This window comes from Mesoplodon mirus (assembly GCF_964341445.2).
Source record: "Mesoplodon mirus genome assembly, chromosome: 4".
Taxonomy (NCBI): Eukaryota; Metazoa; Chordata; class Mammalia; order Artiodactyla; family Ziphiidae; genus Mesoplodon; species Mesoplodon mirus.
Genome location: NC_138979.1, coordinates 143,041,875 through 143,146,635, shown reverse-complemented (window position 1 = coordinate 143,146,635; position 104,761 = coordinate 143,041,875). Strand labels below are relative to the sequence as shown.

The following is a 104,761-nucleotide window of genomic DNA, read 5'->3' as shown; positions in this document are numbered from 1 at the left end:
TCACTGACTCCTGACGATTCTTAACATATCTGGGAGATAAACCAATGATGTATTATCCAGCCTATTTTAAATCACATTCAAAAGCTGCAACAGTGAATCAATCACTTCCAGAGTCTACTGTGAGCAAAGAATGAATTAAGAATCCATTTACCTCACCTCCCCTAAATGAACACGTTCAAACTTCAGTGGTGGAGTGTGACATGCTACAGTTCTGGCATCTGATGGAGCCCTAAAATAGTTTTCTACTTCTGTATAACAGATAGCTCCCAACCTTAGTGGCCTAAAACAACAATAATCACATATTTGTTTACAATTCTGCAATTTGGACAGGGCTCAGCAGGGACAGCTTGTCTCTGAGCTGTTTGGTGTTGCCTGGGATGGCCTGACTAAGGGCTGAGCTGCAGGTTTCCCCGCTATCAGAAAGCAAAGCCTTCCTATGAAACCTTTCGTAAGCCAGGATGGCATAAAGAAAAGAAGCAATTACCTTAGGACACATCTTGCTAAAGAACGCACAGACACAGCTCAAGGATATGGAGGCTGGATGCTGAGATGCTGAGTGTAGTTCCCAGGGGGAGAGCTTGGTGGTGCCCCACTTGCTGCTCAGGGTGCATGCTACCTGTATAGGGCTGCTGCAAAATAAAGGCTGAACGCTAGTTTAACTTTTCACCTTTTTCCCTAAAAGCAAAATCCCCTTTGGATTTCTTTGGGTTAGAGGAAACGAGTACTAAGTGTACATCTTTCGTAAAAGCGAAGGGACGTAAAGCAAAATTTTGAGAGGCAGGCAGGGGATGACTCTATCTGAGAATGGTCTTATTCACAAAGCTGTCAGTCGGTTCTGGCTGTTGGCTGGGAGCATGACTGGGGCTGTCTCTGGGACACCTAGGTTCTCCTCAACATGGCCGGCTTGAACATTCTTAGAGCGAAAAGGCTGTTTCCAAAAAGGAGCATTTCGAAGGGGAAAACTATGTAGAGGATGGAGGAGATTTCACCTCTTAATGAGAGGAGTAGCAGAGGATTACTGCAAATGGCTGTGGGATGGGGGGTGTTGATGTTTGTAAATTGGGGTCCACATCTATCCAACTAATAGTGAGAATTATCTGAAAGAAAAACCAACACTTGCCGCTATTAGCCACCTATCACTGTGAGTTTGGGTTTTCTAAATGAGTTAGAAATAAATAGTAAGAAAAGAAACCAATGTGACCTATAACTCAAGTTATCCATTATGACCCTGGCTTGACAAAAATTGCATACAATCCTTAAAAATCTGAAATGATCATCATAAATTTTGAATATTACTTTTTACTAATGAGCAATCTTTTAAAATTTTCACCTAAAATTTTCAGTTCACAAATATGCCAAACACTGATAAGGGGTCAAATGAGGCTGAAAGTGTGAGAAAAACTGCCTTATGCACATCTGTGAAAAAATCACAGAGAAAATGGTCTCATCTGGCCTTCTAAGATTTAAATATCAACTCACTGTTGAGGATCCTGAAAGCAAGAGACATTGCCATACTAATAGCTAAGATATTTCACGAGGACTCGATACAGGATCCAGGAAGGCTATGAGTACATTAAAGGCAATTAGAGACACAAGCCATCATCACCATTATGTTCCCAGTTTATGCTCCCAGATAGCTCACTGGGTATTTAAATATTAAAATCTAAAAACTTGCCCTTGGGGGCTTCCCTGGTGGCACAGTGGTTAAGAATCCGCCCATCAATGCAGGGGACATGGGTTCGAGCCCTGTTCCGGGAAGATCCCACATATTGCGGAGCAGCTAATCCCATGCACCACAACTACTGAGCCTGTGCTCTAGAGCCTGCGAGCCACAACTACTGAGCCCACGCACCACAACTACTGAAGCCCGTGTGCCTAGAGCCTGTGCTCCACAACACGAGAAGCCACTGCAATGAGAAGCCCGTGCACTGCAACGAGGAGTGGCCCCACTCTCCACAACCAGAGAAAAGGCCGCGCGCAGCAACAAAGACCCAACGGAGCCAAAAATAAAAAAATTAATTAATTAAAAAACAAACAAACAAACAAAAAACTTGCCCTTGGGACTTCCCTGGTGGTCCAGTGGTAAAGAATCTGCCTTACCATGCAGGGGACAATGCGGGTTCCATCTCTGGCCAGGGAACTAAGATCCCACATGCGCGGGGCAACTAAGCCCGCGTGCCACAGCTGCTGAGCTCATGCACCTCAACTAGAGCCTGCATGCTGCAAACTACAGAGCCCACACACCCTGGAGCCTGCGTGCCACAACTAGAGAGAAGCCCGCACACCACAACGAAGAGCCTGCGTACCGCAACTAAGACCCAATGCAGCCCAAAATAAATAAATCTTAAAAAAAAAAAAAATCCACGCTTCCATTGCAGGGGCCATGGGTTCCATCCCTGGTTGGGGAACAAAGATCCCCCATGCCGCACAGTGCAGCCAAAAATAAAATAAAATTAAAAATAAAAATAACTAAAAATAAAAATGTGCCCTTCCCCCAAATGAATAAGATCAATAGATAATCAATAGAGATTAGAATAAAAAATTTGAAGATCGATTTGTCTTGGCTTTGGGAATGGGAATTATGATAATAATAATGATCAGCATGCACTGCATGTTTACTGAGTTCTAAGCATCTTGCTAAGCACTTACTTTCATTCTAACCTTACTATTACTACTGTCTTAGTCTGTTTGTGCTGCTTTAACAGAAATACCATAGAATGGGTAGGTTATAAACAACAAAAATTTAGTTCTCACAGTTCTGAAGCCTGGAAGTGTGAAATGAGGGTGCCAGTATGGTTGAGTTCTGGTGAAAGCCCTCTCTCTGGTGGCAGGCTTCGAGTTACGTCCTTAATGGAGGAGAGCAGAGAGAAGCAAGCTCTCTCGTGAGTCATGTAAGAACACTAATCCCATTCATGAGATTAGCTCCATCCTCATGACCTCATCTAATCCTAACTACCTCCTGATACCAGCACGTTGGGGCATAAGGGTAGGGTTTCAACATATGAATATTAGGGGGACACAAACATTCATCCCTGCAAGGTAGGATCACTGTTCCCAGTTAACAGATGAGAAAACTGAGCAGAAAAATGTTAAGTAAATTGCCATGTTGAATAAATTGCCCTGATACTTGATAGTTTTATAGGTCCAAATTGAGTGTGTCTTACTCCAATCCATACCTTTAGCAGAATGCCACACAGGAAAGGTTCTGTGGGCTGCTGGAAATAAAGAGCCACCAGAAGAGGCTGGGAGTGATGCTTCCACTGGAAATAAAAGATAAACTCAGAGAAGGGAGAAAATAGACAAATCAACAAGAATCCTGCAATTGTGATTCATACACATCTAGGACAGAGTTCATTTATTTGATCATGAAAGAAAAAGACAGCCTCTGGGAGCCCAGCAAGAGCATCAGAGGGCACAGAAAGGATTCATGAGAGGAGTTTTCAGGCATCATACATGGACAAATTTTCACAAGGTCCAAACTTTGGCAGCATGCAGAACAGAGAGAAAAAAGGGCTGAATTATACTTTATGTCAATTAAATATATTCCTCTTAAACTCAGTGGTAAAGGTTGTGTTCCAGATTTCAGATTCTTGGAATTTGGGGAGAGAAGGGATTACACCAACTCAGGCATATTATATAAGATTATTTAAGTGGAAAAACTGGGGCAAATTTGAACCGATATGGGTAATACAAGAAGTTCTTCCCTCTGTAATTCCCACGGAAGAGTTTGTAAACTCTCTGCTTGCAGATACTACAACACCATGCTCTCACAGATTGCTGGAAAGTGTACACCTCACAAAAGGGATGATTACTTCTATTAACATGGATGAATAAGAAGACTGAAAACAGGATTCTCTTGGGCTCTAAACACCTGAGTTAAGTTCAGTTATGTAAACCGAATCAGATAGAGCTTACAATAAACCCAAGAGTTACCCTGATCTGCTGGATTATTTAACAGAAGAGTTAACATAATGCTTTGCTGATTTTTCTAATAGTTACTACAATCTTCTGAAATTAATAATTTAGTAAATCCCATAGAATGAATAAATGTGCTTGTTTATTCAATTCTCTAGAAGAGTTTTCATTGAATGTTTGTTAGAACTTGTCATCAAAATTATCTGGAGCAGTTGTTTTCTTTATGAGAATCCCATTTGAAATTACCAATTCCATGTGTTCAAAGGAATACACAGGGTTGGGTTTGGATTTTTTGTTAATTTTGGTAAATTACTTTTTTACTAGGCATTTGTTCATTTATATTTATTTAAAAATGAGTTTTTCTCGTAACTTCTTTCTAATCTCTGCTACCCCTTGTGTTATGTCCCAGTTATTTCCAGTATAGTGCTTTTGCACCCTTTCCCTTTTAAAAACTAATCTTCCAAAGGTATGTTAATTTTATTAGTCGTTTCAAAGAACCAATTTTTTGCTTTTTGATTCTTTTTTTACCTTTGTTTTCTATTTCATTAATTTCTACTTTATTAGTTCCATACTTCTACTAGTCCTGGGTTTATTCTGTTGTTACACTAATAACTTTTAAGTTAGCCACTTACAGGGGCTTCCCTGGTGGTCCAATGGTAAAGAATCTGCCCTCCAACGCAGGGGACACAGGTTCGATCCCTGGTCGGGGAACTAAGATCCTACATGCCGCGGGGCAACTAAGCTCGCGTGCCACAACTACTGAGCTCGCACGCCTCAACTAGAGCCTGTGTGCTGCAAACTGCAGAGCCCACACGCTCTAGAACCCACGCATCACAACTAGAGAAGAGAAAACCCACACACCACAACTAGAGAGATGCCCGCACTCTACAACAAAAGATCCCACCTGCATCAACGAAGATCCCGCGTGCCACAACGAAGACCCGATGCAGCCAAAAAATAAATAAATAATAAATAAAATAAATTAACCACTTAGCTCATTAATTTTCTGTCTTTTGGCTCTTCTAAATTATCCATTTAAGATTATAAGTTTCCCTCTATGCATTGCTATAGCGGAATCTCCAAAATTTTTATATGTTGCATTTGTTTTTATTTTTCAGTTCTATATCTTTTAAATTTCCCATTATGATTTCTTTTTTTACCTGTGAATAATTTTGCAGTTTATTTTAAAGTTTGCTAGTGTATAAGATTTTCATGATCATCTTTTTACAAATTGATTTGCATTTTAAGTGCATTGTGGTCAGAAATTGCAGTTACAATTCCTCAAAATGTATTGACACAAATTGTGGACTATTAAGTAGTCAAATTTCATAAGGATCTGTATGGCATGAAGCGAATGTGCATTCTCCAATTGTTTTATGGGGTCCTATATATGTCCATTAGATTGAATTTGTTAATTGTATTATTCAAAATATATTTATCTTTCCTGATATTTTCATCCATTTGATCTATTCATTACTGGGTGAATGAACTAAAGTCACTATGATGGGAGATTTCTCTTTCTCTTTGTAGTTTTATCAATTTTTTATTCATATATTTTGAAGCTATATTATTAAGTACATTCAAACTTAGAATTGTTATAAACATTCTTCTGGTTAATTTGTGTGTGTATGTGTGTGGTATATATATATACACACACATATATATATACATATACCCGTACACACACACACACACACACACATACACATATGCTGTGGTAACCATCTTCCAAGATAGCTTCTATGGTCCCTACCTTCTGGTATTCACACCCAAGTGCAGTCCCCTCTCATTGTGCCTGCGTTGGTCTGTGTGAACAGTAGAATACAGCAGAAGTGATAGTGTGTCACTTGAAATTAAGTTATAAAAGAATATGATTGCCATTTGGGGTGCTCTCTTGTGCTCCCTCTCACTTTCTTTCTTTCTATCACTCTCATCACATTCCCTTGGGGGAGCAAGTTGCCATGCGTTAGCAGCCCTATGGGAGAGGCCCATGTGGTGGGAACTAAAGCCTCTGGTCAGGTATCAGCAAAGAACTGAAACCTGCCAGCAACCATGATGGTGAGCTTGGGAGGGGATTCTCCAGCCCCAGTCAAACCTTGAGATGACTGCAGTCTCATGAGGGACCCTGAGCTAGAACCACCTAGGTAAGCCACTCCTCGATTCCTTATTCCCATCTTCAGTGAAACAGGGAGATACTACCATTTCAAACAACAATCATGAAGAACGTTTGCCAAACACTTTCAAATTTGAACAGAAATGGTGGGAGAGCCTTGGACCTCAGGTGGGGTATATGTATTTCTGAGAATAGGTGACAATTCCAAAGAGTCTTTGATTAAAGCACCAAGATTAAGGGGTGAGGGGAGACCATGGGAGAAGCAGTGGTTGCCCCAAAAGAGATGCCAATTTTGCAATGTGAAGTGGCAGAGGAGGGATAGCTGAAGGAGAGACCATGATAGCAATAAGTTGTTTTGTCTACAACCCGGTCTAGAGCTGAGAAAAAGAACGAGAGTTTAAGGGATTTTCCAGAGGTTAAGGGATTTTACTGTATACCACACTAACCTCCTGAATGCTAAATATGAAGAGTATATGAACCCTTAGGAAAGAAAAAGTTGTAATTATAGGAACCTGAAAACTGCCGGATTTTTCTTGACCTCCTCCCCCAACAAATCTCCCCCTGCTGACATCAGAAAGAAACCATCCAGGGTCTATGCATATATACTGGAGGAAGAAAGAAAAGAGTAAAGGAATGTAATCAAACTGCAGATAAAGAATATGTATAAAAGAGGAATTTTCCAGGCTTCCCTGGTGGCTCAGCGGTTAAGAATCTGCCTGCCAATGCAGGGGACATGGGTTCGAGCCCTGGTCCTGGAAGATCCCACATGCTGTGGAGCAACTAAGCCCGTGCATCACAACTACTGAGCCTGAGCTCTAGAGCCCGTGAGCCGCAACAAGAGAAGCCACAGCAATGAGAATCCTGCTCACCGCAAGGAAGAGTAGCCCCCACTCGCCGCAACTAGAGAAAGCCCGCGTGTAGCAACAAAGACCCAACGCAGCCAAAAATAAATTAATTTAAAAAATTTAAAAAAGAGGAATTATCCAAGGAAACAGAGGAAGGGTTCAAAAAACAATAGGACAAGGCATCAGAGCTCAGGAGAAATGGTGGGATAGAAACAGAAAAATCATTACCAAAAAACACTACATGATAAATAAAAGTGGAAAAAACACAATCAAAAACATAACAAAGGACATAAATGATAGGCTTTTTTAAAGCCCCAGAAAGAGATGGAAAAGGGCAGTGATATAAAAACATTAGGGAAGATGAGAGATATAGCAGTCAAAGGGGCTCTAACAGGCACATAATTGATATTCCCAAAGAATAGAACCAAACAAATAAATTAAAATTTTTTTTCCAAAAACTGATAGAAGAAAACCATTCCAAATAAAGATTCGAGTCTTCAGGACAAAAAGCCATAAGATGGCCAAGAAAAACTGAGGTTTTACCCCAAATCAAGATATATTCTAATGAAGGGAAAAGGACCAATCCAGACAGAGAAAAGCAAAAAAGAAAAAGTTACACACAAGAGAGAAAAATCCAGTGGCAAAAATCATCTGTTCCAGAAGACAGCAGAACCAGGTCTGGAGAGTTCTTTAAGAAAGTGTGACCTAAAAGTTTATATTAAAAAAAGAATTTATATTCACAAATTTGCTCTTCATAAATAAAAGCAGAAGACAAATACTCTCCAGCACGAGAGAGCTCAAACAAAACAAAAACTATGAGCTCTTCTTGAAAAAGAAGACAAAACAAAACTCTATGATAATAAAATGCAGTCATGCAAAAGAGAGTAGAACCAAAAAATGGATTTTAGAAAAGAAAGAGCCCTGGTAAAATGACTGGTGGTGACTATAGACTATGGTGACAGACTACCTGGGCTTGAATCACATCTCTCTGTGACCTTGGACAAGTCATTTAAGCTCCTGTACCTAAGTCTCCTCATAGCAAAACGCAGACAGTAGTTGAACTGAAGTCTCAAGATTTTCTAAGATTTCTTTTGGCTCATGTGTAAAATGCACTTAGAACAGTGTCTGGTACAGAAAAAGCTGTGAGCTATATAGGTGAAGCTGTATTTCATTTTAGTAATAAGGCTAAACAACTAGTGAGGGTTTGTTGCTACAAATCAGAATATTGGGTACCTCAAAGAATTGCCAAGAAGGCTACATAGCAACCTCAAAGTCTTCATAGCCAAGAACTTCCAAAATAATGCTTCAAGACTGGTCTAGGGAATACCCTGGTGGTCCAGTGGTTAGGACTCCATGCTTCCGCTGCAGGGAGCACAGGTTCGACCTCTGGTCTGGAAATGAAGATCCTGCAAGCCACATGGCGTGGCCAAAAAAAAAAAAAAAAAAAGACTGGGCTAGTGAGGACAGGCCTGTTGCCACTAGCAAGCAAGCACTGGAAGCTGCAGCTTACGAGCCTAACACCCCTGGCCCTGGACACTGGAGTCTATCACTAGCAGCGCTGCCCCTGGTGCTCCTGAAACTTGCTCTCGCTGCAATGGCCACCAGAGAGTGAACCTGATGGGTGAGCCTTGATCACATGCCGCATCCAAGGTGCCAGGGAAACTGGGAAGTAAGTATTGGTACTTTCAGTTTTGTAGGGGCAGGTGGGCTCTGTCTCCTACCAAGATTCATGTGAAAGAGAATTTCCCAAGCACAATACAGGATTCAGATGCTGGGCAACCTAAAAGAATGACCTATCTCCTCTACAGTAAAATAAGTCAATATAGGGCATGAGCCCTATACACAGAATGCCTAGGGGCAAACACTCTGCAACTGTGGCCAAGTTAATTAAGCTGTAGGAGCCTCTGTTTCATCTGTAAATGGAGAAATTAATAGTACCATTCTCATAGTGCTGTCCTGACTCAATGACTTAACTCATTCAATAAGTTAATTCAAGTACTCAGTAAATGTTAGATATATTAAAGTAATTCTTTTTTGTCTTCTTCTCTTCCTCCTTCCCCTCTTCTCCCTCTGCCTCGTCCTCCTCCTTTTCCCTCTTCCTCTCCACTCCTGCATAGACCAATACCAACAAATACCTTTCTTCACATATTTATAATCCCCAAAGTGCTCTCACCTATCAAAATTAAACTATCCTTATGCAAACAAAAATATACTCATTCCTTCTATAAAGTCTCAAAGTCTAAACAGTTACTACATCCAGCTTTAAGTCCAGGATATCTGGGAGATGTCCATTTGTCTTTTATTCTACCACAGCCTTTACTGATAGTCTGTAATACGTAGATAAAATTTAAAGTGAACTACCACCGATATGCTCTCTATATAAGACTGTGGGGGGGAAAGGGAGAAGAAAGACGAGGGAAATTAAAGTGCATAAGCATATAGACAACACAGCAGAGAAGAAAACACGAGTTGCTGAAATGGTTCTTACTTCTGCAATGTTGTATAAATACTATAGTTAGCATTTATGACTTATTTTTCCACCATCTATTCCATGTTCCCTTGGTTTTCCACCTGCATCTCAGCTGGTTGGGATTTTTTACCTGATGAAGTAAACCAAACCTTAATTTCTGTGGGAGCTAAGCCTTTTGCGGTCCAGTTGTTATCGAGTTACTATCGTTTTCCACTTACTTCTACCATTGGCAGTGGAGGAAGTGGTCAGTGTTTCCCTTGAATCCCATCCATATTCCTTCTCCCCTCACTGTGCACCATCTTGCCAGTTGGGTTCTCTGAAAGCAGATACTGAGATGGAGTTTGGGGTGCAAGTTGTTTGTTTGGGATCAACACCGATGATGTTAAGGGAGCAGAAGCAGAATTGAGCAGAGGAATCAAACTGCAGGGCAAGCTTGGCAAGCCTCAGCCAGCCTGGTGGGGAGTTCTGGAGGAAGCATGGCCAGTCACTCAGTCACTGGCTACTCCAGAAAGGGTGTGGCGCATGCAAGGTGGCTCTTGGCAGCTAAGGATCTGGTATCTGGAAGCTGGCTGCTGCCTGTATTGCCTGTAGCTGGACCACAAGTCCTTCCTTCAAAGGGATCTAGCCAGCTCATCTCTGTGTTTTCCACAGGCAGCAATTTCATTTCCCCTTAGGAGCCAGACTCAATCACCCCATCAACACTGTAAACCTCTCTGTTTATGTCTGTTCAGCCAATGTCATGTGGAAACCTCACCTTCCGATCCATTAGAACCATAATTGCATCTGCTAGTGGAGGCATTTCTCCCATGGGCATGACAAAGCACAGAACTTTGAAGATGGGCAATGAAAATTTTGCAGCTGGGTTACTGAGTGGAATGATGAGAGGTGCCTCTTCCTTCCACTTTGTCATATGGAGTATATCACTGAAAATATTGTAGTTTTAGGAAAACAGAAATTGACATGTTTTTGTGCCCCTAGGAAAAAAAAATCTGTATGTAAGTCAAATTGTGGCAATTTGAATTGAATTTTAAATGCATTTGGGGAGCTCATAATGTAAAGGAAGTTGTTCAGCAAAAATAAAATTATTTTTATTAATCAAATAGTCATTTTTTCATCCTCTAACTTCCTTTTCCCACCTGCTCTCCTTCTCCAGCAAAATTAATATATTTTATCAATTAACATGTTTGATATCGAGGTTTAAAAGTAATACACACCTGCACTGTTAACTACAGTTTAATATCCCATCATGTTTCCTGGCAATACTGGTTTCTTATTCCTGATAAGATACCTAGGGATTATGAAATTACCCTAGCAGGAGGTAATAGAAAAGTGAATGTAAAACCTTTCTATTAGTGAATGAAAAAGTTAAATAAATGCCCCTATGAAAGGGCCTTAAGCACTTAGTCTCATTAAGAAAAATGCACAGGGACTTCCCAGGTGGCACAATGGTTAAGAATCCGCCTGCCAATGCAGGGGACATGGGTTTGAGCCCTGATCTGGGAAGATCCTACATGCCGCAGAGCAACTAAGCCCGTGCACCACAACTACTGAGCCTGCACTCTAGAGTCCGCAAGCCACAACTACTGAGCCTGCGTGCCACCACTACTGAAGCCCGCGCCTAGAGCCTGCACACTGCAATGAAGAGGAGACCCCACTTGCTGCAACTAGAGAAAGCCTGCAAACAGCAACGAAGATCCAACGCAGCCAAAAATACATAAATAAATAAATAAATTTTTAAAAAAAGAAAAGAAAGAAAAATGAACAATAGCCTAAAGAGCTAAGTGGAGATTTGTGCACGACTACAGCTCAATACCATGGAAGGTAGAATGCTTCAAGGCTTTTAAGAGTCAAATGAGTAAATGTTTTAAAATCATTATGATTTGATTTTAATTTCAGTATACTGTAATTCTTAACAGACCCTTTAAATTTCTCTTAGTTTTACCAAGACTTTGTAAGTTTTGCTTTTGCAGTATTCTGCAGTATTGTTCATTAATTCACACTTTCTGTGTATCAGACCAAGGGGTTATAAAATACTGTCGTCCCCCAAGGAGCTCACAATCTCATGGGTATACAGAAAAATAAATTAAAAATTATGGTGATGCCCTAATAGACGTATGCACAAGATTGCCTACAAGAGAGCCACCAAGGACAGTCAGGAAAAGTGGCACCTGGACGTGTCAGTCAAGCCAAGATGTAAGGCTATGTAGAAAGGAGCCGAGAACATGCTTCTTTTGCTCCTTCTTGATCTTTCAGTTGTAAGAATGCTCCTTCAGTTTGCCTGTGGGAAGATAAGGAGTTAGCCTTCTTTCACCCCTACCTCATGCACTATCTTGATTGTAGTATGGTTCATAGTATACATATGACAAAACTCATCAAATTGTGTGTAGTATATTGTATGTCAATTATATCTCAAGTAAGCTACAAGTAAGTAAGAAGAGGAAAAAAAGATACGCATATACATTTCAAAAGTTTATGGGACTTGCCTGGTGGCGCAGTGGTTAAGAATCTGCCTGCCAATGCAGGGGACACAGGTTCGATCCCTGGTCAGGGAAGATCCCACGTGCCACGGAGCAAGTAAGCCTGTGTGCCACAACTACTGAGCCTGCGCTCCAGAGCCCGCGAGCCACAAATGCTGAAGCCTGCGTGCCACGACTACTGAAGCCTGTGCACCTAGAGCCTGTGCTCCGCAACAAGAGAAGCCACCGCATTGAGAAGCCCATGCACTGCAACGAAGAGTAGCCCCCACTCACCACAACTAGAGAAAGCCTGCGCGCAGCAACAAGGACCCAACGCAGCCAAAAATTAAAAATAAATAAAATAAATTAATTTTAAAAAACAGTTTTATCAACTTATACTGTTAGTAGGTCTGTGGGGAAACACGTACACTAACACAGGGCTATTGGGAATGCAAATGGTACAACCTCTATAGAGAGGATTTGACAATATCTAGCCAAGTTACAAATGTTCTTAACCTTTGGCCCAGTAATTTCACTTCTAAGAATCAAACTAACATTGGCAGAAATATAAAATGATGTCTGGGCCTCCCTGGTGGCGCAGTGGTTGAGAGTCCGCCTGCCGATGCAGGGGATACGGGTTCGTGCCCCGGTCTGGGAGGATCCCATATGCCGCGGAGTGGCTGGGCCCGTGAGCCACGGCCGCTGGGCCTGCGCATCCGGAGCCTGTGCTCCGCAACGGGAGAGGCCACAACAGTGAGAGGCCCGCATACCGCAAAAGGAAAAAAAAAAAAAAAAAAAAATGATGTCTGTATGTTACTCTTCGTCGAAACACTGTGTGTAATAGCAAAAGACTGGAATCTGTCTAAACGTCCATCTGCAGAATGCTGATAAATGATAGCACAGCTACATAGTGAAGTTGAAAAAAAAATGAAGGTCTCAATACACTGCTATGGAGTAATCTTCAGGATGTATTGTTAAGTGAAGATATCAAGTTAGTAAACATTGAGGATATTGCTACTTTTTGTTCCTGGAGATGCTCTATATCTTGATCTGGGTGGTAGCTACATGGGGTGTATAAATATGTAAAACTTCACTGAGCTGTACATTTAAGGTTAGTGTACATTACCATATATATGTTAAATCTCAATTTAAAATTTAAAACATTAGATGGTAGCATATTGAGTTAAGAGTGGGAGAAGAGGAAATGGAAATGTGAGACTTTGGGCCACAAAGAGGAAGCACTAGCTAGAACAGAATGTAATGTCAAGGGAGAATTTTTCTCTCCCTCCATTTTTCATTCCTTTCTTCCTTTCTTCTTTCCTTCCTTTTTGTAATGGGAAAGACTAAACACATGTAAAAGCTGATGGCTAATAAGAAAGACCAGTTGGAAAGTAAGATTGACTCTAAATAACAACAACATAAAAAAGTACAATCAATAGTGTAAGATCCTTGGAAAGTTGGGAGGATATGGAAATAAAAGAACAAGTAGAGGGATTGTCCTTGGATGGAGGAGGAACATTTCTACTGTCCCAACAGGAGTAAAGGAAGCTGGAATGGGGGCAGCTATAGGAAGTTTGTAGGATTGGGGACACCAGGCACAACTGTACTGTGTAAAGGAGCTAGCTGGGTAGGGTACACAGCGGGGGAGAGGAGAGAGGTAGAATCCAGAAAGTAGAAAGGATCTGAAATAGTGCCACAGGGATTGGGAGAGTAGGATGTAAGCTGAACAGGAAACATAGTAGGACTGTCAGATATTAAGGGCCTGTTTGAAGTTAATGATCATACGGCTTTCTCCAGCAGGGCTCAGTGGAAGCAGAAAGTTGGCTCCATCCATTGGTACAAATAAGGGATAAGGGGGCTTAGATAATTGGCCAAGCATGTTACTGAAATGATGAATCATTCAGTCTAAAGTGGATAAACAAGGAAGTAAAGAAAGCAGAGAGCTGATTAATTAGAAGCAAACAGAAGGCTCGAAGGATTGGCTTTCCAATGAGGTTAAAAAGTGGTTGTAAGGGGACTGGTTGAAAGCTGTGAGTCAGCATTTCCCAAAGTGTGTTCTGAAGAATATGACCAGATAAATGGCTCATGAATGAATAATGCATCATTAAGGTTCTGAGACATCTTGCATAACAGAAACCTGTTTATAGCCATGCACTCCCTGAACCCTTGAATTACTAAACCTCTTTTATTTATTTATTTATTTATTTATTTATTTTTGGCTGTGTTGGGTCTTCGTTTCTGTGCGAGGGCTTTCTCTAGTTGCGGCAAGTGGGGGCCACTCTTCATCGTGGTGCGCGGGCCTCTCACTGTCGTGGCCTCTCTTGTTGTGGAACACAAGCTCCAGACGCACAGGCTCAGTAGTTGTGGCTCACGGGCCTAGTTGCTCCACGGCATGTTGGATCTTCCCAGACCAGGGCTCGAACCCGTGTCCCCTGCATTGGCAGGCAGATTCTCAACCACTGCGCCACCAGGGAAGCCCTAAACCTCTTTTAATGTAACATCTATTAACATTTTCTAAACCAGTGTTCTTCCAAACATCCGTTAGCAACTCTACTTTGTATGTCACATGCTGAAACTCTTACATTAATGGGATAAAGTGAATAATTATCACATATATCACATATATCAGTATAACCATTATATAAAATTCCAGCTTTGGGCTTCCCTGGTGGCGCAGTGGTTAAGAATCCGCCTGCCAATGCAGGGGACACGGGTTTGAGCCCTGGTCTAGGAAGATCCCACATGCCGCGGAGCAACTAAGTCCGTGCGCCACAACTACTGAGCCTGCGCTCTAGAGCCCGTGAGCCACAACCACTGAAGCCCACGGGCCTAGAGCCCGTGCTCCACAACAAGAGAAGCCACCGCAGTGAGAAGCCTGCACTCCCCAAAGAAGAGTAGCCCCCGCTCACCGCAACTAGAGAAAGCCTGCGCGCAGCGAAGACCCAATGCAGCCAAAAATAAAATAAATAAAATAAATTTATAAAAAATAGGTGACACAGATCAAACTTTCGGCTAATTCTGAAAGGACAAGTGGCATGAGCAAGAAATACCAAGATTTAGGGGTCATTTGTTACCACAGCATAACCCAGTTTATACTGACCAATGCAGAAATCCCATTCTCCACATCCTACTCATTTCCGGAAAATGGCAACTGTTAATGAACAGAAATAGAAGTAATCACCAGAAGCATACAACTCCCTCCATGGAATGTCTAGAACAGTGGTGGCAAATTGGTTTCATCTCTCCCATCCACTCTAATGGACTTAATAACGCCAGCCTGAATCAGCTCTGTAGAGAAGGATTCTGAAGCCATGTCCTTGCTCAGCAGAAAAGAGTACCATATTTATCAGTATGTCTTCCAGTAGAAGGAGGGGTAATGAGCTGCCCATCCCTGGCCTAAGATGCACAACCTATGCTCACTATCATTTTTGGTATTTTTCTCATTTTGTATAGGAGGCATTATTTTTTTTAATACACCCAGAAATAAACAAAAGCTAGTTCACTAAAATATTTAGAACAATAAATAATTTCATTTTATTTACTGATGGAAGGAGAAAAAAAGGTTTCTATCAGAGCTGATCACAGAATTTCTTCTCAGGCAGAGAACTGTGTTTGCTAGAAACATCTTAAATGGACTTTCTGGTTATTAGTATGGCACTGTAGGCCGCATCTATATGGTTTGAAGAGAGAGGAAAACAGTTCAACTGTTTTACATCAGAAACACACAGTAATTTTTGGAGTTGTTGTTGAATGAACCACAATGAAGAAAACAGAAGTCCAAGAAGAGGGTCAGAAGGGGTCCAGCAACATGGCAGGAGGCCAAGGGGAAGAGATGACCACAGGAAGTTCCCCAGAGGATGGAATGGCTGAGGGACTTTAAAAAAACTGAGATGGTTAAGTATTCAGTTGCAAGTGTTTTGCCTTTCTGTTCTGTAATGTAACACTCCTAACCCTAATACACACAACACACCCACACATACTCTGTTATGGGTTGAATTATATCCCCCCCAAATTCATATGTTGAAATCCTAACACCCGCCCCCAACCCTGTACCTCAGAATGTGACCTTGTTTGGAAATAGGATTGTTGCAGATATAATTAAGATGAGGTGGTTCTGGAGAAGGGTGGGCCCCTAATCCAGTGAGACTAGTGTACTTACAAAAGGAGAAAATTTGGACACAGACAGGGAGAACACCATGTGAAGACTGGAGTTATACAGCTACAACCCAAGAAACTACCAGAAACTAGCCTGGAATGCTCCTTCCCTAGCGCCTTCTGAGCTGACACACTGTCCCGCTGACACCTTGATCTCAGAATTCTAGCTTCTAGAACTGTGGGACAATAAATTTCTGTTGTTTAAACCAATCAGTTTGTGTTACTTTGTTACAACAGTCCTAGGAAACACACACACACACACACACACACACACGCACGCACACAAGCACTCCATTGCCCAGGTCTTCAGTAAAGTCTGCAGCACCCACAGCAATGCACAGTGGCACTCTGGGTACCGAGGGTTTGCAAGGAGTCCAGTAAGTAGACAGTATATGCAGAAGAAACAGGGCATAACAGGAGGCGGAATGCAGAGTGGAGACCAAGAAAGCAGTGGAAACAGAGAGAAGTGGCAGAGGGAACACAGGCTCCGTCTGTTTGTGTTGCCAGAAAGCATTCTCAGAGCTACTGGGAAAGTATCTGGGCTACTTGCTGAATAAGCGATGAAGATCTGAGACAATTTTTTACTAAATCATAAAGGACCAGATGAGCACGGCAAGCTGGGGAAGTTAGAAACAGCTAGTAGCTGACATCTGGCTCACCTGACTAATGATGTCAAGTGGATGTCTCTGGTTCACTGTCAGTGAGCAACTGAAGGAAACTGGCTCACTTTACCATCCCTGAAAAAACGCAGCCCTTGCAACAATCCAGGTTGCTCTGACCTTGGCCTAATGCTCATGATTCCCTGTGCAGCGATAATGAGTTTGCTGCTTTGTGGCTTTTAGAGGTAAGGGAAGAGATGAGCTTGGTCTAATGCCTGCTGACTCATAAGACATAGGGGCCCTGGCCTGCCTCTGATGTGATATGAACACTTGAACCAGGAATTATTTGCCATTTCCTCTCCAGCAAAGAGAGGTTGCTAAGGACGGCCAGCTAAGCATCCAGAAAGGAGACCTAAGACCCCTGTCTCTGCCACCAGGGAGGGCGACAGAAAGAAGGAAGGATCAGGTGCGTTTCCTCCTAACCCTCCCCTTTTAGCTCCTCTACAAGCAAGCTGCTGCAAGAGCGTTAAGAGCTGCTGTTGATTCCTATCAGGTAGGAACTATGCCAAGCATAGCCAGGCTTTATGAAAGGCTACTTATCCTATGTTAGGCATTAACTGGGTACAAAACTGAATCAACAGCCTTCTGCTCCTTAAGCAGTGTGCAGTCCAGAGGGAGTGGAAACAATAAAATATGGGACAAGGTTAGATGAAATACAGGCCAAATGGAGCTAAAGTGATATGGTATAGGGCGTTTAGAAGAAAAACTGTCTTAGCTGTGTCTCGGGAGATCAAGAAGGGCTCCACACAGAAGGCAGCATCTGAAGACTAGGAATAATTTCCAGGGACAGAGAATCTGGAAATGGTATTCCCGGCTGAGAGAACTGTAGAAGCAATGATAACTTACTGCTTTTTCAGAGGCTGAAGTATAGTTTGGAAACTGAAGATGGAGAGGTTTGATTTTTTGTTTTTGTTTTTGTTCCTTTTGTTTTTCCTTAAAACAAAAATTCCATGCTCAGGACTTCCCTGGTGGCGCGGTGGTTAAGAATCTGCCTGCCAATGCAGGGACACGGATTCAAGCCCTGGTCTGGGAAGATCCCACATGCCACAGAGCAACTAAGCCCATGCGCCACAACTACTGAGGCTGTGCTCTAGAGCCCGCGAGCCACAACTACTGAGCCCATGAGCCACAACTACTGAAGCCTGCGTGCCTACAGCCTGTTCTCTGCAACAAGAGAAGCCACCGCAATGAGAAGCCCATGCACCACAATGAAGAGTAGCCCCCGCTCGCCGCAACTAGAGAAAGCCTGTACACAGGCAAAGAAGACCCAACATAGCCAAAAATAAATAAATAAATTTATTAAAAAAAAAATTCCATGCTCAGGAATTTGCACTTTATTCTCTGCACAGTGGGGAAAGCAATGCAGATTTTGCAAGGTAGTCTGTGTTCTAGAAATGTATGTGCAACTTATGGACTCAATCAACAATTAATGCCCTGGTTGTACGCCCTGCATTCTGCCAGGCACCATGGCGCCAAACAGAAGACCACACTCCTTACTCTAAGAGGCTGCAATCAATTAAAGGGCTAATGCACGGACCCAGAGTCAGAAGGAGAGCTGGGGAGGAGGATCATAGAAGCAAACGGGCTGCAGGAATCCAGAAAGGGAAAGAAAATCATGAGGTACTTCATGGAGGAAGTGAACTGGGACTGAGCCAAGAACAAAGTGTAGGATTGGAATTGCAGAAAGAAGGGAGAAGCATGTTCTGGGATTGAACAGGAGGAAGGTGGGACGAAACAGCTCACATAAAGGCTGTTAGAGTAGTGGACTTGGGGGTATTGGCCTGGGTTTAGAAACCATAAACAGAGGCCCTAGTGTCACGGGTTTTGCAAGCAGCACCACCATGACACCATCAAGGCCATTTCCTTTCCCCAGACCAATGCGGAGATGCAGGTTACATAAGAGGAACCATTGCATTCACTCTTTCCAATACAACCAAACCCAGAGATGCAACCAGAAGACTGCAAACAGCAACCTGATGCTGAAACACACTATTGTTCTTTTGGGAAACAGCACAAGTTCATCAGCCTAGAAAGTCCTCAAACATTCTTGAAGCTGATGTCCAGGAAGTGCTACGTCAGTGCCTAGGCTCTAGAAGGAACCATGGGAGAAATGATCATACAAAATCATGACACACAGTGAAAACCCAGCATGTACCCAGAAAATCCTGCACATGTGCCCAACACTGAATTCTACCACTTTAGTGGCATTGACTAAAAATAATCTCTTATGTAGGAGGTAGTGTGGTCTCTGGGAAAGTCCCAAGGTTGAATCCTGGCAGCACCACTCGCTGTATGACCTAATTGCTTTCAGCTTCAATTTCCTCATCTGTAAAATGAAGATAATAGCACCTGCCTCATAGTTCTGACTCAAAGATGATATGCAAAGCACCTTACATGATAATTGGCATTGAGTCAGCCCTGGGTAAACTCTGGTTCTTTCCCTCCCATTGGTCTCATAGTATAAAGCCAGATCAAGAGGGTCAGTGTGATTTGTGGAAACTAACCAAAGGAATTTGATGCTAATGAGGCTTGAAGACTCAGACCACATTAAAGGTGTCCAGGGTATGGTCAAGGTCCACCTTCTGAAATGGCTCTGAGATTTGCATCTTTCCAGGTGTCACGGCTTCATCAACGCCGCCTCTCCATCACACTTAGCATCAAATGTCAAAACAGGATCTATTATAGAATGCCGGAGTGAGGCCAGCACAGCAGTCTGGAAACCCTGCCCCCTGCTCCCAGCTCAGGCAGGATGGGAGCCCCGAAGAGGTGACTTGACGGTATTGAAACAGCTTCTGAAGCTTCCAAAGGTTCGGCTCGTGTAGGAGAAGCAGGGGCAAAGCAAGCCAAGGAAACAGCCCTAAGATTCAGAAAAAGAAAAGTCCCCAACATAGAACGCAACTTGACTGCCAGGAAGCCAGAACAAGTTAATAATCCAACTTGACAGGCGGTCAAAAGACGGGGTAGCTCATGTAACACGTGGGTGTGATGCAGCCCAGAATACAAAAGCACATAAACAATATCAGGTAAAATATGAATCAAGCTACTTAGCAAGTCAGACTGAGATCCATCGATTGCCAAGTCTCTCAGGTTCCTCCAAGATACCTTCCTCCGTCCCTTCTCTTCCTTCCCGATGCCCTTGCCCTATTTCAGGCCCCTATTACCTCTTGCCAGCTCAAGGACACCTTAATATTCTAAATATACAACTCTCATCAAGTTCCTCATTGCTCAGCATATAAAATCTAGGTTTCCTAACCTGACATTCAGAGTCCCCCATCATATGATATGACCTCCATTTTCAACAGCCTGTTCCCTTTCAGGGTCCTGGTGCTTTAGCCAAACCGAAATAGACACATGCTCAAATCTCTTGTATTTTTTCTTTTTAGTGTCTTAGCTTGAGCTGTTGTTTCCCAGCGATTCTCACATACCCTTTGTATTCGTTTCCCAGGGCTGCCACAACAAATTATCACAAACTGGGTGGCTGAAAACAAGAGAAATTTATTCTCTCACAGTCCTGGAAGCCGTGAGTCCAAAATCAAGGTACTGGCAGGGTTGGTTCTTTCAGGAGGCTCTCAGGAATGATCTGTTCCATGCCTCTCTCCTAGCGTCTCATGGCTGCCAGCATCCCTGGATTAGGGCTGCCAATCTCTGCCTTCATCTTCCCACGGCCTTCTTCTCTCTGTGCATCTGTCTCTCCAATCTCCCTCTGCCTTTCTCTTATAAGGGCACTTATCATAGGATTTAGGGCCCACCCTCAATCCAGGATGATCTCATCTCGAGCACCTTAACTTGATTACACCTACAGTGACTCTTTTTCCAAATCAGGTCACATTCACAGGTTTTGGGAGGAGTTGTCTTTTGGAGGGGCCACAATTCAACCCCCTATGCCCTTCAATATTTGGCTCTGTCACTGCTTCCTCTGTGAAGAATGCCCTGATGCCAATCCACAGGAAGTAATCTTTCGCTCCTATAAACTGCCAGGACACAACTAAATTCCACTTGGTGTTACTGCATGTTTGTATGCAGGACTTATCTTTGTGTGAGTTGCCTAACTTCCACAGACCTCAGTTTCCTCATCTTTGAAACTGAGATGATAGTGACATCTACTTATAGCATTGTTTTGATAAAAAGACTTTTTTTTTTTTTTTCTGGCCAGGCGGCATGCCAGATCTTAGTTCCCCGACCAGGGATCGAACCCGTGCCCTCTGCGGTGGAAGCATGGAGTCTTAACCACTGGACTGCCCGGGAAGTCCAGAGAAACAGACATTTTAAGGGACTTAAAGCAGTTCCTGGACATAGTAAGTTATCAGTAAGTGTTATTATCTTTATTGTGGTGGTGGCTACCATATTCCCTACTATACTGTAAGTTCCTTAAAGACAGTCATCTCTGTATGCTCCATGGCAGCTAAAAAGTATCTTGCACAGAGTAATGGATGAGCAACCGTATTGGGGGCAGATGACAGATAAGTTGTCTTGAAATAAAATAGTCAACACAGAGACATATTTGGAACTGTTATGAAGGGGATGAGTGTTCCATCCAGCTCTCCATCAGCAGGGAAGTGCTCAGGTCTTTCCCAAAGGTGGGGAGTCTCTTCTTAGCCACTCCTAGGACATTTCTCCCAACAGTCGCTCCCTTTGACTTACAGGAAGCACGACCTGGAGATCTGGCACTCTGTGGCCCTTCTAAGTAAGCACGGCATATCCAAAGGAGAATTCATTTTCATAAAGAACATCATCTGCGGATTTGTCATCATGGTAATTGTATTTTATCATGCTCATTGTACCTCTTAGCACTGATGTGACTATGAAATAGAAGGGAAAAAAAGGGGTGAGTGAGGGGGCTGACTCCTGGTTTAAGGGAAAAGTGACTCAGTAGCCCTTGGCAGCCTTCTCTCCGGAACTGGGTAGGGAACAGGGAATTCCCTAATCCCAATTATTTTTGGAAGTACCCCCTGGTCTTCTGACACAGAGAAATATTCACTTTTTATTTTAACATCTAGGGGATGCATGGACCACTTTGTACTCACTCCAGAAGCTTGTTTGCTCCCCAAATGAGAAGAAATTCCCTTCATGGAGAGGAAAGAGCACCCCCTAGTGAAACAATGTTTCCTAATAGTCTTGCAACAGTGAAGTTCCATCTCCATTTTATAGCAGTGTGATCGCATTTTAGAGGCTAAGGCCCAGTGCCTAGGGCCTACAAGCTTTTCAAAGGCCAATAAAAAAAAATTGTTTGAGGGCTTCCCTGGTGGTGCAGTGGTTGAGAGTCTGCCTGCCGATGCAGGGGACACAGGTTCGAGCCCTGGTCTGGGAAGATCCAACATGCCACGGAGCAACTAGGCCCGTGAGACACAACTACTGAGCCTGCGCGTCTGGAGCTTGTGCTCCGCAACAAGAGAGGCCGCAACAGTGAGAGGCCCGCGCACCATGATGAAGAGTGGCCCCCGCTCTCCGCAACTAGAGAAAGCCCTCGCACAGAAACGAAGACCCAACATACCCAAAAATAAATAAATAAATTGTTTGAGAGCTGAGAAAAATCTGTTGGCTCCAAAGTTTTTAAAATTCAAAACTGAAACTAGTATATTTGATTAAATGTCTACAACATGTGACATATCAAGTAGTCACAGCAATTCAACTATTAAGTAGTTACATACAAATTACATTTAATGTGAGATGTGAGTTTTAAAAAATATTTTCTATGATGAGGGACAGGGCCTCTTAATATAAGAGTTGAAAGCCTTTTTTCATAGAGTTGACCTCTCTTAAAGAGTCTTCATGATCATTGACATGGTCCATCTAAGTCTTGGCATTACTCTCTTAAAGACATTAAAAACAATACTTTATTTGTGCAAAGTCCTTGATAAAAATTTACACATACTCCCATTCAACTCATTTAATCTTTACAATAGTAAATAAAGAAATAATGAATTAAAATGTCTGGATACAGTAGGGTTTTTGTGTGTGTGTGTGTGTTTTGTTTTGTTTTTTTTTTGCCAAACTACAAAATATTACATATTCTCAAGCACAAATAAACAAAAAACCTCAGAATCAAAACAGATTAACAAGTGCAGTTCAAATGAAAACAAACTACTAATTTGAAATGGCATATGTAGACTTTGAGGGGGGACAATACACAGCATGTGGCTCCAGAGTTAGATATTCTGAATAGGAGCTGAGTGGCCTGGGACAAGTTACTTAACCTCTCTGTACCTCAGTATCCTAAACTGTTAAATGGGGATAAAACAGTACTTAGCTCACAGGGTTATTGTGATGTTTAAGTGAGTTCATAGATTTGAAATACTTATAATAGCATTTGGCCCATAGTAAGAGTTCAATGAATGCCAGCAATTAATTATTATTCAACCAAACCATACCAATCTTTGATTCTCAGAAACAGAACAATTTAAGATTCTGAATAAATTAACTCTTACCAAAGCTGAAAACTTCCACAAAAGTCACTCATCTTTTATTTTGAAACTTTTTATTTGAAAATAACTTCAAAATTAGAATTCATCACATTTTATTTATTTGCCTTATCATTTGCCCTTCAGATCACTGCAAATCTGTGTCCCTAATTCTTATTCATAACTTATGATGTATGCATTTCCTATTTCTGAGTAACAAATTACCACAAGTTTGGTGTCTTAAAACCACACCTATTTATAAGATTACAGTTGTATAGGTTGTAAGTCTGAGCACCGCATGACTGGGTTCTCTGCTCAGAGCTTACAAGGCTGAAATGAAGGTAGTGGCCAGGCTGAGCTCCTTTTAAGGCCTCCTTTCTTTCTTCTTGGCCAAATTCAGATCCTTGTAGCTACAGGACTGAGGTCTCGCTTTCCTTGCTGGTGTCAACTATGGGCCACTCTCAGCTCCTCCAAGTCACCCACCTTCCTTGCAACATAACCCCATCCATCTCCAAAGCAGCAGTGGAGAATCTCCCTCATGGTAATTCTTTCTCTAGCTCTGAATCTTTCTCTCCCGGAAGAGCCCAGTTCCTTTTAAGGGCTCGCCTGATTAGGTGATTAGGTCAGGCTCACTCAGGTTAATGTCTCTCTTCTTAAAGTTGACTGATTAGGGTCCTTAATTAGACCTGCAAAATCCGTTCGCAGCAGCACCTAGATTAGTGTTTGCATAACTGGAGAAGGTGTAGATTTTGGGGACCATCTCAGAATTCCACCTACCACATACGATGAGATACTTTATAAGCATATATTTTAGCCTCCTAGTGCTTCCATAGCAACATACCATAGACTGAATGGCTTAAAAAACAGAAATTTATTTTCTCACAGTTCTGGAGGCTGGAAATCCCAGATCAAGGTGTCAGAAGGTCTGTTTTCTCCTGAGGCCCTTCTCCTTGGCTTAAAGATGGCCACCTTCTCCCTGTGTCCTCACATGGCCTTTTTCTCTGTGCCCTGGTGTTTCTCTCTTCTTATAAGGACACCAATTACATGGATTAGGGTTCCAGCATATGAATTTTGGGGGAGGGGCAGACACAATTTGGTCCATATTTGTCTAATAACAAAACTAAGAGCTAATATTTGAGCTACTAAGCAGGTATTATGCTAAACATTTTTGATAGGCTATCTCACTTAACATAAATCATTAGATTAGTTATATATCAGTATAACCATTATATAAAATTCCAGCTTTGGGCTTCCCTGGTGGCGCAGTGGTTAAGAACCCACCTGCCAATGAAGGGGACACGGGTTCAAGCTCTGGTCCGGGAAGATCCCACATGCCGCGGAGCAACTAAGCCCGTGCGCCACAACTACTGAGCCTTGCTCTAGGTCACAGGAGCCACAACTACTGAGCTCATGTGCCACAACTACTGAAGTCCACGTGCCTAGAGCCTGCGCTCTGCAACAAGAGAAGCCACCGTAATGAGAAGCCCGTGCGCAACAAAGGGTAGTCCCGGCTCACCGCAACTAGAGAAAAGCCTGCATGCAGCAACGAAGACCCAACGCAGCCAAAAATAAAATAAATAAATTTATTTAAAAAAATTCTAGCTTTATCAAAATATTTCCTATGTTCTTGATTAGAAATTCTACACAATTTTTATTGACCTGATTCTTAGAGTTCTCTGTCTCTACTATGCTCCATTCTGAGGGCAGTTTTTCATTCACTGATCAAATTTTATTGATCATCTATGAGCTTGGTACAGAGGCACAAAGGTTAGTAATCAAAATCCCTGCTCTCGGAGAGTATAGGCTAGAAGGGAAGACGTATTTTACGTGTACGTCTCCACGTACATTTTGAAATATCTTACATAAAAGGTACCAATTATATTTATAGAACCATTCTGCACATGTAAGTTCTTATGAAAGCTGAGGCACTAAAAATTAAAATAATTTCAAAAAAGGGGGAAATCCTGATTATTTGGTTTTACATTACCTTCTTCAGCTGCATCAACCCTAACTGCAGCAACACATTCTTTTATATGTGGCTTTAGACTGAATTCTCTGAGACTGGAAAAAAGCCAGCTGGGATTTGAAAGTGAGAAGTAATTATGACATAAAAGTGCAACACCTGACTGGGTGAAGCGCCTCAAATTCCACTCGCTCTGCTCAAGAAAATAAAAAAAAATTATCTTTAAAAAATTTATTTTCTCACCGTCCAACTCGTTCATCTTTCATGCTGCGAACACCGATAACTTTTCTCCTGCAGGAGGCAAAGGCAGCACTCGCAGGTGGAAGGAAATCTCCAGATTTGCAGGCCGAGTCGCTTCTCGCCTGTGGGCGGGTGTGGTGACAGCACCCCAGCGAGGAGAGTCTTCCCCTCCCAGCCCCAGCTCTTCTTCCCTTGCTCGCGACCCATGGGCCCCTTGCTGAGCTCTGCACCCAGCTCCCTGGCTCAGCATCTATTCCCTCGCGCCGTCTACAGGAGCGTGTACTGCGCGGCCCGGCACAAGGGCCCCCGCCCGGCCCCTGGTCCCCGGCTCCCCGCCCCCGGCCCGGGCCCCGCCTCGCCACGTGCGGCCTCGGGCTGATAAACGGCTTCCGCGCCCCGCGCGCGTCGTCGGATTTAGCGGCAGCTCGATTCGCGCTGGCTCTTCCCTTCGATTCCCAGCCCCCTACAGTGAGCCCTCCGTCCATGGAAGGGGAAGAAACGTACCTGGAGCTCTTCCTGGCCCGGTGCGCCACCCAGGTGAGCCTGGAAGCCGCCGCCACGGTCCCACAGTCAGGGTCCGCATCCCGCCCCATTGCTGGGCGCTGGGTCCTGCGCACTAAGGATTCTGCCTTCATTTTATCTCTCGTAAAACTCCTAGCGACCCTAGGAGGTGGGCTTGATTATCCCCGTCTTTCAGTTGAAAAAAATAGAAGGTTCGAGAGTTGAAATAACTTACCCAAGGTTGCCAACAGAACTCGAACCTTGTCTAGTATGAATACAAATTGGAGGCACCTGTGGCTTCTTTCAGTTTGTGATTCTTACGTTTTTTGGGTTTTGTTTTTTAATTTAAGAACTGTAGAAACGAGAGGAAGGAGTCTTCAGAAAGAAAAGCAAGGGAAAAACTTTCGGCTGGGGGGGGTGTCGGATTCTTTTTTTTTTTGCGCGGTACACGGGCCTCTCACTGTTGTGGCCTCTCCCGTTGCGGAGCACAGGCTCCGGACGCGCAGGCTCAGCGGCCATGGCTCACGGGCCCAGCCACTCCGCGGCATGTGGGATCTTCCCAGAGCGGGGCACGAACGTGTGTCCCCTGCATCGGCAGGCGGACTCTCAACCACTGCGCCACCAGGGAAGCCCCGGATTCTTTTTTTTTTTTTTTTTTTTTTTTAATTTATTTTTGGCTGCATTGGGTGTTCGTTGCCGTGCGCAGACTTTCTCTAGTTGTAGTGAGCGGGGGCTGCTCTTCGTTGTGGTGCGCGGGCTTCTCATTGTGGTTGATTCTTTTGTTGTGGAGCACCGGCTCTAGGTGCGGGCTTCAGTAGTTGCAGCACGCGGGCTCAGTAGTTGCAGCACACGGGCTTAGTTGCTCTGCGACACGTGGGGTCTTCCTGGACCAGGGCTCAAACCCGTGTCCCCTGCATTGGCAGGTGGATTCTTAACCACTGCGCCACCAGGGAAGTCCCCGGATTTTTAAATAGACAATGATAAGCAATGAGGTAGAAATAGTGAAGTCCCACAGCGTTTAACATTGCAAAAGGAGAGCCCACGCTGGAAAGGTTCTGAGAAAGATGAGTTAATGACTCTGCAAAGACAGTTTAACAAAAAGTTTCTTCAGGTATAAGGCCAAGGATGCAGGGAATACTCTGTAAGCATATTCTCTCGAAAGGAGGCTGTCAGGGTTCCACTGCCGTAAAACATTACCCTTTGATATCTTGTTGACATTGCCTTAAATTCCTTGTTGAAGTTTAGTTCTTTGGGTGGAGGCTTTGTCCCCTGCTAAAATGCCATAATGGGAAAAAGGAGGGGAGACACTGATGTTGCAGATATTAGTGCTTTAGTGTAAATTGGCTGATGGAATCTTTTCTGGCTAGAACAGAAGAGGCAAAGAAAACAATGGAGAGGAATCTGGGCCATTGTCCCCACCTCAGTGTCCCTCAGGGCCCATCTATGGGATGGGGGTGGAGGGAGTTAGAGACTAATAACATAATTCAAAATGAAATAAGGTCAAATCTTATTTCCAGAGAATAAGTGCATTCTTCTTAAGTGTTTTCTTCTAACATTTAGTCACCCCTGCCATCTGCTGGACTTGTGGTAACAGCACAATTTAACAGGATCTAGCCAGACATTAGCTAAATAGCTTTGTGATGGAGAAGATGCAGCACAAGGCACTGGTGAGTTCAATTGTCAGAAGTATGATCTTCTAAGGGATGAGGTTATCCTGCCAGCAGTGGTCAAAATCTAGAATCCAGGCCTGCAACTTGGGTGACGTGGATGGCAATATATGTACCAAGGATTTTTTTCCATAACAAAGGCCATGAATTTTACATTAGCTGCTTCCCTCAGTTGCACGCCTCTTTCCCTCGGTTGATGGTAATGGAAGTTGAGCAGCCTTCCCCGGACTGGAAGTATAATACATTGATTTAAACTAGTCTTGCCATTTAAATTTCAATAACTTTTTCCTTATTGTACATTCACGTAAATGGAATGATTTCTTTTCCTTCCTTTGACTAGAAGGAATAAAGATGGCTCCTTGTGGAGGCTTGATTAGCACTCAAAGCTATCTCCTCAGCTTCCTTCACTTACTGCTCTTCTCTTTAAAATACGAATTTAAAACTCCAAAAAAATCTTTAAATCAACTTAAGGAGTACAGAAAATCTGTACTCTTCAAAGTACACACAGTTTAGAGCATGGTTGCCAAATTGCCTCAGTTACAAAATTGGATTTAGAGTGGCGACTTACTACAGGTCTAACCAAAGTAGGGAAAACGTTTTATGAAAAATGCTTTTTCTGCATTTTAAGATATACTTTCCTGTTTTCATTAAGTGTGTTGTAACCCTACAGTAGAATTTTAATGATATTTTGTGGAAAGAGCGGGGCATGAATATAAGCTACCTGAACTGCCTCATCCTGAGCACACTGCCTGCCAGCCAAGGTGGCATCCCTTTGGTGTGACATGATGTTCTGTTTGTTGTGTTTTGTTTGTCTGTTTTGGGAATGGCCTAGGATGACCTTGCTCCACCCAGATCACCCCTGCTCAGCCCAATTGTGCCTTATGATGTGTACATACCTAATTCATCCAATCCAGAGACTACGTTTAATTCACAGCTTGAAGAAGTCACAGAAACATCTGGCAATTTCTCATCTATGGATCTCAGCTTCCTACCAGATGAGCTTACCCAAGAAAATAAAGACCAGACTGTCATTAGAAGCAAGCATGAAACTGAAGAAAATTGTAAAACTAAAAGTTGGCAAAGTAGGTTGCCATTACCCAGCCAACAGGACGTTGGCCTGGCCTTAAACAGCAGCGGTGGGTCAAATTCCCATTCACATCTCCACCCTGGTGATGCTGACTCAGCCCAGCCCTCTCCTGAGAAACCACACTCCTTGCCTCTGGCATCCATAACTCCGATGACACCAGTGACCCCTGTTTCAGAATGTTCTGGAATTGTGCCTCAACTACAGTAAGTTGTTGTTGTTGTTTTAAATGGGTGATTCTTCTGAGTACACATTTCATCAATATATTCCTGAATGGGATGGTAATAGTGTAGGGAAGAGAATTTCAGATGTCATTATCCTTGATTTTGTTAGTTCGTAATGGACTTTAGACAGTTTGGTTATCTGTAAAATGAAGCACTAACTCTTGATCTCCTAAGAGGGAGTTAAAGGTGAGTATACACCTTCTTGAAGGATTGTACTGTTTATAGTAAAGCACTTTAGTTGAAAATTGTGGCTGGAGTTGGAATAACACAAAGGATATAAAGATGTAAAATTGAATTTGATTTGCACGTTGATTTGATATTGTGATTTCTATTTTGAGACATTTTGAAAAAGATCTAAAACTTAATTTTAGTCAGCTAGTCAGGAAATTTTAGAAAAAGCTATTTTTTTGTTTGTTTGGCCTTGTGGCATGTGGGATCATAGTTCCCAGACCAGGGATCAAACCCGCGCCCCCTGCAGTGGAAGCAAGGAGTCTTAATCACTAAATGTGTTATTATACATTTCACATTTAGAATAATTCTCCCCCAGGAAGTCACCCAAACCTATGAAATGAGGAAGTTAATACGTTTTCATTATTTTTTACTTTTTATATCTGGTATAACTTAGGTTGACTTATTTCTTTTTTTTAATTATTATTTTTATTTTTTGATATAGCAGGTTCTTATTAGTTATCCATTTTATACATATTAGTGTATATATGTCAATCCCAATCTCCGAGTTCATCACATAGGTTGACTTATTTCTTTAGGAACATAGTTTCCACTGTAAACCTGGCCTGTAAATTGGATCTGAAGAAAATAGCTTTGCATGCAAAAAATGCAGAATATAACCCAAAGGTAAGATTTCCCAGTAATTTTTTCCACAGTTAGGTTCTATTTAGATTTTCTTTCCTTCATATGATCATGATATTGACTCATTCCTTTGTTTATATTTTAAAAAAAGAAAAAATGTGTTAGTGAAAAGCTTTTGGCAACACAAGTTTAATCGGCTCATTCTCTGTTTTGAACTTATAAAAAATATCTCATTTTCTGTGCTGAATACAGTAATTATTGAGCAGTTCCTAAAAGTTCTTTCCCTTGTCATTCAGAAAAACCTTTCAGTATGACTATTTTCAACCTGACTATGGAAATGCTAACTTTCTTACAATGTCATCATATTCCTGGAAATAACTTTTTCTAATTTTTGTCCTATCTCCTGACACCTGTGTATTTTTCCATTTACAGTTTCTCTTACCTGAGAAAGCTCAATTGTTTAAAGTGTAAAGTTCAAGTGTAATATTCAGGGATTTTTTGTTTTCCCTCAAAGTTTAATAAAATCTATTCTTTTTTGTGTCCTCCCAAGGCCAGGCATCCCATTTTCAATGGTCTATTTACCTAGGAAGTGGATTTGTTAATTCAATCAACATTTAACGATTTGGTGGGCTCTGTACTTAGTACAAAGATAAGTGAGGCCTGGTCCCTGCTGGGAAAAAGTTCACTGTCTTGGGTGGTGGAGGATTTATGGAGTTAGATGAAAAAGGCCATATTAGTCGGAACCCAGAGGACCTTGCCAACATCAACTATTTATGGATTAAGTATTTGTTTTTCCTGTTGTGTAGTGTTGTTGCTGACCTCTGAAGTGTTACCTGAGTGTTACCGAATGCAGCTAAGCTTTCCTATTTATATTTCATGTAGCCGGCTATGATGAGGACAGACAGGCAATGATGAGCTAGGATTTTCATGGCTGTAGCTATGATGGACCCCACTATTGAGCAATCAACATTTTAAGCATATTTTATTCACCATCCTCCTCTCTCCTCTCAGTTTGGTATACACGATCTGTCCAAACTTGGACTTGACAGCTAGAAAAATTCTGACTTGGCACTTAAGCTGCCTTAAGAATTTAACAAAATGAATGCCAGGTGAGAGCACTACCTTTTTAGTGAACACCTAGAAAACATTAATAGTCCTTGCCCGGCTCTGTGTAGTGCTGACTCAGGGTTCTTTTACTGTTAACACTTCATATCTGAAATTGCCAGTCTGGCCTTGGAGTGATCTGTTGTCCTGTGGAGTGGCTCTAACCCATGGAACTTTGGTCTTGCATGGTACCCACCCCAGTTTCCTTCCCAGCTTAATGGGGGAAGTGGATGTGGCAGGCCAGTGGTTCTCAGCCCTCCCCTGCATCAGCAACACTTGGAGGACTTACCAGTGCTGCCGGCTTGGGGACCACGTTGAGGACTATGGTGGGCAAGAGCTTGACAAATCAACTTTTTGTCATTCATCTTCAGAATGCCTATCAATATATGTATTCTGTTCTATATTTTGGCTGCTTTTTAGTACATTCTAGAGTCTTGGCAAGGCTGTAACATACTTCATACTTTTTTTTTCTCAAAGAGTCCTTGAAAGAAAAGTATATCAAAGCAAAAAGCATGGAGTCTGATAGTCGTGGTTTTAAATCTCAACTTAACTGTTTACTGTATAATGTTGGAAGTTAAATAACCACTTCGCTTCCCTGTGCACTAAGTGGGAATTATAATGGATTCAACTCAGTCCTGTCATGAGGTTAAATGCGATAAAACCTATAAAGCTCTTAGCATAGGGTCTGAAACATAACCGGTACTTAAATTTTAGCTTTACTATTATTATTCTTACCTGTTTTTTCTAAGTATGTACATTTTAGAGTCATGATCATTTTGTTAACCTTAATGTGGGAGAATAGACCCAGACATTTTTTAGTTTTCCCATTAAATTTCAATTTATTCAACACTGTTTTCATGTCCAGCTCAGCTGGTCAGCTGAAATAGTGTTAACCCCTAGCAGAGGCTAATTGTCCTTTTGGCTTCTGTGTGTAGAGGTTTGCCGCCGTCATAATGAGGATCCGAGAACCCAGGACTACAGCCCTCATATTTAGCTCTGGGAAAATGGTCTGCACAGGAGCCAAAAGGTAAGAGAAGCCGTCCTCCCGCACTACCAGACAAATAATTCACTATGTAAAGCAAGGAAGGGTGGCATTAAGGCTCTAAAACACATCGTAGACGCAAAATACTTTGCTAAGGAGTTAAATTCATGAAATGCCAAATTTGGGGTTAAAAACATTCAGCCTCATAATACGGACTTATATCCCACTTTACAGTCCCCCATAGTGAAGGGGGCTTTACTAGGCTATTACAACTTGTTTCTAAGGTATATTTTAAAAGAAGAAACAAAAAGGCTATACTAGTGGTAAAACCTGTTATAAACCTGGGAAAGTAGTTCTTGTGTATTTTCCTCATTGCAGGCAGAAGAATGGATAGAACTTTTTACAGGAGGGAAATTAGACATTTCTTGACCACTAGCTTGAGCATTCACTCAGGAAGCATCTCTTACAGGCTCGTCTTTCCTGGTTCTCATGCAGACGTAGCCCTGTGCTGATGTAGATCCTTTCACCATAGAACTAGTGGGAGAGCTGCTCTTCCCTCTAAGTGTTGGAGGATGAGTAGGAAATTATCCTCCTGAAAGATAGTACCAATTTCTCCTCGCTCGAGAGATGCACCTAGTGTTCATTTTCTCTGGTAAAGAGTGGGTGTTAATATTGTATTTTATAGTTGCTAAATTGATTGGCAAAAAGTTGTTTTAATCACATTTCTTTTGATTTAGTAGTGAGACTAACTTTTCGTAAGCATATAAACTACCTACTGTATCTTTTGCCCAATATTCTATGGAGATATTTGTCTTTTGGTATTTAAGTATTTTCACCATTTTATACCATAAATATTTTTCCCATATTAATGTTAGTGATATTTTATGGGTTTTTTTTAATGCAATTTAATTTTGTGTGTGTATGGTTAGTCTATCCAGCTTTTTTCTTTATGGTTTCAGTGTTTGGCTTCATGCTTAGGAAGGCGTTCTCCACACACAACATGATATAAGTATTGACCTCCATATATTCTTCTGGTGTTTTTCAGGTCCTGCTTTGTATTGAAGAAAGGATGTTAATGTTTTGACTCATCTAGAACTTTCTCTGGATGATGGAAATGTTCTGTATTTGTGCTGTCCAGTGTGGTAGCCTTTAGTCATATGTGGCTTTTGAGCACTTGAAATAAGCTAATACCACAGAGGAACTGAACTTTTTATTTAATTTTAATTAATTTAAATTTAAATAGCCACATGTAGTTTGTGGCCACCATATTGGGCAGAGCAGGTCTAGAATTTTACTTCAATATAAGATAATTTTTTTCAAATGCCCAGTCAGTGTCCCAGTACATTTATAGAAGAATCTATTTTGCTGTATTTTTCCTCCACCTGTTTTTACATGTTAAGTTCTCTACCTGTGTCTGAGTAAGTTTCTGGCCTTTCTCTTCTGTTGATCTGTGTATCCTTTGACCTAGAAATCTCCATTTTTAAGTCATTTTTGGACAACTCTGCAAGATAACTACAAGGATGTTCATTTCAGCGTTGTTTAAAACAGGGGCAGAGGGAACAAATTTCTAGCAATACAGTTTTGAATAAATCATAAAATAAAATTATTTAGCCATGTATAGTATATTGAGTTGGAAGGATGTTAAGTTGTGGGAGGGGAGAACACACAGATTCATGAGTGTTTTTTTCCTAATTCATGAGTGTTTTTTTCCTATCTGAATTTATTTGGTTCCCAAAATCTGATAGTGAAAGCTTGGATGGTGAGTTCAGATTATAAGAGATATTTGTTATCCAAATCTATGTGGTTGTTGAGTTTTGGATAGAGAGTTGTAAAAGTCTGGTTAGTGTAAGAGATATCAGAATTATCTCCAAAAATTTAACCAAACGTATTCTCTTTAGTTGAAATAATCAGAGTTTGCGTAGTGCAGGATACCTGCCTTTGCACAGAAAAGTGCGGAGGAGCCAAATTTATCAGTGGTAATTACCACTGGTGGTGAAATTTCAAGGTTCTTAACCTATTTTCTAATATTTGTACAAGAAAATGCATGTAGATTTTAACCGTTAGTTGTTTGAATGGGAATTTCTGTGTGATACAAGAAACTATAAGGCTATGCAAATTCTTGAAATTTGGCCTTATAAATATTAGCACTATGGGAGATGTAACGGGTCATTTAGGCAAAATGTGGTTTTTCAAAATGGAAACCACTTATTTCACTGCTATCTTGGGGACACGGCCTTGCTAGGGACTTTTCAGGAGTTGGTAATGGATGAGGAGAATCACCATGAAATGAGGTGATGTGAAAATGGCACAGTGTTGTGACAGATCTAGACTGGAAAGAGACTCTACCGCTTGCTCCCTTTTGTCCAGGCAAATAAGTTCAATCTGGCTTTTCTTTAATGTACGTCTGATTTTCAACTTAAAGGTGGGTATAACCCATAAGAGAGGGTGGAATTCATAGGATTCACCCACCAGGTGTTGCCCCTGTTGGGCAACCCCTGCTGGGCAACCCCTGCTACTCACTGTTTTTATTTTGATAGTGACCATTGAAAAGTACCTAATGAAAAATAAAGCCCCAAATCTCAGGATTTCACATTCTCTGCCATGGATTTAAGTGTGGAGTAGGACAAACATTTAGAAGAACATAGCCACACAGTTGGATGAATCTATTTCTTTCTCATATTGAGTATGAGTTGAATGACAATTGTGTGAGAAAACGTGAGCAACATTGGGCAGATTTTGAGGTATTTTCATGGTTTTTTTTAAGTATATAATTTGTCCCATAAAGTTCCAAGTCCTGGCATCCTATCTATGCCACTCAGTTGGCACATAACTTACTTCCTTGTGTTGATTTTTTTTTTTGTATGTATGTATGTGTCCTTATTTTTGTTACTGCTGTTCCCATCTAAATGACACACACCTTTAGACCAGAAGCATGATTCTAAAACCTTAGTGAGCATCACAATCGCTGGTGGGCTTGTTAAGACATAGATTGCTGGGCCCCAACCCCAGAATGTCTGCATGTCTGATGTGGGACCTGGGACTTTGCATTTCTAGCAAGTTCTCAGCGGGTAATACTACTGCTGGCCTGAGGACACTTTCTGAGAACCAGTGGAATAGTTAATTTCATCTAATAACACTTAAAACAAGTAAAAGAAAAAACTACCTTATATGTGAAAGATGGCAAATGAAGACAAAAATCTGTTTATGATTCAGTTCAACAGCTGTACATTGTACCATACCCTTTTCTAGGTGCTAGGGACAAAAGTAGGGGAGGTAGTTCCTTCTCCTCAAAGTCTATAGCTTCCTAGTATACACTGAAAGATAAACATGGTACATATGCTAAAAATACAATCAGGGAAGTGTGTGAATACAGCCCAGCTAGTTAGCAGTCGTAGTGATTAAGACATCTTTAATTACATTTGCCATTCCCCAGCGAAGAGCTGTCTCGACTTGCAGCAAGAAAGTATGCTCGTGTGGTGCAGAAGCTGGGCTTTCCCGCCAGATTCCTCGATTTTAAAATTCAGAACATGGTTGGAAGCTGTGATGTGAGATTTCCTATTAGGCTGGAAGGTTTGGTGCTAACCCATCAGCAGTTCAGTAGGTATGATTGTTGCATAACTTAACTTTGAGTTTCCTAAGTTATTAAAGTTCTATTATGGGCTGCTTATATAATGTATTTTCAGAGAAATATAATTTTTTAAAAAACTACAATAAGTGAAAAGGTTAAGATGCTATACCTAAGTCCTCACTGGTTACCATGTGTGTCCAATCTTCTGCAATAGTGGTTCTCAAAACTAAATTGCATAGTAATCACCTGGACAGCTTATCAATATACATTCCTGCCTGGGCTGTGGTATGCAGAGATTCTGCTTGAATTTGCAGTTCTAACAAGCTCACAGGTGATGCCAGTGCTGCTGTCCAGAGGCCCACATCTTGAGACCCCCTGATGTATAGATTTCTAAACAAATCTGGCTGGGGGGTGGTGGCAGTGGCCAGAAGAGCAAGGGGTATGACATGGATTAGGTAAGTAGGAAGGGCTGACAGCTGGTGAGGGGAGGAAGGGCTGGAGAGAAGGTGAAAAAAAGAATGGCCCTAGCACGTTCTAGGAAGACAATCCTATCTAGTTTTTGTCCTGTTGAGTTTGTTCAAGGGTTTTCTTTTTCTGTGTGTAGCTGTAGCCCCCACTATAGTTTTTTCTTTCACAGATTCATATTCCTTTGGGAGTATCTCTAGGCTGCCTGGCTTCTTCACATGTAACTCTCCATCTCAACAGCAAATGCGCCTCCTCCTCCTCCTCCCTCAGCTGCTTCGGTGCTTCTCCCAGCCTGCTCAGGCCCTCAGAGAGCCGTGATGGAGGGTGACTGACAAACACCAAATGCCGCCACACCTTGGGATATACACTTGGGCCAGGGCACTTGAATTGCCTTCGAGTCACAGATGCTCTTAAATTTTCATGATCTAGCTTGAACTGAAGTCCTTTCATTCTACTTTTCCTCCCCTTGGCCTTTGAGCAATCATTTTGTTTAATAGAGTAGAGAGGGATCACATGGCTCTGCTTTCTCTAACATTTGTGAGCTGACATTTGTTAGCTCTCCTTTGAGACATGACCTAGACAGAAGTTAAAAATTGCCTTTTTCTTCCCCTAACTTACCAAAAAAAATAGTTCATTCTGAGATTTAGCTTTTATGATACTTTTCAGGCAATATTTATTTTCCCCTTGATTATATTTTCTTTTTTCCTCTGCATCAGTTTTTTTCAGCATAGGCTTATTAAGTGCCTGTGAGGTACCCATTGAGTTCATTGGGAAGTCCCCCCTGCAAGACATATTGCCTCTTTATGTGTCCTTTTCTTTCTTCAATCTTGGAATAACTCCTAGATTCATAGTAAAACCTTCATTTTTAAGAGTCTCTCAACTCATGCTCCATCTTATCTTCCAGATCCTCAGCCTTGCACCTCCTGTCTATCTTTCTTTGAACCAACTTTTTCTGAACATGGGAAAGATGTCTGCCTCAATTCTAAGGTACATGTCTATATTAGACTTAGCATTCCCCTTTCTGGACATTTAGGGCTCTAAAATGATATGTGGAATTCCTCTCAAATTTCATTTCTTTTTCACCAAGGTTGTCTTCTTTGTAGGTCAGATTTAAATCTGGAGTGGGAGTGCCCCTTGTCACTACTTCTACCTCTGAAAGATGAAATTGTCAGTAGGGCAAGATGAGAATTCATCAGATGCACTGCTTTTAGTCACTTGGGGTGGGTCCAGCACTGATTTTTCTTCCTCCTAAGCCAGTTTTATGATCTCATCTGTCTTTTAAAAATATTTGGTCAGGAAGCTTGCTTTGTACTCTTACAGATTATCTCTTTCTAGTCTCATTCTTGCCTCTCCCAAATGCTTTCCATCCTTAGGTTATGGATTACAACTCCAATGTGTGTATTTGTGACATTGGGTCATTAAAACATCTCTTTCTCAGTAGGTTGGTGTCTTTAAAATTAGGACTTTCTTTAATTGCCTGTAGCCCTGTGGGGAACCATGGCAACTTATCACTTATAATTATCAGGTCAGGTTTGCCTTATGTTAAAAACTCAAGTTCATTTAATTCCCCTGATTCTATAAATATCTATATCAGCATCCGATAATACTAATGTCTCCCTTGTTTCTGGGCACCTTCTCCACCAATCTTTCTATGCTATAATTATTTTGTTTTCCTTGAGCATTTTTCTCCCTTGCATTCAATTTTTAAACGAAAGATATCTTAAATATTTCTCTTTTTTTTTTTTTTTTTTTTTGCGGTATGTGGGCCTCTCACTGTTGTGGCCTCTCCCATTGCGGAGCACAGGCTCCGGACGCGCAGGCTCAGCGGCCATGGCTCATGGGCCCAGCCGCTCTGCGGCATGTGGGATCTTCCTGGACCAGGGCACGAACCCGCGTCCCCTGCATTGTCAGGCGGACTCTCAACCACTGCGCCACCAGGGAAGCCCCCTTAAATATTTCTTAAATGAGTGAAATCTGTGTAGCAGATGCTATGGTGACAGTGACAATCAGTACAGCCATGGTCCCTTGGCCTAATGGAACCACAGTCTAAAAGGGAAAACAGAAACCAAAGACAATAATGAAATGTAACTATGAAGGTGTGACTATGAAGGTGAACACCCCTTGGCGTGTTTTGGTACCATCAATCAGGATAATTAATGTAATGGGGGGCTGTTAAGGTCAAGGAAGACTTCTTAAGGGAAATGACATTTAAACTGAGACTTGAACAGTTGGGTTGGCCCAAGAGGTTGGCAGCTGTTTGTTGTTCTTGATGTTCATGAAATGTTCTCCATCTGTAAGCAAAACCTCTTTTTTTTTTTTGCCTCAACCTTCTTTTGAAATGAGATAGAGAGTAAATAAAATGAAGTAAGTCTCTGATTGAGAGTTCATCATGCTGGTACCTTAAAACCATGGTTCTGAAAGGCAAAAGCAGTTCACCATGATTTACATACCAAAGACTTTTTCTTAATGTATGTATGTATTTATTTTTTATTGAGGTATAGTTGATTTACAATATTATATGTTGCAGGTGTACAACATAGTGATTCAAAATTTTATAGATTATACATTTAATGTTCTTATAAAATTTTGGCTATATTCCCTGTACTGTGTAATATATCCCTGTAGCTTATTTCTTTTATACATAGTAGTTTGTACCTCTTAATCCCCTGCCTCTATCTTGCCCCTCACCCTTTCTCTCTCCCCACTGGTAACCAATAGTTTGTTCTTTGTATCTGTGATTCTGTTTCTTTTTTGTTATATTCACTAGTTTGTTGTATTTTTTAGATTCCACATATGTGTTATCATACAGCATATGTCTTTCTCTGACTTATTTCACTTAGCATAATACCCTCCAAGTCCATCCATGTTGTTGCAAATGGCAAAATTTCATTCTTTTTTATGGCTGAGTTGTATTCTGCTGTGTACATATATCACATCTTCTTTATCCATTCATCTGTTGAGGGACACTTAGGTTGCTTTCATATCTTGGCTATTGTAAAGCTGCTGTGAACTTCGGGGTGCATATATCTTTTTGAATTAATGTTTTCATCTTTGGATGTATAACCAGGAGTGGAATTGCTGAATTATATGGTAGTTCTATTTTTAGTTTTTTTGAGGAACTTGCATATTGTTTTCCACAGTGGCTGCACCAATTTCCATTCCCACCAACAGTGTACAAGGGTTCCCTTTTCACCACAACCTCACCAACAGTTGTTATTTATAGACTTTTGGATGATAGGCATTTTGGTGTGAGGTGATAATCTCATTGTAGTTTTGATTTGCATTTCTCTGACGATTAGTGATGTTGAGTATCTTTTCATGTGCTGGTTGGCCATCTGCATGTCTTCTTTGGAAAAATTTCTATTCGGGTCTTCTGTCCTTTTTTTTTTTTTTTTGCGGTACACGGGCCTCTCACTGTTGTGGCCTCTCCCGTTGCGGAGCACAGGCTCCGGATGCAGAGGCTCAGCAGCCATGGCTCACGGGCCCAGCTGTCCCGTGGCATGTGGGATCTTCCCGGACCGGGGCATGAACCCATGTCCCCTGCATCGGCAGGTGGACTCTCAACCACTGCACCACCAGGGAAGCCCCTTCTGTCCATTTTTTAACTGGGTTGTTTGTTTTTTGATATTGATTTGTATGAGCTATTTATATATTTTGGACATTAACCCCTTATCAGTCATATCATTTGAAAATATTTTCTCCCATTCAGTAGGTTGTCTTTTTGTATTGTCAATGGTTACCTTTGCTGTGCAAAAACTTTTAAATTTAATTAGGTCCCATTTATTTCTGCTTTTGTTTCCTTCATCTTAGGAGACAGATCCAAAATAAATATTGCTATAATTTATCTCAGAGTGTTCCGCTTATGTTTTCTTCGGAAGTTTTACAGTTTCCAGTCTTACATTTAGATCTTTAATCCACTTTGAGTTTATTTTTGTATATAGTGTTAGAGAACGTTCTAATTTCATTCTTTACATGTAGTTTTCTGTTTTCCCGGCACAACTTGTTGAAGAGACAGTCTTTTCCCCATTGTATATTCTTGCCTCCTTTGTTGCAGATTGATTGACCATAAGCGCATGGGTTTATTTCTGGGCTTTCTATCCTGTTCCATTAATCTATATTTCTGTTTTTGTGCCAGTACCATACTGTTTTGAGGACTGTAGCTTTGCAGTATAGTCTGAAGACAGTGTGATACCTCCAGCTCTGTTCTCCTTTCTCAAGATTGCTTTGGCTATTCGGAGTCTTGTGTGTTTCCATATAAATTTTAGAATTATTTGTTCTAGTTCTGTGAAAAATGCCATTGGTATTTTGATAGAGATTGCACTGAATCTGTAGATTTATTTCAGTGGTTTGGTCATTGTAACAATACTAGTTCTTCCAGTCCAAGAACACATGGTATCATTCCATCTGTTTGTGTCATCTTCAATTTCTTTCATCAGTGTCTTATAGTTTTCCAACTACAGGCCTTTTACCTCCTTTATTAGATTTACTCTTAGGTATTTTATTCTTTTTTTTTTTCCCACACCACATGGTATGTGGGATCTTAGTTCCCCAACGAGGGATCAAAACCACGCCCCCTACATTGGAAGCATGGAGCTTTAACCACTGGACAGCCAGGGAAGTCTCGATATTTTATTCTTTTTGATGCAATGGTAAATGGGATTGTTTTCTTAATTTCTCTTTCTAATAGTTCATTGTTAGTGTATAGAAATGCAATAAATTTCTGTATGTTAATTTTTCATCCTGAAACTTTACTGAATTCATTGATGAGCTCCAGTGGTTTTTGGTGGTGGCTTGAGGATTTTCTGTGTATAGTATCATGTCACCTGCAAACAGTGACACTTTTACTTCTTCCTTTCCAATTTGGATTCCTTTTATTTATTTTTCTCATCTGATTACTGTGGCTAAAACTTCTAATACTATGTTGAATAAAAGTGGCAAGAAGGGACATCCTTGTCTTGTTCCTGATCTTAGAGGAAATGCTTTCAGCTTTTCATTGTTGAATGTGATGTTAGATGTGGGCTTATGATACATTGTTAACATATTATGTTAAGGTATGTTCCCTCTCTACCCACTTTGTGGAGAGTTTCTGTCATTAATGGATATTGAATTTTGTCAAAAACTTTTTCTGCATAATTGAGATAATCATATGATTTTTATTCTTTAATTCTTTCATTTTTATTCTTTCATTCTTTAATGTGGTTATCACGTTGATTGATTAGCAGACATCGAATCATCCTTGCATTCTGGAATAAATCCCACTTGATCATGGTGTATTATCCTGTTAATGTATTGTTAATTTGGTTTGCTAATGTTTTGTTGAAGATTTTTGCATCCATATTTGTCAGTGATATTTTTCTGGTGTGTGTGTGTGTGTGTGTGTGTGTGTATGTGATGATATCTTTGTCTGGTTTTAGCATCAGGGTGTTGCTGGTCTTGTAGAATGAGTTTGAAAGTGTTCTTTCCTCTGCAGTTTTTTGTAATAGTTTGAAAAGGATAGGTGTTAACTCTTCTCTAAATGTTTGGTAGTATTCACCTGTGAAGCCATCTGGTCCTGGACTTGTTTTTAGGGAGTTTTTTTTGTTTTTGTTTTTGTTTTTGTGGTACGCGGGTCTCTCACTGTTGTGGCCTCTCCTGTTGTGGAGCACAGGCCCCAGACGTGCAGGCTCAGCAGCCATGGCTCACGGGCCCAGCCGCTCCGCAGCATGTGGGATCTTCCCGGACCGGGGCACGAACCCGCGTCCCCTGCATCGGCAGGCGGACTGTCAACCACTGCGCCACCAGGGGAGCCCTTAGGGAGTTTTTTTAATGACTCATTCAATTTCATTATTGGTAATGCATCTGTTCATGTTTTCTAGATTCAGTCTTGAGACTATACATTTCTAGGAATTTGTCCATTTGTCCATTTATTCTAGGTTGTCCATTTTATTTGCATATAGTTGTTCATAGTAATCTCTTATGATCCTTTGCATTTCTGTGGTATCAGTTGTAACTTCTTTTTCATTTCTGATTTTATTGATATGGGCACCTCTCTTTTTTTCTTGATGAGTCTGACTAAAGTTTTATCAATTTTGTTTAACCTTTCAAAGAACCAGCTCTTAGTTTCATTGATCTTTTCTACTGTTTTTTTAGTCTCTATTTCATTTATTTCTGCTCTGATCTTTATGATTTCTTTTCTTCTACTAACTTCAGGTTTTTTGTTTGTTTGTTGGGGATTTTTTTGTTTTGGGGGGTTTTTTTGTATTTTTTGTTTTGGGGGTATTTTTGTTTTTTGTTTTGTTTTTTGGCTGTGCTGCATGGCTTGTGGGATCTCAGTTCTCTGACCAGGGATTGAACCTGGGCCCTTGGCAGTGAAAGCATGGATTCCTAACCACTGGACCACCAGGGAATTTTCTAACTTTGGGTTTTATTTGTTCTTTTTCTAGTTCCTTTAGGTGTGAGGTTAGGTTGTTTTGAGATCTTTCTTGTTTCCTGAGGTAGGCTTGTATTGCTATAAACTTCCCTCTTAGAACTGCTTTTGCTGCATCCCATAGATTTTGGATCATTGTATTTTTATTTATCTTTAGGTATTTTAAAAAAAATTTCTTCTTTGATCCATTTGATTCAGTGATCATTGGTTGATTAGTAGCATGTTGTTTAGCCTCCACATGTTTGTGTTTTGGGCAGTTTTTTTCCTTGTAATTTCTGGTCTGATAGCATTGTGGTCAGAAAACATGTTTGATATGATTTCAGTTTTTAAAGATTTACCAAGGTTTCTTTTGTGGCCTAGCATGTAATCTATCCTGGAGAATGTTCCATGTCCACTTGAAAATAATGTGTATCCTGCTTTTGGATGGAATGTTCTATATATATCTATTAAGTCCATTTGATCTAATGGGTCATTTAAGGCCAGTGTTTCCTTATTGATTTTCTGTCTTGATGATCTACCTATTGATGTAAGTGGGGTGTTGAAGTCCCCTACTGTTATTGTGTTACGGTTGATTTCTCCCTTTTTGTCTGTTAGTATTTGCTTTATGTATTTAGGTGATCCTATGTTGGGTGTATATATATTTACAGATGTTATATCTTTTTCTTGGATTGATCCCTTGATCATTATGTAATGCCCTTCTTTGTCTCTTGTAACAGTCTTTGTGTTAAAGTCTATTTTGTATGATATAACAATTGCTACTCTAGCTTTCTTTTGATTTCCGTTTGTATAGAATATTTTTCCATCCCTCACTTTCAGTCTGTATGTGTCTCTAGATCTGAAGTGAGTCTTTTGTAGGCAGCATATATACGTCTTGTTTTTGTATCCATTTAGCAACTCTGTGTCTTTTTTTTTAAACAAGTTTATTTATTTTATTTTTGGCTGTGTTGGGTCTTCGTTGCTGCCCACAGGCTTTCTCTAGTTGCGGTGAGTGGGGGCTACCCTTCGTTGCAGTGTGCAGGCTTTTCACTGCAGTGGCTTCTCTTGTTGCAGAGCATGGGCTCTAGTTGCGTGGGCTTCAGTAGTTGTGGCACGCAGGCTCAGTAGTTGTGGCTCATGGGCTGTAGAGCACAGGCTCAGTAGTTGTGGTACACAGGCTTAGTTGCTCTGCGGCATGTGGGATCTTACCAGACCAGGGCTTGAACCTGTGTCCCCTGCATTGGCAGGTGGATTCTTAACCACTGCACCACCAGGGAAGTCCAGCAACTCTGTGTCTTTTGATTGGAGCATTTAGTCCATTTACATTTAAAGTATTATTGTTATTATTATTATTTTTAACATCTTTATTGGAGTATAATTGCTCTACAGTGGTGTGTTAGTTTCTGCTTTAAAACAAAGTGAATCAGCCATACATATACATATATCCCCATAGCTCCTCCCTCTTGCATTTCCCTCCCATCCTCCCTATCCCACCCCTCCAGGTGGTCACAGAGCACAGAGCTGATCTCCCTGTGCTACACGGCTGTTTCCCACTAGCTATCGGTTTTACATTTGGTAGTGTATGTATGTCCGTGCCACTCTCTCACTTTGTCCCAGCTTACCCTGCCCCCTCCCCGTGTCCTCAAGTCCATTCTCTATGTCTGCATCTTTATTCCTGTCCTGCCCCTAGGTTCTTCAGAACCATTTTTTTTTCTTAGATTCCATATATATGTGTTACCATACAGTATTCGTTTTTCTCTTTCTGACTTACTTCACTCTGTATGACAGACTCTAGGTCCATCCACCTCACTACAAATAACTCAATCTCGTTTCTTTTTATGGCTGAGTAATATTCCATTGTATATATGTGCCACATCTTCTTTATCCATTCATCTGTTGCTAGACACTTAGGTTGCTTCCATGTCCTGGCTATTGTAAATAGAGCTGCAATGAACATTGTGGTGCATGACTCTCTTTGAATTATAGTCTTCTCAGGGTATATGCCCAGTAATGGGATTGCTGGGTCCTATGGTAGTTCTACTTTTAGTTTTTTAAGGAACCTCCATACTGTTCTCCATAGTGGCTGTATCAATTTACATTCCCTCCAACAGTGCAAGAGGGTTCCCTTTTCTCCATACCCTCTCCAGCATTTATTGTTTGTTGATTTTTTGATGATGGCCATTCTGACTGGTGTGAGGTGATACTTCATTGTAGTTTTTTTTTTTTTTTTTAAGTTCAGAGTTTTACCTGCAGTGATGTTGGTTTTTTTTTTTTTTTTAATGTTGGGGGTAGGAGTTTGATTAATTTATTTATTCTTGCTGTGTTGGGTCTTCATTTCTGTGCGAGGGCTTTCTCTAGTTGTGGCAAGTGGGGGCCACTCTTCATCGCGGTGCGCGGGCCTCTCACTATCGCGGCCTCTCTTGTTGCAGAGCACAGGCTCCAGACGCACAGGCTCAGTAGCTGTGGCTCATGGGCGTAGCCGCTCCGTGGCATGTGGGATCCTCCCAGACCAGGGCTCGAACCTGTGTCCCCTGCATTAGCAGGCAGACTCCCAACCACTGCGCCACCAGGGAAGTCCTCACTGTAGTTTTGATTTGCATTTCTCTAATGATTAGTGATGTTGCGCATCCTTTCATGTGTTTGTTGGCAATCTGTATATCTTCTTTGGAGAAATGTCTATTTAGGTCTTCTGCCCATTTTTGGATTGGGTTGTTTGTTTTTTGATATTGAGCTGCATGAGCTGCTTGTATATTTTGGAGATTAATCCTTTGTCAGTTGCTTCAATTTGCAAACATTTTTTCCCATTCTGAGTGTTGTGTTTTTGTCTTGTTTATGATTTCCTTTGCTGTGCAAAAGCTTTTAAGTTTCATTAGGTCCCATAAAGTAATTATTGATAAGTATGTTCTTATTGCCATTTTGTTAATTGCTTTGGGGTTGTTTTTGTAGGTCTTTTCTGTTTCTTCTTCCTTTTGTTCTCTTGTGATTTGATAACTATCCCTAGTGTTACGTTTGGATTTCTTTCTCTTTTTTGTGTGTATCGATATTATAGATCTTTGGTTTGTGGTTACCATGAAGTTTATATATAGCAATACACACACACACATAATTATTTTATGTTGTTGATCTCTTAAGTTCAAATGGATTTTAACAACGCTGAATTTTTACTCCTCTCCCCCTCCATGATTACTGGTTTTGACATCATATTTTACATCTTTTTCTTCTGTGAATTCCTTAACTACTTATTGTGGATATAGATGATTTTACTACTTTTGTCTTTTAACCTTCCTGCTAGCTTTGTACATGGTTAGTTTACTACCTTTACTGTATATTTGCCTTTACCAGGGTGTTTTTCCTTTTGTAATGTTCACATTTCTAGTTGTGGCCTTTTCTTTTTCACTTAGAGCAGTTCCTTTAACATTTCTTGTAAAGCTGAGTTGGTGGTACTGATCTCTTAGCTTTTGCTTGTCTGTAAAACTTTTGCTCTCTCCATCAAATCTGAATGACAGCCTTGCTGGGTAGAGTATTCTTGGTTGTAGCTTTTTCCCTTTAATCATTTTAAATACATTGTGCAACTCCCTTCTGGCCTGCAGAGTTTCTGCTGAAAAGTCAGCTGTAATAGCCTTATTGGAGCTCCCTTGTATGTAACTTGTTGCTTTTCCCTTGCTGCTTTTAATATTCTCTTTATCTTTAATTTTTGCCATTTAAAAAATATTTATTTATTTATTCATTTGGCTGCATCAGGTCTTAGTTGCAGCACACAGGATCTTCATTGCGGCATGCAGGATCTTTTGTTGTGGTGCGTGGGCTTCTCTCTAATTGTGGCGTGCAGGCTCCAGAGTGCATGGGCTCAGTAGTTGCAGCACATGAGCACAGTAGTTGCGGCACAAGGGCTCTCTAGTTGTAGTGCATGGGCTTAGTTGCCCCACAGCATGTGGAATCTTAGTTCCCTGGCCAGGGATTAAACACACATCCCATGCACTGGAAGGCAGATTCTTAAGCACTGGACCACCAGGGAAGTCCCAATTCTTGCCATTTTAATTACAGTGTGTCTTGGTGTGGTCCTCTTTGGGTTGATCCTGTTTGGAAGTCTCTGTGCTTCTTAGACCTAGATGTCTGTTTCCTTTCCCAGTCTAGGGAAGTTTACAGGTATTTACATACCAAAGACTTTTATTTTCTCTTTTCCCTTTTAGTGTCATAAGATTTGGCTGGAAGATTAGATGGAAACATTTCTTCTGTGCCCCAGACTTCACTTTCTTGGCTCAAACCTTGTAGTTCCCATAGAAGTTTCGCAGGGCTTCAGCTACTGTCATTGTGTCCCCAGTGTCCAGAAGTGGTTCGTGGGTAGAAGTCCTGACAGGCTTTCTGCAGTAAGATAGAGTGAGGCCCCAGGAAGACATGTCCACCCGTAATGACCTCCACATCCTTCAGATAGGTAGCCTCACCACTGTGATACATCTTGCTGGTGCCAATAAGAAGTTTCACATCTGCTGTGGTATGGGTCTTTTTCATTTTAGAATGGAATGGAGTTTTTCTATGCGACCTGGATTCACCCTTTAAGTGCAAAAATTCATGTGTATTATATACAGTGCTCCATTTCTCAGATTTCTTCATTTTCTTATATCTCCATTAGCCATTGTTTTGAGAATAGTTTTATTTCATCAGCTTCTTCTTAACTACTGACTTCTTTTTTGTAAGCTTCTCAGGCCTTTCTAGGAATCTCTCCTCTTCTCTGTGGTGGAGTGTGGGGAAGCAGTTCTTAGCCCAGTCACCCTTTGTTCCTCAGAGATACCAGCTTACATTTAATAGTAAACATGAGTGAGTTACTATGTATAGGAACAAATCCTGAATTTTTAAAACTTGGGATGGTTTAGTTTTCTTTCTTTATACAGCATCTGTCCAAAGACAAATTACAGTGGTCTAGAAATTTTTTTAGGTTCTATCCACTAAAAATGTTAACTTTTGCAGTTTATAAATACATACAAAATGTGCTCATTATTGTAGAACTTGGAAAATTTGGAAAATGGATTATGTATTTTTATTGATAGACTTTTTTTGACAGATGGAGAACATTTAACTAACAAGATCTTAAAACATTAGATCTGATGTCCTAAATTACCTTGATCTATAGCTTAATTTCTAATTTTAATTTCATTTCCAAGTGAACTGACTTTCACTTGGAAAAATATTATGACCAAAAATGAATTCTGTTCTTGACTGCCACAGAAATTACCTAGGCCACTCAAGACTGCTTTTGTCAAGATGGTCAAAAGGTTTTTGGTAAAACAGCTTTTGAAAACTGCTTTTGCGTACTGGGTCTCGAATATTATGAGAAAGTAGTTGAATAGTGCTATTTTTAACGTTTTTCTTTTATATCTTAACAGTTATGAACCTGAACTGTTTCCTGGCCTTATTTACAGAATGGTAAAACCACGAATTGTGTTGCTTATCTTTGTATCTGGAAAAGTTGTGTTGACAGGTAAGTTCTAAGATTCTGACTTTCATAAAATTCAGTAGCTATGTGTGTGCTTTGCTTTACCTTTTAAATAGCTTTGTGCACTATTATAAAGCAATTCTTGGTATTTTAGAATACCTGGAAAAAAATGAAAAGTAGAAAGAAAGATAGCATCATCAATTGGTCCCAATAGTCAAACAATATAACTTTTTTCCATGTTTTTATGTCACTTTGATATGTATATGCATCTTTACATCCTGCCGTTTAACATTATAACAAATGTAGCTTAACTCATTGTTACAAACTTTTAATGAAGGCTTTTAACGGCTGAACAGTGTTCCAACGGAAGGGTCAACAAATCTTTTTCTGCAAAGGGCTAAATACTAAATGTTTTAGGTTTTATGGGCAGTAGAGTCTCTGTCACAACAACTGAACCCTGTCATTTTATTGTGAAAGTAGCTGTAGACATCACGTAAAGGAAAAGGCTCTGAGGTGTGATTTTAATGTAATTCGTTTAATTTACATTATCAAGTAATTTTCTTCCTCTTCTTCTTTTTTTATTCCCCCAATCATTTAAAATATAAAAATCAGTCTTAGCTCACAGGCTATACAAAAATCAGGCAGCAGACTAGGTTTGGCCAGCAGACCCAAGTTTCCCGACCTCCATTCTAACATGCTGTTGCGTCAAACTTATTCTCCCATTGTCAGCTGTCTATATGTTCTTTCTTTGCTGCTTATAAATGACACAAAACTTTCGCTCTTTTTCTGTGTGGGATCATTTTATTAGTGTAACTGCTCAGAAATGGAACTTTTGTTTAAGGATTGGACCATTTTTAAGGTTCTTAGTACAAATTACTAAATTGTTTTAAAAAGGGTTATATCAATACAATACAGTTCTCCTATATCATATTTACATTCCTACCAGCAATGTTTCTTAAGTGTCTTTTACGAACCTCATCAGCATTCAAAACAAAAATGTACAAAAGAAAACTTTAACTACATAAGTGAAAGTGATCTCACTGCTTTAACCTCACTGGTACTCAGAACTAGAAATTGATCACTTTTCAACATATCCTGTAAATAGCAATTTATCTTTTTTTTTTTTTTTTTTTTTTTTTTTGCGGTATGCGGGCCTCTCACTGTTGTGGCCTCCCCCGTTGCGGAGCACAGGCTCCGGATGCGCAGGCCCAGCGGCCATGGCTCACGGGCCCAGCCGCTCCGCGGCATATGGGATCCTCCCAGACCGGGGCACGAACCCGTATCCCCTGCATCGGCAGGCGGACTCTCAACCACTGCGCCACCAGGGAGGCCCGCAATTTATCTTTTGTAAATAGTATGTACATAACTTATTCCTTTCTTGTCTACTTAGTTTTTTTTTAAATTTCTTTATTGTTTTAATTTTTAAATTAAAAAAAATTTATTGGAGTATAGTTGTTTTACAATGTTGTGTTAGTTTCAGGTGTACAGCAAAGTGATTCAGTTATACATATACATATACTCATTCTTTTTCAGATTCTTTTCTCATATAGGATATCACAGAATATTGAGTAGAGTTCCTTGTGCTAAACCATAGGTCCTTGTTGGTTATCTATCTTATGTATAGTAATGTGCATATGTTCATCCCAAGCTCCTGATTTATCCCTACCCCCCACGTTTCCCCTTTGGTAACCATAAGTTTGTTTTTGATATCTGTAAGTCTGTTTCTGTTTTGTAAATAAGTTCATTTGTATCATTTTTGTAAAATTAGATTCTACATATGAGTGTTATCATATGATATTTGTCCTTTTCTGTCTGACTTACTTCACTTAGTATGATAATCTCTAGGTCCATCCATGTTGCTTCAAATGGCATTATTTCATTCTTTTTTATGGCTGAGTAATACTCCATTGTATTTATGTACTATGTCATCTTTTTTTTTTTGCGGTACGCGGGCCTCTCACTGCCGTGGCCTCTCCCATTGCGGAGCACAGGCTCCGGATGTGCAGGCTCATTGGCCGTGGCTCATGGGCCCAGCCGCTCCGCGGCATGCGGGATCCTCCTGGACCAGGGCACGAACCCGCGTCCCCTGCATCAGCAGGCGGACTCCCAACCACTGCGCCACCAGGGAAGCCCTGTACTACGTCATCTTTATCCATTCATCTGTCAATGGACATTTAGGTTGCTTCCATGTCTTGGCTATTGTAAATAGTGCTGCAGTGAACATTGGGGGGGTACATTATCTTTTTTAATTATGGTTTTCTCTGGATATATGCCCAGGAGTGGGATTGCTGGGTCATATGGTAGTTCTATTTTTAGTTTAAGGAACCTCCATACTGTTCTCCATAGTGGTTGTACCAATTTACATTCCCACCAACAGTGTATGAGGGCTCACTTGTCTCCACACCCTCTCCAGCATTTATTGTTTGTAGACTTTGATGATGGCCATTCTGACCGGTGTGAGGTGATACTTCATTGTAGTTTCGATTTGCATTTCTCTGATAATTAGTGATGTTGAGCATCTTTTTATGTGCTTTTAGCCATCTGTATGTGTTCTTTGGAGAAATGTCTGTTTAGATCTTCTGCCCATTTTTTGATTGGGTTGTTTGTTTTTTTTGACATAGAGCTGCATGAGCTGTTTGTATGTTTTGGAGATTAATCCCTTGTCGGTCGCTTTGTTTGCAATATTTTCTCCCATTCTGTGGGTTGTCTTTTCGTTTTGTTTATGGTTTCCTTTGATGTGCACAAGCTTTTAATTAGGTCCCATTTGTTTATTTTTGTTTTTATTTTCACAAAGGATTTGTATGAGTTCACCATAATATCGAAAGTAATTACTTTATTTGTGACTTTTTCCAGGTGACTTATTTTTACATAAAGAAGGTTTTTAAAATTCTTGAAGTAAGTGGTTGAGACTCTTTTCCTTATTCTGCTCTGCAGTAGTTATTTCCACTATTTGATCTTCCAGGTCACTTATCCATTCTTCTGCCTCAGTTATCCTGCTGTTGATCCCTTCTAGAGTATTTTTAATTTCATTTATTGTGTTGTTCATCACTGCTTGTTTCCTCTTTAGTTTTTCTAGGTCCTTGTTACATGTTTCTTGCATTTTCTCTATTCTATTTCCAAGATTTTGGATCATCTTTACTATCATTATTCTGAATTCTTTTTCAGGTAGACTGCCTATTTCCTCTTCATTTGTTAGGTCTGGTGGGTTTTTACCTTGCTCCTTCATCTGCTGTGTGTTTTGCTGTCTTCTCATTTTGCTTATCTTACTGTGTTTGGGGTCTTCTTTTTGCAGGCTGCAGGTTCGTAGTTCCCGTTGTTTTTGGTGTCTGTCCCCCGTGGCTAAGGTTGGTTCAGTGGATTGTGTAGGTTTCCTGGTGGAGGGGACTAGTGCCTGTGATCTGGTGGATGAGGCTGGATCTTGTCTTTCTGGTGGGCAGGTCCACGTCTGCTGGTGTGTTTTGGGGTCTCTGTGGCCTTATTATGATTTTAGGCAGCCTCTCTGCTAATGGATGGGGTTGTGTTCCTGTCTTGCTAGTTGTTTGGCATAGGGTATCCAGCACTGTAGCTTGCTGGTCGTTGAGTGGAGCTGGGTCTTGGTATTGAGATGGAGATCTCTGGGAGATTTTCGCCCTTTGATATTACGGGGAGCTGGGAGGTCTCTTGTGGACCAGTGTCCTGAAGTTGGCTCTCCCACCTCAAAGGCACAGCCCTGACACCTGGCTGGAGCACCAAGAGCCTTTCATCCACACGGCTCAGAATAAAAGGGAGAAAAAATAGAAAAAAAGAAAGAAATAGGATAAAATAAAATAAAGTAAGATAAAATAAAATTTATTAAAATAAAAAATAATTAAGAAAAAAATTTTTAAAGAAAAAATAAATGAACGTACAGAACCCTAGGACAAATGGTGAAAGCAAAGATATACAGACAAAATCTCACACAGAAGCATACACATACATACTCACAAAAAGAAGAAAAGGGGGAAAAATAATATATCTTGCTCCCAAAGTCCACCTCCTCAATTTGGGACGATTCGTTGTGTATTCAGGTATTCCACAGATGCAAGGTACATCAAGTTGATTGTGGAGCTTTAATCCGCTGCTCCTGAGGCTGCTGGGAGAGATTTCCCTTCCTCTTCTTTATTCTCACAGCTCCAGGGTCTCAGCCTTGGATTTGGCCCCGCCTCTGCGTGTAGGTCGCCTAAGGGCGTCTGTTCTTCGCTCAGACAGGACGGGGTTAAAGGAGCAGCTGATTCAGGGGCTGTGGCTCACTCAGGCCGCGGGGGAGGGAGGGGTACGGAGTGTGGGGCGAGCCTGCAGCCGTGGCGCACTAGCCCCCTTCAGGCTGTGTTCACGCCGCCAACCCCAGTCCTCTCCCTGGGATCCGACCGAAGCCCGAGCCTCAGCTCCCAGACCCCGCCGCCCCGACGGGTGAGCAGACAAGCCTCTCAGGCTGGTGAGTGCCAGTCGGCACCAATCCTCTGTGCGGGAATCTCTCCACTTTGCCCTCCGCACCCCTGTTGCTGCGCTCTCCTCCGCGGCTCTGAAGCTTCCCCCCCCTTCCGCCACCCGCAGTCTCCGCCCGAGAAGGGGCTTCCTAGTGTGTGGAAACCTTTCCTCCACAGCTCCCTCCCACTAGTGCAGGTCCCGTCCCTATCCTTTTGTCTCTGTTTGTTCTTTTTTCTTTTGCCCTACCCAGGTACGTGGGGAGTTTCTTGCCTTTTGGGAGGTCTGAGGTCTTCTGTCAGCGTTCAGTAGGTGTTCTATAGGAGCGGTTCCACGTGTAGATGTATTTCTGATGTATCTGTGGGGAGGAAGGTGATCTCCTCGTCTTACTCTTCCGCCATCTTCCTCTGCTTCTCCCGGAGACTCTTCCATACCATTCTACTGAAGTTTACTATTTTTGCCTTATTTTGTCTTTTCCCACATTTTAGTCTCCTGTACCAGGATGAATACCAAGTTTATATGGTACGAGCCAAATTGATTATACCCCACCCCCAAACAGCTGGCTAGACATCTTAAAACTACATGTTCTCCTCATTATTAATTTGTGATGACTCCTTTTGACCTTTATTTTTATATATGGGTCTGTTCTCCAGTCCTGCCTTTGCTCCAGAAATATGCTATGATAATCCTATTATATTTACACTATATTGTGGTTATAAATGTGCTTTAATTCTAGTGGTCTCTATATCTGATAGGGCCAGTTTCCCCTCTTTATTCCCCTCTTTATATCCCCAGTTTACTTCTCTTTTATTAGCTCCTCTCAAATATTTATTCTTCCAAATAAACTTTAAAATTTTATAACATATTGCTTGAGATTTCTGCATTAGCTGAATTAATTTGAGAAACTTTCTATTACTCAGCATCCAAAAACATGGAGTATCTGTTGTTAAGTCTTCTTTTAGAACGCTCAGTAAGTTTTATAGTTTTCTTTTCTCTGAAATGTAACTAATGTGTCTTCAAAGTGGGGAAAGCCTGTTCGGAATTTAAGAGCCTTTTGAATACAGCAAAGCTGCAGTTCCTCAGATGTCACCAATATAGTGTGTGGAATAATTAAGACCTCCTAGTGACTGACATAAAGTTTCCCTCTATACGTTCTGAAGGAAGGGGAAGAAGTCTGCAAAGTAAATGGAATAGAATAGATATTGGAGGCAAATATAGGCCCTACTCAAGGGAATAAACTTCAAGACCTTTGGAAGGATGCTTTCATCTATGTGCTATGTATTATTATGAACTGTCTTATTAAAAGTGCAAATTGCCAAGTACAGGCTAAGTTCCTATTACAGGTACACCAGAACAGGTTTCTTTAAATATTCTTAATTCAGACCAACTTTCTTACCCCAAATTAAAAGGAAAAAAAACTTTCATGTGCACATTTGCTAGAAGTTTCAAATCACACAAGTAAAGGATGGTCAACACACAGTCCTGAAGAACATACAGTATACTTCTCTTAAAATTTGTTAATGCGTTCAGCCCAAACAACAGGCAAAGCTAAATTTCTTCAGTCTTGTAAGACATAGATCATCACTTTTGTGGAGAGGCGGAAAGAGATGTATTGATTGAAATCCAAATTTCTGCTTATACGTATTGTGAAGTAAAAGCTAGCCAATGTCTTACTACTGAAATATGGGTAATTACCATCTGTTGAGATTTTTTCCCCTGTTTATGCCATATTGTCTTAAAGTACTTTACCTGGAACAACATGGCTTAGGTTGCTTTTGCTTCAAACCTAGAGACAAATGCTCCTTATTCCTTATCCTTACTTACCTAGACTTTTTCCACCTGCAAGTGGGTTAAAAACTCAAGGACCCAATTTTGGGTGTACATGTGGGGAAAGGGACCAAAGAGGCCTCCTTTTGGCCTTGACTCTAGAACTTCAGCTGGGGATGGTCGTGTAGAGCATCCAGTGGAGTCCTAGAGGCTCCCATGGTCTAGTCCAACATGGCAAGACTCTGCAGAGCTGTTTTAAAATCAAGGTCCCAACAAGGGTAAGTAACTTTTGCCTAGAAAGTGTTAGAGTACTGAAATTACAAACACACTTTGAATTTCACTGTATTAAATAGTGGATCCCAGCTCTCCCCTAGGTAGGAGCTGTAGAACACCAATGCACATAGAACAAATGGGTGGTAATTTGAAACTTTTGTATCACATGCCGTTTGCAGGGTCTTTGAAAATAATTTATCCTTGTAAAATTGTCTTGTTCCCTTGAGGTGCCAAAGCTGCAGCCACCGTGTCTAAGGCTACATCTGAATGAATGGTTAAGTGAGCTGAGGCTCTGCTATCCTACTTTGTCATGGTCCCAGACAGCAAACAGCAAAGGGACCTGGGTCAAGCTTAACACTGCTTTTCCAGGTCTGTACTGCTTTTCTATGGCTAATGTGACATTTAGGACCAATGCTTTTTCTCATACCATGGTAAAATGAATAGTATAGCTAGGATCTGCTGCAACAATATACAATGAACAGCAAATACGTCAACTTTCACTTCTAAGATGAGACGTAATAGAGTTAAGATAGGTTGGGCACTCGTGCCAGGCACTATGATAAGTAAGGGCTTTTATGTGGGTTCTGGTTAACTCTGTGAGGCTGTACTTAATGTCTCAGTCTCCTCACCTGTTAAATGAGGACAATGGAGAGGTCAAGTAACCTTAACAATGTCAACAGCTATACATGCTGCACATGCCTGGCTTCAGAGCCCACCATCTTCTCGTACTCACCGTCCCCCAGCTCTTTAGATGTCTGTGAAAACACCTGTGTGGTCTTTTGGGCCCCCCCCCCCTTCCTCCTAATCCTCCTTGTCAGCTAAGGAATGATAAATACTCTCTTAGTGGTGAGAGGCAGCAGGTGTGCTGGCTAAGAGGCTGAGCTCGGGAAGCCAATTGTCTAGTTTGAATCCAAGCTTTACCATTTATTGGCTGTGTTGACCTTGGGTGAGGTTGTTCTCCACCTTGATTTCCACATACGTAAGACGGGTGCCCATAGAAGCTACCTGCTAGGTGTTATGAGGAGGCAGAAGAACGAGGCCTGGCGTACAGTAAACATGGTGGAAACGTTAGCTGTTGTTACCTCCCACTCTTCTTCGTTTTTCCCTAGCATTCAAAAAGATGAAATTTTGCTCTCATGCCTTGCCTAGATGATAGGAATAGGAAGTTTAAAGAGGCTTTAGAAAAATACTTCACACACTTACTTCCTTCCAGCATAAAGGACGAAGAAGCTGGGTCTTTGTTACCAAGGGTCACTGTCAATCAGTTAGATGTCAGTGGTTCTTGGAAATGAGTAGGTCAGAGGGCCGCATAAAAATGTCAAGACTTAATAGTGAGTGGGCCAGAGACAGAACAGGATATCCCCGTCAATCATTACTGGGGATTCACCACTAATAGTGACTTAGTATATACTGTAAAATGTATACCTTGAGTGATTAAATGCTGAGGTTTTTTGCAATTTGTAAGATTTTCACTTTCATGCACACGCGTATGCTATCACTTGGAAAACTAAGATGTGTAGTTGTGACTTGGTATAAGAATAGTATTGTAAAATCCAAGTAGTATTGGAAAGTCATATTTGGGCTGGCTAAGGGGTAGGGATGAGCTTACAAACCGTATCGACAGGTGATAGATATTTAAGAAACTTTGGGTGCCTACCAGGTAGTTATTACTGTTTTAGGTGCTGAGGATGCCAAAGCAAATATAACATAACCCTCATCTGGCAAAAATCCTGCCCTGGTGAAGAAGACAAATTACCTGATACTGGTTCTCACAGAACCAAATAATAAGCCATGTGTTCGTGGGCCAGCCATCCCAGCATCCCTAATCCTGAAGTACATTCTTCTAGGACAATAATAATGGCTTAAATCTTGTTAAATGTTATGGTTTGCAAAGGACTTTTTGCAAAAACTTGCTCATGTAACCCTTATAGTAACCCTATGAGAAGGCTGTTGTCCTTATTTATAGGTAAGGAAATGGAAACTCAGAAGTTAAGCAACCTGCCTGTGATTTCAAACCTAGTTAGTTGTAGACCTTGCATTTGAGCCCAGATGGTTTGATCTCAAGCCAGTCCTTTCTCCAATGCACCAGCCACAGAATTTCTACCTCACTTGCCACAGTTAGGAATGGTGTTTATCCCCCAAAGTGGTGGTCATCATTACTTGAAGGAAAGGACTGGTAGGTTTTGCTTAAAAGACAAGAGTCATATGTATAATCAGAGTCTGGTGCTACAAATTGGGATGTTTGATTATAGATTGATTATTAATAGGACTATGGGGACAATTTAGGTTTCCTCAAAATTTTTATGCCAATACTTCAGTGAGGAAATATTTCACTAAATTGACCGAATCCCCTCATTGGGATTTACAATTCCTGGCAATGTTTATTTGATGACTTTTGGTGTAAAGGAAGGAACACTGGATACATGAGGTCTTCCCTCATAGCTGATACTCATGATTCAGGGGAACTTCAACTCCTTGGGCCTCATTTTCCCACACAGGAAATAAAAAAATTGTACTAGATAATTTCCCTAAAGCCCTTTTGTGTCTAAAGTTGTTTTTCTATGATATAAAATAATGATCACTCTCAACGTCCATTCCCTCTTGGGTGATGGGTGTTTTCTACTCTCTAGGGGATGCCAGAACATTATACTCTTTTGGGCTTGAATGTAATGCTCTTAGGTATGATTTTTTTTAAGTGTTACGAAAAAATCCCGAAGTACATGGTTACCCAAAATGCTGGACCTAGATACTCTGTTACTCAATTAAATATAAAAAGAACCTTAGTTTAGGGGAGGGAGGCATTGGGTGAATGTGTGTGTGTGTTTGCTATACTTATTATACTTCACTGTCTCCCAATTAAAGCTGTTGTGTTCAAATGTATCCAGAAGCTGAAAAAGTCCATCAAACCAGAGGCAGAGAATCTTTTTATAGTAGTGTTTTACTTAACTGCTTCCCCAACTCACTTTTTGGTTTCTACAAAACCAATCTCTTTAGAAACTAAAATTTTAGTGCTATAATTAAAATTTGCTGAGGCTTAAGGGATTTTTCCTACCTCAGAGGTACAGAGTTTCTGTTAACCATGTCAGTAATTCACCTTCCTCCCCACCCCACATCTTTGAGGGTGGAGACTCAGAGAGTAAATTCTTAGGCAATGAATAAGTAACTTTTTGCCCTTACCTATCCCACCCCCCGGTTTTAGGCTTATAAGTACTTCATTTTTGATTCTTAAAATTTTTTTAATTTATTGAGGTGAAATTCAAATAGCACAAATTTAACCATTTTAAAATGAACAATTGAGGGGCATTTAGTTCATTCAGAATGTTGTGCAACCACCGCATCTAGTGCCAAAACGTTTCCATTACTCCAAAATAAAGTCCCATATCATTAGGCAGTTTTTCCCCATTTCTCCCTCACCCTAGCCCCTGGCAATCACCGGTCTTCATTCTGTCTCTGTGAATTTACCTATTCTGGAGACTTCATATAAACAGAATCATACAATATGTGACCTTTCATGTTTGGCTTCTTTCACTTAGCATAATGTTTTTGAGGTTCATCCAATTGCAGTATGTTCAGTGCTTGATTCCTTTTTATGGCAGTATAATATTACATTGTATGTATCTACCATAATTCATTTATACATTCATCTGTTGGTAGACACTGGGTTGTTTCCACTTTGGGGCTATTATGAATAGTGCGGCAATGAATATGCATCTACATGCCTGTTATTTGAGTACTTGTTTTCAATCTGGGGGGGTATATACCCAGATACCCAGGAGTGAAATTGCTGGGTCACATGGTAATTCTTATTTTAACATTTTTGAGGAATTGCCAAACTGTTTTCCATAGTAGCTGAACCATTTTAAGTTCCCACCAGCAATGTATGAGGGTTCCAATTTCTCAGTCTCTTTGCCAACACTTGCTATTTTCCATTTTTTTAATTATTATAGCTCATCCTGGATTCTGAATCCTGATTTCTACCTGCTTCTCAAATCTGGTGATTCTCGTTTTGGTAATTCCCTCTCACTAGTCCCATCCTTAAACCAGATAACCACTTCTCACAGGTTATTCCTGCTCTCTCACTGAGCCTTCCTCCTTGTTTATAGTTCTCAAGAACGAGTCTTTACCAACTTAAACTACCTCCATTTTTCTTCATGCTAATAGTTTTTTTGGTTTTGTTTTGTTTTTTTTTTTTGCGGTACGCGGGCCTCTCACTGCCGTGGCCCCTCCCATTGCGGAGCACAGGCTCCGGACGCGCAGGCCCAGCGGCCATGGCTCACGGGCCCAGCTGCTCCGCGGTATGTGGGATCCTCCCAGACCGGGGCACGAACCCGTGTCCCCTGCATCGGCAGGCGGACTCTCAACCACTGCGCCACCAGGGAAGCCCCATGCTAATAGTTTTTATATTTTCATTAATCTTGCCTCCTGCCCAATAATATCAGATAATAGTTTCCCGATTAGCTGACAGTTCCACATAAACATAAATACCACCAGTCCTTAACCCTTAGCATAATGTGCCTGCATAGCTCTGAAAGGGGAAAGTTAGTAGTGGTGGTTGGTGGTGAGAGATATGAGTAGGGCTGACTGATAATCTCTTTCAAGGGTGGGGACTGTCTAATTCACGTTTTTATCCATTTTAACTCCTAGAGCAGTTATAATTAAAGAGCTCTTGAAACTTTAAGGGTAACAATGGTACAGTTTTCCCCTCTAATAATCCCTTCCCATATACTGAAATTTAAAACTTTAGAATAGTTTGTCTCAGTCAGTATTAGGGAATCAGCATGTTAACTAGACATGAGTAGATGAAAGGAAGTTCCTTTTGCTGGTAGCTAAGTGCCCACAGGTGCTGATGAAGGTCGTGTTCTGTGGTCACGTTCATAACACACTGAGAGATAACATTCCCTATTTCATACTATGCCCTAGGAGGCTAAAGACATACTGATACTGGAGAACTCTGCTCTAGGGTATGTGTTTGTGGGAATGTAGCTGTGGTCACCAAATTCTTTTGTCTTTACCAGGAATAAATGTCACTTCTCAGGTACACCTAAAGAGATGTTATTGTATTAAAAGTAACTGGAGATGACAATGAAGTTTTAGTCTTAAGAAAATTTTAGTATTGTTTTTAAAGATTATGTAAACTTGTATTTCTTTACAGGTGCCAAAGAACGTTCTGAGATCTATGAAGCATTTGAAAACATCTACCCTATTCTAAAGGGTTTTAAAAAAACCTGAGTATATCATTCAACATCTCACAGTATGTTGGTTTGAATATGTGCATAAGCCCAGCACAGAAACAGCTGGATTATAGATATTCCATGCACATTTTGACTTTAGTTATTAAAGTGTGATTCTGTATGAGTAACCATGCCTAAGAAATGAAGAAATTTTTTTCAAAATGACTCATATGTTATTTTTAAAATGGAAAAAGTAAACTTCAGAATTTGAAAGATTTAGGACCTTGCTAGAATGATACTGTAACATCATTAAAATTTAATGCTTTGCTCTTGTTAAAGATGTAGTACATTAACATGTGTTCTCTAAAAATACATAGCAGTATATAGAAATTTCAAATAACTGCATAAAACAGGATAGAAAATTGTCTATTTTTTGCCTTTTTAAATATTGAATAGATGATCCGGGCCATCAGGTACGGACGGGCCTGTGAAGGATCCTATCAGAATACAAATGAAACATGGAAGTCTGAAAACTTAAGAAAAATTAAATAAACATCCTTTTGTTTGAAATGGTCAGAGAAAATTATTTCCCTCCGTTAAAAATAAATCTTTTTTTTTGCGGTACACGGGCCTCTCACTGTTGTGGCCTCTCCCGTTGGGGAGCACAGGCTCCGGACGCGCAGGCTCAGCAGCCATGGCTCACAGGCCTAGCCGCTCCGCGGCATGTGGGATCTTCCCGGATCAGGGCACGAACCCGTGTCCCCTGCATCGGCAGGCGGACTCTCAACCACTGCGCCACCAGGGAAGCCCAAAAATAAATCTTAAACTTTCAGGAACCATTCAGGTTTAGTATAAGGTCTACTTTGAAAACAGTTTAGGGATTTTGTGCTTTTTTGGGGTACTTTTATAATCCTATGTAATTGTATTAAAATAGACTAGATAAGACTAAGAGGCTGGAGCAAAGAGCTCAGCTTCCAGACCTAATTAGGTTGTGGAATCAGCCGCATTTGATGGAGAGGTGGAGATTAACAGGGAGGGATGGACTAACAGGAGTCATGGCCCTTGTTCCCAAGTGGGCAGTGATTGTCTTTCACTAAGATGAGGAGACATTTGTGGGGAGGGAGAGTTCAGGGTTTTTTTGTTTTGGCGGCACCGTGCAGGCTTGTGGGATTTTAGTTCCCTGACTAGGGATCGAACTGTGGCCCTGAGAAGGGAGAGCTTGGAGTCCTAACCACTGGACTGCCAGGGAATTCCTGGGAGTTCAGTTTTAATTTCAGTTTCCCAATTGCTGAGTTTGTTGGTGGTCACTGTACATTACTTTAAGCCTAGTGTAGGCAGTTATGAATTTGGGGGTATGGAACTTGGGAGAGAAGCCCTAGCTGGAGAGAGAATTTAGGGCAGTCATTAATTTACAGCCTGCCAAAATAATCCTTGAGAATCAGTGGCCTTGATCATTTGACCTATGAGCCTATGTTTTTCTTCTGTAGTTTACAGGCATATTCAAACACTAGTTACTCTGATATAATCCTCTAACCCACCTTATTTATCCCCACAGAAGGAAATTTGGAGTCATCTAACCATGTTAAATTCTACCTAGTTCAAATTCTTTAAGATATGGCCCAGAGAAGGGGTGGAATGCTGGACATTAAAATTTATTTTTCAGAAAGATACAACTTTGATTTACACGTTCAAGTACAGTTGTTTCCACTGGTTAGCTATTATTGGTAAAGTACTTATCAGATTACTATTAAACGGATTTACTTATTAATCCTTAGGTGGGTACTGAAATTCTTTCCATTTAACAGTTAAGAACACAGGCGGAGAGAGGTGAGGAATTTGCCCCGAATTACACAGCTATTAAGAAGGCGGGTGGGCCAAAATTCAACCTCGTTCCAAGACCCAGTTCCCTCACCCAACTCTGCGGTAGTTTTAGCCAAATTTAAAAGCATCCAGAGCGAATGACAGAAATTCCCTCATTGTGTTCCCAGTCTGTTTTCCCAGAATCCTTAGGGCATCGTATTACTATTTCTTGCACAAGCTGGAGGCGTTAACGTGTAGCCTGGGCGTGATTGAGCCGCTGATGACATTCTGTTGGGCTGACTCGCCCGTCTAAACATAATTCCTGCTTCGGAAGCGGCCGCCCCCGAACTGTCAGAAAAAGCCACTGCCCCTTCGGCCCTCGGCGGCCGAGGGCTGGGCGAGGCCGGGCGAGGGTCTCGCGGGACTCCCGCCGCGCTTCCGGCCCCTCCCCAGGCCCCTCCTCCTCCTCGCCCAGGATGCACCTGGTTGAAAACAAAATCCCACGTGACTGGCTCTGCTCTCAGTCCATCATGGCGTCTCCCAGTGGGAAGGGATCCCGGGCGCCGGAGGCTCCTGGCTGCGGGCCCCAGCCCGTCGCCCGGGACCTCGTAGACTCTGTGGACGACGCGGAGGGACTGTACGTGGCAGTCGAGCGGTGCCCACTGTGCAACACCACCCGCCGGCGGCTGACCTGCGCCAAGTGCGTCCAGAGCGGCGATTTCGTCTACTTCGACGGCCGCGACCGTGAAAGGTACGGCAGCCGCCACGGCCCTATGGTTTCTAACCCGGGTATCTCCACCGGCTCGGAGGCTGGAGCCTGGGGCCTGAGTTTGGGCCCCGGAGCCCAGCGAGAGGAGGGGGAGGTAGGGAGGGTAACTGCTTTGCGCCGGCGCTTTGCTCCCAGGGGAAAGAGTCGGGGATGGAGGCCAGAAGAGAGAAGGTCGCCGTTTCCCCCTAATCCACTCGAGAGGAGTCTGACCTCACGGTGCTCTTGGGTACTAGGGAAAAGGGATAGATGGTGGCTGTGGAGAGGTCTTCTCCTATTACTGCCATAGAGTTGGATTCTCGGTACTTTGTTCCACTCCCATTCAGATGCTGGGTTTAACCTTTGTTTTCGAAAGCACGTTCATTCTCTAGAGGAGAGACCAGAGGAGAAACAAATAACTGGTTAAGAGGGATTCGGGCCCTGGTAGCCTGTGTCACAGGTGGATCTTATCAGACATGCTTACTCTAATGTGTGAACTAGGCTAGCTAGTTCCTCCCTTTTCCAAAGATTGTTTTAGATGCTAAGGAGTTTGGGTATGTGTTTTGGCTTTGTTTTAAAATCCAGACTGGGAGCTGCAAGCCCTTAGTTAAGAGAATTCAAAGACGCGTTTTGGCCTTGTTTTGAAATTTAAACAGAGACCTACAAGTTCTTGGTTAAGATAATTGAAAAATTAGTGTGATTAGCTGCAAGGTCTCTCAGGCCCAACTTCTGTTTCAATAACTTAGTGTCAATTATATTAAGCCAGCTAATTTTTTCAGTGCAAAAGTTCAGGTATTAATTCATTTACAACAACCCGGTAAGTTATTTTCTGTAACTTACTGCTAAGGCAACTGCACAGTACCTTTCCCTGGGTCACACAGATAATAAGTGTGGGGACCAGAATTAAATTCCAGGCAGCCTGAACCCATATGCCATGCACTTAACCCCTGGATTATATAACGGCTGTATTTGGAAGTGTTTTTTGAGTTGCTGACAGTCCTCTCATCATGAATGGAGTTCATTTCTTTTGAGGAGATTTGTATGATACAGTCTTTTAGTTCATCACTGTGTCTCATTTGATGTACTTGATGACTTTAGAAACTGCTTATGTAATAAGTAATAGCTTAAAAAATTAACACAGTTTTATTATAAGAATACTAGGTATGAGATGGAAATGTCTAACTGATGGAGTTTATCATGGGTTCAGTTCTGGACCCTCTTCTCCATATACTTTTTCTAAGATTAATTCCCATAATTTAAATATCGTCTATATGCTGAAGACTGCCAGACTTGTATCTCCAACCCAGGCCTTTGTGAAATCAAGAAAACAGCTGCATACTCTGTCTGTATTTAAATTTGTAATGAGAATCTCCATCTTAACATGGCACACTGAATTCATGATTATCCATCATAAATCTGTTCCTCTCATGCTCATTCCAGCCCAGTAAATGGTAACCTCACTCCTTGGCACAGGCCAAAGAAACCCAGTCTTCCTTGACTCCTCTCTTAATGCCACCATATATAATCCCATCAACAAATCCCATCCAACCTTCAAAACCTATCCTAAATCCAACCCTTTCACTCCCTCCTGGTTTGGTCCACCAGAGGATTATTGCCTCTTGAGTTCCTGCTTCCCTTTCTCCTTTATAGTGTAATTCCCATATTGCAGCCAGAGTAACACCACTCCTCCATGCCTCTGTTCACATCTTCCAGGGGTTTCCTGTTTTACCCAAAGTAAAAAAAAAGCCAAAGTCCTTATCCAAAGTTCTGTACTGTCTGTTCCTCTGTTGATCTCCTGTTGCTTTTCCCTTACCCACTCGGCAGTACCATCCTGGCCTCCGTGCCAGTCCTCAAACATACCAAGAACACTCCTGCTTCAGGACCACTGCAGTCTTATTCAGACTGCCAGGACTCTTTTCTTCTAGAAGTCTTCAGGGCTCCTTCCTTTGATTCCTTTAGGCCTCTGCTCATACATTAGAGGAACTCTTTCTTTGGACTATTCAACTGAAATAGTAACGTCCTTTCCCACTTAACCTGCTTTATTGTTTTCCATAGCACTTATCACCGTCTTATGGTTTACATATTAATTTGTCTAACTGCCCCCTGCTCCAGTGATGTAAGCTCTGTGAGAAAAAAGCAGTTTTGTACTCTGCTGTATCCTCACATAGTAGAAGCTTAATAAAGATTTGTTGAATGATTGGGTCAATCTACCCTTCCTTCTCAAACTTAGTATGATTCTGAATCACTTCATTATTATAAATCACGACCCATTTGTCACTAAAGCCAGAAACCTGGGAGTTATCCTAGCTTTTTCCTTTTTTCTTATTCCATGTATCCAAAATATTGACAAGTCTAATTTGATCTGCTCGAGAGTAGATCTTGAATCTGTCTACTTCTGGTCCAGACCACTATCATTTCTCTCACGGCTACTTATTAGTTTCCTTTCTTTTACACATACAGCTACTCCCTAGCCTCCCTCTGGCCTTCACACAACAGCCACAGTAGAAATGTAAATCAGATAATGTCACTGTTTTGCTTAAACCTTTTCAGTGGCTTTCCACTTTATTTAAAATAAAATTCAAGCTCCTTACCATGGCATATTAAGCCCCATGTGATTTGGCTACTGCCTACCTTCTAACTTTGGCTGTAAGGTTGAGTTTAAAATGTGGTCTTTGGATTCAAGCTATTTTGAATTGAATCCAAGCTCCACCACTTGCTATGTGATTTTGAAGTTTCTTAGTCTCTCCTGTGCTTATTTCATTTTGAAAATGGAGTATCTAACTTCATAGGTTTCTGGTAGTGATTACATAAGAGCATGCACTGAAGTACTTAGCATGATGTCTAGCATGTATTAAGTACTCAAAAAATAAACGCTTGCCATGTACCCTCATGTTCACAGCTCAGTAGTTGGGCCTTCTCTCACATCCCCAGACACATGAAACTTTTCCACCCATGGGTCTTTTTCCTTGCTGTTCCCTCTGCCTGGAACACTGTTCCTCCTGATTGTCACTTTTCCTTTCATGTCTCAACTTAAATGTTACTTCCTCAGTGAGACGTCCCTGACCTTCACTAAGATAGGTCCCCACTTCCATCTCTCCCCCCCCATTTCTGTCACAATACTCAATTCTTTCATGGTATTGAGCATGGTAAGTGGTGTTACTTTTTTGAGGAAAGTAACTGCATCCAGAATGTAGTTCCACGCAGGCATGAATTCTGGTTTTGTTCAGTTGGATCCCCAGTGCTTAGTGCAGCGGCAGTGGGTAGCACACAATAAGCAGATTGTTGAAGGAATGGTAAAGGCAAGACAACTTTAGAAGCTGAAATACAAATTATTTTCAGAAGAGGGATGTGTTGTAGTGGATTTCTTTTTATGACCAAGCAGAAAAGTGAAAACTAAATACCAGAACCATTCAAAATTTAGAAATGAAAAAGAAATTTTAAGGTTCAGGGATAACAGACAGCTTCACTTCACTTCCCATCGTTCCCCGTTCTGAACCTTGTATTCCTAAGGAAGAGGAGTTTGCTTGTTTGTTTCCCTTTGTTCCCAGCACAGTGCCTAGCATCTAGTAGGATGTGAGAATCTGTTGAGACCCAGGACCACTGTCCTAATGGTCAAATCAGCTTTACTGAGCTCTCATTGGGTACAGTTATCTGCATAAAATATTCTGGCAGTTACAGAAGAGAAAGGCAGGTCTCTGCTCTCAGAGCTTTACACTGACTACTAATAAGCCTTAAATTTTTGGGCCAAAGGTTGATTGTGAGATATTCTGTTGTCTTCAGTATTTACGAAAAATGTTGCTTTCAGACTTTTTTCCTTTTACTTATGAAAAGCTCCTCACTAACTGTTGGAAACCACTTTGAAATAAAATATGGAAGCTTACAGCACAATTTAAATACTCTTGTTTAACCTCTGATTCTTTTCAGTAAATTAGCCAGATTAGCTGTGCCTATAAGGATCTTGAATGTGATGTGCATATCAAAGTTCTTGTAAATGTAGATGTAGTTTTTAAGGTTTCATTAATAGACTAGCTGAATATATAGTTTGTAATGGTTTAGCAGTTCAAGGAAAATTAGATATTAAAGAACAAATCTGCCTCCCAATAATTAGTTCTTCTGACTCCTAAGCAGGGAACATGCATCTTTACATAATTTTGTGGACAGTATGAGTTTGGCAGTTAGATTGAAAAATACCTGAATGCGCTACTTTTTTTGTTATTGTTCAGTGGGAACACTTCCTTATAACCTTGGTACCCTCCCAGCACTATCCTTTCCTCATCTCCCACCTTGGCCTCAGTCCGAAAACAGTGCCCACTTTCTTCTCTGCTTTTTCATCTGCCTTTTGATGTGTGTGCTTCCTTAAGAGATGAAGAGGAATGATTTTAAGCAGCACTCTCAACACAGGCTCCTTTGGATCTTGTACTGGAGAACATTTAAAAATTACGGGTCTTGGACTTAACCTGGTGGCGCAATGGTTGGGAATCCGCCTGCCAATACAGGGGACGTGGGTTCGATCCTTGGTCCGGGAAGATCTCACATGCCGCAGAGCAGCTAAGCCCGTGTGGCACAACTACTGAGCCTGAGCTCTAGAGCCTGTGAGTCACAACTACCGAGCTTGCGTGCCACAGTTACTGAATCCTCCGCGTGCCTAGAGCCCATGCTCCGCAATGAGAAGCCCGTGTACCACAACAAAGAGTAACCCCCGCTCGCTGCAACTAGAGAAACCCTGTGCACAGCAACAAAGACCCAAAGCAGTCAAAAATTTAAAAATTAAATAAATAAATAAATTTATTTTAAAAAAAATTACAGGTCTTTTAACAGGAACATAATTTTCTGGATTATACATTTATCTGACACCAAAAATAAGACTGCTGCCCAATAGATAACAAGTTGAAGTAATCTTTCCACTCAAAACTGAAAAAAATTGCTTACTGGTTTATGATAGTGTAGGAGTGAGACAGGGAACATAATCTGAGGATACCCAGGAACATCTGCCTGCTGGTTTAGGAACCAGTTATTTTAAAGTGTGGTTCAAAAAGAAAGGCAAAATTTATGAGCATATGGGTAGTATTGCTTTTTTTTTTTAATTTATTTTGGCTGCACTGGGTCTTAGTTGCGGCATGCGGGATCTTTTTAGTTGCAGCATGCAGGCTTCTTAGTTGTGGCATGCAAACGATTAGTTGCGGCATGCAGGTTCCCTGAAGGGATCGAACGCAGGCCCCCTGCATTGGCAGCGTGAAGTCTTACCCACTGGACCACCAGGGAAGTTCCAGTATTGCTTTTATATGTACCTTGCATCAGAAACAATGCAGCACTACCTTCACTGATGAGTTTTAAGAATATATGACTACAGTTCTACCAAGAAACAGCAATATGGGCTCTAAACAAATTGAGAGGTGGGATAAAGGGCGGGCAAGAAATGTAGATGTTACTGAACATTTCAAGGGGAAGACACAGCCAACATCCAAAAAACTACCCTTTAGACATCTCTGTTCTGCCCTCCAGTATCTTTTTGGTTGTCAGTCACTGTAGCTAATAAAAATATTGTCATAGGATTTTGGTTCTGGGCCCACATTTGTATGCCCCACTCAGCAGAATAAAAGCTCTATAGGTAGCTGGACTCCCCATCTTTAGACAAGCGTTTATCAACCTGACTTCTGTTTGGTATTGTCTTTCAAGAAGGGTCACAACTCCCATCCCATGCAGCTTATTAATTGTATTTACACCAATACATGTGGATCTGCTAAGAAAATATAACTTTTGTTTTCGATCAGTATCAGTGGCTACTCTTACCATTATGTGTACCTTTTAGAATTTATAAAAGAATTTCACATTTATTATGTCATTTGTTCCCTACCACAAAACCATGAGTTATTAATCTGTTTTTAGAATGAGGAAACTCAGAATAGTTGTTCCTTACTTATTGCTGGGCTATGCTAATTCTTGAATTTACCTCCAGACCTGAAATACATGTATAAATAAATAAATATAAATAAATAAATAAATATAAATATATATATATATTCAATTTAATACATTAGTAAGATTAAGTGCAAAATCACTCATTGCAATGAAGAAAAGGGAAACTAGCCTATATTATATGCTAAGTGCCTGTACCTGATGCTTTCACATTTATCTTATTTAATCCCTATAACCAAGTAGGATAATCACTATTCCCATTTTACAAGGGAGAAAACGAAACAATGCTCTGTTTCTACTTTCTTCTAATCACTTAACCTTCATTCCTGCCAGTGGAGTATGTTTTTACTACAGTTAACCCTTGAACAACAGGGGTTAATTCACCTGTAATTTATAGGCAGCCCTCCTTATCCACAGTTCCTCCACATCCACAGATTCAACCAAATTCCGACCATGTAGTACTGTAGTATTTACTGTTGAAAAGTATCTGCATATTAGTGGACCCACTCAGTTGAAACCTGCATTGTTCAAGGGTCAGCTGTGTATTTTCTCATACCTAAATATTCTAACATAAGATAGAAGAACCATTCTGATAAGGACTATGTTTTTTCATGTTGCATTTGTCCATAAACATTATATTCTTGAATGCCTAAAGAATTTAAGGGAGAAAAATTTGATGGCTAGTAATTCTTGCTGTGTTAGTATCCTAGTTCAAGAAATATGCAGTTCTTTAACCATTTCTGCTTAAATAAGGGAGATTGCTGTGCTCTTCTCCAGGGGCATTTGTGCTCTCTCTTCCCCAAGAAGCCTTTCTGCCTTATCTCTAGAGCCAGAATCATCGTTAACTTTTCACCAAACCTGTATCCAAATTGGAGCTGGGGATAATTCTCCACCACTGACCTAAAAACTGTTAATGCTCATTTTCTGCTTTTAGATTTAAGGAACCTAAGGAATATAATTGGTGTCATGAGACCTAAGGACTTTAGATACTTTTAGGGGATTGTGTATATTTTTATAGTGGATATGATCCCCAGAGGCGGAGCTTGAGAAATTTTACTTGATTGAATACTGTCTTTTTTTCTGATTATAAAAGTATGTATGATTATTGTAGGAAACTTGTAAAGTACAATAATACCTAAAGAAAGAAACTGATTTTGCCCATATTCTCACAACTGTTAGTGTTTTGTTATATTTGCTTCCAGCCTTGTTTCTATGTATATGTGTGCTTGTAAATATATTTTTTTCATTTGGAATCATACCATGTGTATATAGTTTGATGCCCTGCTTTTTCGTTTTCTTTAACCCAACATCTCATCAACACATACTAATGTCTTTGTCTACAAAAATATTTTAATGTCCTTCATGGCAATATGGTGTCGTTTGATAATCATTCTCCTTTTGGACATTAAAGTTGTTTCCAGTTTTTGCTATTATGACTAATTTCACAATTGGCATAAATCTTCTTCGTCATCTCTGATCTTTTCCTTGAACTGCATAAGTGGTTCAAAGGGTTTACTAATTTTTAAGGCCCTCAATGGCATATTCGAAAGCTTTGTGGGTTTTGTTTGTTTGTTTTACCTTTCTTAAAATACATTAGTAGTGCTTCTTGGGCTTTTCTATTGCCGTTACCCTAGGCACCGAGGATGAGGGAAAGGACTGAGAAGGCAGGTGGAGGGATTAGAGTGATTTTATGAAAGACACTGAGTAAGTGCTCAGTAAGTTGTAGGTGTTAGGACGATGTTAATGCTCATCTAGCACAGAATTAATAGTAGGATCCCTGATAGAGTGCATGGCCGGTGCTGCTTTTCTGATTGCGTGGGACAGACTTAGGTGACCAGTCCCACCTGTAGCCAGATCCACTCAGTCACCCAGGACGACCTGTGGCCATGGGGTAGCGTGGAGTGATGAGGGTCACACTCTTAACTGATCCTTGTCAGCAGCACATTCCTGTCCCTGCTGTCCCGCTGGTGTATTGAGGTTCTCTAGGGCAGGACAGATTAACTTCTCACCTTGTGAAACAGCAGAATTTCCTCTGCCTACAATGCCTTCCTTCCCTTAGCAAGGCCACCTCTAACCTGTCCTCAAGGGGCAGCCCAGGCAGGCGTGACTGCTGGAGAGCTCCCTCTGAAGCCTGAGCTGGGTTGTGTGCCATCTCTTGTAGCACTGTTGACTACAAGAGATGGCACACAACCCAGACTCTGTATGACCATCTGCTCCTAGTTTTCATCAGTCTCTATCACGGGGGCACTTTTTAAAGTCAGCTTAAGGGAGTACTTTTGTAGGGAAGAAAAGCAAGTATAAGTCTGGAGGAATTTGGTAAATAACAAAGAAGGCATTTTTAAATTGGGAAAGGAAATATAAGAAATAGTGTTGTAGGGACTTCCCTGGTGGTCCAGTGGCTAGGACTCTGCGCTTCCAACGCAGGGGGCCCAGGTTCAGTCCCTGGTCAGGGAACTAGATCCCACATGCCGCAACTAAAAAAAAAAAAGGATCCTGCATGCCACAACAAAGATCCCACGTGGCGCAAGTATGACCCAGCTTAGATAGATAAATAAGTAAAGACAGAAAGAGGGAGGGAGGGAGGAAGGAAGGAAGGAAGGAAGAAATAGTGTTGTAAAAGCCCTGATGCACGGTATAGGTTCACTGGCAGATTCTTTTCGGAAAACAATAGAAAACTGTAGAGCCACTGAACAACAACAACAAAATTGATAAATGTATCTGCATAAAATTTTGGAAAATTTGTAGAGCAGAAACATAAGTAGTCACTAAGCAGATTGAGGAAGAATAATTTCAAGATGTATGAAAGGAAATAGCTAATTTCTCTAATAAATAACCCTTTAAAAAAAAAAACTATAGAACTTCCCTGGTGACGCAGTGGTTAAGAATCCACCTGCCAATGCAGGGGACACGGGTTCATGCCCTGGTCAGGGAAGATCCCACATGCCACAGAGTAGCTAAGCCCGTGCGCCACAACTACTGAGCCTGCACTCTAGAGCCCGCGAGCCACAACTACTGAAGCCCACGTGCCTAGAGCCCGTGCTCTGCAACAAGAGAAGCCACCGCAATGAGAAGCCCACACACCGCAATGAGGAGTGGACCCTGCTCACCGCAATTAGAGGAAGCCCCGTGCTTTGCAACAAGAGAAGCCACCGCAATGAGAAGCCCGCGCACTGCAATGAAGAGTGGACCCTGCTCACTGCAATTAGAGGAAGCCCATGCACAGCAATGAGACCCAGTGCAGCCAAAAATTAAAAAAAAAAAAAAAAACTATAGAAAAGTGAACAAAGGGCATAGGGGGATAACAAAAGAAAAGTAGCCAATAAGATAGGAAAAGGTGTTAAACATTTCTAACTGTGAAATGAAGAAAGGCAAATAAATGAATTGTGAACTGTCTTTGAAGAGAGGGAGTAGGAGACCAGTCAGGTTAGCAGAGTAAAATGGGCAGTGCTGCGAGTAAGAAAACAGGTTGGTAGGGTTGTAAATATAATATGAAATGATTCAGAGGAAATTTAAAGATAACTGCCAGGAGTTGCCATGTAAACCTAGATGCACCCGGCTATTCATTTCTAACATTGCTGATAATGGTGAAAATTTGGAAGCGATGGCAATGTTCATCAGTAGGTGTTTCTGTAAATAAATTATATGATGTCCATTCAGTGAAATTCTGTGTACCTGTTAAAGAATGAGGTAGGTCTTTATGTTCTGAAGTGGAAAAAGATACAAAACATTTTACATGATAAACCCAGCTTCAAAGACAGTATATAAAAAAGGCCTTTCCCCCCTTGCTTTTTCTTTTTTCTTCTTTGTCTTCATCTATCTCTGTGAGTCCTGGGATGGAGAATGCAGAGGATGGATGAGGCGCTGGTGAGCAGTTGGCTCGCTGACCAGCCGCATTCCTTGATAACCATCTGCTTTTGCTTTGTTTGCACCACCTAGTTTTCATTTCCTTCATGAAGAACGACATTACTCATGAAGTGTTTGATACAGTAGGAACTGTCATCTTCTGCTTGTTATTCCTGCTGTCCTCTGTATGTTTATGTTTTAAGTTCGTTGTTTTGTTTTGTTTGTTTGTTTTTAAACCCAAGAGAACTAACCAGCTTGATACAAAGCTGGACAGTGTTAGCATCCCAATTTGTTTTAGTGCAAAGTGGCATTTTTACAACAGATCTGACTTAGAGTCCCTAAAAGCAGGATTTTATCCTCCATGTCAGTCCTTTGTTTACACAGGTGGATGAGTCTTTCGAGTTTGTCATCTCCTTCAGGTTATCATCGGAGCATGAATCACCACATTAGGTAGAAGTAAATACCACATTCGTTTCTCATCTTTGATAGAAGGAAATGGAAGCATATAACAAGTAACCTGTCTAGTTCACAGCCAGTTGCAGAAAAATGAAAGATTCGATTTCTTAACGTTCTGTAAAATGCTTTGTCATAAGTTGCAGGCACATAGTAAATGCCTGATAAATTAATTGATGAATCTATGAATTTGTCCACATCCCACACTGTTTTCTGAGTTTTCTAATACTGTTTCACGTAGTTACCACCTTACTGGCCACTGCAGTGCTACCCACTACAACTTTGTGCAGTGATGTTCCGTATCTACGCCATCCAGTAAGGTAGCCCCCAGCCATATGTGGCTATTGAAATGTGGGTAGTGCAACTGAGAAACTAAATTTTTAATTTAGTCATGTAAGTATATAATTCTGTCACATGTAATATTATCTGATTTGGTTTCTTGTTTAATATATATTGTATATTTTCAGTGACTGACTATTAAATGGTAGGGTCATAATTAGGCCATTTTATCCCTTCCATTTAGAAGTAGATATCTGGGTATGTTTCAAATGTGGGATTATAGAAATAGTATGTTAGAGAGACTTTTACGTCTGGATTATTTTAAGGAAGAGATCTTTAGGGCTATTATGGTTCTGTTCAGTTGTTTTCATTTTTTCACGAGATAGCCAAAGGCCTAATCTTGGACTCCACACCATGTTACTGTAGCATGTGCAATTACCTTTGTTTTTTTGAAAGTAGTGAGCCACCATTAGCTCAGTTCAAAATCAGTTGCATGATGTTAGTCATACTTTTTTTTTTTTTTTACCTAAAATTCTTATTAAGTCACAAGTTATCTTAGGTACTCAGTAGCCACATGTGCCTGATGGCTACCGTGTTGAACAGCATAGACCTAGAAGATATGAGTATCACTGCTAGCCACCTTCAGCTAGTTGACATTTATAGAACTCTGTATCCAGCAGCTATAGAAAACACGTTCTTTCAAGTGCACATGGAACTTTCACTGAGACATGGCGCACCATATGCAAGGCCATAAGACAGTCTCAAATGAAAAGATTAAAATCTCATAGAGAATATTCTGGGACCACATCAGCATTAAAGTAGAAAAATAACAGTACGTTACCAAAAAACCCATATATCTGGAAATTGAACAATACACTTCTAAATAATTAATTGGTCAAAGAGGGAATTTGATGGAAGATTAGAAATGTCAAACTAAGTGGTAAAATACACGATATCAAAATGTTTAGGGTTTAGCTTAAGCAATACTTCTGGAGGAAATTTATAACTGTATACTTATATTAAAAAGGGAGAGGCTTAAAGTTGATGATTGAAGTTCCTACCTTAAACTGCAAAAAAAAAAAAACACAAAAAAGCAAACTAATCCCACATAAGGTAGCAGGCAGAAAATAAGAATAAGGGTAGAATAGTGACTAACAGCAAAAATGAACTGCAATGTGATATTCTTTCCTTTTGATAGCTTTTATTAAGTAAATTGCTAGCCCGTAATGGCTAACAGTAAAATTAGTGAGAAAAAAATTGTACTTTAAGAATTATAAGGAACCAATTTATAAATGAGAGTAGGGTTAAATTAAGCTTAATAATTACAATTATTTTTGTAATGGAAGCCTCCTTTTTCTTGAATTCCGATTCATTTTAGTGCTCTGATTTACCTGTTTTGGAGGACAATTTAACCTAGGGGTGGAAAAAACCTATAGACATATTTTATAAACCCATGAAAGAGTTTTAAAGCTGAGAATTTGAACTTAGGGTTTTGTTTTGTTTTTGTTTTTGTTTTTTTTTTTGCGGTACGCAGGCCTCCCTCTGCTGTGGCCTCTCCCATTGCAGAGCAAGGCTCCGGACGCGCAGGCCCAGCGGCCATGGCTCATGGGCCCAGCTGCTCCACGGCATGTGGGATCTTCCCGGATCGGGGCACGAACCCGTGTCCCCTGCATCGGCAGGCGGACTCCCAACCACTGTGCCACCAGGGAAGCCCCTGAACTTAGTTTTAAATAACCAAATGGTAAGCAGCTGTGTGCCATTGAGAAGATATGTTCAGGACAGTGACATTTCCGGATGAGTCTGCAGAAATGTTTGGCTCTCAGGAATTTGCATAATCTCATTCAACTGAAAAAAAATAAACATTTAAATAAAACACTGAATTTTTTTCTTACAGGTTTATAGACAAGAAAGAAAGATTAAGCCAACTTAAGAGCAAGCAAGAAGAATTTCAAAAAGAGTGAGTATTCATTTTGTTTTTTAATTTGTGGAGGTTGTCCAGTCATCACATGGTTTAATTCAGTGCTGTGGTATGCATACATGTGGATTGCTAATTTATTGAATTTAGGTTACAAATCTCCCCGTGTGAAGAGCAGTACATCTGGGAGAAGCAAAATAGGAGAGATGATCAAGTTTCTAGAAAACACTGTGATCAAACCTGGTGCCTGGTTCACAGCAGGCAGTGACTGGATGGATGAATCAAACCGCTGGCCCTGATAATTGACGTATGGTAAATGGGGCCAGGACAGAAGGCATATTAGACTAGCGGTGGTGGCTCTTGTAGGACATTATTGCTTCTATTTATCTTTATTCTTCTGTATCAGGGTTTTGCAGAGTGTGGTCTGCAGATCATCTACATCAGAATTCATTAACTTTGGTACTGGTTAAAAATGTAGATTCTTGGAATCTTATCCTCAGATATTCTGATTCAGTAGGTCTGGGGGGAGGCCCAGGAATCTGAGTATTAATGAGCACCAGATGAATCTCTCATCCTCTGGATTTGGGAATTGTCCTGTAGAACCTCTTATCCCAAACTGATCCAGTCACTATTCTCCATACATACCCCAGACCTGATTAACACATTTATGAGTAGATGAAATCTTCAGAGGTACTCTGCATTAGAAAAAACCCGCTTAGATTTATTTAACTCAGTCATTTCTCTAACTTACTCTATCATGGAAACTTTTTTTTTTTCCTATAGAACACTTCATTCCATAGAACAGATTTTTGCCTAAGCTGGCTTACGCATTTATTTATTTATTCATTCATTCATTCATTCATTCATTCATTCATTTATGGCTGTGTTGGGTCTTCGTTGCTGTGCACGGGCTTTCTCTAGTGGCGAGCAGGGGCTACTCTTTGTTGTGGTGCACGGGCTTCTCATTGCAGTGGTTTCTCTTGTTGCGGAGCACGGGCTCTAGGCGCACGGGCTTCAGTGGTTGCGGCACACGGGCTCAGTAGTTGTGGCTCACGGGCTCTAGAGTGCACGCTCAGTAGTTGTGGTGCATGGGCTCAGTTGCTCTGCGGCACGTGGGATCTTCCCGGACCAGGGCTCGAACCCGTGTCCCCTGCACTGGCAGGTGGATTCTGAACAACTGCACCACCAGGGAAGTCCCATGGCTTGTGCCATTTTGGGGGGAGCTAACAATAGCATTTGGACCATGAATTCTCTTGTAGCTATCATCATTATTAATTATGACTGATGGAAATTATTGATTATGATGGAGGACAAAGGCTATGGCTGTTATGGAAGTTTATTGTGAATGTTTATAGAAAGGCTCTGAGCTGTATTCAAAGTGCAAAAGGAAGGAGGTGAGAAAAAATTGCAGAGAGCAGGGAATCTGGAAAACATTTTTCAGTGCTGACATCCCACTTTGGTATATCCAGCTGTTTCTAAGACCTTATTTTAAAAAGTTGTTGATTTTGCATTTTTGAGCTTCACCGAATTCATTATTTTAAGAGCATATTTCCTTTGTCTCTTCTCCATACAGAGTGTTAAAAGCTATGGAAGGAAAATGGATAACAGATCAGTTGGTAAGCTATAAGAAGTATTTAAATAATATTCTTTACACTTGAGGTTACATGTTTTTAAATTGGCAGAACTTAAAAAATCATTTCGAATTTAAATTTATTTTTGATCATTTTTTGGCAGTTCTCTGTGAATATATTTGTAGTGTGGGCTTCTCAGATATTTCATCCAGGTACCAAAAACAGGGTATTGGCAATTAATTATGGAACCACTGTAAGGAATCATTATGAAGTCTGGTATTGACATAAAGATACAAGAACAGTGAGGTATCCTTTTTAAAAAAATCACTCATCGTAAACACCTACTTTGTAGATGGGTTAATGATTGAATGTGAAAAATAAACTCAAATATTAAAAGAAAATATGGGAGAGTGTTTATATAATCTGGGGGTGAGCAGACCTTTATAAGCCATAAAGGAAAACATTTGACACACTACATAAAAGTTTAAAAGTTCTGTATGTTAAAGACTGTAGCAAAATGCATATAAACTGGGAAAAAATGAGTACAACATATGAAAATAAGGAGTTTGAGTGATTATACTTTTATTCACTGTTGGTGGGAGTGTATGTTGACATACTTGTTTGGGGGACAATTTGGTGGTGGCTTGTTGGTTTTTTTAATGCACATGTGGTATATCGGCAATTTTCCTCCTGAGAAAATATACTTGAATGGAGAGATTTATGGATAAAGAGGCTGATTGTCTGCATCATTGGTAGTAAAGTTAATATATAATCTAAATACTCATCAAGCAGAATGAGATGATTATGATACTGTGTAGCTGTTGAAAAGAATGTGGTCAGTCTACATGCACTTGTATGGATTGATGTCCAAGGAATATTTTTTAATGAAACAATCAGACAAAAAGCAGGCTAGGGTTAAGTATGATTCCATTTGTGTATGTTTTAAATATATATCTGAAAAGATACATATCAAACTTTAATTGAGATCAACCCTGAAGAGTGGGAAGGAGTCAGGTTAACAACCTCTTTCTTTCTTCTCTTTTGTGATGCTTAATTTTTTTCATAATAATAGTAAGCATCCTTCATAATTTTTAAATATTTCAAGAGATGTGATATAAGTGAATTCTGCTTAGGCTCTGAATGTTATATAAACAAGTTTTATGGAAAAAGGTTATAAAAGGCTGTTTATAAAGAATCGCATCCCAGTTTTTCTAAGTTCTAAGTTTTCTAGTTTTTCTATCAAAAATTTAAATATTGATTCTTAAAGACTAATACCCTTTAAAAGTAAAGACATCTCATTGCCAGTTTATTCCTGAATCCATCGGTTCCCATGCATGTGTTCTCAGATGTTTCTCTCACCCCACTGGAGAGGGGAGAGTTTTACCCACTGAACATTCCTGTAATCTACTCTGTATCTTGTACCATCAGACTGCTTAGACAAGTGTGAAACATTATAGGCATTTGACTGTTGTTGTAAGCTTTCAATTATCCCCGTTTATGGAGGCATTATGGAATAGATAAATAATACTTTTTTAAAACTAGTAGGGCAGATTTTTACTTATCCTTTATTCTCTTTGGGGAAGCTGTACCTGAACCCTGGTAATGTAAAAAGGCATGTTTCATATAACTTTTTGAGGCTTTTCAAGAAATCTTACACGATTTATACACTTAAAAAAAAACTTCTGCTTTATGGCAGTTTTTATTATTTTGCAAGTAATATTTGCTTATTGTATCAGTGAGATAATACAGTTGGCGGTCTCCTCAGTAACTAGCACTGAGAACTTAGAGCAGCACATCTGTAGAACTCTCTGATGATGCAAATGTTCTCTGTCTACACTGCCCGATATAGTAGCCATTAGCCACTTGTGGTGTTGACATGTACCACCTGACATGTGGGTAGTGAGAGTAGGAACTGGATTTTTAAAAAATTTTATATAATCTAATTGACTTGCAGATAACCACATGGGACCTGTAGCTATATATTGGACAGGGCAGGTTAAGAGAATATCCTTCAGCACTTTTCTCTGTGCTTATTAACACATAAAAGAACTATGTGAATTTCTCTTTCTCTCAATTTCCTAGCAGCTTCTGCACTGAACCAGAGTTACATTTTTTTTCTTTTTTGTAATCCACTAGTTACAAAAGCTATAAGAAATATAATTATACTGGTCTTTTCTTCATTACATTTTCTAAGATACACCTCAAAATACGTAGTGTCCCCAGTAGATAATCATATTAGTCATTAGAGACCAACATTTGTGATATTTATTTCATACCTTTTTTAAGAGATGGAAAATAATGTCCTGCAAGATGAGGATTGAACAGCTGAAACAAACTATATGTAAAGGAAATGAAGAAATGAAGAAAAGTAAGTAATTTTCCCACCTCTCTCCAGCCCTAGTAAAGGAAGGACTCATGTGGAACTTCATGCGATTAATAAACAAACTAGAGAGACAGGGGAAGGGAGACAGAGAAGGGGTGGGGGGAGGCAAGAGCAACATGGAAAAGTTTACTGCTTGCCTTTCTCTTTGTAAAACATCTGTATAAGGAATTTATATATATATATTTTTTTCAGATATATGTATATAAAACATATATCTATGTGTATATATATATATACACACACATATGTCCGTATATACATATACACACGCACGCAAATGTAATGACCTTTAAACTGCTACATTTCTCAATTTAAAAAGTTAAGGAATGTATGTGTCCCGTTTCCCTTAGCTGACAGGAAGCTCAGAGTCAGTCTTCGTAATCAGGTATAATAATTGTTAGTTCATGCCAGAAGCACAGAATGTAAGACTCAGTGAGTCTTATACATATTTTAATCTGTATTAATCTTGCATTACGTCTGTGTACTTCATACTTCATCAAAGGTGGTTGTCAAATTTTAAGAGTCCTCTTAGAAATCCTGTGTCCTTAGAAACAGTCCATGTTGGAACTTCCCTGGTGGTCCAGTGGTTAAGACTCCACGCTTCCAATGCAGGGGGCATGGGTACAATCCCAGGTCAGGGAACTAAGATCCCACATGCCACACAGCCAAAAAATAAACAAATAAAAAAAATAAACTTAAAAAAGAAAAAGACAGAAATAGTCCATTTATTTCTGAAGATAAGTGTTTAAAGTTTAGAATGGGTCGCCATCATACCTTGTAAATCTGTTTCTTATCTACTTATGGCTTTCAGAAACAAGTATTTTATAGTGGTAGGTAATGGTGTAAAAGCTGTCTTTGAAAATGCTTGTCCTAATAAAGTGCTTGCATGGAGTTTCACAGGATTAATAAGCTAGAGAAGCAGGGTAGCTGGGTGAAGAGCTGCTCAGAGCTGCAGCCAGCCACTCTTCCACCGAGTTTGGCTTGCACTCTCCAAAGGCTCTGGGTCAATAGCAGTGTAGGGACTCATTACTTACCATGGGTTTACCCTCTTTCCCCTCCTCCCTGGAAGTTCGCAGTAGGAGTTTGCCACCAGGCATCTGAGAACCTCCTGAAATTGCTGAATTGACTGGGCTTGGTGCATTTCTCTGATGAGCAAGTTTAAAACTTTGGTCAGCTCTTTTTAATAGGCTCCTAGCCCCAAAACACAAAAGCAACAACCATGGAAAATAAAAGATATGGTTCTAAATTAGTGGGCTCTGTGTAACTGTGGTTTCCATCCCTAGCAAAACATTGGAGTCACCTGATAACCTTTTTTTACGATCTAGAGAGAGAATCCTGGGACCTACTTTGGACTTAGGAAATTAAAATCTCATGCATGGGGACCGGGTAAATGGTTCTTAAACTGTCTCTAGTAAAAGGCCACTTTTTTCTCTTTCATTTCCAATGTGTCATAAACCGATACCAATACTTTTGTAAAATACAATAAGATTAGTTACTAGAAAAATGATTGCACACTTGGATGTCATGGCAATGTCACATAGCCGTATCAAAGAAAATAGTTTCTAAACTTAGTCTATATTTCTGTACTCCTCTTGGGCCAGATCCATAGATCATACTTGAGTAGTAGCACTACTCTGAGGACCTGCCAGGCTCAGGAACCACTGCTCTTTAGGACATAAATACAGGCTGGTTGCCACCCACTAGACCAGACTCACAAAATTTTACAAACAATTTTAAGGGAGTTAATGGATTCCAGAAGCTATGAATGGGCTCAAGTCAATGGATTAGATTAAGCGCTTGCTACTCAATAAATAGTCCGTTGGTTTTTTTTAAACAGAATCTTGTTGAAATATCAGTTATAAACTATAGAGCCTGATGAATATTTTCTCCAGAATCTCTTGATTTAAGATGTCATGATACAGAATAATACGGTATAGATAGGGAAGTTGGATTGTATTTGAAATTTCAGAGTTGAGTTGATCTGTTACTTGTCCAAAAAAGCAAGAGTGAATTACAGACGGTATCCAAATGTTTTTTGTTTTTGTTTTAATTAATTAATTTATTTATTTTTGGCTGCATTGGGTCTTTGTTGCTGTGTGTGGGCTTTCTCTAGTTGTGGTGAGCGGGGGCTACTCTTTGTTGTGGTGTGCAGGCTTCTCATTGCAGTGACTTCTCTTGTTGCGGAGCACAGGCTCTAGGCGCGTGAGCTTCAGTAATTGTGGCACGTGGTCTCAGTAGTTGTGGCTCGCGGGCTCTAGAGCACAGGCTCTGTAGTTGTGGCACATGGACTTAGTTGCTCCGCGGCATGTGGGATCTTCCTGGACCAGGGATCGAACCCGTGTCCCCTGCATTGGCAGGCAGATTCTTAACCACTGTGCCACCAGGGAAGTCCCCAGTATCCAAATGTTTTAATGTTCAGGGGGAGATAGCATGGAGAGAAGAGTAAATTAAATTGAGTCTGCACTAGTGCAAGTTGGGTGACTGTGATGATTTCCTGCCACCTACAGGGGGTCCCGATATGAAATTGGAAAATGTCCTTTAAAAATCTGACCACCATATGGCTTAGGCCATGGCTAGACAGATGCATTTGAGCACTTGTAGGGAGCTCAGTAGAGATCATGAAAATGAATGAACTTGCTGGAAAGTGTGTGATAGAACCAGAGACTTAACCTTAAGGACATTCATATTGGTCAGGAATGGTGAAGAGATGCATCTGAGGAGGAAAGAAAACATAAGAAACTTTCTGCCTGCAATGAAATAACCTAGGTTCATTGGTCCTCAGTTGAAGAGGGTGGTTTCGGTCCACACACATTTATCATCTGCTTCTCATATCCCAGTCAGGAGACAACAAGGCTTCAGTTGGACCTGGTGTAAGCAGCTAAGAGCCATGTGCTATAGGTGAGGTAAACACACATTACCATAGAGTTCCTGCAAGCAAGAGGTCTGGGGAGTGTTTATGGAGGGGTCCTTGATGAATGAGTACAATCTGGACATTAGGAGAATAGGAGAAAATAGTGTTCCTAGAGAGATGTTGATTTGAACAACAGAATGGAGATAAATATTTAAGGAATGACTTGTCCGGCATCCATCCATCCATCTGCACGCTTACTTAGTGTGTTCATTTGAAGTATCTAGTAATTGAATGAGACTGGAGTGAAGGGTGTGGAGAAGGGAACTGTGGGGTGTGTACCAGTTTGGTGGTGGCTGGGAGGCTGAGAAGTTAGGTCTGTGTTTGATCGGCAGAGGAGAACCGCTGAGCACCGGCTGTACTTTATGAAGACTGAGCCAGTGAAAGAGGGCTTGGAAGTGTGGAGTGGAACCAACTAGAGACAGGCAGGGTTTGGGTGAGAGTTAACCAGTGGGAATGAAAAGAAAGACCTAGATGGAAGGAACTGTAGGACAGCTCATGGAATGGACCATCAAGAGATTGATTGAGGGGGGCTTCCCTGGTGGTGAAGTGGTTAAGAATCCACCTGCCAATGCAGGGGACACGGGCTCGAGCCCTGGTCCGGGAAGATCCCACATGCCGCAGAGCAACTAAGCCCGTGCAACCACAACTACTGAAGCCCGCGTGCCTAGAGCCCGTGCTCCGCAACAAGAGATGCCACTGCAATGAGAAGCCCGAGCACTGCAACAAAGAGTAGCCCCCGCTCACCGCAACTAGAGAAAGCCTGCATGCAGCAATGAGGACCCAATGCAGCCAAAAATAATAAATAAATAAATTTAAAAGAAGAGAGAGGTTGATTTAGGACAGGTCAGAAATAATTGTGAAGTAGGGAGCCTAGCTTAAAATGTGTCGAGGAAAGATAATGAGCTTGGTTTTAAACTTATTTGAGCCTCTTAAGTTGTTCCTGGGTGTCTGAGATTTTACAGCCTGTTATTGCTACACTAGAGAAGTTTAGCTACAACCTGATCTGTTTGATAATACGTCTTGGGATCTAGAACCTGTAGGACCTTCATAAAAAGAATGTACGTTGGGAAGGACAAGTGTCTGTCTGTTTTCTCGTTGTATGGCCAGGCTCTGGTTACCCTTCCAGTGGTTAAAATGCTGGTGTATGGGAGGTGCTCACACCCTGCTGGGGGCGCTGCACTCCACTGTGACTTTTCAGGGCGTTGGTCTGTTTCTTTGCTGCATGACCACCTGCCGTGAGATTATCCCTGGGCTCTCTGAATGTAGCCCAAGGGACACTTAATAGTTTTCTAAGGAAAATCAGATAGCCAGTGAATTTTTCAAACTTAGAACTAGATCTCTTTTCTGCCCAACATAGCTGTTCTTCAGTGCTTACTGTAAGAAAGTCAAGGATTTTCTGTGCTAACCTTAAACTTGATAGTCTTGAGTGATGCTCCCTGATGTTGATTACAAATAGAGACCCAGAGTCATTTTAGTGGTGGTCCCCTTTGCTCTGTGCGTAATACCTACTTGAACTAAACTCCCGGTCTCCATACTTAGTGAATGTCATGTAGTTAATTTTATTGAGGTTTTGCTTTCAGTTTAGACTGCAGGAAGACACTTAATGCTTTGGGGGTGACGGGGGCAGTGGTAGTGTGCAGTACCCAGGAACTATTTGTACAGCTCATTGTTGGATGTGATTTATTTATTTTAGATTCTGAAGGCCTCCTCAAAACCAAGGAAAAGAATCAGAAACTTTACACTCGAGCACAACGGCATCAGGAGAAAAAGGAGAAGATTCAGAGGCACAATCGCAAACTTGGTGACCTGGTAGAAAAAAAAAACACTGATTTAAGAAGTCATTATGAGCGTCTGGCAAATCTTCGGCGGTCTCACATATTAGAGCTCACCTCTGTCATTTTTCCAATCGAGGAAGTAAAGACGGGTGTGAGGTACGGTGAGTGAGTCTTTTGACTCTAGGAAAACACAAGTTCCAAAGATCAAGTATCTTTCAACTATGTCAGCACATTTATTGGGCCTCATTCTGGGTTTTCCTGGTAATGAAACTTGAGTCTTACCTGCTTCAGCAAACAGTAAACACTGCAGGAATTTGGGGAGGTGGCCAGGGTGAAGGATGGTGGCCCTCGGAGAAGTGAGGCCCAGGCTTGTATACTTGTAGAGCTTCCAGATGACGGGCAGGCTCACATCCCTGATCAGGAGCCATCTCGTGGCTGCAGGGCCGCTTGGGCTGTTTATTAGTCAAATGCTGTGAGGTGGGTTTTTGAGCCTCGAAGTCTTAGTTCCTTGTCTGTTAGATGGGGATAATAAATGCCTACTTCACAGAGAAGTCATGAGCTAAGATGGAAGAAAACATCCCAGGCTCTCTTACTTGGTGGGCAGGACATGCTGACTCTGCCTTTTCCTGGTAACCAGCATGTCAAGCACTGGTCGTCTCACTGGCTGTAGTGCACAGACACCCTCAGGAGTCCGTGGGGTGGACAGGATGGTGGTTCCCACCTGGCTGTTCATCAGAGTCACTCAGGAACTTTAGGAAAAGGCAGGTTCCAGAGGACACAGCTCCAGCCTCCCAGTTTATCTCATAATACTTTATTTTTTAAACTTCCCCAGATGATGCTGGTGATCATCTAGGTTCTGAAACTTCCACTGAAGAGTTTCGATTGCTTTCTGACTAACCATCGGGCTGTCCCAGCTGAGGATTTCCCTGTCTCTTCTGGTTACCCTTACTTTCCGGCACCTTTCCCTGGAATTGGACAGTCAGTGGACTGTTGCTAGTTAGGACTTAGTGTTTGCTGCCTCTGCTTCAGTCTTTCCTTTCGTCTGTTGCCAGAGTTGGCTTCCTAAAAGCCTAAAGGTCTGACTGTTGCTTCTAGCTTGACGACCTGCTCTCTGACTCTTACCAAGTAATTTGTCATTAGTAATAGTTAGCAAATATAAAACTAAAAAGGCAGATGCAAAATAGAGAAGAATTCAAAGCTCAGAAGTAGACCCCAAGGTGGCATTTTGGATCAGTGGGGAAAAGTTGGATTATCCAAAAATTGGTGTAAAGACAGCTGGCCAGGGATTTGAGGGGGAAAAAGCTGACAGACAGAAACACTCTTGTCAAATTAAACTCTGATGGGCCCAGATAGCGATGTTAGAACACATTATAGTAAACAAGGACTAGGATACTGTTCCAGATTTTGCGAGACTAAGGAGACTGACAACTGAATATAAAGTCGCAGGAGAGAAATTGTGGAGAAAATCTTTCTCTTCCATGCCTGTACTGTTTAAATCTTGTATGTTAGTATATATTACTATATATCATGAATTTTTTTAAGCTGATAGTTTTGAAGTTATCCCTATCATAAGATTTCTTGTTCATTCACATTTCTTCTCAGCCTGCCTTGAGTGGAAGGAGGAAGTAGAGGTACAGCTTAGAACTGGCCACAGTGCCCTCCCCCAGTCCTGTCCGGACAGCCAGTAGGAGTGCACTTACGTGCACCTGGTGGCAGAGGAAGAAGGATTGAGAGCCACTGGCCAAGAGGATGGATCCTAAACTTAGCGCAGCACAGAAGGCCCTTCCCAGCCTGTGCATTTCGTCCCTCCTCTTCCAACACCACCTCCTGGCACTTCCTTCGTGCCTCCTACAGGCAACCACGCTGATCCGTCTGCTCCCCAAACCCACCACGTTCTTCCCCCGCCTGCACAGTACCTGCCGAGCCTTCTCATTCACCTTCCATGCTCCAGGCCAGCAGTGCTCGAAGTGTGGTCTGTGGACCTCTCTGGGTCCCTGAGGCCCTTTCACGGGGCCTGTGCAGTCAAGCCTGTTTTCATAGTCCTATGAACGCTGTGTTCTCCCTTTTCACTCTCTTGACGTTTGCACTGGTGACTCAAAAGCCGTGGTGGGTAAAACCTCTGTCCTGACAGATATCAAGGCAGTGACGCCACAGTGCAGTAATCGTGGCTGTGTTCCACAGTGTCCTTGTGGTGTACAAAACTAGCCAGTTTCACATCAAGAACACACTTGATGAAGCAGCAGAAACTACTCATTCTAGTTAAATTATGTCTCGACCCCTGCGTGCACATGTGATTGTGCCATGCAGCGAGATAGGAAGTCTGCAGAAAGCACGTTTGCTGCCTGCTGAAAGCTGTGGTGGCTCAAGGGAGAGCCCTTGAGTGAGTTGTAAGTAAAACTAGTTGGTTTTTCCATGGAACACTGTATCTACTTGAAAGCACAATGGAAAGACATGGGTATTAAAGAGATTTTTTCAAAAGTCGTGATCAGTGCTGCACTGTGCTCTGAACTCAGCTGGTAAGCAAATAATGTCACCCTTTGCTAATTTTCTTGTTTTGAAAAATACAGATTTTTTTCATAAAAACATGCTATGTTACATGTAATGGGTTTCTTATTTTTGAATCAGTTAATAATTTAAAATTTTCTCAGATTTCTAATACAATAAATATTAATAGATCTAACCTACATACAGAAAACTCTTTGGGATCCTCAAAATGTTTTAAGCGTGTAAGGGGGTCTTGAGACCAAATAGTTGGAGAACCTAACACTTGAAGCCCTGGTTCATGGTGCCGTCTTCCTCACATGCTGTGGGCTTCTGTGCCACAGCTGGTGTGACCTTCACCTCTGATGGAATTGCTTACCTCTGTATATTCCAATTAAATTCCTGTCCTGAACAGATACTCAACTTCTAATAAAATTTATGACTTGTACCTGAAAAAAAAATTCCTGTCCTCACGTGCATCTTCCCAATGTTCTGCATATCTGCCAAGTAATTGCATGCTCTTCAAAGCCCAGCCCCTTGACATCCATATGCATCTTTGGTTTTTAGAGATCCCACAGACGTGTCTTCAGAGAGTGACAGTGCTATGACCTCCAGCACCGTGAGCAAGCTTGCCGAAGCCCGGAGGACAACTTACCTCTCAGGGAGATGGGTCTGTGACGATCACAACGGGGACACCAGCATTAGCATTACAGGGCCTTGGATTAGCCTTCCCAACAACGGGGACTACTCTGCCTACTACAGTTGGGTGGAAGAGAAGAAAACCACGCAGGGGCCTGGTGAGAAGCAAGTAGTCTTTGAAAACTTTTATAAATATATATTTTTAATTGAGGTAAAATTTATATAACAAAATGAACAGTTTTAGAGGAAGCAATTCAGTGGCATTTAGTGCATTCACAGTGTTGTGCAACCATCACCTCTGTCTAGATCCAAAGCATTTTTTTCACTCCAAACAAAAACTCTGGGGCTTGAAGCAGTCACTCGTATTCCCACCTCTTCCCAGCCCTTGGGAACCACTGTTGTGCTTTCTGTCTCTATAGGTGTCTCTTCTGGATATTTCATATAAATGGGATCATACAATATGTGGCCTTTTGTGTCTGGCTTTTTTTCATTTAGCATAATGTTTTCAAGGTTCATCCACATTGTAGCATATATCAGCATTTCATTTTTTTTTTTTTTTTTTTTTTTTTGGCGGTACGCGGGCCTCTCACTCTTGTGGCCTCTCCCGTTGCGGAGCACAGGCTCCAGACGCGCAGGCTCAGCGGCCATGGCTCACGGGCCCAGCCACTCCGCAGCATGTGGGATCTTCCCGGACCGGGGCACGAACCCGCGTCCCCTGCATCGGCAGGCAGACTCTCAACCACTGTGCAACCAGGGAAGCCCTCGTTCTTTTTTGACTGAATAATACTCCATTGCATGAATATGCCACATTTTATCAGTGGATGGACTGAAAACGTATTTTTTTTTAGACATTTCACTGTTTGGGGGTCAGTATTGTTTTATTTATATAAAAAGATCTATTTAAAGAGTGTATTTAGCCCATTGGGTCCCATTTTTATAAGTTTCTAACTTTGCAGAGAACTTTATCAGTCCTAAATGGAGATTGAAATACCCCAGTAGAAAAACCCTTTACAACTTCAGTAGCTTCTCTTTGGTGGAGAAAGATTATTCATTCAGTCATCCAGCAAGTATTTAGTGAGTATGTGCTTTCTGTCATGCACGGTGCAGATGCTACAAAGGTGATGTCACCAAGACAAGTGTAGCCCTTTGCCTTTCTGTGGAGAGGAGGGGAAGCAAGTAATGATCAAAGGCATCATACACTGAGTATGGGCTGTGGACAACGGAACCAGCACCTTCAGGGATGGGGCTACAAAGGAAGGAACTACTTCTCCATAGGGTAGTCACGGGAGGCCTCTCTGAGGAGGTGACATTTAAGTTGGGCATTAATTGTTCGGATAAATAATACATTATCAGGTCCAAGTAGCTCAGACATCAGTTTCATTTATGCTGGCTCCATTTAGGCCCATTTGCTTAGCTTACATTCCACTCAACAAAAATCATAAACAATGAAATATTAATGTCTGGCCATGGACCTTTTATTACTAGAGAGTAAAGCATAGCCATCAATAATGTACTGACAAAACCACAAATCACAAAAATCCAGGTTCATTAATATTTTTGTTGAAATTAAAGCTGTTTGTGTATGGCTCTTGTTTTTATACTTCAGATATGGAGCATAATAACCCTGCTTACACGATTAGTGCTGCGTTGTGCTACGCGACTCAGCTGGTCAACATTTTGTCTCATATACTTGACGTAAATCTTCCCAAAAAGCTGTGCAACAGGCAAGTAATTGAAGACAGTGATGTCATCTTTATCACGGCTCTCTCATTTCCTATTGTGTTCTTTATTCTAATTAAAACAAAAACAAGAATTTAAGTATCAAGAGAGAAAAGGTCTGACCATGAAATATTGAGATTGATTTCATAAGCCTAATGTGCAGATTTGTGTCATTATCTTACAATTGCACATGACGTCTTTTTTTTTTTTTTTTTTGCGGTATGCGGGCCTCTCACTGTTGTGGCCTCTCCCGTTGCGGAGCACAGGCTCCGGACGCGTAGGCTCAGCAGCCATGGCTCACGGGCCCAGCCGCTCCGCGGCATGTGGGATCCTCCCAGACCGGGGCAGGAACCCATGTCCCCTGCATCGGCAGGCGGACTCCCAACCACTGCGCCACCAGGGAAGCCCCACATGACGTCTTTGAAAAGACCGTGGAATTCTCCCATGTGAAAAGAGAATTTAAGGGAAAACCAGGATATTCAGAGGGCATGCTTATGTGTAAGAACTGGATAAATTGTAACACTGTGATTTTTTTTTTAATGAAAAACACATGGTTTAAAATTTTTCTTAATTGTCAAGGTTTATAGTCCACCCAGTTCCTACGAAGACCTTCCTGTCTCCCTCCAGTTATCCTTGCGTTTCAAGTAAATATTAATGTGTGTTATTACCACTACCACCACCCCCCTTTAAACACAAAAGGTATCATGCTAAACTAAGGTGTTTTGCACCTTGCATTTTAAATTTGTTATTTATTTACGAAGATTTGTTGAGCACCTGCTATGTTCTAGGCACTGAGGGGGTACAGTGGTGATGAAAACATAACCTCTGCCCTTCTGACACTTAACTTTAACGGAGAGACACGTGATAAACGAACAGTACGTCAGGTGGTGATGAGTGCTCGGGAGACCATTAGCGCAGGTGAAAGAGCGGGCCTGTGAGGGCAAGGCAGGGTTTACCACGTCTGACTGGGTAGGTGTGGAATCACACGTCAACCTGGGGGAGGCCGGGAGCAGGCCACAGGGATCCCTGGGCAAGGAGAAGGGCAGCTGCAGAGCCCGGGGAGAGTGAGAGGACGAGGCAGCAGGGACAGGAGGCTGCAGATGCTGTGGCGCCTTACAGGGCCTTCGCTGGCTGTCACTCTGCCTAACGTGGAGAGTAGCAAAGTTTTCGTTCGTACACATGTACCAAGATCCTACTGGTCTGCTCTGTCCCCAGTTCATAAGTCAAGGAATAATCTTGTACATTCATTGTTTTATTAGTGTGCAAGCATTTGTGTAGAGTGAGTTTTCAGAAGTAGGATTGCTTGGTCAAAAGATAGGTGCATTTGTAATTTTACGGATTTGGTGAAATTGCTATGAGAGCAGTAGTTCATCCTTAGAGGAGTTTCTGTTAAGTGCAATTTATTAAGAGCAAAGGACATGGGGTATGTTTTGTACTGAACTGTAGTGTAAAGCATACTCTTCAAAATGAACATTTTAACATAGAATTTCTTCAAAAATCACAGCTTTACAAATCGTACATTTATTTTACAGTGAATTTTGTGGAGAAAACCTCAGCAAACAGAAATTTACTCGAGCAGTGAAGAAACTAAATACAAATATTCTTTACCTGTGCTTTTCTCAGGTATGGAAAATAACACTAATTTGTTATTTGTTAATTTGTGAGCTAATTTTTAATTTGTTACATGGTTGAAAATATTAATCAGTTTTTTTCTTTTTCTAGCATGTAAATTTAGATCAATTACAACCACTGCATACTCTCAGGAATCTAATGTACTTGGTCAGTCCGAACGCTGAACACCTAGGCAGGTAAGAAGGGTGTTTGTTACTTTTCTCTAAGTGGTGGTGTTATGACGACTTTTAAGTAGAGTTGCTGTATGTGTGGGCAGAGAACAGGGGCCTGATCCCAAGCCCCAAACTCTCCAGAAGGGACAAAGATAACACAGTCCTGTATGGAAGGAAACAAGGGCTAGTCATATTTGATCCTTTATGGTCCTTACATAATCATTTCTCAGAGGAAATTAGTATCAAACATTTTGAACACCTAAAACAGAATAGAAGAACCCTTATATTCCTGGAGTAGGGACTTCTTGTGCTGTCCCTGAAGATCAAAATCTGTTACTTTGAATCCACATCTGATTCTTCCTTAGCTCTGCCTAGTGTCTCTCCCGATTCTTGTGCATTTTCTTTTGTGCCTGTTCATTCTTTCCCATCATAACAATTCTTCACAATTTTCTTTTTGTCACTGAGTCCATCTGGCCACCATTTGTTGGAGATAAAGGGTATGAGAAGTTTATGAGATAAACTAGTTTGAAATCCATTATCTTAAAAACAGGAGTAAGTAACAAAAAAGACCAACCAGGACTGGTCTATGGGATCTTTTTATTCTCTCAGCCCTTAAAAGCATGACGTAGATGAGGCATATCTTTGGGACCAAACAAGACCCATTCTCTGGGTGCTTATCTTTTTCCCTTGCTCTGAGCAGTCTCTCTATACATTTCTGCAGATATGACTCGGTTAATGTATTTGAACTTTTGAAAGAGAAGAAAGAAAAACAAAAGGTGGGAAAGTTCTTTTGGGACTCCCTTCCCCATCATTCATTTTCTTTGACACTGGAACCGTGGCTCAAGGGGAGACCCCCTCCATGTTGCAGTGAATTTAACCTTGGTAATCTGCCCTTAATCTTGGTAATCTGCCCTTAACCTTGTTTTGTGTTTCTTCTCTTCCTCAACACCCCCCCCCCATTTAAAACCATAGTTAACTTTCCTGGGACACAGACCCCTCTGGGAAAAGCTGTGAAATCTCTCCAGGAAACTGCACATACACCTAGAATTTTGTGCCATTTTAGAGGGAGTTCATTCTCCTCACCCCAAATCCCATTCATTAGTTTATAAGCCTCAGAAGCCTGTTAGAAATCCATCCCGTTTTTAGTGGTTGATTCCTGTGAGTTTGCTTGCCATCCTCTCTACACATTATTTGTAAAGCATTCCACGTTAGGAAATTTATCCTTAATAATAGCAGCTAATATTTATTTATTTATTTATTTTTTTTTTTTTTTTTTTTTTTTTTTTTTTGCGGTATGCGGGCCTCTCACTGTTGTGGCCTCCCCCGTTGCGGAGCACAGGCTCCGGACGCGCAGGCCCAGCGGCCATGGCTCACGGGCCCAGCCGCTCCGCGGCATATGGGATCCTCCCAGACCGGGGCACGAACCCGTATCCCCTGCATCGGCAGGCGGACTCTCAACCACTGCGCCACCAGGGAGGCCCTAGCAGCTAATATTTATTGAGCCAATATTTATTGACACTGTGCCAGCTGCTTTACCTGCATAAGATCAACCTGATAGATGGGAGAAAAGCAATGAATAAAATTCAGTTCCCATTACTAATTAAAGGAAAACAATTAGCAAATTAAAAATAGGTTATTAATAAAGGATACTTACTACAGACCTACAGCAAACACTACTAGACTTCATGACATGTTACTTACATTGATATTTAATAGAACCTTTCCCTTAGAGTCAGGAAAAGCCACAAATGCCTACTATCACTGCTGTGTTAACATTGCTGTGGAGGCCTAGCCAAGGCAAAAGATTTTTACAAAGAAGTAAGGTGTGTTTATATTGGAAAGAAGGTGAGATTGGTAGATGGTGTGATTATTGAACTGGTTATCCAAGAGAACTAAGTAACTCTTAAGAGATGATAGTTCAGTATGGTGCCTAGATACAAGCTCAACGTACAAAGACCAATTGCTTTCTTATATGCCAACAACTAGTTAGAAAATGTAATGGAAAAAAGGTCCCTTTTATTGTAGCAACAAAAAATATAAATTACGTAAGAATAATCCTTACAAAATATTTGTAAACCTATATAAAGAAAATATGAAACTTAAAAAAAAATTATTCAACATGTATTTCCTGAATGTCTGTCAGGCACTGTATGAGGTATGGGACTGAATGAAAGTAAGCCCGATGCCGCGAAGACCCTTAGGATTTTCTAGGATGGGAAGCCTCAGTATGGTAAAAATGCCACTTCTGCCCAAAAGGAAACCTGATCAGAATTTCAACAGGTATTTCATGGAACTTTGTTAAGCTGATTCCAAAGTTCAACTAGAAGCACAGTCTGAAAGGAAATTTTGAAAAAGAATAATAAGGGATGGGCTTGGCCCCTTTTAAAACATAGTATAAAGGGGGCCTCCCTGGTGGCGCAGTGGTTGAGAGTCCGCCTGCCGATGCAGGGGATACGGGTTCGTGCCCCGGTCTGGGAGGATCCCATATACCGCGGAGCGGCTGGGCCCGTGAGCCATGGCCGCTGGGCCTGCGCATCCGGAGCCTGTGCTCCGCAACGGGAGAGGCCACAACAGTGAGAGGCCCGCATACCGCAAAAAAAAAAAAAAAAAAAAAAAAAAAAAAAAAAAACATAGTATAAAGGTAATTAAAACCTTTATTATCTGCTGTTAGCACGCAAATAGGTGGAACAATTAGAGGAAGAAAATAAAGAGGCCAAAAACAGGTCCTCGTATGTGTAGGAATATAATAGATGATAGGGTGGCATGTTGAATTGGATAATAATAGCGGCTCAGTGGTGGTAGGCCAGTTGGGTATTTATGTGGGGAAAAGTTGGAATCATACTACATTCCATATGTAAAAATAAATTCCAGATGATATGAAAGACCTTATTACTTTATTTTTTAATAAAACCTGTAAAATAACTAGGAGAAAAGACAATTTTTATAATCACAGGGTGGGGAGGGAATTCCCAAGCAAGCTACAAAACCCAAAAACCATAAAGGAAAGGAGTTACACATTTTACTGTGTCAAAACAAAACGTCTCTGGTAAAAGATACCATAAACAAAGTTAAAAGACAAGCAACAGGTATGTTTTGCAACCTTTATAATAGACAACGGATTAAAGTCTAGACTACTTAAATCTTTCAAATCCATAAAAGAAAGATAAACCTAATAGAAAAATAGACAAAGGATTCAGGCAGGCATTTCACACAAAAGAAGTGCAAGTAGTCAGTATTCAAATGGAAAAAAATCTTCAGCCTCAGTCAAGAATAAAGAAATGCACTTCTAAACAGCTTTCTAGTTTTCAACCATCAGTTTGGCAAAAATGGAAAGGATTGATGATAACCCAGTGTTGCTGGTTGTTTAGGAAAACAAACACCTTTCTTTTAGAGCTGGATTTCTTTGGTGGGTCTGAAGTTTTCTTTGGGCTGCCCTCAAGTCAGCTCTCCATTTAGAGGGCTCTGTCCGACAGGAGTACACGTGCACAGCCAGGCTGTCGAGTTCGTGTCTGTGAGCCAGGAGGTCAGGAGGTAAGCCTCAGGAGGCCCCTTTCACACCTGCCTCAGTCAGGATCAAGGCTTTAGAGAGGTTGTTAATAAACCTGGGTGGGACTTCCTGCTTCCATTGAGACCAGCTGAACTGAGGATCCCATCCTGAATGCAACATACACTTTTTTTTTCTTTGAAATAAATTCAAACTTACAGAAAAATTGCAAAAAATAAAAATAGTACAAAGACACATATACCCTTTGCCCAGATTCACCTTTGCTGGTATTTTTACCATGTTTGCTTATCATTTGTGCAGTTTCTCTCTCTCTCTTATCTTCATAAATACACGTACATACCCAAAAAACTTTTTTGCTCCTGAACCCTATGAGGATAAGTTACATACATCATGGCTGTTGACCCTTAAATACTTCAATATGTATTTTTTAAAAATAGGGATATTTTCTTGCTTTTAACCACAGTACAGCTATCAACATCAGCAAATTTAACATTGATACAATACTGCCATATGCACATTTTGTAAGTGGACCAAAAATGTCCTTTATAGCACCTCACCCCAAGTACAGGGTCCAGTCTTGAGTTGGATGTTGTGTTTAGTTGCTATGTTTCTTTAACCTCCTTTAAATCTGGAACATTTTCACAGCCTCGTTTGTTTTTCATGACATTACCGTTTTTTCCTTCTTTTTTAATAGAACTTTTATTCTGATGTTTCCTTGAAATGAGATCAGGTTATACATTCCAGGCTGGAATGCTGCCTAGGTGAATGTCTCCTGGGTATCACATCCAGAGGCCCACAGTGGCCATCTGTCCCTCATTGGTGATGCTAATTTGATCACCCAGTCAAGATGCTTTCTACCTTCTCCTCTGTACAATTCCTATATTTTTCCTTCCTTGCAACTAATAAGCAGTCAGTTGGGAGACACTTTGAGACCATGCAGTTATCCTCATCAGAATTTCCCCCTGGATTTAATATCTATTGATTTTTCTTACGTGATCCAGCCTTTACCATGATTAATACATCTTTTTTTTTTTTTGCGCGGTACTCGGGCCTCTCACTGTTGTGGCCTCTCCCGTTGCGGAGCACAGGCTCCGGACGCGCAGGCTCAGCGGCCATGGCTCATGGGCCCAGCCGCTCCACGGCATGTGGGATCCTCCTGGACTGGGGCACGAACCCGTGTCCCCTGCATTGGCAGGCAGACTCTCAACCACTGCGCCACCAGGGAAGCCCCTAATACATCATTTTTATCCAAAGTTTATAGTTTACAGTAGGGTTCACTCTTGAGGTTATATATTCTATCATATAATATTTTTGAAATATTTTGCAAAAGAGACTTCCTAAAAGCCAAAAAGAACATTTTGTTGCCTTAATCGATGAGAATAACTCCCTACAGCATCATGAAAAAATGAGTACTCTTGGCTTCAGAGTCCTGAATAAAAAGATATCAATTATTAAGCTAAACTGAAAACTGAAGGAATGATTTGAAAATCTTTATTCCCAAAGCCATTAAGTGAAAAGACTTAATTCTTTTGCTAGTTAATTTTGTGTGGTGTGTGTGTGTGTGTGTGGCTTGGGGTATGCTGGGCAGATAACAGATCTCGAAGCTAGAAGTGATAGGACAGAGGCTGAGTGGAGAAACGTCTTCTGCTCTCACAGGTCCTCAGAAATGTAGGTTACTCGTTGGAACCAAAATTGTTCAGACTGGCCACTTTGGGAATCACTTACTAGTTTTTTCTTTCTTTTTTTTTTTTTTTAACATCTTTATTGGAGTATAATTGGTTTACAGTGTTGTGTTAGTTTCTGCTATACAACAAAGTGAATCAGCTGTACGTATACATATGTCCCCATATCGCCTCCCTCTTGTGCTTCCCTCCCTCCCTCCCTATAGTTTTTTCATTAGAAGTACTTAATTGGGCACCTTCTCCAGGCCAGCTGGACTCTGCCCCATGCAGTTCCAAGCACAGAACTGGAGTCCCCGTGGCTTCCGGCAGGGAGCTCTGCCTGGAGGGAGTGTCATTTCCCTCCGTGTATCACTCCTGCCTGTTTCCTGGGAAAACCCTTAAAGAGAGGGCCTGGGGGTGATGGCAGCCTCATGCCGAGACGGACCCCAAGAGGAGATCTGGCAGCATCAAATAGGAACAGAAAACAGGCTGTGCCTCTTGGGCTGGCAGCAAGGAAGTGGCTGCAGTGGAGAGCTGACCTGGGTCTATGAGGGAGCCTGGGGGGTTTGGGAGATGAAACCCAGCAGTAGATGCTGAGGCCCCCTGGACAGTGAAGCTGAACAGAACAGAATCCAAGAGCTTTGTGTTTAGGAAAAGAGGGAGCCCAGCTAAGGCACTTACATTGTGACCATTTTTTGGTAGGCAGCTGCCATGAGGAGAGGGGTGGAGGCAGCTCTCAGCAAGCTGAGGGGGTGGAGGGAGGCTGACCGGAGGAGGTGGGACCCCGGGGAGGAGGGGCGGGGATGCAGTGAGGGCCTGAGCTGGGGGGACACAGGGTGGAAAGGCGGCTTATTTGGTCATAACAGGCGGGAGCGTGAGGGAGGAGGGGAAGAGCCCTCGCTGGCTTGTGTTTTGAGACTGGTTGGCTCAGACATGTGAGAGGCCAACGGGGACTCCATTGCCTGGAACAGAAATGCTGGCTATATGCTATTGCTGTGTTTTAGCTGGGAAGCAGGGTTGTCTTGGAAGAATGAAGGTTGCTTGACCCTGGGAAAAGTGAGTCAGAAGGTACAAGTCTGGTGAGGTGCGCTGGAGGCCAACGCTAGGCTTTTATCATCATAAAGGCTGCAGAGAAGTTTAGACCATAGACTAAAATGACAGGCTGTACAGTTCTAAGTTATTTCTCATGTCTATTGTTTTTGCTGATGTCTGTCATTTTCCCCAAAGTAACTGTCAGTGAAACTCTTTTAAGTGAACCAAGGCATTGTGTCCTTATCTTGGGGACAACAGGAGGGAGGCTGTTGGAGTGATGTGGTCCCACCCTGTAGCTGGCTGCAGGGAACCCCCCCTGGAGGGGCAGTAGGTGGGGTGACTGCCCACCCAAAGGAAATGCAGCCTGGCTCCCCTGAGGCAGGAGCTAGAAAGGGGGCACGGAAGAGCAGCAGGGCTGTGTGGAGTTTGCTCACAAGAGTTCCACAGTGGCACTGAGGGGCGGTCACAGGGGATGAGGCCGGACTTGGAGGTGATGATGTCATTAGGGACCTTTGGGAAATAAAAATAGTTTTCTCCTGAAATGTAGTGCAGAAATATGCACTATTCCAGATGAATATGTTCTAAATAGTTGTATCTCATTCAATGCTGTAAATGTGTCCCTAGAAAATTATGTAATGATATCTTAAAATGCGTGCAGGAGCTTGCTATTGACACTAATCCAAGGAAGCTTTGCTAACATGCATACAACCCTATCACTTAGCCCCTGTGAGTCTTAAGAGTTTAATATTTGGGGGCTTCCATGAGGCAGAGAACACCTGTACAGTTTTATCGTTCCACTGATATGCCTGTGTATGCATCAAGTGACTGTTTTTGTCAGAATTCTCTCCTTGGCATGCATGGATACTGTGGTGGTTTGAAACAGGAAATCGTATGTTGGACCAGCATGCCTAGTCTCATCGGATGGGTTTTTTCCATCCAGGGTCTGCCCAAGTAGGTTGAGTTGAGGGAAAGTGTGGTGTGATGTTTTTTTCATTACTTGGATGGCCATTATTATTAAGTAAAGAAAAGCTTGATTCTAGACCAGGCGTGGGTGTGGTGACGGCTCTGGGCCTGCCTCGTCCCATCGGGTCTTATGTTGCGAGAGGGGTGCTTGCCTTAAAGGGGCCCTCCCTGTCTGCGCACAGGTCAGGACCCTTTGAAGTGCGAGCAGATCTGGAGGAGTCCATGGAGTTTGTGGATCCCGGAGTTGCTGGAGAATCAGACGAGAGTGGAGACGAGCACGTAAGTGACGAGGAAACCGACCTGGGCACCGACTGGGAGAACCTGCCCAGCCCCCGGTTCTGTGACATTCCTTCCCAGCCCGTGGAAGTCTCCGAGAGCCAGAGCACCCAGGTGTCCCCACCCATTGCGAGCAGCAGTGCTGGTGGGATGATCTCCTCGGCCGCGGCCTCCGTCACCTCCTGGTTTAAAGCTTACACTGGACACCGTTAACGAGCAGGGACTGAGACGCACCAGATCGGCCTGGAGAAAGCTCTTCCTCCAAGCCCTAGTAAACGTTTCGTGTTTAGCTAAGATAGTGCCTGGAACAGAAAGAGGTTAAGCTGTTGGATTTTTTTTAAAACAGGGAGATGAGCATTTCTCTTTGTCAGTTGGGCCGTGGTGGTGACTGACATGCTTATGATAATTAACAGAACAGAGGGGTCACAGGCCCTTCTCCCAGACCAGCGCCGGTGGAGGAAGGCCCTGTGTGCATGGCCAGTTCTTTTGAGGCAGAAACACACACAACCCCTTCCAGCCACAGGCCGTTGGTCCCACAGACACGGCTGCCATGGCAGTCCCTGTGATGCTAAGACTGTTCCTAAACACTTTGCTTCAGAGGTTGAATCACAAGGAAGTGATTCCTGATGGTTAGGATTTGAAAGACAAAAACTGCTTACTATGAGTTTGTTTTTATGCCATTATTTTTTGTACAGAGAACAAGCAGGCAGTTTGAAACACTTGATTTCTTTATAATTTGGTCACGCTTGGTTTTTAGGTCAAGGATTTTTGTCTTGTTTTCAAAGCATAGGGGTCTTTTTTGGTGGGGGAGAGGTAGTTTAAAAAATGATTTCACTTGTGCCGCTTCTTGTGGCCTGTTGGACATTCCTGTTTTCTTTCTCCCCACAGAGCAAAGAAACTAAGGTCTTTTTTTTCTGTAGGACCCACATCCATGAAGAGAAGAAATCCTGGCTGCAGTAATGTCCTAGAGATTTAAAAACTATTTCCTTGGATTTTGAGGGGAATTAAGTTCATTCGTACCTAGATTATTGAATTCCTACCATCCACACTATGTGCATTTTGAAATTGAACTTTTCTGTGAGTGAAAAATAAGTGATTAAGGTTGTTCCCTTATGGAAGCTAAATTCCTGCCTGGGCACAGGTTAAAAGCCACTGAAGTGGCCTGTGGTCATTCTTCTGGTGTCTGGTTTCTTTCTAAGGGATTTAGTAAGTGGCAGGTTTTCTAAGGAAAACCACCCTGCTTGTTTGTTTCCTAGAGGTCTTTGTTGCCCTAAAGACACTACTTACTACCTTTGCTCTGAAATGCAGAGCACAGCATTACAGCTAAAACTGCTCTTCTGTATCCTGGGAAAGCTCTGAAGGAAAGAATTTTCCCTCACCAAGAGATCCTTTTCAGCTAATGTGTCTTGTCATTCTCTTAGTGACAATCTTGTAAGAAAACTGTAGAGAGGCATTAGGTACAAATATGTAAGTAGATGTTTATTTTTAATAACTGCAAAAAGAAATCTATGTAACAACTACAAAGTGAAATCCAATGAAAAATTCCTAACAGGCATTATTACCATATCTTGTTAGTGTGATTAGCATGATAGTACCTCATAAATCACTTGGAGGTTTGCCCTGCCCTGTAGCTTCTTTTCTCCTTGTAATTATTATAGTTGATACTTTGCCTCCAAATCCGAGGTGCTATATATAGCTCTTGCTGTTGGTATATTTAGTGTTTGGGTAGAGTTTGGGGTAGAATTGCAGAAGGGTGTTTATTCCTATCCAGGAGTCCCAAGTTTCCTGACTGTAGATTTTCCACTTAGGGAGGAAACAGGCTTTTCTCCTTGTGGGTTCTTATACAGCCAGTATCTGTTTTAAGTGCTGGGCTTCATGATTGCTGGGTTGCATTGTCCCATCCAGGTCTGTAGTATAGTTCATAGAGAGAGGCTGTGGTAGACTTTAACTAATACCAAATGAACTTAAAATCCCATAAGAGTTGTCTAGGCACTCAGACCCTCAGAAAGAAGAGCTTAGTCTTAAGAGTTGGAACACTGGGATTCGGGGCTTGGGGGCAGGGAATGACTGCAGCTGAAAGATGCACAACAGTCATGATTTGTCTCAAGTATTCCTCTTACGAAACCATGAGATCGCAAACCAGAGTAATTCAACGAAACAAGGATATGGGAAATGTAGGGATCGATAGGGTATGTTTTGTTGTTAATATCAACTGGAGGCACTTTACTTAGGGTTAAATGATCAAACCTTTAATGGTTTTGAACACCAACATACTGGCTTACACTGCTGAGATATTTTGGTTTTCATTATTTTGCACTGGATCCACCCTGTAAATATTCTTAAATATACATTTCAACCACTGTTTTTTCTACTCTTTGCTGCTCATTAAAATCTTCCATGTAGGTGCCAGAACCATATGTAAACAGCTTTTTAAAAAATTGAAGCTGGTATTTTTTTTTTAAACAACAAGCCATAGAACTTGGTCATGTTTTCCATCATAAGACGATTTGTTGAAACAAGGTAATACTAAAAAAACTCACAGGCACCAAATAGGCTGCTTAAAATGGTCTGTTAAAGACTTTTTTTGTAATGGAGTATAACTAAGGAAAGTTTTGCACATGTGTAAGTTAAGGGGAAAAACAATGTCAGCATTGGGGAGTGGACAGGATTCATTTAAGGAGTCGTGTATTGATAATTTGGGGAAGAACATTTGGTGGCATGCTGTTAAGAATCTCCTTGGGGCGTCACGTTGCAGGGATTCTCCACTGCTCTGCGACTTCCAAACCAGTTTGAGTCATACAAATGTTTTCTAAACTATTATTGTATTATTGCAATAAATCTTTTAACAGTACTTTGCAAATATGTATGTCTTTTTCAAGCTCTGATTATTCATTTCTACTGAATACATTGAGGGTAGCAAGAATGAGATCTAACTCTGGAGTATTTTATACAAATTAGAGGATAATTTTTTTTTTAAGAATTTTTTGCCAGGTAATGTAAAATGCCTGTTAGTACTTTTTAAAAATTATAGTGGTATTAACAATAATGGTCCATCTTTAATAAGCTCGAAAATCGGTCGCTTACCAATTACATCTTTCTCTAAAGATGCATTTTTCTCCTGTAGCCATCATTTGATGCAAGTCTCTGGCAGTGACTTCTGGTGTATTGCAACAGCCCCTTACGGAGGGAGGGAGGGTAAGATGGGGCCTTCTAGGTTGCCCGTATGGAATTTGCCTAGGCTTTCTTCAGGATGAGATAAAGGGCAGTGTTAGAGGGGATCTGTCAAGCTGAGAGAACAGAGTATTTTTGGAGAATCCCTCCCCTCTGTGTTTTGTTTTGTTTTAATAACTGTGTAGTCTCTCCCAGGTGGATAATCTGTACCTTTCAGGTTAGATTATTATGGAGGGCCACCTGCAAGGTGGATGGGGGATACCAAGAGTGATTACTGTGGAACAGCAAGACCAACTCAGAGAAGTACCAAGGAACATGGTCATCCTACTCCTTTACCTGCAGAAGGCCAGCCAGCAGCAGCAGAACAGGCAAGGAAATGAAAGAGTTCCTGAATAGGGTGTGATGTGCTTCAGTGTTAGTCCTTCGACCTCCCTGGGTAACAGTTAAACACGCTCCCATCTATGTGTGTACCCATAGATGCCCAGCCCTCAAAAGTTACATCATGATCGATGCAGGAATCAGGTTGAAGCAGATGGAAAGAACTAAGGATAACTTTGTCCTTAGTGGTTGGGAGGTGATTTGAAAATTGCTTCAACAAAATGTACCAGGAGGGCTTCCCTGGTGGCGCAGTGGTTGAGAGTCTGCCTGCCGATGCAGGGGACACGGGTTCGTGCCCCGGTCCGGGAAGATCCCACATACCGCGGAGCGGCTCGGCCCGTGAACCATGGCCGCTGAGCCTGCGTGTCCGGAGCCTGTGCTCCGCAACGGGAGAGGCCACAACAGTGAGAGGCCCGCGTACCGCAAAAAAAAAAAAAAAAAAAATGTACCAGGAAATTTGAAACTGGCTTTCGGGCAAGTTATCTGAATCCCAGCTATGAAACACTCAGTGAGAGAAAGCCACCACTAGCACCCCATTCCAAGGATCTGGTGAGAAAATACCCTGGAAAAGGGGTTCACCATCTGCTTAAGAGTTTTACATAGGTGAAGTGGATTTCTTTTTTTTTTTTTAAGATTTATTATTTATTATCTTTGGCTGCGTAGGGTCTCAGTTGCCGTACACGGGATCTTTCGTTGTGTTGCGCGGGCTTCTCTCTAGTTGTGGCGTGCAGGTTTTTTAATCTCTAGTTGTGGCGCACAGGCTCCAGGGCGTGTGGGCTCTGTAGTTGGCGGCACACGGGCTCCAGTTGAGGTGCGAGAGCTCAGTTGTGGCGCGCAGCTTAGTTGCACCGCGGCATGTGGGATCTTAGTTCCCCGACCAGGGATCAAACCCGCATCCCCTGCGTTGTAAGGTGGATTCTTTACCGTTGGACCACCAGGGAAGTCCCTTTTAAAAAAAAAACAAAAAAAAACCCAAAAAAACAGAAACCACCAGTGGGACAGTCTTTTTAGAAGAAAAGGGATGGTAAAACAGCAAGAGCCACATCAGTGACTTTTTTGTTGTGCTTCTTCTGGGAAGGAGTGAGGGATAGTCTGGTGGGGAGAAAATCAGATGGAGAATTCAAATGGTCCCTTTAAAAAAGTGAGAAATAGGAGGTGTCTGCCAGCACTAGGCAAGTGTTGAAAAGTGGGCTGGAGTCAGTGGAGTGGAAGCAGCTCAGCGTCATGATGAAGGCATTAATAACCTCCAGGTGCATATCAGCTTGTTCATCCTCTCCCCCTTTGGGCGTGATTTTCTGGCATTTACTGTATGACTTCAGAAGACACCTGGATTTTGAGGAAAGGGCTTTCCTACCCTCAGCAACTTATTTCCCTAAATTTAAAACATTATCAGGAAGACATTTCTACAGCATAAGCAAGTAGGTGGCTCTAGATTTTGGTAAGAAAGTGGCAAGTAGTTTGGAAGTAGTACATGGCAGGGACACACCTCCCAATCCAAAGCTGATTAATGAATGATAGAAACGGGGCATAGCTTCTTTGTCAGCAGCGTAATAGTTACCTTCAAAGTAGTAAGGACCATGTCTAGCACCCACCCACAGGCTGGTGCCCCTATTTTCTGGCTCAGGGGCATTGGTACTGGCTTAAGTTGGGAGTTCTACTGCATTGATGGCCTTTGAGAAAAAGCTTGCTAAGAGCTGGAGAGCTCCCGCAGAGGTCTCTGATATCCTACGCCCAAGATCTTTAGCACCTAATTTCTCTGGAGTTGCTACTGCTCACGGTGTGATCCTAGGACCTGCAGCATCACCTGGGAGCTTGTGAGAAATGAAGGATCTTGGGTGCCATCAGAATCAGAATCATTTCAATAACACGTATGTACATTAACATTTTAAAAGCACTGACCAGGACTTCCCTGGTGGTCCAGGGGTTCAGAATCCGCCTTCCAGTGCAGGGGACGTGGGTTCAATCCCTGGTCGGGGAACTAAGATCCCACATGCCGCGGGACAACTAAGCCTGTGCACCACAACTACTGAGCCCACGTGCCGCAACTACAGAGCCCATGTGGGCTGCAACTAAGACCCAACGCAGCCAAAATATAAGTAAATAAATAAATATTTGTAAATAAATAAATGCCCTTTCTCTGGAGAGCTCTCTGGAGAACCTCTGCTTGCCATGTCTGAAAAAAAAAATAAAAGCATGGACCTATAGCAGTGCCGTCCAATGTAATATTTAATGTAGCCCACACATTGATTTTAAACTTTCCGGTAGTCTCATTAAAAAGGTAAAAAGAAATAGGTAAAATGTATTTTTATAATAGAATTTAACTCAAGATATACAAAAAACATTATTTCCTCTAGTAACATGAAAAATATTACAAGGGCAGAGGGGCTGCAGGAGGGTTCATTTGTATTCTTGCCCTGGGCCACAAAAATTGGGAAAGGCTTGCCCCTGTATCTACACACTTGTAATAAACCCTCCTTGAAGTCACTCTTTTTGGGTGTGTCAGCGGTTTCCTGTTGAGAAGGTACACAATAAAGAGCCTCTGCAGAGCACACACTGGAAGCCTGAAAGCGAGACTCCTGGCCTTGGAAAAGGATAAGATCATGCAAGAGGTCCCAGCTTAGATGCCAGGGCAGCCAAAGCACCATCTCTGCTTGGAAGAAGAATCAGTCAGGGCTGGGGTGGAAGGAGGTTTGTGGCAGTCCACGCACCCTGCAGCGGAATCATGCTTGGCTGCCCTTACAGGAGGCTTGGTGAGGTAGAGCAGAGAAAGCCAACAGCTCAGTCCCAGAATACGGAAGCCGGGCGGGCCCAGGCTTGGCTCCATCCCTAGCCTCCCACTGGACCGCAAACACTCAGTTATACAAACGGGCCATTTCCCCTTCTAATGGACAGGGGACCAACACAATACAACTTTGCTCTACATTTTACTGATTGGCAACTAATGGATTTTGAATCTGTATCAGCCTCTTCATACTACTTAATAGACATTTGAAAATAAGTTAGTAAAGCAGCTATTTGATTTTCTGATGGTGGGCAGAGGGTGGACATAAGAGAGGGAAATAATTTAAATAGCACAAGTGATTCTGCCCCAATTAACTAGATGATGCGATCTGCTATTCCCTGAGTCTTGGTGTCTGTACACTGCTCATCATTCAGCAAGAACAAGCCCTCTTTTTTTTTTTTTTTTTTTTTTTTGGCGGTACGCGGGCCTCTCACTGTTGTGGACTCTCCCGTTGCGGAGCACAGGCTCCGGACGCGCAGGCTCAGCGGCCATGGCTCACGGGCCCAGCCGCTCCGCAGCATGTGGGATCCTCCCGGACCGGGGCACGAACCCGCGTCCCCTGCATCGGCAGGCGGACTCTCAACCACTGCGCCACCAGGGAAGCCCCAAGAACAAGTCCTCTTACAGGACTTACACATTTCCCACCACTGTACCTGGTGTATATCATTCTCTGCTGGGTGGGTGATGGACACACAGGACTTCCAAGAGTAATTTCAGCTTTGTGCCATTCTCCCCCTAAATGCTAACTTTAGAACCTAATCCCTGCTGGGTTTTATCATTCCAAAGAGGAAAAACAAAACATTTAAGTAGAGCGTTCTAATTTTAAACTTTTATAGCCCCAAAAGAATCTTAATCCAAAAAGAATTTGAAACAACGGATCCCAAAGTTAATTTGTTCTGAGGCCTGTTCTCTGCAAACTGAAGAGGGGATGGGGGCCTTTGAGAGGGGAAGGTTTCATTTTGCTTTTTAAACAGAGGAGCACCACGTCTCCCCAGAGGTGTGGTGTAAGAGATGGCCATCTCCCTGCTCCCAGTCCCTTCCCAACTATCAACTTCAGTGGTCCTGTGCCTCTAAAATAACACCCAGGTCAAACAAACCACCTAGAAGAGGGTTGCTGCCTAACTGTGGGTTTTGCTTAAACCAGTTAGGTGTAAATACACCGGAAGTCCCCAGAGGGTTCATAACCACAGTGATGTTTGCTGTTCCCATGAGGTTATGCAAACACTAGCTATGGCCACACACTTAGGTGCATGTCAATAGAAGGTACTGCACATTTCCCACAAAGATACTTTCACCCGTCTTGGAGATTGCAACTCTAGCTTGTTTGAACCCAAAGGAAAACCCGGGATAGAAACTGTCAGATTCCCTGAGTGCCAGTCGCTGTGCACAGCAGAGAACGCCTTTACGTAAATGCAGCATGGTACCTGACAGTAAGAGCTAGATAACATCAGCTCCGGTTATTGGTGCAGTCTACAGTGTATGGCAGCGTTTTAGCGCAGACTGGCTTTATTCTGTTTTTGAGGTAGGCTGTGGGATGCAGGAGAGGAGGAGTAGCCAGTCTGCTGAGTAAAGAAGGAATAGAGGCTATTGAAGCCATGGAAAAATGTCCGGGAAGACCCACATAATAGGAATAGTGCCTGAGGCCAGTCCGTAAAGGTTGGCAGGGAGGCTCTGACAAGGCCAAGTTAGAAGG

General features: G+C 41.6%; 2 protein-coding genes across 3 annotated transcripts; both read left to right on the top strand.

Annotated features, from left to right (window-relative positions):
- Nucleotides 1–25,697: 25,697 nt before the first annotated feature.
- On the top strand, nucleotides 25,698–59,144 carry TBPL2 (TATA-box binding protein like 2; the record flags this gene model as incomplete). Its single annotated transcript, XM_082618452.1, has 7 exons — nucleotides 25,698–25,751; nucleotides 28,215–28,672; nucleotides 29,458–29,545; nucleotides 31,540–31,631; nucleotides 35,020–35,187; nucleotides 47,383–47,477; nucleotides 59,068–59,144. The coding sequence occupies 7 exons, from the start codon at nucleotides 25,698–25,700 to the stop codon at nucleotides 59,142–59,144; spliced, it is 1,032 nt and encodes a 343-aa protein (XP_082474578.1).
- A 2,128-nt stretch (nucleotides 59,145–61,272) lies between these two features.
- ATG14 (autophagy related 14) lies at nucleotides 61,273–99,588 on the top strand. Of its 2 annotated transcripts, XM_082618648.1 has the most exons (11): nucleotides 61,273–61,637; nucleotides 74,017–74,079; nucleotides 75,611–75,653; nucleotides 77,895–77,976; nucleotides 82,596–82,833; nucleotides 85,726–85,955; nucleotides 87,404–87,521; nucleotides 89,049–89,139; nucleotides 89,239–89,324; nucleotides 96,644–96,740; nucleotides 97,658–99,588. In XM_082618648.1, exons 1-11 carry the CDS (start codon nucleotides 61,363–61,365, stop codon nucleotides 97,670–97,672), a joined length of 1,338 nt encoding a protein of 445 aa, XP_082474774.1. In that variant the 5' UTR covers nucleotides 61,273–61,362; the 3' UTR covers nucleotides 97,673–99,588. The 2 variants fall into 2 exon arrangements, with proteins under 2 accessions (XP_082474774.1, XP_082474773.1); XM_082618647.1 differs by having other exon boundaries at nucleotides 96,644–99,588.
- The last annotated feature ends 5,173 nt before the right edge of the window (nucleotides 99,589–104,761 follow it).

Bases quoted from the DNA above. Each gene is read 5' to 3' on its own strand.
- ATG14 (XM_082618647.1), top strand. From the start codon at position 61,363: ATGCACCTGGTTGAAAACAAAATCCCACGTGACTGGCTCTGCTCTCAG. The intron at 85,956-87,403 runs GTGAGAAGCAAG...TTTATACTTCAG, and splicing joins GAAAACCACGCAGGGGCCTG to ATATGGAGCATAATAACCCT. The intron at 87,522-89,048 runs GCAAGTAATTGA...TTTATTTTACAG, and splicing joins CCCAAAAAGCTGTGCAACAG to TGAATTTTGTGGAGAAAACC.